This window comes from Emys orbicularis, chromosome 18 (genome assembly GCF_028017835.1).
Source record: "Emys orbicularis isolate rEmyOrb1 chromosome 18, rEmyOrb1.hap1, whole genome shotgun sequence".
In the NCBI taxonomy this organism is placed as follows: Eukaryota; Metazoa; Chordata; order Testudines; family Emydidae; genus Emys; species Emys orbicularis.
The window spans coordinates 2709661-2853413 of record NC_088700.1 but is presented as its reverse complement, the minus strand read 5'-3'; the positions used below and the strand labels follow the sequence as shown (position 1 = coordinate 2853413).

The window sequence follows — 143753 nt, the reverse complement described above, 5'->3', positions numbered from 1 at the left end:
TTCAGCAGGTTAGAGTCATGACATGCTTATAATTATTCCATTCTTCTACTCTCAGATCTGTTGATTCACAAGTCACGGGATCTGGGGAGCAGAGTGGGAAAAAAAGTTGAAAACTGTAAACTCTGGGTATAAATGAAAAGGAAAATCTTTGTTTGTGCTTGTGTGGGCAGGGTCTGGGCAAACTGTGTAGGGAATTCACAAAAGGTCATGAGAAAATTCCTTGGCTGGAGCTTTGCACTGTCTCCACCAGCCTGACCCTTATCATTGCTCCTAGAAAGGGGACAGAGAGCCAGAAGTCCAGGGGTGTTCAGAGTAGGGAACTGGGACAACTGACCCATCTCTAGGTATCAAACATAAAATCATCTTGAAGTGCCTATGAATCACACAACCCGAGATTGTCCACCTCTTTGCTAGTGGCCTCAGGATATAGCCGGATCCGCAATACCGGGAGAGTCTGTGTCCTGCATTTGGGAACTGAGCACCAACATCGCCTGCGGATCTCTGCCTTCTTTATGCAGCTCCCCAGTTAAGTGCCGCTTTACTTGTCTGATGGGGCTTACTACAGTGTAAGATGTCAGCGTGCGCGTCTCCTACACGCTGGTGTGGGAGGCAATGGGAGGAGTCGCTCACACAAGGTTCTCCATGAGAAATGTTAGCACCCGTTGGAAAACTCAAGCCTTGTTCCCGGCCCAGCAGCAAGTCTGGGTATTCCATCCCATTTCAGAATAAATGGAGGAAATGAAAACCCTGCTCCAGGCCAGGAAGGAGAGAAAAGGCAAAGAAAATAAATAAAAGGCGAGTGTAATTGAAATCAAATAATTTCCCATCTCTGAGACAGACTGTTATTAGCAAAGCTAAGAGCGAGCTTCCAAGTCAGCATCCCTGGGGACAGAGCCGGGCAGCTGGGAACTTGGGCATGTACTGGGAACCGAACAATCACATCCTCCCCAAGTACACGACGCACTGAGAAGGAAAGGGAGAAGATTCTCTCTGCTCTTGGTCTCATCAGGGCTTTGGAGGATGGATCCAAGCCTGGCACATTTTTCTTTTTAAAACTTCCACAAAAGATTGTTTATTCATCTCTAAATATCTAGCCTCTAAACTCTCTGGAAGAGCATGAAGCCCAAAGAGGGAAAGGAACCACCTGGGGGGAGGAAAGGAGCATAGCTGGGAGTCATGGGATTACATGAATTAAAGAAAAGTTGCACAGGGATATAAGGCAATAACTCCTAAGTGTGACTGTGGAATAGCCTCCTGTGGGAAAGCACTGCTACCATCAACACAACCAGGGCTCCATGGACAGAGCCAGAGGGGACTAGAACCCTTAATTAGGAACTATTTAGTCAGATGAACTATTTTAGCAGATTTGGGCTGAGAACTGCTTGGGATTTCCCCAGCGCTGCCGGTCCATTTAGGGGGAGCTAATCCAGCATCGTGTCCACCAAGCCTCATATGTAAACTGTGTGTAACACAAACTGCAGGCAAAACACTGCACGGTAGCTGCAGACCTGCTGGATCCAAACTCCAGTCCCAGACATCTCATAACAAGCAAAATCTGACCCTTCCCACATCTATTTCCATCTTCTGCTTTTTCCATGTAATCTGCGTGCAATTAAAACCGCAAATAGCCTAAACAACTGCTTTGTGTGCCTGCCTCTTGGGGTTATTTCAGATCTAACTCACCATTACTCACTGCATTACTGGGAAACTACAACCAGTGACAGCTGCTGATGGCTATCTTGTGGTGCAGCGAATGCATTTACTAGCCATCTCTTCTCATTCCTCATTCTGCCTGGCTTTCAAACAGACACACCTTTCCTTTCTGTCTTTACATTTCCTCTCTCCCATCACCTGCTCCTATTGCTCCTCCACTCCCTACGGCACTTCCCTGAACTCAGATCCACCCCAAACATTCTCACAGGGGAGCAGCGAGCTGAGATCAAGAAAAGGAAACAGGAGAAACTTCCCGACAGTGAGATCAATTACACAATAGTAGTGATAGTAACAAGACCAGCTCTTGTATAGCGTTTTCATCAGTATCCCCACCAACAGTTCGGGGCTGGTTTGCTTATAAGGAATCAGAGTACCAGCGAGCTGCGTCCTGGGAACCTGGGCAAGCAAAGCTCGTCTACAAGGATAAATTCAAGAGCTTGTTTACGTTGGAACATTTGCAAGTGGTAGAAACTCATCCTGGAGTCCATGGACAGACCCTGGAGAATGTCCCATAGGGAACATTCCTGCACTGGCGAGGTGAAGAGGAGACAGCATCTCTTCCAGGTGTAAATGTTACTGAGCCTATGAAACCTGAAGCTCTGACACTCAGCATTACGCTCTCCGGAGTCCCACATTTGGATGCTCTCGCACACATCAAAATGCTTTTCACTTAAACACAGTGATCCTTCAAGATGTCATTTGCCTTCAACGCACTAACCAAGGCCCTATGCCCTGATGGACATTGCATGCTGCAAACAGTGCATAGCGCCGATCACAGGAGCAGGGCCGGCTCCAGGGTTTTGGCCGCCCCAAGCAGCCAAAAAAAAAAAAAAAAAAAAAGCCGCGATCGCGATCTGCGGCGGCAATTCGGCGGAAGGTCCTTCGCACTGAGTGGGAGTGAGGGACCGTCCACCGAATTGCCGCCGAATAGCTGGACGTGCCGCCCCTCTCCGGAGCAGCCGCCCCAAGCACCTGCTTGCCAGGCTGGTGCCTGGAGCCGGCCCTGCACAGGAGAATGTAACACAGGGAGGACACAAACTGGGATAAATTCACCCCTGCTACTACTCCAGTGACCTCATACACTGGGGACCAGTCTGGCCCACTGGTGTACCTAGGAAAGTCACTGCCCCATGAGAGGACCTGCCCTGTCTGTGGCCATGGGCAAGGGCCAGGGATGGGCCTGCTAATGTTGGATTTTTCCCTCCCGTACCTGAGCAGCCCCCTTAACTCAGCTCAGGGAGGCACAGCGCTGTCCTTTTGGGAGCCCGCCCAAGCGGGGATCTTGTTGCCTCCTCTCCATGTTGTGTGTAGGAGGTTGTCACAGTAACTGGGTGCTGGTTCCACAGGGCTGGGATGGAGCTGTCTTTGCACAGGGGTTAGGGTGCAAGGCTGTTTGCAGCTTGCATTTGATCTGAGGTTATTCTGCAGGGACAGGGCAATGCTGCTGAGACCACAATAAAGAGCAGCAGCAGCAGAGGGTTGCTTTAGGGTGTGGGGCATTGTAAAACCAGCCCTGTTCACTGGCTGCCTCTCTTTTGCATACTAAGACGCCACTGAATGCCCAGCAGCAGTGGTTATTTTGGCTCCTGATTGACAAAACACCAAAAACAAAGGGGCTTTTGTTTCCCAGTTGGGTTATTGTGTCGGGCCCCCTGAGCTTCCAAGACCCCCCACCACTTCAGGGCTTTTTCCCAACCTAAAGTCACCCTGATCCCCTTTCTTCACTATTGTATGTCAGGGAATGACACCCCACCAACTGGATCCAGGGAAATGCCTTTAAAAGGCAGCTCTGATGCGCCCCACCCACGGACCTTGATCTGACTTGCAGTCCCTGGGGTCTGGCTCTGAGCTGCCTCTGCCTCCTCATTCCCTTTTGTTTCGATTTCTCCAGAGATGTGGGGCTGGGAACTCCTGCCGCAATGCTACTCTCGCCGTGTGGTCACTCGCCGCATTCAGAGACACGGGTCTGTGTCTGCAGGACTGACAGACACCAGATGCCACAGTCCTGACGAATCTGTGCAGCGGGAACATAAAACCTGGAGGGAAACAGAACAGCTGCTGGAAGGGGGGTGAGCTCCCCAGCTTGCCTATGGACCCTGCTCCCCTGCTGGGCAGGGCTGGGCGGCCTGGCCTGATCACCGGGCGTTAAACAGCTATTTAGGAAGGGACACTGCGTGAGGGCAATTACGCGTCGCTCCTCTGGTGTCTGCGCCCTTCCCTCTCCCACCGGGGCTGCCGTGCCCAAAGGCTCTTTCCATGCCTCCTTCGGTGGCGTGTTCTCAGGCATGTCTTCGCACACCCAGCCCGGGACCACTGGTTGTGTCAGAGCAGCCCAGCCCCTGCCCTGCTGGTGTGTCCACGGGGCCATCGAGACGCCCCGCAGTGCCTTGAGAAGGGCGACTGCCTGCCCCCCACACTCACTCCTGGCCATGCCAGTTGCTACCATCTCCCCTTTCTTTCTCCCTCTCTTCCCTCCCATTCCTCTTTTCCTTCTATTTGCCCTTCCTCTTCGTGTTTCCTGTGGTTGCTTTGCTCCCCTCAACCAGGGCCGGCTCCAGGCACCAGCTTGCCAAGCAGGTGCTTGGGGCGGCCACTCCGGAGAGGGGCGGCACGTCCAGCTATTCGGCGGCAATTCGGCGGACGGTCCCTCACTCCCGCTCGGAGCGAAGGACCTCCCGCCGAATTGCCGCCGCAGATCGCGATCGTGGCTTTTTTTTTTTTTTTGGCTGCTTGGGGCGGCCAAAACCCTGGAGCCGGCCCTGCCCTCAACCCAGGTCCCCCATCACTAGGAGGCTGCATGATGCCTGGGGCAGGGGGCTGGGATGACTGAGTGGCACACCATGGGAGCAGAGAAGCTGTGTGCATGAGCTGTTCCTGTGGCCAGATGCACAAGGGGCCACTACGGGGATGTGGGAGGCTCAGGGAGCTGCCCTCGGCCGTGGCGTCAGCTCCGGGGGTGGGGACAGCTCCAGGGCTGTGAAGCTTTCCCAGCTCCCACTGCTGTCTCCAGTGCCCCGGGCCCTCTGAGGGCTAGTCTGACCCCACCTCCCACCCCACGCTGGCACTGACAGGCAAAGAGCACCAAGGTCTGTGAATCTGCAACAAACGGAGCCAGCCCCAAGCCCAGACTGCTGGGTGTCCACCAAGCCCTGCTCGCTCTGCAGGCCCCGCTACCCCCACCGGAGCATGCCCTGCCTCTTGCCCCAGACGGGGAGAGAAGCCAGGTATCCCTCGCCCTCACTGGGGGGAGGAGAGAACCCTCCTGGCTCGGACAGACGCCTCTCCCCTCATACTCTGAGCTGCCAGCTGCCATCAGCTGGGACACCTGAGCTGTCTCTAGATGGGAGCAGATGGGGAGTGGGGCAGGGCATCTCAGCAAGGGTCCCAGGGCTCAAATTTGCTCCCCATGCGGGCCAGGTTTGCTGGCTTCCGGGCACAATGGAAACCTCTCTAGTTCCCCAGCTGTGAGGAGACAGGTGGGGTGGGAGGGGAATGCAGGCAGCTGCTTCACACAGGCTGCCTGGCGAGTGTCCAGTGGCCAGTGCGGAGTGTTTGGTCTCAATCCAGTGGGAGAAGGGTCCCTTTCACAAAAGCACCCCCCAGCTAGCACTGCTGGCTGGGGATCGAGCCCCAGCTCAGGGTTGTGGCAGGGCTGCTGAGTCTGTCCTGTGGCCAGTCAGAGGAAAGTCGCCCTTTCCAGGGCTGTCAGCCCAGCACCTGACACACGTAGGAGCAGCGGCTCCTTCACAAAAGCCAGGCATTCCCCAGCTCTGGGCAGCAAAGTCTGCTGGAGGATTGGGGGGCCATGGAGAGATGGGCTCTCCGCCAGGGGGGAGCACCTCCCACTGCTCTGCAGCAGCCCCTGGGGAGGAGGGGCACCTCTCTCGTGACCCCAAAACAACGCAGCCCTCCTTGGCCTGACGAGAGACGTCCACCCCAGGGGAGAGTAATGGGGCGATAACACTGGCTTTCTGCAGGAGCCGGGAGCCCTGCCATGGAGTCCCAGTCCAGCATTGGCCCAGCAGCCCCCAGCCCAATCAGCGAGCCTGCTTCTCCCCATCAAATGTCTCAGACATAAAGAGCAAGTCAGGGGCATGGAGAGAGAACTGGAGTACTCGGCCTGCCTGTGCTTGCTGTGACATCCTCAGAGACGTGCCGTGCCCACAGCACCCTGGCAACTCCACCAGGAACCCCCAAGTCCAGAGCCGGGGAATCGACTTTTGTCACCTGAAGTTTGGCGTCTGTGAGAGGTGCCTGGAGCGTATCCTCTGCTCAGCCACAGACGGGGACAGCTCCGGCGGCAGCAGGGCAAGCGGCAGCCTAAGCCAAGCCTCACCCCAGGTTGAGCTCCATGGCCCGTTCAATCTATTGCCTCCTAGCTGAGGAGCAGCTGTGTGGTGGGTTTGTGACGTGGACAGCCTGCCGCTGGGAACTGGACGGTGACCCAGAGAACTCATTGCACACAGACAAGAACGGCCTCCCCATTGGAGTGACACTGGGATGCAGAGAGAGCTCTAGATAGCGTCGGAACATGGCGGTGAAACCCAACCGCTGCTGCCGAGGGCCTGGGCAATTCAAGCTGGAGGTGAAACGTGAATCCTTGGCTGCGGCCCTTTCTGACAGCAATCCGTGGTGGAATTGCCAGACACAGCTCCCAGGAACCCGGTCCTTGGCCCTACGTGTGTTTGCAGCTGTTTTAGTCCATGCTCTGGAAAAGGCTCCTTGGGGAGACTGGCCTTCCTCCCCCGAGGGAGAAGCAGAAGGGCAGGTTAATTGTTTCCTTTTCTTATTACTGAGGAATCATATTTGACTCTTGATTCTCATTAGCACCAAGAGGAGACCCCAGGACTTGGGCCAAGCCTGACAGCAAAGAAACAAGGAGCAGGATGCCCAGCCACCAGCTCCCAGCCTGTGCAATTCTAATGACACAGCCTCGTCCCGCTCCCAAATAACCCATCCAAGGTCCCAGCGAGCCGTGCTTCCCAGCATCCCAGGGAGCTCATCCCTGGGTCTCCCCACCACACCACCCGTGCAGGGAGCTGCTTGCACCCTGACGCACAGGAATTGAGTAGTGTCCTGTAGAAACGTATGAGGGCTCCAGGCTGGGTTAGTGGAGCTCTCGTTCTCTATTCACTCCTAAGGGAGTTTTTCACAGGGACCCATTGGTGCAGCCCCTCCCCAGCACTCAGTGCAGCATGTGGAGGTGCCCGGGAGGCAGCAGGCGCTGCGTGGTGGAGCTGGGGTCTTAGTCCAGCCAAGTGGTTGCATTGCCTAGAGGCCTGGGCTGCTGCTCTAGGGAAGTGATGGGGAAGGTGCCGGGCAGCCCAAACACAGCGAGTGGGACGTACGGGATCTTTGAACCCATCGGGCAGAGACTCTGGATCTAGTCAGTGTGCTGGGTGCCAGGGCGTGTGCCTGCGCAGGGGGGAGATGGGTGTGTTACCTGGGATGGGGCTCCTCGCGCACCCGGGGTGAGACTGTGCAGCTGCTGAGTTACTGCTTAAACCTGCCAAAACGAAGGGCTACCCTGAGATCTGAGGTGGGCTCAAGCGTCTTGTCCAGTCCCATTACGTGAACAAAAGCAGGGCTCAAGGGCCCGCCGTGCTGAGCAGCGGAGCAGCCATCTGGATCCTGGGGGTACGTGCGCAGCGCCCATCCCCTTTGCCCAGCTCGGCAGGATGCTCCAGGGACGGCAGAGGCCTGCTGCGGTCTGGCTGCCGCGACGGAGCGGTGTGCCTGAAATCCAGTGTGCTGCCCCCAGCCCGTGGGCAGCTCCGCGCTAACGAGGGCAGAACGGTTGCAGTTCGCTGAGCTGACGGATTGAAACAGCAGCTCTGTGGGGACCCTGCAGGGAAGGGGCTGGACGCTGCTCCACAACTTATTTGGATTTAAAAACTGGTTGCTTTAACCATTGATGGGCCATTAGTGTCAAACACTGCTCTGCCAGGGATGCTATCCCAATTCCCAGCCTTGGCAGTGCCAGCTGAAGGGGTGTCAGGATGAGGCGTGGCTAGTGCAGAGTTGCTCATCAGAAGCCTTTGATCACCCCCTACGTTTGCAGGGAGCTGCAGTTCAGAGAGGTGTGGCCTGAGCAGAGGGCTGGGAGTCAGGAACTCCTGGGTTTTAGCCTCAGCACTGACCTGCAGTATAAACTTGACCAGGTGACTTTCCCCTCTGGGTGCCTCAGTTTCCCCATCTATAACATGGCGTTAGTAATAACTTCTGCCTATTTTATGAGGATTGATTAGTGAACACTGTGTGCTTTGAAGATGAAAAAGCTCCTTCCATGGGCTCAGTGCTATAATGACTCTATTGTCTCTCCTGACACCGAATCCCATTGCTGCAGACTGCTCTGTGCTTATCACCAGGGCAGACTCTGGAGGAAGGACCTCCATGTCATGAGCTACAGAGCAAAGCAATTTGATCCTCTGCCAGGAGCAGGGTGAAATGGGAGCCAGGGCCCTTCTGCGGCTTAGGGGTTTGGAGTCTGAGTTCTATGGTCTGTTACCGAGTGTGCAAGGGAAGAGCTGTGCCGGCTGGGAATTCCTGCTTTCCGCTCTGCAACAGCGGGATTATAACACCTCCCTTCTCTTTTTGCTACTCCCACTCTTGGGCTCCAAAGGGAAAAGATCATGCAAAGAGCTCCTGAGCCTCACATACCACACAAAGCACTTGGAGACTTGGAAACAGAAACAGACCACCTGGTAAGCAGAGGGCGTGAAAGCCACTGGCTACTCTCCCAGTGCTAAGAATCTCAGTACTGGTTCCAGAGCAGTAGGACATCTCTGCTGATGCTAATGCATTAGAGGCACTGCAGGAGGCTACCATGGCTTTAAGCCATCATTGTGCCCAGCTGACCCTGGAGTAACACAGATGCCTATGGACCACATCATTGCCAGGAATCTCCGTAGGGCTGGGCTGTGCCCCCGCCCCAGCACACCCCTCCCACTCATAGCACAGCCCCTACACCAGGGCTTGCAAGGGGGTCCTTGTAATGCTGTCCTACAGCTGCCTTCTTCTGTAGCCCCGATCCAGGGGAAAGCTCCCTGAACAGAGCTGATGTTTTAGGGCCCCTTTATGCCACTGCAGCTCTTTTACCCAGCGTGAAGGGGCCAGTGCAGGGCTGAGGATCTCATCCCCGGGGTCTAAATATGGGCACTCCGTAAATGGAAGCACCCAAGATGAGAGGCTGCTTGTGAACATTTTGCCAAAGCCTCTCTCCAGGCCCAACACAGCTCAACCAGTGTGGCCAGGTCTGGGAGTGCTGGCTCTGGAGGGAAGGGCTTGTCAGCCCTGGGACACTGAGAAGTGTCTAGAGCTTCAAAGGCTGTACAGGAGATTAGCCACATCCTGCCTGATGAACACAGCCCTGGCTTTCCTCAACAGAGGGGGTGCCGCGGCCAAGACAAACTCTCACATCCTCTTGGTAGCAAGGGTGCAGCCGAGAGGCACTTGCCAAGCCTGGCCCTGCAGTTAGGGGTCAAATCTCTTGTCAAGGGGGTGTTTGGATCCAGATCAGAGTGAGGCCAGAGTTCGGGCTCCGTGCCTCCCCTTCACACAGCAGGCCCAGGGACGGCCCATGGCGCCTGCAGTCCCGGCGTGCCAGGCTCAGTTCTGATCCGAGCGGGCCTGGCCTGAGGAGAGCTGGTGAGAAGCAGGATCTGTGCCGAGGAGTGACCGGGCAGGGTGTGCAGTGCTGGTGAGCACCTCCCAGGTTACGGGGTGAAGTCAGACTAGGCAGTGACAGCAACAGGCTTTTCCTGCCCTCCCTCCTCTAGATAGAGCAGATCTCCCAGGAGAGCCACAGGGAGGGTCTCACACCAGCAGAACACCGGCTGCACTGACCGTGTTTGTACAAGTCTGGCAGCACAGCCAGGGCTCAGATCAAAGGCAAGATCCCCATCGGGATGTCAGGGAGAGGTGGGAGGGGGCACGGCAGGGAACACGGCGTCCAGCGCTGGGTCTGCTCACTGCCAGCGGGTCTCTTTGCACAGCTGGAGCCTAAGGCCCAGCTTGTCATGGGAAATGCGGGTGTGGGGAGAGCGAGTCAGTCCTCTGAAACCAGCACACAACCATGTGGGCACCTGCAGCCTTGCCGTGACTGGCAGGCTCCCCGCTGACAGAGACCGGAAGGGGTCAGCAGCAAGGACAGAGCCAGCAGTCGCTTTGGCTTATACGAGGGGGTCTAACGAGGGATCCTGGGCTGGACAGAGAAAAGGGAAATGGGGACTGAATATCAGGGAGAACCCCTGGCTGTCAGGGATGGAACAGCCTCCCCAGGGCAGTGGGGGAGCCCCTCTCCTGGTCCAGCTCCCCTGTGCCAGAACAGGTGCTCCCAGTTTTGCCAGTGAAGAGGGTGGGGCTGCACCTGGGGCAGTAACGGGACAAAGAGAGACCCAGTGAGGAGGTGTCTGGGTGAGTCAGGCTGACAGACGGTCTGGGAAAGGGCTGAGAACCTGGCTATGGGGCGTTCAGGACCTGGGAATAGGGAGCCCCCCGGCGAGCTAGGACTGCCTGGGTCCCCTGCTGGGATGGGAGGCAAAAGGCACCTGAGAACTAAAGCGGGGAAGCCCTGGAAGCTGCCCCTGCCTGGGGGCGTTGTGGAACCGTTTGGAGAACACACATGCCTACAAGAGACTGGGTGAGGCAATGGGTCGTTTGGGAGCCAGGGAGAAGCCCTCCTTTGTTACTGTGTCACTAACTGGGGCCTCAGACACTCCCTTAGCTGGAACAGGCAGGACACCAGGTATTTCGCCTGTGCTGGGAACATGTTTCCAAGTCAGAGCCAGCAGCATCAGCCACCACATTGATCTATTTCTCCCTCTCTTGTCCCTTATTTACTCCTCTCTCGGGGGCCTGTACTGATGCCTCCTGCACTATGCAGGACTCTGCCAGCTCCCTTCTGGTTAAACTCGGCCTGCCAGCCGCTCACGCTGACAGCAGTTGTTACTACTTGGGCTCCTGGCTGGCCTGTCTCGCGTCCCAGAATTGAGGCCAGCATTTGGAGAATGGCTAGCAGGTCAGTCGGTGTCCTCAGGACAATAGCCTATCAGAGCCCTTCCAAGCCCTAACAGAGGGCTCTTAGAAGGGGTATAGGCTAGTCATCATGGAGCATGTGCATGTCTGCCCTGGTCCATGTGCTTCACAAGCTATTCTGTACACGGGTTGCCTGGACCTTCATTTGTTGGCATCACCTGAATCTATGCCCCACACCCTCTGTGCCAAGCCTGGAGGTCAGCAGTAGACTTGCTGGGACTTCTTCCTCCCTGTCCCAATATCTAACATCTCCCACTGGGACTAGGTTTGGTAAATCCCTATGCAGGGCACAGGCTGCTAGAAGCAAAGTCCATCTGATGTTCCCTGTTCCCAGAAAGATGATTGGTCCCTTCTTCTAAGACCCCAGTGCACAGCAGGGAAATGCTGGGTCCGCCTCAGTCTGTCCCTTGGGGGCAGCTCCAGGGAGTATAACCAGCCACTCCCTTGTCTTTGTGCAATTGGCAGTAGCTGGAGTCTGGACTGTCTAATGTCAACAGTGCAAGATACTGGCTGGGGCGAGGTGAGATTTACCTGCAGCTCCTAGGGATGTTCAGACAGCTGGCCGGGGAAACTTCCCTAGCCAGGAGATTTTGTGACAGCTTCTCTCTTTCCATTGTTGGTAAGAGAAAATGCTCCAGCCCACCCCCACCCCCACCCCCACCCTGCCCAACTCTAACATGCCAAGGGAGCATCTCAGCTCAGGCCTGACGCAGACACTGCCGGCCTTGTGCCTACACTGCAATTGACCTGTGGCACAGCCTCCCCCTCGCAGAGCCCACCTATGCCCCAGGGCTGGATTTACACCTGGGCAGCTTTCCACCAGCTCCGCGGATCTCTGAGTTTCCTGCTCCATTTCTTTGCACTCTCCCAATCTCTACTGACTTTAATTAAGCTCCTGCCAGCTGGTGGGTTGAACAAACATGGCGAAGCTCTTTGAAAAGCAAGTAAATACCAGCAAACGAAGAGTCCCCAGCAGCACGGCCTTTGAGAGGAGCCCGAGCAGCAGAGCTGCTCAGGGAACGTTTACCGCAGCCGTGAGTTACCCTTGGAATTATAACCCTGAGAAGCAATCGAGTCCCTTGACAGGACTGTTCTGGGTTCTTGTGTTGCTTTTGCTTGTTCCTGGTACGGCTGCCACCTGGCTGTGCCCCTGCCAATGGCAGCAGCCCTGATCAGAAATCGGCTGACTCTTCTGTTCACGGGGCAGGTTCAGTACATCCCAGGCCATGGGAATGCCATGCGGCCCCGGGCAGAACTCCTCTGCTCTGACCTGGCTGTATCGTCCCCAGGGAGAGGCCCACATCCAGGACTCTTTCCACCCCTGGCCTCACTGTAGCGACTGCCAATGGCTTTTTTGATGTGAGCTCGTGCTCACTAAGAACTGACCTGCGCCCCACTGGACTCGCTTGGGTGGGGGGACAGGGAATGACTCCCAGACACTGCCTCCCTGAGCTGGGTTCAAAGAGGTGGCAAAGGCTGGTGCTCTCAGGTGCTGGGACAGCAAACCTGGGCCAAGGTTTTCCTTCGGCTGTGCCCGTCAGTGCAGACATTCCTTTGTAATGCTGATTAAGCAGCAACTGAAAACCCAGAGCGAGGCTCAGGATGCGAAAACTGACCAACAAAAACACTTGCTGGAAGAGGAGAGCAGCAGGCGCTTCCTGCTCAGCGTGTGTCCTGCTTGCCCTGCTGTCCGGGCTGGAGCCCAGCGAGACAGCCGAGGGGACCTTCACCCTCCGGAGCCATGGCGACAGAGACAAGCAGCCGGCGCACTGTCGGCCTCTGCTGCACTCTCCGCAGGCAGGGTCACGCTAGGCAGTGGCTAATGGCCAGAGGTGGGGGAGGCTGAGTGCGGGACGTGATTCCATGGCTCCAGGGGCCCTGCAGCTGCTCAGAGCGTCCTGCCTGGCGCAATCGAAATGCCAGCGTAGGAGAGAGCCTCCATTGCTCCCCGCAGAGGGGGACTGGGTGCTGCTGTGACAGCCCTCACTCAGGCCAAGCTCTCCTGGAATTGGGGGAGGTTTTGCCCACGAGGCGATGGTGGGAGGCGTCCCTCTACCTGGGGAGGAAAGGTGTGGGGGAGGTTTGCTTGTGTGTGCCAGCCTGTTTCCACAGGGGGCCCAGTGCTGCAGGCCGTCTCGGAGGCCTCTTTCATCTGCTGACTTTGAACAGGTTCCTCTGGTCAGGCCCCAGATTTGCATGAGGCGGCCAACTCCCCACGAGCGGAATGAAACTGACTAACGGGCTCAGCCCTGGCAGCCCATGAAACGCTGCAGCGAGGGGAATGCGCAGGAAGTGCCTGGCTGCTCCCTCCTCTGTGCCCACCACAGCTCCAGGTGCCAACAGCCACTGGCCTCCCAAGAGGGGGGCCGGGGTCCCCTTAGCACAGATGGCTGGAGGGCCCGAGGCAGCCAGTTCAGGGGCCAAAGGCAGAGATATTCCAGCTATGTACCTATCAGTGTCCAGTTGGCACTTGGGGACCTTGGTATGAGCTGGCACCTGGCCTGCCAGTGTCACAAGCCTCATCCCCAAAGCTATCTGTGAAGATAGCAAAGGCCCATGCAAGAGGAGAGAGGAACAGTGGTCCGGACCCTGAGAACTGGAAACCTGGGTTCAACCCCCCTGCTCTGACCCAGCCTTCCCGCACGACCTTGTCACTTAGTCCCAGGGTAGTCCATGCCACAGCCTGGGTCCGGCCCCAGAGATTGCTCCGTTTCCTGCACAGACAAGCTTTACCCTTATGTAGAGTGTCGACGGGGCCTGAGCAGCTGAGCTGTCAACAGCCATCTTCAGCCGGGAGCTTTAGCTGATCTTGTAGGTGCCCTGGGTCCAGGCCAGCGACTGCCTTGGAGATAAGGACCAAGTCCTACCCTGCTGGAAATCTAAGCAGAGAGGCCAAAGACTGTCTGTCCCCCGCCTCCCCTGGCAGAGGTCTTCCTTCCGGGACAGGACAGGGGCACACAGGAAGGGTGTGGCGTGGAGCAGCAATTCTCAACCCGGGGTCCAAGGCCCCCTGGGGGGCCACGAGCAGGTTTCAGGGGGTCCGCCCAGCAGGGCTGGCATTAGACTCACTGGGGCTCAGGACAGAAAGCCCACGCTGTCCTGAGCCCCGCCCCCTGGGGCTGACGCCAAAGCTCGAGCAGCATAGCTTTGCGGTGTCCACCGTGGTGTGGGGCCCTGGGCAGTTGCCCTGCTTGCTTCCCCCTAACACCAGCCCTGGCTTCTATATGCAGAAAAACAGTTGCTGTGGCACAGCTGGGACATGGAGTTTTTATAGCATTTTTTTGGGAGGGTGGGAGCTCAGAAAGAAAAAGGTTGAGAACCTGTCCCCTGGTGTGGAGGATGCTGGCCTTGTGCTTCCCGAGCTGTGCCCATTCTGGGGCTAAGCAGACGGTTTTCGTCTCCAGAGTTGGTATTGTGATGTCTTTCACCAGCTCTGTGTTCATCTCAAAGTTACAACATGCACCTCTAGTAAGTACCGTTCCTGGAAGGTGAGGAAACTTCTGAAGATGCTGCTGATGCTGCACAAAGCATAAGTCCAGCCCTCCCCACCGTAACAAACACTGGCAGTGTTTTCTTTCTTGGTGGCATCATTGAGTGAGCTGACAAGCAGATTATCCACAGCCTGCAGGAGATCTATGGCAAGCAGCACACAGCCCCTAGCACAGTGGGGTCCCAGCCCATAACTGGAGCTCTGAGATGCTATCACAATACAAAGAATAAATAATAATCATAATATTGGTGCATTTGATAGCAGCATATCATGGGGCTGGGGGGGCAGTGTCCCAATGAGGAGAAGTATTTACCGAGGTCCCAAAGAGCTTAGCGCTAACTCCGGCTATGCAAAGGGGTTGACGGACTCATATCTTTGCTAGGGTGACCAGATGTCCTGATTTTATAGGGACAGTCCCGATTTCTGGGTCTTTTCCTTATATAGGCTCCTATTGCCCCCCACCCCCGTCCTGATTTTTCACACTTGCTGTCTGGTCACCCTAATCGTTGCCCTCTTCTCTGTCGGGAGAACCCTCTCTGAACTGGACAGGCTGGGTGTGCTGAATTTGGACAAATATGAAAAAGATTTGGAGAAGGTTGGGGGTGGGGGGAGAGTGGCGAAAAGAGCGAACGGGATAATCCTGTCCCGGCCAGGGTGTGCTGCTCACCATCTGTCGGACTCGGTGGGAGTGGCGCTGCTCTGTGTTTTAATGGCTTACAGAGAGGCGAGGGTGTCAGCGGGAGGTTAAGATTAGCCTTGACTTGTGGTGTCAGCCTGCGAGGGGTAAATTCCAAAGCAAGCACTCTCTGCGTCTGGAATGGTATCAAATATTCACGGCAGATAGAGCCCAAAGAGCAAGTTCAAGGAGGAAAGCCCGAGCCGCAGGGGCCGGGCACTCTCTTTCCCTGCTCTGCACACCAAATCCTCACTAATTAGAAATCTCCTGCCAAGAAGGCAATGGCTTCATTAGCGTCTGGGACGTGAACTTCAAGTGCATTTAGCCTTTCTGCATTGCTAAGCTCCGCTCCTCTTCCCAGAACTTCTGAGTTAGGATTCACGGTGCTGAACACCAGGAGACTGGTGAGTTGTGGGCAGGGGGAAGCGCTGGCCACGGCCTAAGGCCAGGCTCTTCCTCCTGCCTACGAAGGCATTTCTTTAGCCCCTCAGCTTTGGGACTCTGAAGACGTCAGCACCCACTTCCCCGGGGGTGCCAAGCCCGCGGTCAATCGGCCGTTGGATGGCCATGGGAGAGTCTGCTTTCCAAGGGCCCTCTGAGGTTTGGGGGTAGGGTGACCAGACAGCAAGTGTGACAAATCGGGACAGGGGGTGGGGGTAATAGGAGCCTATATAAGAAAAAGCCCCAAATATCGGGACTGTCCCTATAAAATCGGGACATCTGGTCACCCTATTTGGGGGCCTTAGGCAGAGTCCTAGAGTAAACCCCTCTGCAGGTGGGTGGCTCTATTGCATTGAGGATGTGTCACTGCGGGGCTGTCAGCAAGGGTGGACCTGGGACGGTCAGCACCAAGGCACAGAGCTAAAGGGGTAACATGGACACACTTTGTATTAAGGGGACATTTATTCATAGTTCATAAAGGTTACTAAATGATTACATGCTACAGACACAAAGGGTGTGCGCGCTAGGTGGCTGTAAGGCCCTCAGTCGGAGAGGCTATTGATGGGTTAGGAGCAATTTCTTCATCTGTTGGATTCTGAACATCGAATAATCATTTATTAACCCTGTTAAACTCTTTCTGAATGTACCCTTCATAGAAAGGTGTGGCCAGTAACAGCAGCTGCCTCAGTAGTAGGCTGTTATCTTCTATGTGCATTTTGCGCAGCGCGGGAGTGACCTGCTCTGATGTGTGGGGGAAACCGCTGGCGCTGTTCCTGGGTAATTGGCTGACCGAGTGTAGGTAGTGACTGGGGCAGCTGGGAGCACCCCGAACCTCAGCACTTGCTAGCACCACAAACCCAGCAGGACACAGGCAGGCGTAGCTGCCCCAGAGCACAGGTACAGGCCATGGCAACTAGGAAGAGGTGTTATCCCGAGGGCTGGGCGCTCCCCCACCTCCCCCCGCCCAGGGAGGCTGTTCACGGAGAGGTTTGGGTAAGTCACCGTGATAAAGGGACGGAAAGGATCATTGCAATGGAATCCGACAGCGGCGTACAGAGTGTCCCGTCTGGAACGGCTTACGGTTGTGCAGACAGCAGGGCAGCGAGAGCAATTCGCTCATTCCCAGCCCTCCATTCGCAGAGTTTCCTTCGGTTCAGGGGCCGGCTGCGAAACAAGCAGCTAGTGACAAGGCTTGGGGAGGTTGGCAGCCATCTGGCTGAGGAGCAGACAGTGCCTTGCGCTTTCAAGGGATGCAGGGAAGATCTTGCCTTGCAGCTAGGCTCAGTGTCGTCAGCTGCCTTGCTAATACGCCCACCACTGGCCATCTGCCTGGAGAGGTTTGGCTCTGTCCACAAGGTCGTTTACAAGACGGGCACGATCAGACGGCGGCACCTCAAACCCTAGGGTGCCCCCCACGCTGGCTGGTGTCGTGCTGTGCCATTAGCCAGCCCTTCCTGCTCACTGCTGCTTTTTCTCCCCATCTGCTGTGGTAGCATAACCCTTTTTAGGAGCCTCTTATTCCGGGACCCACCGTGAAAAGTAGGGGAGGAAGAATTATATTTACTCCCATGATTAGAGGCTAACCACAAATGCCTGAGTGGAGCTAAAGCAACCCCAGCCAAGCAGAGCACAGGGTAATCGTCCTCCTGTATCCCAAACCACGGGGTCACAGGCCGGGGGAGCCTGCCAAGCTGCGGGGAGAGGCAGGGAAGGAACAGATGTTGCCCAATGTCTGCACTATTCATGGACTCAGCTCAATGTCCTACAGAAACCTTCCCTCAGCCTGCAAGTCCCTCAGGGCAAGGACCATGGTGTGTGTGGCTATAACGTGCCGGGCTCGTCCATGGCGGTGAATAAACACTCATAATTAGTAACAAGGACAAGCGTCCTCCTGCCCCAGACCAGCCCTCTCACGGCTCTCTCCAGCAGGAGTCCTGGGCGGAATATCGCTCCCCACTCTCCTCCTGTGCACCAGCACTGCTGGCCTTCCCCACAGTGCCTCTGCCCACAGTCTGTAACAGCCCTGCCCGGCCCCAGCCTGCCATCCCAGCCAGTCACACCGTCGGCCTAACCGTGTCCCTGCTGCAGCTTCCCCAGGCCCGACATGTGGCTGCTGTGGCACAACGCCCCTCGTGGCTCTCTGTTCTTCACACCCAAAATGCCTCGGACAATTGACTGAGGCTGGTGCTTTCGAAAGTTCCCCCTTCTCCCCCCCCCCCCGGGTCTGCGTCCCTCACCGGGCTCAGGGTAAGCCCCTTGCTGCTGCTGCCATCCAGGCTTCCTGTCCCTTCTCCTCTAAGCCCAGCCTGTGGCCAGTTCTCAGGCACCATCTGCCTTTTCCCCATGCGGGAGGGGCACCAGCCCCTCCTCCCAGCCCGTGCGATCTGCCCCCAGCCCGGCAGAAGCAAGGCAGGCAAGGAAAGGGGCTTCTGCAAATCCAGACAGCCAGCACCACTCCACACGGCACGCAGCACACACAGGGCAACGCAACACCCCAGGGAAGGGCCAAAGGCCCTGCCTCGTCCCAGTACTGCGGGGCAAAGGCTGAGCCTCGCCGGGGAGCCCCAGGACATTGCTGTGCTCTGCCATGTGCTGGAAGCCCTGCTCCCTCGCTGGGGTTTCTCTTGCCTGCCACAGCCACCACACCTCTCTGATGGGGTTTCTTGCTGTCTCCGTCACACACAGGGCACCATTGTTCTCTGCACAAACCTTATACTTAAATGAGAGCTAATCGCCCCCCATGGGGTCCGGCAGGAACTGGGCGACCTTCGCTTGGGATCAGCGGCTGAGGCATCTTTCGGGAAATGAATGCTAGCTGGCTCCAGAAAAATACAACTTGGCAAACCACATGCGCCTCTGCCCAGGCCCGGTCCCAAGACGGCTGGCTGGTGGCACTGGGGTCGGTGGGGAGAGGAAATGACACGCTGCTGCCAGCTGGTCTGAGTTTCTCCTGAGGACCTTGGGAACGTTGCAAACATTTGATCAGTGCAGCCATCGCTGTGCCAGTGTCACAGATGCCACCCCTGGCCCAGCGCAGAGGGGTCAGCAGGGACCAAGACCTGTGGGCTGGACATACCGTTCCTCTGGGGGCCTCTCCAGGGTTGGCCCAGGGACGCCCTTTGGAAGCCTGCTCACTGCTAGTCAAGAGCTTCTGTGCAACGCGCCTGGGTCTCTGCCTGCTAGGCTGGGGAGGAGGGTTTGTTGGGGTTCCAGCTGAGAGGGTGGGAAGGCACCAAGTCACTGCCCAGCTTGCTAATTGCTAGAACGACTCAAGTGTCTGCACCTGGCTCTGCCCAGGTGACGTCCTTCAAGGCAGCCTAGCAAAAGTAAGCTGCCAGCGGTGGCCTGAAGCTGGGGCACCACCAGCCCTCAGACAAAGCCTCAAGGTCCTGAGTTGCAGAGAATGGGGCACTTGGACTTCCTCCGAATCTGCCTCGGGTCCTGGCGACTTTGTCAGCCTTGTTTGCTGGGATTTTTCTGGGGGGAGCAGGGGGGATGGGGCCTGTAGCCGTCCCCAGAGAACTAAGGGAGACACACATAAGACGCACAACTGCAGATTTCCACAGAGAATCGCCATCCTCTCTCCCTGGAGCATGGACGTAGCTAGCAGGATGCTGTGTTACAGAGGACTCAGAACTCATCCCGATCCACGCACATGTCACTCCAGGAATATTGCTCTGGGACTTGTTACTATCAATCATTTCTGCTCTCCACCAAGGTGAAGGCTGGGCCCTAACTTCCCAGAGCCATTCAATCCCAGAGAGGCGGGCTATGCAAAGGAAAAGGGTGTGAGCGGAGCCGGAAGTGGGATTTTGATTGGCTGAAGGAAAATGTCTGGAAGCAGCCAGGCCCTGGCTGTGCCTCAGATGATTCCCTTCAGAACTGGGGACAGGAATCTCTTCCTGGCTTGGTGCTATCAGGTCCCAAACTGCACAGTGCCAAGTGCCCACATCTTCCACGGGTATCAACAGGAGCGGAGATGCTTGACAGGACTCAGGAGGGGCCCAGTAACAGGCAGGATTGGGCCCATACTTAACTCCTGAGTGGTGTGTTAATCTGGTTCTGTCCCAGGAATTCCACTCTGAGCAACGCCCCAAGGCAGGGACCTCTCAGGAGGCAGAATGGAGCTGCCTGTGGTGGACTTGCCTCTGGCCACTGGGGCTTGCGGGTCTCGTTCCTGTGCGAATGCCTTGGGATCTGCAATGAGCACAGGGGTCAGGAGCTCGGTTTTAATTCCGTTTTGAAAGACAAATGGAGCTCAGTGGCTTCCAGCAGCCCCATTAACCTGTTTCCAGATTAGCTGAGGCATATTCCGGGGCAGAGTCCATCACTGCCACTGATGGCCACAAAGCGTCAGTACTGCCTGGCCAATGATCTGCATGTGGAGAATTCAGCCCTGCAAGAGCACTGTACTGGCTGCTCCAACCCCCTCCCTCCGCTGGCCGGCAGAGAGGCCCCTCTTGTTTCCAGACAGCAAGAGGAACGCACTACGATGAGCTCCATCCGCCCCCCTGCCCCCCCGCTCTCAGTCCGAGGGACGTAGCTGCAGGCCCAGGACTCACACTGTTGGGTGAATCAAGGACGGTGCTGGCCTCAGCCATTGGGAAGCTGCAGCCGAACCATGCGCACAAGCCCCGAGTGATGCAGCCTGTTCCCCAGGGTTAATCCGAACGCCTCGGTGCTGTCGTGTCATCTGAGCTGACGTCCCTGAGAAAAGCAGGAGAGGTTCGACTGGGCTTGGTGTACCCTGTGTTTTATAGCTGTTGCAATCCAGGCCCATGGCCCAGAAAGCCACCACCGGGCCAGTCCCCCGCAGAATGAATCTCGTTTCCGGAAGCCCAACTGAGAGATGACAACCAGGATCAAGCCGAAGCTGTTATTAGCATTTGCTCCCTGAGTGAGTGACAGCTTGGCTCTGACTCTGGAGCCTGCTGGGCCAGGTTGGGCAGGGAGCCCAGGAAAGCACCTGCTTAAATGTTTTCTTTTCGGAGGGGCCTGCCATGCTGAGAGGCCATCCGCGCTGCCGGCGCTGCACTGCCGCTTTCCCACACTTAGAAACTGATCCTCTCCTTGGAAAAGCAAAGCCAGGCAGTGCTGGGGGTGGAGGGTGCTGCGGGCTGAGTCCCCAGGTCTGCTGGAGACAGCCGGCTGCTCCTCACTTTCCCAGACAATATTTTAGATCACAATGGCCATCTCAACAACATACAGGAAGGGTGGGATAGCCACAAAAGGTGCCCCCCCCCATGTTGGTCTCTGCCCTGAGCTGCTTATGGCAAGACTCAGAGCAAAGGTAGATCTGCTCTGGCTCCAGCCATAGGACTTGAGTGCTAGGAAGGGTACAGCAGGGATCCTGCATTCCCTGACTGTGCAGGAAGAGACCAGGCTGCAAATGAAGAGGCTGCTGCTGAGACTCCCGCATGCCACCATCTTCCCAGGAAGATTAGCGTGGTGCTCAGAGCAGAGCAAGGAACGCAAACTCTTGCCTGATTTTTTGCTTCTAAGCCAAGGCTGGCATCAGCAAAGCAGCCCGGGAACGCTGAGCTGTGAATATAGCAGCTGCCTTGGAGTGGGAGGCTCCTTTCCAGCCCTTGATCTCAGCACAGCAGTCCTGGGGCTCCCTGTCCCACCAAGCCTCTCAGCTCCTGGGAGCTACAGACGGTCTTATCGTCCATAGACAGGGGGCGGAAGGGAGGCACAGAGGGGCTTGCCCTTGGTCACAGCGCATGGCATTGACCTGGCGGAGCGGCAGCTGGCACTCTGGCATTCCGCACAGCAGCCCCTGCTCCAGCCAGCACTACACAGGGGGGCCGGGGGCTTTGCACACACAAAGCTAGATGTGGCCACTGCCCCAAGGAGCCCCTGTCTGAGATTGACGGGAGCATTGCAAACCATTAAGGAGAGAGGTACCTGGTGGTGGCCCAGTCCCATCTCCCCTGCAATGACCACTCAGCCCTGGCGGGTTCCAGGCAGAGGGAGCTGCAGCTGGCCTGGCATGGGGTGGGCAAAGGGGAGGGAATAGCAGGGCTCCAGGAAGGGAAGAAAGTTGCCCTCGGATTAACCATGGAGGCTGCAGCTGAGCTAACAAATGGCATTAACCCAGGCCAGTCAGAAACATGAAGTGCTCAGCATCTCTCCTGCCTCCAACTGTTAACAGCTGCTACCACCATTTCCCCAGCTCTCAACTCCCACACACCGGTGGGAACAGCCAGGTACGTGCCAGGCAATGGCCAGCCACACCCCCACTCCATGCAGGGCTGCGTGACCCCACCTGTGGGAAGGGTCCCTTTTCTGCTCTCAACACAGAGGTGCCTTCTCTCTCTGGGCTTGCTGGGGAGGGCTGGGCCCAGCCAGACAGCGCCCAGCTGAGGAAGAGGCCATGCCAAGGGATCTGGGGGGTGTCCTAAGCCCATCCACCACCCGTGGAAAGGAAGGATCTTTCTCAGGGACTGGCTCAGCTTCTGCCTCCTCCACACCAATTACCAGGCCCGTCGCTGGTTAATGGTGTCTGAGGAGAGTCTCTGGAGAGCGACTGAGGCTGTGTTATTTTCCTGGAGCGATGTAAACAGAAGGACTCCTGAAGGATGCTGCTCGCCCAGGATCTCTCTGTCCCCGGCTCGGTGCTGCTCCTTCGTAGGATCCTTTTGGTTAGGCCTGCTTTACTCGGCAGTTCTGCGGTGCCTGAGCACAGCTGTTAGCGATTGCCTTTGCTGAGACGATGCTGAGGACTGTTTGTCCTGGTCTGTGCTGCCCAGACCCCTTCACCCATTAACAGACCGGGTAATGCTCCCTGGTCTAGGCCAAGCCTTTCCCTGGCTCAGAGGCACAGAGAGGGGAGAAGCCATTCCCTGAGGCTCCAGAGGAAGGCGAATCCACCTGGCCAACTGCCTGCTGCTGTGCATGGCAATGTGCATTGGGAGGGGCCCTCCTGGTCCTGGCAGGAGCTCGCCTGGAAACATGAGCTGAGATCTGATCAGCAGCCTCAGCAAGAAGAGCTGGGCGCTGGGTTCAGGGCCAGCGCGCTAGGCAGCCGCACAGTGGCCATACTCTGCACTTTCAAAGGCCAGGTGACCCTCTCCGCTTTCAAAGCCTGGCCAGAGGGAGGCGCTCAGCCACTCCCTTTCCAGGGTGCTGCCCAGGCAGCAGGATCCTCGCAGTGATGGTGACAACTCAACAAGCGTCTCTTTCCTCCTAACAGGGCAGCCAAGGGAATTCAAACGCAAATGGGCCAGAATTAAAAAAATACCATGAGACGCAAAACTTTTCCAGCTGTTGGGACTTGCTGCTGTGCTCGGGAGGGAGCATGGTGCACCAAAGACACTGAATCCAGCCTCACCCACTGCCCGGGAGGATAACGAGGTGGAGACAGGCACCTGAGGCTTGTTCGTGTTACACTGCACGGGTTGGTGGCAGCAGGGATTGGGCCTGGCATGGTTGATTTCAGAAACATAACTTCCTCCTGCTTGAGCTGCTGGCCAAGGCTTCAGATGGCTCAACAACCTCTATATGTGCCCTACCCATCGCTGGCATGGGGACAGAGCACCGCACTCAGTGGGCCACGTTCTCCTGTTCTGTGAACGGAGTACTTGGGAAAGTGACCCACTGACGGAATCCAGGCCTGGAGCGTCAAAGCCGAAGTGAAACCAGTCACCACAAATGACTGGGGGAGACCGGCAAACTCATGTCACTTGGAATGTCGGGTGCCCCTGCAGGGCTGGGGAGCTTTGTCTGCTCTGCTTGTTGAAACGTGACTGTATTAAATGGGATGGGCTGGGATTGCCACAGGCAGGGCAGGGGCCAGCAAAGAAGCCGTGGGGACTCTTCAATTCAGGACACAAAACAGAAACCGAAGATGTTTGGTTTCTATATTGTGAAAGGACATGAATCAGAGCCTGGCTAAGCCTAAACGGACTGGGTCACAGCACAGCGAGGAGGGGGCTACAGGGGAAAGCATCATCCTCTGGCCCAGAGAAGACCAGGTAGGGTTTGGTAGTATACATGGAGGAGCTGCAAGCTTATCCACTAGGGCCCCCTGTGTCTAAAGCCCCTTCTGGCTGTGAGCTCATTAGCTCTTCTCAGCTGAACAAACTTAGGGCTGGTTAGCAGTTGGATGGGGGATGCCCAGGTGGAACGCTGATGGACGAGCTGTCTTTCAGATGACTCATAAAACAGAGACTGTGGCCATTTCATGAGGTACTTTCTGTGGTGTCCAGGCCAAATTCTAGCCTAACCCACTGCTTCCTGGCTAGCCAAAGTACCCATGTCATTGCCGCTGGAGAACGCAGCTGTCCCTTCCCCTCCCAAGCAGAGCCATTGTGCAGTGCTCCTGGTGCAGACAAATGCCAGGCTTCAGCAAGTCTTTCCTTCCCAGGTGAGTGGTTCCAGCTGGAGCAGCAGCTCTCGTTCATGCTTGTCAAGGACAGTCAATCCATTCCCCGGAGCAGCACCACAGTTTGGTGGCATGAAAGCTTTGCATTATGAAAATTACTAAGGAGGCAGCATGAAAGTAGATGGAGGCTGAGGGGATGGGTGTGGCTGCTCAGGTAGGTTCCCCAGGTTGTCTCTGTGCTTCCAGTTTCGTCTCCCTGGACGTGGTATGTATGCTGGTACAGGATCTGCCTAGACTGCCTGCAGTATGCAGGGCTGCCGTCACTCTGCAGTTTGGTTCTTTCCCTGCTGGGAACTGGTTGCCTTTTCCAAGCTCGGTGTTTTCCAGAAATCCATTAGCAAGGAAATTCCTTGGAAGAGAAGGGCTGAGAGAGGCCTGGGGTTTTGAGATTAGTTGGTAAACAATAACCCACCCAAACCTGGAATCTTCCCGCTCGACGGGACCCCTGGGCTCGGCCACAGCTGCTAACACGTGGTGTTGACGGATGCTGTCCTAGCGTCACTGAGTCCATTCCATGGGCCTCCGGGAGCCAGTGGGTGAGGGATCATCACCACTGCCAGGAGCTGCTACGCCGGCCGCCAGGAACTCCAGGCTTGTTCTCCTTCTAATGCATCGAACAGGCACCCGGTCTGTTGAGCCCCTGGCTCCATGCAGGGAGGCTGTGATGTTACTGTTATCCGTGCGATTCCTTGGGCTAGCTTCCCCAGGACGCTGGAGCGCTGACAGCGTGTGCAGCCAAGCAGCATCCTGCAAACCGGCTCACCCTTCCTGAGGGCTGAGCACCAAGCCCTGAGCTAGCTAGAAACTGCTCATTCAAATCAATGTGGCAGGGAGCAGGCACAAGCCAACCAGGGGCAGCTGCATTAGGTAAGCTGCTGGGGGCTGCTCACAACCTTCCTTCCTACAGAGCGCCTGTTGCATTGTCCGGCACGGGATGGACACAGCAGGACTTGCTGCCATTTCAGGGCACTGCAGACTCTGACTAGTCCTTCCTTGATCCAAGTCACCGCCTAGAGGACTGGTACTTTCTCGAAGGCTGGCAGAGCTATGCGGAGTGGCAGCCCACACACGTGGTCCTGTCCTGTCACTCCTTGCCCCTCAATCCAGCTGCCCCCTTTGTGTCCTCTCTCACTCTCGCCATTCCACCCCACCGCCTAGAACTCCCACGGCGGAGCACCGAATCCTTCCGTACCAGGCACTGCTACCTCCATGGAGCCAGTAACGTCCAGCCACCAGCCTGAGCAGTGACTCTGTACCCTGAGTTAGAAAGAAATAAGCCTGCGTTGCCCTCGGCTAACTCCATCTTCTGTCTCCAGTGCATTTAGTGTCTGGTTTGCCTCTCTGGGTCAGAGGCTGAGTCTGCACAGAGCGCACACTGCTAGCCCTTAACAGTGCAGCCGCGCGGGGGAGCCGCAGACTGGAGAAGCTGGTTTCACCAGTGAAACTCACTTGCTAGCAGGAGATGGTGGGTCTGTATGAAGCTCTGGGGCAGCTGTTCATATAATCAGAGAGTGTGTGTGTGTGCGCACGCACACAAAGGCATGCCAGGAGTGGTAACCGCACTGCTTTCCAACATCAGTGGGGCGGTTCAAACAGAGGTCTCTGTAGAATGGAAGAGTAAAGGCAAAAATCAGGCCCTCAGATAACTTCACCCTTGTCTTTACCCAAGGATCTCAAAGTATCTGGCAGACATTCATCCAGCCCCACTGAACACCTATATTGTTGTCCCTACTGCAGCTGAGCCAGAGGAAAGTTAAGTGACTTGCCTAGGGGTTCATAACAAGTCAATGGCAGGGAGGGAATGCTTCCAGCCCCTCCCCCATTCTAACCATTAGACCCCACACCCAACTCTGGCCCTAAAAGAGAGGATTTTTCATAGCGTCTTGGATGTGCAGCTTTTCATTAAGCACTTCCTAGTCTGACAGGGAATCAACTAAATCACGCAGCAGCCTTTGTGTAACGTGAGCCAAATCCTGTGCGCTGCATAGATGGCGGGAGCACGGCCCAGGCTGAATAGTAAGTAAGTGACCGAACACTGACTTTATTCATGGCACCAGCAGGACTCAAATGATGCACGGGACAAATCCTCCCCCAACAATCTGCTTTACAAGCCCTTCGAACAAAATGAGCCATTCAGGAAAGTGACCGGACTGCTGCCCTTGGCAGACCTGTGACTCGCTGCCTGCATGGCAAGCAAGACTTGACATTTCCCCTTCGCAGCACTGTGTACATTAACAACACAGCGGTTTGGTGCAGCTTGACTGCTCTGGGAGGCAAATGAGATGCTAGTTATAGACGCCCAGATAATGACGCTGTCTCCCTTGCCCACATTAGTGCAGTCAGCAGTACGGGCTGAGAGTAACTCACCCTTAGCAGTGAGCTGATTTCTCACTTGGGTTCCTGCATTATCAGGCCGGCTAGAAGAGCACTGAGGCGGGGAACTGAGTACCGTGAATCCTGCATTGCATGCAGGATGGGCAGGAGGGTAACAGACCAGATGAAAGGGCCTCTCTCCTGGGAGACGCTGGAGGACCATTGCTCCATAACTTCCTGCCCTCGTGTGGGGTGGCAGGTGATTTTAGGGTGTGAGTTTCCAGACTCCATTGTTACTTGTTGGGGCATTCAGCCCAAGGGGCAGCAGACATCAGAAAGCACAGGGAGGCAGCAGAGGGCCTCAGGCTCTTCCTTCACCAAGCTGTTGGATATCTGTCAGCAATCAGCACTGCAGGGCAGGGTCAGGCAGCCTGGCCACAGGGAAACCCACAGGGTGGAGGGGAGAGCGAGGCTGTCAGCAGAGCAGTGGGGGGCCTCTCAGGGTGACCTGTAAATGTGTGGGAGGAAAGAGCTTCCATCTGGCCTCTCGCAGAGGATTTGGCTTCTCTTTAGAGATGCAGCTGGAGGTCAGGAGGCCAGGCTGGGCGCCTCCAGCCTCTCCCATGCAGAGCACCACCTTTAGACTTTGTTTTTTGACAGAAAATGGGATATATTAGCGCACCTCATGTTGCAATGTTCTGAACACGACCGTCTGCAGGCACAGTGTGGTCGGAGCTGACCATGGAGAACACAGCTCACAGTTTGCTGCTTCAGCTCATGTCCACTTGTTGCTAGGAATAAAGCTTTTGGTATTTCTATTGCACCTGCGCACAGGAAGGAGTTAATCCTCACAGCCCCAGTGCTGGGTGGCATCCACCTTCCCAACACGCACTGCACTTCTCGCGATGGCCAGCACACTGGGCCTGACACCCCTCGACACCCAGACTAGCTGCAAGTGTGGGCCAGAGCAGGAAAAGAGCTGAACCGTGGAACTGAGGATGGGGACTCCTGCATTGAGTGCAGTCAGGGCAGGACAGTCCAGATCAGATTAAAGGGCCTCTCTCCTAGGAGACAGTGGAGGACCATTGTTCTGTAACTTCCTGCCCCAGCTTCAGTGTTAATGCTGAGACACAGAGGGGCCCTGGGTGAGGCTTATGGGACAAATCTACACCACACCTGCTTCTGGAAAGTGTGGACCCACTGGGTCCTGCACAGGGTCAGGAAGGGCAATTTCACATGGTGGGACTTCAGCTGAGCTATTCTTGATCTGAGGAAGTCAAATTCTGAGCAGACACCCAGCCTGGCCTGAGGCAAACACCCAGAACAAGGGATTCCCGAAGGAGAACAGTGTGGGAAATGTTCAAAGAGCTGCCGTTCGTTTCTTTAACAAGTGCAAACTCCGCTGCGTGGGGCAGAAGTAAAGCAGAAGCTGCAATGAAGACAGGTTCATTCCTGCACAGCCTGGGTGCGTGCAGGTGCAGAGGAGAGCCTGCATTTGCTGAGAGTCATTTGCAAGGCCTACGATCACGGTAGGGTGACCAGATGTCCCGATTTTTGGGTCTTTTTCTTATATAGGCGCCTATTACCCCCCTGCCTCTGTCCCGATTTTTTACATTTGCTGTCTGGTCACCCTAGATCACAGCCCTATTGTGGTGACAGTCACAAATAGCTTGTAGTTGGGGCAGTCAGCCAGCCTCTCTTTGGATTCCTAATTTGATCACCCTGGAAATAGCTTATTTATTGAAGTTGACATTCCCCAGGAAATCTGCTTCAATGCTATGGAACGTCTTCAGTGACAGCGAGAACATAACCAGCTTCATGCTTGGAAAACCTTTGCGGAAATCCTGGGTCCCATCAGCAATTTCTTCATGTGAACAACATCAGGGAGATCTCTGAGTATCTGCCCATCTGGAACAGAGAGACTCATCCCCTGTGGGAAAGGGCTTCTGTTAGCTCCCTATTTATTTACCTTTAGTAAGACGGTTATTGGGGTATGCCCATCAAATGCAAGTGTCTGAAGCATGTAGGCACCAAGGGGAAGGGGGAACATTCAGGGTGCTATAGTAAGAGGTCCCTAGGAGCAATGGGATGAAAATGAGGAAAGGACAAACATAGGATGAGTTTCTGGCAGTTTCCCAGCAGTGAAATCTGCTAGGTGACTCCCGGGGGAAGTGGGATCCAGGATATGGCACGACTCTGTTTCATGCTTAGCGCGCTGCTTGTAAAACACTCTGGGTTGCCCGAGTCAAGGGCTCAATCCTTGATCACTTTTGTGAGAATGCCCCAGGCTCCAAAGATACTCAGTGTGTCCTCAATCACTCCATGGCTTCAGAGCTTACAGGCTAGTATGAACAGTTAGGAGGGGGAAAGATGCTCTCAACACCTAACTAGGAGTCCGGACTCCTGGATTCTATCCCCTGCTTTGCCTGACAAGTCACACTCCCTGTCTGTGTCTCTGCTGCCCCATCAGTGTGGTAGAAATAGTACGGGGGGATTGGGAATTCAATGCTACTTGTAAAGCTCTTTGAGATCCTCCTGTTGAAGGCGTAACATGCTCGGCACAGCTTGGCATATTGCTAAAATACCAGCTCAAACACGGTGTGCACAAGTTTTGACCTTGATTCTCAGCAAAGTTCCTGTGGTTAGTGACTGAAATTCGGAGAAAAGAAGATCCACTTCCTAGGGTGTGAATTCCTTTCCCGGGCAGTGCTTTCGGCAGAAAAAACAGGCTTTTGGAATGACCTGTTGTACACCTCACCTGAAGCCAGGCAGAGACCCATCCCTTAACACCTCCAGATTCAGAGCTGGATCCAGCCAGAAGGGCAAAACTCAAGCTAGCTTCAGCTGCACGTTACAGAATATTTGAGGCTGTAATGCTCTCTAGTGCCTTCTCCTTAAACTGCAGTTCACTGGGCTCCAGATGCAATTCTCTACAGAGCTATTTGGAGGACCAGGGGGTTTACTACATGGTCACTCACAGCCCATCACACCTGTGAAGCAAGTGATTTGGGTTTGCAGTGAGAAGTTGGTGCTTCTTCACAGGACTGCACCACTGGGATACGGGGTACCTAGGGAATCTAGGAGCCTCCCTGGGGCAAGGGAGACAGGAGGTGGGGGGAAAATAGAACCTGCAGAAGAAAGAATCTGAGGATGGATGGAGAGCCCAGGAGGCTATCAGAGGAAGAAAACCCCAAAATAGCTAGAATGAGCTGCCCATGTCTCTGTCAACTGTACCATCTCAAACCCTTTACCTTCCATGCTCACTACCTAACCAGATACTATCTTCCTGTCACCCTCCCTAGCTGACAGCTCTGCTGCATGCTTACTTGTCCAAAAAGCAACAGAATAACAGCCCTCTATTATAGTCCCATACAGTATGTTCTTGTTAAAGCACTACACACCTCTCCTCTAACAAACCCAGCCTTCTACTGACCGGCCTTTTAAGAGAGAATGGCTCCAGCCCCACCTGTGACTCGTTCAGGCCTCCGCCCAGGTGAGGAAAATTGGCATAGCCACATGACAGGGGAGTCATGTGGTTAAATCAATCCAAACATGGAGATAAATGAGAAGGAGGCCCCTGGAAAGGCAAAAGGTGGGAGAAAGAAGAGTAGGCTGTGGTGTAGTCCTGTCCTAGCCATGTTGGTCCCAGCTGCATAGAGAGGTGAGGAGGAGGAGGAGGAGGTTGAGGTCATGTCATGTCATGTCATGTCATGTCTTTTATTTGACCAGCTTTGGTGGGTAAGAGAGACACTTTTGAGCTTACGCAGAGCAGTTCTTTGGGTTGAAAGGGGATAACCTGGAGAAGCTGAGTGAGGGTTACAGCTGACCTGAATTTTCAGCAGAGACCCCACAAAGAGGGCCGTGGGACTCTTAGCCTAAGGGGTAGAAGCCATTGGGAATTCTTTTCCATAGACTCTAGAAAGAGGCCTATAGGATCCCTGAACCCATGTGAACAGGGGGTGGACTTGAGGGGTAAAGGAGAAAATTGATTTGTTGTAACATGAATAAATTATATCCCACAAAAGTACAGGGGAGGGGGAATCTTGGTTTAAAGTGCTCTGACCTGGGGGTGAGTTTTTCTCAGGCCCTGAGAGAACTGGGGGCAGTGTGCCTGCAGGGCCATGTTGGCCCATGAGGGGGTGCCCAGAGATGGCTCCCTGCTACAGACAGCATTAGCCTCATCCTACACATGGGGAAGTTGAGGAGCAGTGAGGCAAAATTACCTTTCCACAGCCATACACTAAGTCCCTGGTGAAGCCAGTCTCCTAGTGCTGTCCTTAATCCACCAAGCCATGCACCTTCAAACCAAGGATCTGAGTGCTTTACAAGCAGTAGGTGTAATGGGAATTCTGCCATTGACTTCAGCAGGGCCAGGCTTTCATCCATTCACTACTGCAAAAGCGCAAAGGATTAATGTGATCAAACTGATTCACTCTCAGATGTATGGAGGTTCTGAATACGTACGTTCACCTGATCCTGGACACAGCTGTCAGTCAGAACTACTCCAAGAATGAAAACCTATTTATGTTTTGGGCAGACTAATGTGCAGCCAGGAGTTGTCTGTATAATGACATTCTCCAACTGGCAGCTTTCTGTGGGAATCAAAACTCTGAAGGTGCTTTGCTAAAATGAGAGGGGAAGGCAACCTGGAGTTGCTAATCTACCAGCCGGGTTGTAGAGGAATGCAAACTCGCTCCCCTGTAACTACGGAGACAGCCAGGCTGCCTCTGTACACAGCAACAAGAACCATTTCCAAACATGAGCTGCCCCAGATCAGCTCTGGGCCTCCTGAAAGAGGCTACTGCGTATGCTGAGAAACAGCAGCGAGCCCCACCCCAACACAGGGAGCAGGATGGGGGGACAGCACAGACTGACAGCTGAGCAAAACTGGCTTTCCCACCAAGCCAGCCAGCCCTGCCAGTCCAGGCTAAGATGTGGGGGAATCTCTCAGAACGTTTTGCAGTGATGGATGTAACCTAATTTGTGAGGCACAAAGGCGAGGCAAGTCCTGAGTTACGTGGGCTGTATATGGCCTGGCTTGGCTGTCCATGGACTGCAATCAGCCTGGTTTGCTTGTTTACGCTAATCTGAATGAATGTGACACAGAGGTAGGGGCCCTTTGAGGTCAAGTTCTTCTGTGGCTGCGAGGAACTGATGGAAGGGCAAGGCTGTGGCCAGAGACACCTGTAGGAAGGTCTGTGATACTCAATGTGGCCAGTCAGCTCTCAGTGGTTCCTTGGGGCTAGGATTGTTCTTATCCAGCTGGTGCGAGGATCACTCTGACAACTAGAGGCAAAAGCAGCTGAGGGAACCAGTCGGCTTTGCTCTGGTGACAAATCTCACTGTGTCCATAACAAACCTTAGTGAAGTAGAAGAGTCCAGTCCTGGTCCCATGGGATGGACTGAGGGGGATTAACTGGCCTTCTACTCTGGCCTCTGTGAGCCCATGAAGGGGAAGAGTCCAGGCCCCAGATGAAATTGTTCACAGTGTCAAATGTTCCCGGTTTTCCAAGATTGCCCTGCAGCAGACATCCCTCTCAGATGGCTGCAGCCAAGTTGTCTACGGGCCAGAAACACTGACCGGCCTGCTCCTGCCCTCACTCCACTTCCTCTTACTGCAGCCCCCCCAGGGAGAACCCCTCTACTTCTGGGGCAGACCCAGATGGTGCCCCGGCTCCCTCTCTCCACCTGCAAGCTGTCCTTCCCGGGCCTGTGTCTCCTCTCTGTGAGTGGCTAAAGGAAATCCAGTGACTGTTGTTTCTCCAGGTCAATGCCTGTGCTTTCTCCACCGACCGGCTCCAGTGACAGCACTCTTCCTGTGGAACTCCAGAACTGGAGAGCTGCTCTGTGAAGTCAAATGTCAGCACGTCCCTGTAATATGGAGGCAGTGGGCTAGTGTCTGAAAATCAGGCTGCTGCCTCTGGCACTGACTCTCTATCCCTCAGGGCCTAGCCACACTAGGACCATTAGTGGTGTTAAAAGGGGTGTTATTGGTGGACAGTACTGTAGCCCCGATACCTACCTACTGCCCATGAAGATAGTGAGGATTAGTATTAAGGTGTGGCCAAATGGTTGACCATGCCATGGAGCAAATGTCTCCTTTAGAGCCAGGCTATCCCAAAAGAAAATGCTAACATGTTAGAGTGCCCAGCGCTGAAGTGGGGTCAGTTCACCCTGGCATCAGCTGTCACTGGTCTAGCCAGGCCATACATTGTCCTGGAGGTATGCATTCCACACCACCCAGCTTACAGCTTTAGAGGAAAGATATAAGGGGCTCTCCATCCAGGGGTATTTTCCTTTGCTTTCTCCTCTTCCTTGGCTTTAATTTTCATTGTTAAACATACGATGGCTTGGCTGTGTTGATTGCAGTCTGACCTGCCAGGCACCTGCGAAATTTAACAACTCAGGAGCAAGAATGCACTAACCCAGGAGTGTCTCTGCTGGGGCCTGCAGCAAGAATTTACAAGGGGCTGGAGAGCTGCACCTTGCTTTGGATGGAACCGAGAAGTCTGCAGCCAGAGTCCCCTTGAATACCAGGTGCAGCATGTAGAGATTTCAGGTGTGAGAGGTCACTGCCTGGACTGAGATGTAGCATTGCATGCTGGGACTTGTAGTCTCCAAGTCCACTCTTCATTTTAAAGATGAGCTTGCCCAATCTGTGAGCAGCACTGTCGGCCCTCGGGACTGAGACATGCACCCCTTCAGCTATACCCCCCTTTCTACACTCTCCCTAGGGCCAGTGAAAGACTGCAGGTTCTCGCCTGACTCCACCCTCTTTGCCAGCACCTCATGTAACTGCATGGTTCAGTGTGGGAAACAGCAACTGCTGATCGCCTCCATGTGCAGAAAGGTGTGTGCGCAACAGAGCCAGGGCTGCCAGCGTCAGACAGGGACATCTGTGACCAAAGGCTACAGCAAAAGGGCAGGGAGCTGATCTGATAAGAGAATAAACCCTGTGGGCCCAGGCTCTCAGAACCCTGCTGATTTCAGTAAGAATTGCCACTGTGTAACTAAGGGCAGAATCAGGCCCAGCCCTCCCGGCTGCTGAGGGTTACAAAAGGATGGTAGGTAGATCAGGGGAGTGTGGGAAGTGAATCATTCAAAGAAGGGGGAAAGCTCTTCTAGGTAGATGGGAAAAGGGCTTCTCCCTGCAATCATGTTTTGGAAACACTTTCAAAGCCAAAGACAAACCCGAGGATGTTCTCCAGCATTCTCTCTGAGCCAGGAATGAATGCCAGCCCTGGCAGGGATGGCTTACCTGGTCCCCACTAAGCCCCCACTTTGGACTAAGGTACGCAAATTCAGCTACATTAATAACGTAGCTGAATTCGAAGTACCTTAGTCCGAACTTACCGCGGGTCCAGACGCGGCAGGCAGGCTCCCCCGTCGATGCCGCGTACTCCTCTCGCCGAGCTGGAGTACCGGCGTCGACGGCGAGCACGTCCGGGATCGATCCCAGAACATCCATTGCCTGCCGCCGGACCCTCCGGTAAGTGTAGACGTACCCTTAGCAGAGCCAAGAGAGGGAGGAGTGTTGCAGCAGATAGATGGAAGGATTCCCCCGCCTATGTGAACACACGTGTTTGACAGGACAGAGATCTGGAAAGCAAAGCCCTAGGGCAGCTGGAGTGGTTCTACTCAGAAGCACTCACCAGACAGCGAGGGGGCACACAGCTGCCTCACACACTGTAGGGCTTTAGATTTCACGTGGCACTAGCATGGTTAATTAATGCAACACTGTCGAGCTAATACAAAGCGGTCAGTTAGCAGCCTCAACTGTATCCCTGTGCTAGGGCCATTCACAGCCCCTTCTCTTCATTAATGTGACACTGTCTGGTTTGTTACATTTCACACACAGTTACCCACTTGGTATTTTCCAGGTCACTGCAAGTGTGGAGACTGTATGCTTCAGCCTTGATTCCAAGCAGCTTCTGTCAGGGGCCTGGGACCACATGGCTATCCTGTGGGACACTCAGGTGAAGCAGGCACTCCTGCTGACTCTTGGAGATTCCTGCGTTCCATGCATGTTTAACACCCAAAAGCCAGGGAACAGGCTTCATTTTTGCAGATGGTGTTAAAGTAGTGGTGAGTACTCTTTTTCCTGTGTCCAAGGAAGGAAACAGCATTTTCCTGCCCCTTCAATTCAGAGCATTAACATTGTTTCTTCTGCTAATTTAAATGGCTGCTTAATGCACTGAAAGCTAATGTAAGTCCTCTGCACAGCAACAGAATCCCCTCACAGTATAGGGTTGGACTAGAAGACCTGCTAGAGGTCCTGCTGAGCATCCTCTAACCTGTTCTGATGTCAGTTTCAGAGAGGCATAAGGAATATCTTTGAAAGTGTAGCATGAGGTGCTATTTAACTGCCTGTAAAACTGCAGGAATTTGCGAGGACCAGCAAACCCCTGGGGGAGGGGAAGCTAGCCTTGTGACTTCTAGCTTAGAAGGGTTAGAGAGAGAGAGATTTCCAACTGCTGTTCACTTTTTGTCCCTCCAGTTAGGCCAGATGTTGAGGCTCTTCATGGGGCATGATGATGTTATGCAAAGTTGTGACTTTTCACTGAATGCTCAATATCTGGTAACTAGACCTCACTGTCCTGTCATCATCATCTAGCTACTGCCATGTGAATGATATGGCTAGTGACTTATAACATGATGAGACCTTTCAAATAGAAGATTCTATCCAGGTAGGCATTTATGCTGTGCTCATCGCTAGGGGATCTGACAACCTTACTGTCCAAGCCATTTAGCCAAAAGTGCACCCTTCTGAGGCTTGAATTGCATTCAGAAATGTTTAGATTTTCATTTGCATTACCAGCATGAACTTGTGTTATTTTCTTTTCTTGATAGTCTGGAATTTGCCTACAAAAATCAAGACAAACCCCAAGTAGGACATCAGGGCAATATTAGCTGTGTTTGCTTCGCTGTAGCAGGAATGCTGGTAAGAACTACTAGACTCCTCTCTAAATTACTTAGCTGTTATGGTTTATCATTAACATTATTTTATTGTGCACATATAGGATGTTTTATAAAACAAGTACCCTGGCCCAGGCACGGTACAATAAGACAAAATCAAATCCCAGTCTCCCTGCGCAGATGTCAGATTAGCAGCTATTACGGCAGGGCTCCTTCCCATGTTAAAGAATAGAGTAGCTGTAGCCCCCTAACAGGGTGATACCATAATGCAGTGGTGGGGGACAGTGCAGTAACCTTGGCATGGATTTTAGCACACCCTAGACAAGCCTTTACCCTAGTTAGAATTTATTCCAGCCTATGAATCCTTCAGAACTAGTGTGAGCAGCATGTATTAAGGAGAATCTTTCCCTTGAATTCACTAGGAGGTGGATCAGCCCTTGTGACGGAGTGGGAGTAGCATAAGGCTGACCCACCACGCTGTAAGATTCCCCCTATGGGTTAAACTGGGAGATAGTTAATTAAGGACTGGGTGCTTAGCCAGTTAACAAGGGAATTCAGCTCACGAGCTGGAGAGGGTTAAGGATACAGAAAGGGAGAGGAAAAGGATGGCTAAAGAAGCCCAGATCTCCTCTTCCATCTCCAGCCCCACTGTCCTGGGCCTAGGGTGGAGGTTGGGTAAATCCTTTCGCTAGGAGGACAACTATACAAGCCACTCTAAGTAAAGCACACTGGTGAACTTATGCAAGAGAGTGTGTGAGGATGGCTTGCAACATGAAACATGGTGTGGGGAAATGTATCCTGTGACACCTCCCTCAAGGGATAAAGAAACTAATGAGATCTAACTCAGACTGCACACTAGTGGTGCTGCATTATTTAAATAGCAGCTTGAAACGCTTCACTGTGTTACAGCTGAAGGGAACCCCTCCAATAGCAGCTCAGTGCTCTGGCTCTGCAGAACTCTCGACAGGAGAAAAATAAGCAATGTAGGAAAGCAAGCTTGGTTGGGTCTCTAACTGGCTGTTTTACAGGTGGAAGTGTGGGAATTTGCATGGCTCTTTAGCCCACCTATAAATGAAGACTGGGTACTGAGTGGAAGGGAGCCTGATCATATCCAAAGTACTGGTGATAATGTAGAACAGCATGGGTTATTCAAACAAGAAACATCATCAGTAAGGAAGTATGCTATACCTCTTTATGGGTGCAGGCTATCATGACAATGGCCTTTGAGGTGATGCCTGCTATCTGCTGGAGAAGGGAACTGTCACACATCTTGAAAGCTGCATTGCACCATAAAAAACACCATCTTCATATTACTGTGATTTTGTACATACCGTTGTACAAAAGGCCATCTTGCTGTCTTCCAACATGCAGCTGAAAGCTCTGTACAAAAGTCCTGTGGCTGTAGTGTCACTGACTAGCAGTGGAGGCCACACATCTTAGCTCCACAGGCACTATGAACCAACAATGGGACTGAAAGGAGCCTGCAAAGAGGTCTCATAAGTAGGGCTCTGTGTTTGTCATGGAGGTCGTGGAAGTCACAGAATCTGTGACTTCCTGCGACCTCTGTGACTTCTGTAGCGCCAGCGTGGCTGACCCCAGGGCTGCCTCCCCCCAAGATTCAATCAGGGATATTTATGATTTAAGTCATGGACAGATCGTGAGCTGGTTTTGTTTTGTTTTGTTTCTTTTGTTTTTGTTTGTTGTCCATGGCTTTTACTAAAAATACAAGTGATGAGTAAGGCTACGATTTAATAAGTAAGGGAATCTAGTTTTCAGAACCACCTACATGCCCACGATTTTTTGGTCTCACTGGAGACAAGCATACCTGCTAACTGATAAGGTCTTTATATAAAAGTACTACACGGAGAAAGTAACTGTAGTGAATATTCTGGAATATCAGGCATAGATAACTCAAGTTTCTGTGGATACATCAGTGCAGAAAGCTCAACCCAGACTGTCCCACCTTCACACAACAGAAGCACAAAGTAGGGATAAGTTCTGCACAGCCAAGAGCAGCGTTGACAATTTGCCAGGAGCAAAAGGAGCCCTCCATGCTTGTAATAAAAGAACCACCTCTTGGGAGCTATAAATCCTCAGCAGCATGCTGTGCTCTCTCAATTTCATTTCAGAGGGTTGCCAATCCTCTGAAATCAAGATTAAGATTGCAATAAGCTTTCAAGCCACACTTGAGCACCTGTTGAAAGTGAGGTGAATCTCCACATAATAGCCTAAGCATTACTAATAATGCTAGTAATTTTTAAGCATGAATTGTATGCCAAATGGTTTAGAGTGACAGGTATCATCAAAAATGGCTGTAGAGATATTTTTACTGGATATACTGGGGTTCATCTGAGCAATAACAGTAAGGAGTTCCAGCTGTACACTCACTGCTCAAAATAAGCTCTGGCAAAAGAGGCAGAGAGAAGAAGGGACCTCACTATGCTAATTTACCGGTACAGCGATCAGATCCTGCAGTGACTGACACTAGAGAAAATCTTAAAATAGAAAATCCTCTCAACTACTGGACACACACTAATTCACTCTGAGATGCCAGAAGTTAAATACTTCTGCCCCAAAACTTAAAAGCTTAGTGGATTCAGATATTTGCGAAGACTCATGTTTGCCTAAAACATTAGCATGTTCTTTATAGAGGACACCAGAGAAATCTAAACAGTTTTATAATGCAAATGGTGACAGAAATTAACTTTAGCATCTTCCAAGCTACACTAGCATAAAGCTCTCATGATCTCTAACTGAATCATTTCCCTCCATACAGTGTTATGAGTTCTGAACCAAATCCACACTATAAAACAAGTATCTATGCCTGTCAGTTTCCAAACAACTTGATGTTTAATGAGAAAAAGCTGGCCAATATAGACAGATCCATAGTATGCAAAAGGTTTATGCCTTAACAGCAAACTTCCGGACAGGGTACAGGCGCTCTTTTCGCTGCTGTTTTTTGGTCTTCAAACTTTCTTCGTACTTATTTAATCTGCGGCGCATGGCACGAGTCTTCTTCGGCCGTAGGTCAAGAGGCTTGTACTTTTTGCCCTGTTTTCAAAAAAATAACAAATGAGCCTCAAAAGTGGTTGTGTGTTGTTTTTTAAAGCAGACTTTACCCTTGCCACTGCATCCACGCTGTTCAGTAATCTGCCAAGGATCTGAGTGTGTACAAGTACAGAAAGCTGTCCTGCCCGTTGGTACTGCATGGAGAGCAGGGGCTAAAACTTCCCTATGCCGTTCGTGCGTATGACACACTTTCTCCACTAGGAAATGGCTTTACACTACTCAACAGCTGGGAGGGTACCAACCATCAGTCACTACCAGCCGTTTTACCAGACAGGACTGCAGCCTAAAGTTGGGTGATTCCTGATTTTATTAATCCCAGGAGTCTGCCAGTACCTCTGGAAGTATTCACTTGGTGACCTGCTCTAGATAATCCTGGTGTACAGCAAAGAACGTGGCCCATGAGAAATAACACACTGCTATGGGGAAAAAACCTGTTCCAGTGTTCTCAGTGACTTCATCCCTCAAGACTGCCAATCTTTATGAACGTATTTTCCAACAGAGCACTTAGATCTGTGCCTACTGGAAAGCACACAAAGCCAGATAACAGAGTTACATGCTGTCCAGTAGAAGAATCCTTTAGCAAGAACAGATTCACACTGCATCTACTCAATTCAGAGCAGTGCTGGGGTTAGTCTTGCAATAAACAGTATTTTGAAAAGGGACCATTATAATATGAGATTAATGTTATACCTTTCCCAGGATTAGAACATTTGAAACAAAATCTCATTTGCAGAATTATTCTTGCAACTAGCTGGGTCTCTTGCCTCACAACTCTATCCACATATCTCAAAAATGTCCAGAAAGGAATGTAAGGTAGGGCCTAACAAAGTACAAAGTTTGGACTTACTTTGTAAAATTTCCTCAGGTTCTCTTTCTGGGTCTGGTTGATGACAGTCAGCACTCTGGCAATGGATTTGCGGACAACCCGGCTGCAGAGAGTAAAGAAACAGGCCTCAAAACACAGACAATAAAAGGCTTAAAACTAGCAAGTACTTTAGAAAATATGTAAGAGGAACTATAGAATTGGGATAACGGAGGCACTACTTGAGAATTATTTCTTACTATATTCAAGACATAGTAGTCATTTTACTCTTCTTTAACAATTAGAATCTTACCACCCTGGAGCTTCCCCTCTACCCAAACACTAAACTAACTCCTTTTCTCCTGTCTAGTCCACATTTGTTTCCTCCTCTGCCCCCCTTGCTTCTCTTCAGTGCTACCTACTCTCAGGACAAGGATGTCAAGTATCAGGGGGTAGCCGTGTTAGTCTGTATCTACAAAAACAACAAGGAGTCTGGTGGCACCTTAAAGACTAACAGATTTATTTGGGCATAAGCTTTCGTGGGTAAAAACCTCACTTCTTCGGATGCATCCGAAGAAGTGAGGTTTTTACCCACGAAAGCTTATGCCCAAATAAATCTGTTAGTCTTTAAGGTGCCACCAGACTCCTTGTTGTTTCAAGACAAGGATGGTATTGCTACATCATATATCTCAAATGTGCCATATCAACAAGAAGTAGCCTGTCTATATTAGGTGAAAAAACTGTTACAGCGATATCAGTTGTAAATAGTACATAAGAATGGCCGTACTGGGTCAGACCAAAGGTCCATCCAGCCCAATATCCTGTCTGCCGACAGTGGCCAATGCCAGGTGCCCCAGAGAGAGTGAACCTAACAGGCAATGATCAAGTGATCTCTCTCCTACCATCCACCCCCACCCTCTAACAAAGAGAGGCTAGGGACACCATTCCTTACCCATCCTGGCTAATAGCCATTAATGGACTGAACCTCCATGAATGTATCCAGTTCTCTTTTAAACCCTGTTACAGTCCTAGCCTTCACAACCTCCTCAGGCAAGAAGGCAAGTAATGCTCCCTTCCCCTTGCAACAGGCTCAGTGTGTGCCCACAGCGTAGCCTATGGCTGGGGTTAGATGAGGGCTGAAGCACCTGTAGGCTAAAGTAACCCTGGAGCCAGGGGCCCTGGAGATTCCCCACCTTGAGGCACAGCACTGCGAGACAGAGGCGGGAGTTCTGATAGGCCCCCACTCCCCCCCGCAGGCTTACGGCCAGGCCCCTAAGTGGGAGCGCAGAGCGAGCGTCCCCCGGGGCTTGGACTTACATCTTGGACAGCTTGGAGGCGGCTCCGCCAGTCACCTTGGCCACCCGCAGCTGGGACAGCTCCACCTTCAGGTCATCCAGCTGCTTCAGCAGCTCCTCCTTCTTCTTCCCTCGCAGGTCACGGGCCTTGATCTTAGCCTGCCCAGGAGAGCGAGAGCCCGCTCAGAACCAGGCCGGCCGGCCGCCTCCCCCGAGCCCAGCCCTCAGACCCCAGCCGGCTGCCGCCTCAAAGCCAGGCCCGGGCCCGCCGCCCCCCAGCCTTCCCCCGGTCCCCTCCCCAGCCTTCCCCCGGGCCCGGTCCGGCCCGCCCCTCTCCCGAGCTGGCCGCCCCTCGGAGCCCAGGGGCCATCCAGCGCGGCCTAGCCCCAGCGTCAGCTCCGCGGCCCCGGCTCCCCCGCTCCCGGCCTGTGCCGGCAGCTCCCGCGCGAGGGACTAGCCGAGCCTCGGGGGGACCGGCCGGGCCTACGGACACTCCCGGGGGCCGCCTCTCCCCGCGGATGGCTCCGGATTAGAGCTCGAGGGGTCCCAGCCGCAGAATCGACTTACCATGTCGGCAGCGGCTCGGAGCGAAAGGACGGAAGCCGAGCGAGGCCAGAAGTTAGAACGCGAAAGAGCCTGACTGGGCGAGATCAACCAATCCGGTCTCACAGTGCAGGGGTGATGGGAGGAGCCGGCGCACTGCAACTCGCCCCCTGCAGACTCGCAGCGCAATGGTACAGCCAGAGGGGCGGGGTGGGAGTCCTGGGGCTGCTGGCCCTAGAAGTCGTTCATCTATGCCAGGGGTAGGCAACCTATGGCACGCGTGCCAAAGGCGGCACGCGAGCTGATTTTCAGTGGCACTCTCACTGCCCGGGTCCTGGCCACCGGTCCGGGGGGCTCTGTATTTTAATTTAATTTTAAATGAAGCTTCTTAAACCTTTCTAAAACCTTATTTACTTTACATACAACAATAGTTTAGTTATATATTATAGACTTCTAGAAAGAGACCTTCTAAAAACATTCAAATGTATGACTGGCATGCGAAACCTTAAATCAGAGTGAATAAATGAAGACTCGGCACACCACTTCTGAAAGGTTGCCGACCCCTGATCTATGCACTGATGTTACTGTATAGCAATCCTAGCAATTGCTGCCATTATCATAAAATCAACCAATATAATAAGTATAGTAACGACCAAGTAATTATATTGCATGAGGCTGGGATTCTGCAGTGGCTCTGCATATGGGCAGGCCCAGGGCTTCAATGGGGCTCTGCATGGATCCCTTGCATGATCAGGTCCTGTGTCTCTTAGGGCATGTCTACACTAGCCACGGGCAGCGATCGATCCAGCGAGGGTCACTTTATCATGTCTAGTATAGACGCGATAAATCAACCGCCGATCGCTCTAGCGTCGACTCCGGTACTCCACCTCAAGGAGAAGCACAAGGGGAATCGATGGGAGAGCGTCTCCCAGCAACACAGCACAGTGAAGACAACGCAGTAAGTAGATCTAAGTACGTCGACTTCAGCTACGTTATTCACGTAGCTGAAGTTGCATAACTTAGATCGATCTCTCCCCATAGTGTAGACCAGCCCTTATACTCGGATTGATCTGTGAGTATCTAATGTAACAGGTAACAGGTAACAGTAGCTCTCAAGATACATGTACCATAACTACCGCTCTGTAACATTCCATGTTATAATGCCTGGCTGATAATCAGACCTGATCACTAGGGCCTTAGAGAGTAAGAGGTTAATGCTGTCTGAGGATACTGTGCAAGGCACTGATGTGACCCACTGTAAAGACAATTAAAATGCTAAAATCCATGAATGTCATCACTGTGGTAATGCTGACCCATCTTAACTGGGTAGTGTCAACTTGAAAATCATGCTTCTTTCTGAAAATGGTGTTCCTCCTATTATTAATGGGACATCTGAGGCCCTGAACCTGTAGATATTTCCAGATGGGTAGACCAAGGGTCTCCTCATGGGTACAGGATCTACCTGCATGGATCCAATTGTGAGATTGAAGCTTTAGGTTGATGTAACAGAGATCAGAGAAAAATCTATTTTCTCAGTTTGTATTTGTGCATTTGACAAGCATCATAAAAACAGTATCCAGTTTGTGCCATCTTCATCATGCCAGAACAACCCGAGAACTGAATGTTTAAAATTATCTGAATGGTCAAAAGGTGAAGCATGAAGTAGAACCAGTCTATCTCGGTGTGACCTTAGACCACACACTGAGTTACCATGCCCACCTGAAGAAGACAGCAGCTAAAGTTAAGACGCACAATAATCTTCTTAGCAAATTGGCAGGTTCGTCATGGGGTGCTTGTGCTCCAACTTCGCGGACGTCAGCTCTTGCCACCTCGTACTACGCACCAGTTTGGAATCGATCGTCACACACCAAACTGGTGGATATGCAGTTACATGCTGCCATGCGTATTATCTCTGGCACCCTGCGTCTGACTCCATTCCCATGGCTTCCAGGTCTGAGCAATATTGCTCCTCCTCATATCAGATGAGAGGTTGCCATTGGCAAGTTACTGGAGAAAGTACACACCAACCCAAGCCTGCTGTTGTACAATGACCTTTTAAAACCACCAGCTGAACATTTGCTGTCACGTTGCCCATTATGGTCTCATCCGCCATGCCAGGCTGTTAGGGCGGAAACACTCTGGCGAGAGGAATGTATATCTGTTATAATCCCCAACCAGTCCCTCATCACCGACCCCACAATTTGACCTCCTGGTTTTGACCTGCCCCATCGCCAATGGTCCCTGTTGAAGAGGTTCCGGACCGGGCAAGATCTCTGTGCAGCCAACCAGCATCGCTGGGGCCGTTGTGACAGCCCTTTGTGCAGCTGTGGGCAACACAGACAATGCACATTGCCGATGAATGCCTGCTGACTAGGTTCAGCGGTGGCCTAAAAGAACTGCATCATGCCACGGAAGATGCCATCGCTTGGCTAGACGACTATGCACACGATAAATAAAATTCTCCAGCTGTTTGTGTGTCTTTCTTGAGCAGTAGGGATCAGGCAGCCCCCCGTGTAGGCAGACTCCAGGTGCAGTTCTTCCCCTCCCCACACGGTGGCGCCCCTGCCTCCCGCACAGCCGCTCCTGTCCGTATCTAAGCAGCAAGAGCCATACTCGCGGTTTCAACCTATCCTGCTAGGGAGATGGCATGAGAGTGACGGGGGCTGCAGCCAGTCAGAGAGCGGAGTCGCCGAGCGACGAGCCAATTAGAACCTGGAAAGGGCGGGGCAAGTCCGCCTCCCAGACTAGTGTGAGGCGGCATCCGCACTCCCCCGGCACCGAGCGGCAGCGCTAGCGGTAGGAGCAGCTTCGCCGCGGAGCTGGCGGAGGCGGCGCGGATGGTGAGAGGAGCCGCCCGGCAGCGCCTGCCCCGCACTGGCCCGGCCTCCAGGTGAGGGGCGCCGAGTGCGCGCGCGCGCACGGGGGCTCCGGCCCGGCGGCAGGAAAAGCGCGTAAAGCCCCCCCCCGGCCTGGCCCCCCGCCCTGTAACCCCCGACTCTCCTTCCCCCCCGTAACGGCCCGGGACCCCCGTCTCCCCCCCCGCCCCGTAACCCCCGACTCTCCTTCCCCCCCGTAACGGCCCGGGACCCCCGTCTCCCCCCCGCCCCGTAACCCCCGACTCTCCTCCCCCCCCGCCCTGTAACGGCCCGGGACCCCCGTCTCCCCCCCGCCCCGTAACCCCCGACTCTCCTCCCCCCCGCCCTGTAACGGCCCGGGACCCGCGCCTGGCCCCCTACCTGCCCCCCCGCCACTCTTACCCCCCGCTCTGTCCCTCCTGACCCGAGCTCTTGTTGCCCTGTGCAGTGCCCCCTGCTGTGCCTTGCCCGGTCCCTCCCCCCCGGCCTCACCAGCCCCCCTGGACCCCTTCATCCGTGAGCTCCTGGGGACCCGGCCCGTGCTCAGAGCCAACCCACTGCTGAACGATGCCAGGGAGGGCAGGGCGGACCCTGGAGTGTGTTGCCTGGAGCCTGTTCCCCCTCTGCCCTTCCTGGTGCTCGTTCCCCTGGCCCCCCAGGTCACTGCCTTCTTTCTCTTTCCCACCTCCAGAACAGGCCTGGTGGAGAAGCCTTCTCGCAAACGGAAATCCAGGTAAGATGGTGATTTCCCATCCCCCTCCTTTACTTTGGTGATGGCTGACTCTGTGGATAGGCAAAATAGACCTTCTTCCACACCATGCCTCATTGCTCTCACAGACGCTTCTACAGAGCCTCCTGCTACAAGATCAGGCTCAGCCTTGGTGTAAGCAGGAGCGAAGCACATTGAAATCAAGGGGAGTTGTGTCCCAGTGTGTGCAGTCAAAAAATGAACTGCTCTGTTAGCTCAAGAGACCCTGGCTTCCCCTAGCCAAGTGACATGTCTGTGAATTTCCTAGGAGAGGGTGGGGGGATTGTAAAATGGTGTCAAAAGCTGCAGAGCAAGGCAGATAGTGCATTGTAGTGTATGTACCTAATGCAGGTGATAGAAAAACACACATAGGAGAAAATCAATTCTTTGTTTGAGAAGATCTTGAGTATCTAAGAACCATAGAAGTGATTCTAAAGGCAACAGGGGTTTTCTTTCCCACTCCATATGTATATATCTCTGGAGGTGCCAATAGGGAGATGCCTTTACTTGCATTTAGCATGCAAGTTTCTGTGTCTGTTTATTCAGCCAGAAGAGAAATGTCTGCAAATCTCTGCTGCTGCCTTGTTCTGTGCACCTAGCCACCTTTTTGGAGGCTAGTTTTCCCTTGCTCTCAACATTTAATTTCTGAGGAGAGGGAAGGGGAGTCTGTTGTTGGTCTGGAATATTCTCCAGATTCTGTCTGGTTCAGTGTGGGTTTCATGGCTCTTTTCACTTGATGGTTTCTGCTTTGTTACAGCCTCTGACAGCAGGAGTCTAAAAGTGTTAGTGTTTTGTAGGGGGGAAGGTTTGACAATGGGAAACATACACAACAGTCCGAATACTGACATGCATGAGAACTTTGTGTGTAAATATTTTATTCCTGCAGTCTCCAGACTGATTAGTATAGAGTGAGTGGTGCTGGCCCATTTCCTTTTCCATCTGCTAAATTGCATTAAAAGAGGCCACGAATAATTTCCTAATTTTTTATATGCAAGTAGCTGCTGTGGATCTCCCAGGAATGTCATGTGAAGGCAAGTAACAGAGAAGATAGTTTGTGCCACAGTGAATTGGAAGGGAGGTTGTCTTAGAGACAGTGTCTCTACTAAGGTGTGGGCCACCCTATGGAAAAAGTTTAGGTGCCCCTTACTTGCTTTCTTCCTCCTGTGTCTGCTGTTCATGCTTTGAACTCCTGCAATACTGCTGTGCCTTAAGGACTATTAAAACGAATTCCATTTTCATCAGTTGATAGGATGCCCAATGGGTTTTGGGGCTAGGCTGTACAGACCGACAAAGTCAGTTCAGCAAGGTTCACTTCCTTAGTGTGTGGAGAGAGATTTGGGTGGGGAAGGGAGATGGAAAAGCTGCACATGTGTGTTGAGAATTTTATTCACAAACAAACAGAAATATTTATAAATAAGCTTGTTAATAGTTTTGTGTTGTGCAATGTTATTGCTTCTCTCTCTCTCTCCCTTACTTACTGTAAGAATAGTGGTGACAAAGGGCTTGATCCTGAACACTTGACTCAGTCCAAACTCCATTGATCCAAGGGTCTGACTCTGATCTCCTGCCATTGAGAATAGGAAGTTACTCCACCAAAGTCTATTGAGTTGCAGTGGTAAAAAGCTTTGGGGGCTAGTTCTTACTTGAGTCTTATACTTAGGACTTGTCTCCACTAAGGAAATGTAGTAAAAATTTCCTAATGTAGTTAACATAATTTCAGTTCCACTGGTGGGAGCCCTCCTATAGATTGGGGGCAGACAGCTGCTGGCATTCTAAATGCCTTGCCATGTAGGCCTGCTCTGTGCTGGGTTAAACAATATAGCAATTAAAATCTCTGCGTACCCAGGAACCCCCTGTCTGCACTGTCTCTCTCACCAGTGCTACCAGCAACAAAGCTGAAATGGTAATGGCAGTCGTGGGGAATTTTAGCAAACATATCCTAGTGTAGAGACAGCCACAGTGGTTTACAGAAGCAGCTACTCTTGAGTGCATTTACTGACCTTACATGAACACAGTTGCATAAGAGTTGTAACTTTCATTGCTCAGTCCATTGAATGCGTAAGTGATTAGGAACCTTAGCATCACACCTGACTGTAGATTAGATTTGTGGAAAAGGACATTTAATTTTTATCTGAGATTAATCGGCCCGCTCCTTCCTGGCCTGCCCCCACTCTTTGAATGGTTTGGGGAGTCTTTGTAAGCCAAGCAGTATTTTATTTTAATTGGAACAAACATTGAGTCACTTAATGACAAGCAAGAGCATCATTCTCTATCAGTCAGGGCTGCCAAAATAATGCAGATAGGATACACAACTACAGCAGCCAGCTACTACACTACAGAAAACGAGGATCTCTTTACAGAAACCATTTGTGAGGAAAGGAGAATCTGAAAGTTTTTTTGTCTCTCAAATTGTGTTACAGAGAAAACCAGCTATTGTAATATTGGTCTTTGCTGGAAACTGCTGGAATTCTACTGAAAATCAATTTCCCAACTAAATGTGGGAAGCCTTCCTCCCTTCCCTCACCGAGACAACTAACTTGGTTAAGCTGTAACTGTAGAGACATGTGAAGATAATGACACCCTGTTAATGTTCCCAACATCTCACGTGAAAGGTCAGATCTATATTGATATAATGATATATAACAATGATATAAGCCTATAGCAGTTGGATGGAGAAATGGGTACCTTATTTGAATTATGTTGTCTGTTTCTATATTGCTATTATTTATAAAGCATCCAAAGTTTGCCAAGTGCTTTACAGACAAATAGGGAGACAGAGTCCCTGTGCTAAGGAGTTTGCAACCTGTTTCAGTTCTAAAAACACTTTGTCTGAAAAACAGCATTGGAAAAATAACTCTTTGCCAGAGGGCTGTGCTATATAAATGTACCATTAAAATGTTAGACACTTAAGAATGATAACTCCATGCATACCAAACTGCAAATTTTTGTCTTGCTAGTGGGGCTCTGGTCTATGATTGGGGGTCACTGCCGCACGACTTCTGCTCGCAGTGTACACCATTTTTACGCTGGTTTAGCTCCACTGACTTTAATGGAATTGTGACTTTCACTAGAGTGAAAGAGGAGAATCGTACTCTGTGTGTAGTATGAATTTGATAATCTGGATTCATCATTTTGCTGGCTCATCTGTTATGCGTGGGGACATGAGGCAGTGGGAGAGGAATTCCAATATGAAAGAGTCTGAAATTTCCTGAGAGGAGGCTAGTTCGCAAATGTTTAAAATTAACCACTGTCTAATGTTGTACTTTAAAATGAACAGTGAAGTAAAATCCAAAAGCTGTATTGTGGATGTGGTGTGGCACTCTTCGCAGTGCCCTAGAGAACACTCTGATGGAAGGAAATCAGGGCTGTGCAGGCAAAACTCCCCCTATTCATTTCTCTGGAAATCTTGATTGTTGCAGAAATCAGGTCTTGGGTCTGTAACGTAGGTTACTTGTATAAGAGGGGTAGCCGTGTTAGTCTGTATCCACAAAAACAACAAGGAGTCCGGTGGAACCTTAAAGGCTAACAGATTTATTTGGGCATAAGCTTTCGTGGGTAAAAAACCCCACTGCATTGCATCTGAAGAAGTGGGTTTTTTACCCAGGAAAGCTTATGCCCAAATAAATCTGTTAGCCTTTAAGGTGCCCCCGGACTCCTCATAGGTTACTTGCCATGAGTATGCAAGCTCCACTCTGGGGGTGTGATTTCAAGCAACCCGCTGTACTTCTCTGTTCTTAGCCTACTTGTTCTGGCACAAGGGGGCAGCATAAAAGGATGGTCTGAGAGAAGCACAGAGGGTCAAGCAGAGGTCTGCTTCCATAAAGTGTGCTAATTAGCTGCCTACATAAATATTACCTAGCTATTTACATATGCCAAGGGAGCCCAGTAGGGTCCTGTAATTGGATTCAGTCTGGTTCCCGCAGGATGTTGGGCAGAAAGGGAAGAATGTGATCCCAAAAAGTCTCAGTGGGGAGACTGCCTCTTTTGAAGTCTTGTTAATTATTACTGTTATTGTAATAGAACAAAGACCAGACACTGAATTTCGTGATGTAATTAAACCTTCCCTGTGCTCCAGCTTCTGCAATCATAAGGATTTCCCTGCTTGGTGGTAAAGAATTGGTCTAGAAATGATTTCTGATCTGGAGAGTGAATCTCCAGGACACTGATATACTCTGCACATGATTCTCATGCATTACTTTCTCTCCTCTCTGACCTGGAGGGAGGGCAGCAAACCAATCTGATGGCTCTCTTTGAGCTCGTACTGTTTTCTCCTGTCTTAATGGAGTACAGTTCCAGTTGGAAGGCAGCCACCAACACCCTTGCTGAGAATGCTAACAAGATGTAGGATGATATGATTACTGCCCTCTAGTTCAGGAGCTGGCCTGATGTGCCACTTGGGCTATCTAGGCAATAATCCAACTTGCTGTGAGTACATTTCCTAATGATCTAAGCAGCATTAGCACCATGTTATGTGGTATTATAGCAGCGTCTCTGGATTGAACTAGTGTCTGTATATCAAAGGGTTAAACCGTCAGTAGCTTTCTGAGGAAGCAAAAAAAAAACCTATCCTGTAACTCAGATGCTTTCCAGGAACTTGGCTCATGTGAGAGGCATGTGCTTTTCCACACTGCTTTAGGTGATGGCTTAGTTCAAGGGGCCCAGAACTGGCTCACCCAACAGTTGTTGGCAACTTGCCACCTAATGTGCATAAAATAGAACTGACTGTGACCCCCCCCCATCCCCCAATCTCTAATGCGGAGGGAGAGATCTGAGATCCGATTTGCCTTGCTCTAGCTCTGCTTGGCTGTGTGGGTTGAACTGGGCATGCTGTTTAGGCTGTAGAGACTGTGATAAAGCCCCATGGACTTTATTGAGCTCTAAGGCTGCAGTTTGGTGGTTTGTCATTTTAACGTACTCAACCCTTGCTGTACTTCAGCCTCCTGTCTGCCTTCTAGCCTGTTCCCCCTTCACCCCCTGGTTTCATGGAGTGCTCCAGACCTGAGCAGAGTAGTGGTTTGTTTAAGACTACTGCTGTGATCTTGTGGCTTGTGTGTTTTCTTGAGTATGTGGCAAAATTCACTACTGACACTTCGCTGCAAAAAAACCCACAGAATAGTTCAGTTTGATGTGCCAAGGTATTTACATTTCACAGTCTTCAACAGAGGATGGTGTTGGTTTTTCGCAGACTAGATTGCTCAGACATTCTTTTCTTTCTTTCACTTACCAGCATCCTAAGTTAGCATTTATGATTATTGGTATTACAGTAGAGCCTAAGAGCGCCAGTCATGGGTTGGTACCTTGTTGCATTAGATGCTGCATGAACACATGAGATGGTTCCTGTCCTAAAGATATTAGGATGTAACTTAAATTACTAACATAGTGCAGCATTGGATGTGGTATGACACTTACAATGCTTGTGATCAAATTGCTGGTGACAGGGCAGCACACTCCTTTCCAACCATTTTCAGCAAGAACATCCTAAATCAATGTGTTTTAAAACCCCAGATCTCCTTTGAACCATCCACTGGGGCTTCCTAGGCCTCTGATCCAGAAACTGGCTGCTTCAGTGACTGATTTATTTTTATTAACATGCTGGTAATTAATTTGGTATGAGGGAAGAGCGGGGACCTGCTGTGGGGACATCTTTGGACTTTGCCTCTTGTATTCAAGATAGAAAAGGGGTCATGAGCTGCAGTGAATGGGAGAGTGTGGAGTGCACAGACTGGACTAATGTGGAACAAATTGCCACAGGCAGCAATGTAAGGAAGAGAAAGTGTATGGGAGGGAGCTGGCTAAATCCTTGCATGGGAAGTGAGAGGATGTAGTGTTGTAGGCAATTTAATTTCATTCTAGAAGAAAACCAGTCCAGAAAGGACCTGACTTCCAACAGGCCAGGGTGTGGAGACTTAGTTGAGGCTAAAATTCTAGAGCTGACTCTCCATTCTTGAAATTAGATTAATTAAAATATGAAAACACATAAGAGGCAAGTTAGGCCCAGCCACAACTTGTCTTGGGACAAATAAGATCAGGTGAGTGAGCTGTGGGGATGCTGGATGTTGGCTAGAATCAGCTCTGGGGTGGGAATGTGATGCAAAGTGTCGTGTTGGAGGGGGTGCTGCAGGTCCTCTTGACAGCCCTCTTCAGTGGGTGAGAAAGGGAAGAAATTTAGAAAGGAGCCATTCTCATGCAGTTTCTGACAGGTCTTGAGTTATAGCAAAATAAACAAACCAGTGTGTGCTGCACAGGTGAGAGCCTCCACCTGCTAAGGGTGAGTCTTGCATTCTGCAAGACACTGTCTCTTGGGTGTTTGTCTGGAAACTTGAGCTCATGTTTACTTGTGAAGCAGGAGAGCTCTGATGCTTGTGCGCTGATTTAAATGGAACACTTGTGATGAAATAGCCCTGGGAGGCAGTTGCTGTTCAGAATGACCTGGCCAGTAAGATTTTATTTTTTTTTTTCCTCTTTTTAAATAGAAAAGCTGAATTCTCATTTGGATCTTCTTGCAGAATGCTTTTTTTAGAAATAGGTAAATGTGAATGTACTATTAATAACCTAAAATACAGCATAATGGGCTCAGAATGATTAAAGCTGCTTGGACAGATTCACGCTGGTACTAGCTTCTCAGTGACTGTGTTTGTTTTATCCATGTGTGCTGTTCTCCACATTCTAGGTACAGTTGTATAACTAGCACTCTGGTGTATTAAACAGTTAACTTGGCATTTCTGCTTATAGTAACGAAGAGAATCAACATATCAAGCATCTTGTATTACCCATGGCTGATGGTTATAAGTTGTTGGATGATGTTGTGTTCCTTGGATGCAACATTACAGAAGTGCAGCGAGCCTTACTTGCTCTGATGTATTATCCTTGCTACCTTTTTGTGAGGTAGGTGATTACTATCACCATCTTATAGACAGGGAAGATGAGACCGAGAAATGACCCCAGGTCACACAGTTAGTTGGGGCAGAGCTGGGGATATTGAACTGTTCTAAAATCTAGAAGGACATGGTGACCAGGAAGAATCAGTTCAATTCACTACAGATAAACAAAAGGAAGTATTACTGTATCAGGTAATTTTAAATACAAAGCTTGTTTTGATAAACCTTTTCTATATGTGCAGCATATTTAAGGTAGTTTATTTAAATTAAAAGTTTTTGTGTATTTTCATTGATTCTAATTACCATCCAAAGAGAGCTCGACATGCATCACAAGTAAAAATTAATTTAGAAAATAAGACATCCATCATTTTCTAACATCATAAAAATGTGAAAACTAAGAATCTGAATAAATGTAAGTTAAGCTACATAATTGCTTAAATATATACCGGTAGATACTATCTGTAGTACAAACTTAGTGTAAAGGCTGTATTTAGTTGTAAATCAACATGGTTTTTAATTAAAATGCCCTTTTGTTTGGGAAAATAACAGTACAAATGTAAAACATTAAATCAGCATTTAAATCTGTGACTTACATTGCTTTGATTTAAATCAGTCCTCACTGTACTGAACCGTGTTAGCTTTATCTTCTAATCATTAGACATACACTCCCTTTTTGCCAGTGTCTCTAGTCTACCACAAAATATATTTCCTGGGGTTGGAAGGGAGGCAAAGTCTTTACCAAGTTTCTCAAGGAGGATTCCATGTTCAATAGAAGAGTGTTCCTCTCACTAGGGGGTGTAGGGGGAGGGATGACTCTGGTGGAGTGAGAGGTTCCTGCAAGCAACAATAATTGAGACACCTTTCCTATAATGCATTGGCAGGTGTCTGCATCTCATCCTCGTCTCTTCAAACCAGAGGAGGAATGAGCAGGCCTGCAGAGAGAAATTTGAGGCTCCAGTACATCATATTCACTGGGGCCTCACCCCTCCCATTTCACTTTACTTACACAGTTATAGATATTTGAGGCGACCCCCCCAGAGCTTGGGGTCCTGGTTCTCTCCCCCCCCCCCCCCCATCAGCCCTGGAAAGTGACTTTAAAACCAACCAGGTCTAAAGGCAGAGTTCCTCTTTCTGCTCCCTTCATGGTAGATCTTATTGTTTTGCATTGCACAAGGAAATTGTAGCTAATTTGAAATGTATCCTCTTGTAAGATCACACATACAATTTTCCGTGTGGCTGAGTAAGGCAAAATAATGATTACAGTACTAGATAGCAGTAATTATAACAACAACCTCTCCAGTAACCATTTCGGTGGCAGTCTTGTCCCCAAAAAAGGTAAGTGTATGATTTTCTTGCCTACGTCTGCATTGGGTAAAACCAGCCCCAGGAGGTTCTGAGCATTTCTCAGTTATGTCATGTAGGAGAGATGTATTGCCGGGGAAATGGATTCCTCTGGGTCTAGCAGCTTAAAATATATGAGAAACTAAGACTTTGGTAGCCCAGGTTTACGTTGTAGGGAGTAGGGACTGGAATCTGACTTGAATATAGCATTCTTGGGGCTCCAAGAAATTTCAGTGCCACTTAAACTTCCAGCTTAAAAATAGTGTTCTTCCTGCCAAGATGGAGTATGAACTGAAAGCTTTGGGAGTGACTTCACAAAGATTCAGCTGCCCTCAAATAGTTTTATTCACAATGAACTTTGATCACAAAGTATGCAAAAGATTTCTCAAATGCAAAGGACCCGACACCATTGGGAATCGACTGTCTCCTACTCTGGTTAGGATTCTCTTGTTTGCCTTCCCACAAATCCTGTTGCTAAACAGTACAAATTAAAATAGCCCATGAAGTTGCTAGTGCTCCAGAGAGTCTGCAAAGGCCTTATTTTCTGATTTCGTAGCAATGGCTTCCCTGCAAGCTTTCTTTCCACTAGTGTCACCCACACACTCGTCACAGAGGAACCTCTGTCATACCAGGATCTCCGCATTTAGCATGGCTCTTTGAATGAAGCATCTTGTAGAACAGGGGTAGGCAACCTATGGCACGCGTGCCAAAGGTGGCACGTGAGCTGATTTTTTTTTTCAGTGGCACTCACACTGCCCGGGTCCTGGCCACCGGTCCGGGGGGGCTCTGCATTTTAATTTAATTTTAAATGAAGCTTCTTAAACATTTTAAAAACCTTATTTACTTTACATACAACAATAGTTTAGTTATATATTAGACTTGTAGAAAGAGACCTTCTAAAAACGTTAAAATGTATTACTGGCACGCGAAACCTTAAATTAGAGTGAATAAATGAAGACTCGGCACACCACTTCTGAAAGGTTGCCGACCCCTATTGTAGAATGAGGGCTATTACAACCAGGTTATCCATGCCTTACTTTCCTCCAGGAGGCTCTCCACTTCCCAGTCCCATGGCAGGGCCTGTTTACAATTTAAGCATTGGTGTTTTGACAAGGAGTGTGATCCCTGGAAAGGAGGAACTAGACACATCCTTGCATTTGTGCACAGTGGTTGCTCGATAGGCCTTGCCATAAGTCCACTACAGCAGTGGTTCTCCACCAGCGGTATGTAGAGGTCTTCCAGGGAGTACATCAACTCATCTAGATATTGCCTAGTTTTCAACAGGCTACATAAAAAGCACTAGCAAAGTCAGTACAAACTAAAATTTCATACGGACAATGATTTGTTTATACCACTCTATATACAATACCTATTGTCTTTCCTGTGGACTACATGACCCACCTAAAGGAACTTTTCGTGAATGATTTTTTTTTTTTTTTAATTCATTTGCCATTTCGTTGTGTTTCCTGATGTGTGTTGTTTTTTTTTTTTTTCCCCTTTTGCAGACTTTATGCATATCCTTCTCTGCTGTATTCTTCCCAATTAGATTTGATCGGCTTACATTTACTTGTTGTTTACTTTGGGTCAAATACTGTAAGTGATCCACTCCACAGATTCCTGCTCAGTGCCTTTGTCCATTAGTTTTAAACAGGACAGGGTAACAGAGCAATCTACAAGTATATTCTAACCCATTCGGTTCAGATGCAGTCCTATCTGAGCTCTCAAAATACTCCATGCTCTACTAACCTAGAACCTATACTGAAATTCTTCTTAAATAACAAAGCACTCGAGTTAAATGAGTGTTGTGAAATTCAATTTCTTTATTGAAAAGACTAGGAGAAATTCCCTGTCTAATCATGTAAAGATTAAAAAAACAAAAAGGTGATCCAGTGCCCCTGCAACTATCATTTTAAATGGTAGAGAACAATACATAGGAAGTGAGAACATCTGTATCCAGAAGAAATAAAGACCAAGTGCATCCCATGAAACTGACTTCCTGATACTGTTTTGTTTTAAAGTCAAATCATAAACTTAGAGACTGTAAATCTCACTTGCTTGATCTTTTCCCCCATGTTGTGTAAATATCATTGGTCTTACAAACTGTGTTAAGAAACCTTAGGGGATTAGTAGAAACACAGTCTCTAAAACATAATAGATTACAAATCTGTGTGGCTCCAACTGTTGTTACCATCCACTAAAGTAATTCATGAGTTTAAAATTATTTGAAAGGAGATTATATATGAATGGTGTCTGTAATTTTATCTTTTTGGCCAATTCTGATTCCAGTGTACTAGGAGTGAAAAGATGATGCTGTCAAAATAAATAAATATTCTTGTCTTCCTATTGGTCACTTACATTGAATAAATGTAGTGAAACTGAGGCTCACAAATCTCCAATTTTTTGTTACAATTTCATTCAGGTGACAAGAAATAAAATATATTTGAAAGAGCATGGATGTAGGTTTCTGTTCTGGGGGAGGGAAGGGGACAGGATGTAGTCAAATGTTTAAGAACCAAAGGCAGATTTTTTATTTATGTACTCTTGTAAAGAATGGCCTGAATATCTGTTAGGTAGTGAGAGGCCATTACTGTATTGTTAGTATATGAATAGGGATTAGATGGCCAATGTCTCATTTGTTTTCCCCAAAACTATAAATCAGTGTGATGTGCCACTATTTGTGATGGAGTCAAGCTGCGGCTAAGGAGAGATGAATGCCTGTTGCATAGCAGTGCTTTTTTTTTTTAAATCTCTTTTGGAATGGCTTAAAGCTACATATCAAAACCTTGGCATAATCAGACCACCAATCATGCATGTTTTTAATGACTGTTAAATGAGGGTTGATAGGGATGTAGTCAAGAGAGAGAACTGGAAGAGGTGGAGTTTTCGTGGCTATTTTTAAACATGTACTTAACTCCCTTGCCTCTTAAAATTCCAGTGTGCTGAGCTTCTAAACAACCTCATGGTTAGCATAGAGTTCTGAAAGAATATTGTAATATTTTGAAGCATCTGAATATGCGGGGAATCAAATTAGCTACTGTAAAAAGGAAAATGAGTGTCTGATTATGCTTCCTTCGCTCTTACTTGCTCAAATTCTGTGGGGCAATGCTGAATTACAGAGGTGTCTGACTCATAGTTAAGACTGTACCCTGAGGTGTGTTAGCTTGTTCTAGACCTTCCTTACCTTATTTTTTTACTTGGAATTAGGTCATTCCTGTAAACTAATTTGTGATCCCTGTAGGATGGGCTATTCCCCCTCCCTAATCTTTCTAGAGTCTAGAATGGTGTGAAATGAGGAACTACAAAGTGCCTCTTCTTTAAAAATGACCAGTGAGCATATAATACAGTATTCCAGTAACCTTAGAGCTCTCATACATTCAGTTAACAGCAAGATTTGTGTGTAAAAGTGTCCTTTATGTATTTCACAACCATACCTTGGACCTACAACACATACATTTAAGTAGCATAGAACTAATTTGTGTGTGTAATGGGGAGGCTGCCATTATATTGTTCCTGCTCAGAGATCAAAGGGAGTGCAGAGATGGCAATTGGTATGAATTTTTGTGGTCTTAAAACCATACAAATTTACTGTTAAGTCTTCAAGGTATTCTGGTATATGACAGAAGGAAATAAGCAATTGTATCTAGCTATTTAAACTTTGTTTTGTCTGTAGTAATTGCTTTTGGTTTAATTGCTCTTTCACATGCTGGAACTGCATAGATCTGGAAGGTTTTAACTTCATGTCCTCAAGGTAAGATTATTCTTTATCTTGTAGCCCTTTACTGTCTCCCACCCCTTCCCCCTTTAAACACCTACTAGATCTTTTTACTTTGGCCAAAGAAATCCATTACTGCCCCTGTTACTCTTTTTAGAGTAAGTCATTTGGCTATAAATTATCTCTTTAATAGATAAATGAATTTTTGTGTGACAGATTGCTTCCTCGGTGAGCTGGCAGTATTTTTAAGCCAAAATGGAATGTATCCACAGATAACTCTGGTACAACCACAATCCTGTTCTCTTCCCACTCTACCCCGAACACTCCTTTTAATGCCTGTTTGAAAGCTCAAAAAGCAAGTCATAGAGGAAATGACCAGCAGAAAGAATGTGCTTTGAACATTCTAAAGCAAATAGAATTAACAGCTCGTCCACTTTTTCTTCTAAAAATCATACTCGGGGTTATTATTTGTACACTGCATAAACAAAGAAATACCTCTGAAGCCTGGGCTCTGGCTAGGTTATTTCATTTTTATGTTCAAAGGCGAGCAGTGGTTTTGGGATAAGATGTGCCTATTAATGCTTGGTGCTGACTGCTATTAAACACCCTGAAATAATAAATAAAAAAGAAAATTCATGGATCTCTTTGTAACTGTACCATACTTGACGTGCTTTATTTGTTGGCTTGCCTCTTAATGTCGGGAATAAAATTACTCCCTGCTGGATGGATATATATATTTTTAGCATTGGCACAAACCATCTGCAAAGTGTGTTTTTTGGGGGGAGGGATGTAGCCTCCCAATTCAATGGGTGCATGCTGATGCTGCCTCCTTGCCCCAACGTAGGGGCATAGACAACCCACAGCAGCACACTTCGCCTTGTCGCTGCAGGTTTAATACTGGCTTGGGGCAGGGTGGGGGGCTGGAGAATGAGCCCGCCCCACATTCATCCTGTAGCAGTGGCTCTGGTCACATGGGGCTGGCTCCCCAGTGTGGGTATTGCAACCTGGTGCACTTGATTGGAGGGGTGGCTGGGCAAAACTTGAGTAGTGCTGTGAGCCCATGCACCAGGTCACAGCGCCCATTGTGGGGAGCTGGGTCCAGCCCTGTGAGATAGAAGCCACCACTGAGAGTTCAGTGTGGGGGAGGACTTGATCTCCAGCTGCCTCCCCTCCACACTGGGCCGGAATTAGTGGCAGTGTGTGGGTGGAGGGTGCTGCTGTGGGTGGTGGTGCCTCCAAGTTGAAGCACTGAGAATGGGGAGCTGGGTGCGGCCCCATGGGGGACAGGAGCTGCCACTGTGGAGTTTCTGTAGGTGCACTTGTACCTGTGAACCCCCGCTAAAGCTGCCCTTGTACAAAATATCACCAAGTTGCATCATCACTGGATTACATGGTCTGTTACCATCCAGCTTTTAAGTTCTTTGCCATTTTGAGTTTGTGAATTACGCCTGTGTAATTAAACAGTAAAGCATGTATCTGTGCAGGAGTTTTAGCATGCTGTGATATCAGAGGTAACTCTGCCAATCACCACCCTTACTCTACAGCTAATTAGAATGCGACACTTAATTGGTTGTATGAGACTGCATATATGGTGAATTACTTTGCCCAAATGCCATCCACACAAATCTCTCCATGCGTCCCTCCAGACACAAAAACCACAACTAGTGCACACAATAAACCCAACACATACAGCTCCTCAGTGCAGCACATACCCATAGTTGGCCACTCAAATTAACACAAGTCTCCCAGCATAACACACACACTTTCCCACCCTTGTTCATGCTTACCATAAAACTATTGCCATGGATCATCACCAGGTTCAGCCATCACTGGGATTCATGGTCTGTTAGCATCCAGTTTAAGTTCTCAGCCATGTTCAGTTCTTTTACACAGATGACTTTATGAATTACACCCATGTGGCAGCATGGACTTTCAGCTACTAGTTTGCAATATAATTTGTCACACTAACTTGTATCATTCTAAAAACTGTAGAAGGAGAGTGGGAGTTCAAGGGTATTGTTACACATGTAGCAGATGCACAGTTTCATGGAGCCAAACAATCAGAACTTAATAAACAAACAACTATCTCTGATGCTTCAAGCAGCGCTTCCGGGTTAAGTGATTTATTGTAGGTGACAAGATGGAAGTGGGTCTAGAGAGGGAGAGGATAGTGGCTCTAGGGACTGGGACAGAGAGGGCATTCCCTACTTAATGAGCACAGTGAAAGAAAGCACTGATGTTTGTGGGAGAAGCAAATGGATGTTGATGTGGTGGAGTGACTTGGGGTAGTGCCATGACACAACTGAAAAAGTAAAGAGGGGGCAGAATGGTGGAGGATCTTGAGGGAGCAGAGGGTAATCTTGAGTTTGATTGAAGAGAGAGGCAGTGGAGGGATTTATAGGGAGGAAAACAGAACAATGGGGAAGGAAGATTGTTTTAGCAACTGTATTTGTAATTGGCTGTGGGAGAGTTGATGTGGGTTGAAAGTCAGAAAGTGGGAGGTTGCAGTAATTGAGATGGGAGTTGTTGAGAACCTGTTTTAGTTGTGGATTTTATAAATGTTCTGGAGGCAGAAGAGGCAGCACTTGGACCTGGCCTAGATGCAAAGGGCAGTGAGTAAAGATGATCCCCAGGTTACGAGGGGCCTGAGGGATGAGGAGGATGGATTTTGGTGTGTTCAGCTGGGACAGGGATGGGTGATCAGGAGCTGACCTTTTTTTCCCCTGTAAGTTTTTAAGTTGCTAATGAGATTTCAAAGGTGGGGTCAGGCTCTCCGTTGGTATCTGAGGCCTGGTCTACACTACGAGTTTAGGTCGACTTTAGCCGCATTAAATCGAATTAAGCCTGGACACGTTCACACGACGAAGCCCTTTCTTTCGACTTAAAGGGCCCTTTAAACCGGTTTCTTTACTCCACCTCCGACGAGGGGATTAGCGATAAAATCGGCCTTAGGGGGTCGGAATTGGGGTAGTGTGGACGGAATTTGACGTTATTGGCCTCCGGGAGCTATCCCACAGTGCTTCATTGTGACCGCTCTGGACAGCACTCTCAACTCAGATGCCCTGGCCAGGTAGACAGGAAAAGCCCAGCGAACGTTTGAATTTCATTTCCTGTTTGCTCAGCGTGGAGAGCACAGGTGACCACGCAGAGCTCATCAGCACAGGTAACCGTGATGGAGTCCCAGGATCGCAAAAGAGCTCCAGCATGGACAGAACGGGAGGTACGGGATCTGCTCGCCATATTGGGAGACGAATCAGTGCTAGCTGAACTCCGAAGCAGTAAACGAAATGGCAAAATATTAGAAAAGGTCTCCAAGGCCATGAAGGACAGAGGCCATAACAGGGACGCACAGCAGTGCCGTGTGAAAATTAAGGAGCTAAGGCAAGCCTACCACAAAGCCAGAGAAGCAAACGGAAGATCCGGGGCAGAGCCGCAAACATGCCGCTTCTATGCGGAGCTGCATGCCATTCTAGGGGGTGCAGCCACCACTACCCCAACCGTGTGCTATGACTCCTTCACTGGAGAAACACACAGGGAAGCGGGTTCGGGGTACGAGGAAGATGAGGATGGAGAAAATGTAGATAGCTCACAGCCACAAGGAAGCGGAGAAACCGGTTTCCCCAACAGCCAGGATATGTTTATCACCCTGGACCTGGAACCAGTAACCCCCGAACTCACCCAAGGCGTGCTCCCAGACCCTGAGGGCACACGGGGGACCTCTGGTGAGTGTACCTTTGTAAATATTACACATGGTTTAAAAGCAAGCGTGTTTAATGATTAATTAATTTGCCCTGGCAATCGCGGCCAGTACAGCTACTGGAAAAGTCTGTTAACATGTATGGGGATGGAGCGGAAATCCTCCAGGGACATCTCCAGAAAACTCTCCTGGATGTACTCCCAAAGCCTTTGCAAAAGGTTTCTGGGGAGGGCTGCCTTATCCCGTCCGCCATGGTAGGACACTTTACCACGCCAGGCCAGTAGCACGTAGTCTGGAATCATTGCATAACAAAGCATGGCAGCGTATGGTCCCGGTGTTTGCTGGCATGCAGACAACATCCATTCCTTATCACTCTCCTGAGGATAACAAAGAGCGATATCATTCACGGTCACCTGGTTGAAATGGGGCAAGTTTATTAAGGGGACATTCAGAGGTGCCCGTTCCTGCTCTGCTGAACAGAAATATTCCCTGCTGTTAGCCACGCGGTGGGGGGGAGGGGTGAAGTGATCATCCCAGAGAATTGGGTGTGTGGGGGAGGGGAGTTAGTTGGGTTTGTGCTGCATGTTAACCCTGAAACCGCAGCCCCTCCTTTTACATTGCAAACCCATTTTAAATGGCCAACCCAACGGGTGCTTGGTATGGGAAATGAGAGCATTACTGTTTGAAACCATTCCCACATGTTAAGAAGGTTTAAAAAAGCCAAAAGACTGTGTCTTACCATGGCTGCCTGCAAGCTGAAATCTGTGGCCTGGCACTGCGTGAGTGATCTCTCACACCAAACCGGCAGGCCCTCAATATAAGAGGAAAAATGCGACCTTGTAACGAAAGCACATGTGCTGTGTAATGTGAACAGCAAAATTTAACGTGAAAGAGTGTACCCATTGTTCTCTAAAATGTGTCTTTTTTTAACCACCTCTCCCTTCTCCTCCACCAGCTGCAAATGTTTCTCCTTCACAGAGGCTAGTGAAGATTAGAAAGAGAAAACGTAGGACGCGTGATGACATGTTCACAGAGCTACAGATGTCCTCCCATGCTGACAGAGCACAGCAGAATGCGTGGAGGCAGTCAATGACTGATTACAGAAAAGCACAATATGAACGAGAGGAGAGGTGGCGTGCTGAATCGCGGGCTGAAAATGATAGGTGGCGTCAGCTTGCAGACAGAAGGCAAGAGTCGATGCTCCGGCTGCTGGAGCATCAAACTGATATGCTCCAGCGTATGGTTGAACTGCAGGAAAGGCAGCAGGAGCAGAGACCGCCGCTACAGCCCCTGTGTAACCAACAGCCCTCCTCCCCAAGTTCCATAGCCTCCTCACCCAGACGCCCAAGAACATGGTGGGGGGGCCTCCGGCCACCCAGTCACTCCACCCCAGCTGATTGCCCTAGCATCAGAAGGCTGGCCTTCAATAAGAGTTAAAGTTTTAAACTGCAGTGTGTCCTTTTCCTTCCCTCCTCCCCCACCCATCCCGGGCTACCTTTGCAATTATCCCCCTAGTTGTGTGATGAATTAATAAAGAATGCATGAATGTGAAGTAACAATGGCGGTGCTCGAAGGGGGAAGGGGAGGGTGGGGTGGTTGGCTTACAGGGATGTAGAGTGAACCAGGTGGGGGTGGGGGCGGAGAGTTCATCAAGGAGAAACAAACAGAAGTTTCACACTGTAGCCTGGCCAGTCACAAAACTCATTTTCAAAGCTTCTTTGATGCGCACCGCGCCATGCTGTGCTCCTCTAACCGCCCTGGTGTCTGGCTGCGCGTAATCAGCGGCCAGGCGATTTGCCTCAACCTCCCACCCCGCCATAAATGTCTCCCCCTTACTCTCACAGCTATTGTGGAGCGCACAGCAAGCAGCAATAACAATGGGGATATTCTTTTCGCTAAGGTCTGAGCGAGTCAGTAAGCTGCGCCAGCGCGCTTTTAAACGTCCAAATGCACATTCCACCACCATTCGGCACTTGCTCAGCCTGTAGTTGAACAGGTCTAAATTAAATTTAAAATTTTTAAATTAATGGAGATATCCCATCTCCTAGAACTGGAAGGGACCTTGAAAGGTCGAGTCCAGCCCCCTGCCTTCACTAGCAGGACCAAGTACTGATTTTTGCCCCAGATCCTTAAGTGGCCCCCTCAAGGATTGAACTCACAACCCTGGGTTTAGCAGGCCAATGCTCAAACCACTGAGCTATTCCACCACCACCATTCGGCACTTGCTCAGCCTGTAGTTGAACAGGTCCTGACTCCTGTCCAGGCTGCCTGTGTACGGCTTCATGAGCCATGGCATTAAGGGGTAGGCTGGGTCCCCAAGGATCACGATAGGCATTTCAACATCCCCAACGGTTATTTTCTGGTCCGGGAAGAAAGTCCCTTCCTCCAGCTTTCGAAACAGAGCAGAGTGCCTGAAGACGCGAGCATCATATACCTTTCCCGGCCATCCCACGTTGATGTTGGTGAAACGTCCCTTGTGATCCACCAGGGCTTGCAGCAGCATTGAAAAGTACCCCTTGCGGTTTATGTACTCGGTGGCTTGGTGCTCCGGTGACAAGATAGACGGAACCCATATCCCTATCGCCCCACCACAGTTTGGGAATCCCATTGCAGCAAAGCCATCCACTATGGCCTGCACGTTTCCCAGAGTCACTACCCTTGATATCACCAGGTCTTTCATTGCCCTGGCAACTTGGATCACAGCAGCCCCCACAGTAGATTTGCCCACTCCAAATTGATTCCCGACTGACCGGTAGCTGTCTGGCGTTGCAAGCTTCCACAGGGCTATCGCCACTCGCTTCTCAACTGTGAGGGCTGCTCTCATCCTGGTATTCTGGCGCTTCAGGGCAGGGGAAAGCAAGTCACAAAGTTCCATGAAAGTGCCCTTACGCATGCGAAAGTTTCGCAGCCACTGGGAATCGTCCCACATCTGCAGCACGATGCGGTCCCACCAGTCTGTGCTTGTTTCCCGGGCCCAGAATCGGCGTTCCACGGCATGAACCTGCCCCAGTAACACCATGATTTCCACATTGCTGGGGCCTGTGCCTTGTGAGAGGTCTATGTCCATGTCAATTTCCTCATCACTCTCGTCGCCGCGCTGCAATCGCCTCCTCGGCTGGTCCTGGTTTTGCTTTGACATGTTCTGGCTCTGCATATACTCCAGGACAATGCGCGTGCTGTTCATAGTGCTCATAATTGCCGCGGTGATCTGAGCGGGCTCCATGATCCCAGTGCTAGCTATGGCGTCTGGTCTGAAAAAAGGCACGAAACTAGTATCTGACGGACCAGGGGAGGGAGGGAGGGGCGAGTGACGACATGGCGTACAGGTACAGGGAATTAAAATCAAGAAAGGTGGCTGTGCATCAGGGAGAAACACAAACGACTGTCACACAGAATGGCCCCCCCCAAAGATTGAACTCAAAAGCCTGGGTTTAGCAGGCCGTTGATTTGACGGAGGGAGGGGGAAGCAAATGAATACAGAACAAATCTATTTTTTACATCTTAAGACGACGGTGCAGCATGACTGATAGCCCTCGGCATCTTCTGGGTGCTTGGCAGCAAATACTGGGCGCTTGGCAGTTAGTGTACTAAGACTGATAGCCACATTTTTCCTGTATGATGACAATGGCCTTCAGGCCTATTGCACGATCTGCTGCTCAGGGAAGACTCTGCTAATGTGCGATGATCCAACTTGTAATAGGAAAAGACTACGGTTACCAGTCGTAATACACCATCTACTGCCAAAAGGCAAAAGGCAAGGGGCTGGTGCAATGCAGCCCTACGGCTGCCAGCCCCACGCCTGCCAGCACTCAGATCGCCGATGAAGGCTACCAGTCATGCTGTACCGTCTACCGCCAAAAGGCAGTTAGCTGCTGCTGCTGTGTAGCAATGCAGTCCCACGTCTGCCGGCACCCAGATGACATATGGTGACGGTGAGCTGAGCTGAGCGGGCTCCATGCTTGCCGTGGTATGTTGTCAGCACAGGTAACCCAGGTAAAAAGGCGCGAATCTATTGTCTGCCGTTGCTCTGACGGAGGGGGAGGGGCCTGACGACATGTACCCAGAACCCCCCGCGACACTGTTTTGCATCATTCGGGCATTGGGATCTCAACCCAGAATTCCAATGGGCGGCGGAGACTGCGGGAACTGTGGGATAGCTACCCATAGTGCAATGCTCCGGAAGTCGACGCTAGCCTCGGTACTGTGGACGCGGTCCGCCGACTAGAGCACTTAGAGCATTTTATGTGGGGACACACACAATCGGCTGTATACAACCGATTTCTATAAAACCGGCTTCTATTAATTCGACCTAATTTCGTAGTGTAGACATACCCTGAGATCTCTCTCTTTTCTGCCAATGCTGGCTTGGAAAGACAAATGTGTCAGAATGAAAGGAGTGAGAAAAAGAAAGCTGCAGTGGTACTATAAGGAGTTTCTGGTTCATGTGTGTGACTCAAGGTTATTAGGACTCTGAGAGAGGTTCCCCAAAAACCTAGCGATGATGATTATACCCTTCCTGTTAATCTACATGGAGAGCAATTTAATTTTGTTTTTTCCCCCTTCTTGTGAGAGTCCAAGCAAGGAGACTTATACCAGCAGGATGGTCTCGAATATTTTGGTTGTTGGGAAGCAGAGCAGTTTTTTCTCCTCCCTTCTCTCCCCCTGATCTCCCTGTTTCTTAAAAATAAATAAATAAAGGTGTCATCTTTCTGATCTGAGCTTGTGCATGTATATAGGGATAAGAACTGAATGAGATGTTAGAATAACTGTTAAACTTCTGTGCAATGGTCTGCTGTGGCACAGATGGGCATGATTCATGCAAGGTGGTCCAGCAAATTTATGGTAGCGCTGTTCTTAGAACTGGGAATCAAGAGTCCAGTCTTGCACTCTGATCACATTTCTTCCCACAGGGTTATTTTTCCAGCTCAATATGCAGAATTTTAATCTGAGCTCCTTCTGAAAAGCTTGAGCAACTCAAGATAAGAGTTTCTCTTAGGTTTGTTGCAACAATGAACTTTAAAATTCCTGAGAGCCAGGACATCTGATAAATAAGGTGATTACTGCTGTATGTTGTATGCAATCCTGTGTGTCAGCAATGCAAACACTGCTCTCCTTATGGCAAAGACTAATCAATACAGCCAAACTAGTCTGGTTTCACTGCTTGATTTTGCTTATTTTATGCCAGTTTGCTAACCTTTTGGGGTGAAGTGCAGACAGGAAAAGCCCTCTTTCCATGTGGAGAGTATCCTTCATGCACAGGAGACTAGATTTGCATCCACGATTTGCTCTAAAGGTTGCCTGCTGGTTATCAAGGGACAACACCAAAAGTTCAGTAATTGAAATTGCTGGAGCCTGAAATAAAATACAGACACTTTTTTTTCTAATTTTAGCCAAACAAGCTTCAAGGGGTCACATTGATCAGTTCCCTTTTTGTCATAGTAAGTTTCATGTTCATGACTAGGCTGATATTCAGTATTTCATCTTCTAATTAAAGTGGCCTTTAAAAAGTGCGAAGTTCAATAAGTGGCATACGAAATACCACCCCAAGCCAGGCAGCTGCAAAAGATGAACCATTCTGACATCATAAACCCCAGGTTAGGGGAAAAAGCACTGGGGCTGCACTACCCACAAAATAGCAAGCACTGCAGAAGAGTGTGCTACCTTGTGACTTTCCCTTTAGCTTTTTGAGGCTTGCAAAGTGTTTTCTCTGTTGGTTAATTTGAACTGTCTCATGCATATTTCTGGTCTAGAAAAATAAAATATTTTGAGAGGATTAATAAGTTAGAAAAAAAGCAGTCTTTCAGGTAATGCCCCCCTGAATCTATAAATTCCTGTCTTCTGTGTGTGTCTTCTCTCAAGCATTTCTTCTTTGGGTTCATCTCTGTGGGCTTCTAGGCCCAGCTCGATTTCTGAAGTTCCTTCTTAACTTTGGTCTTGATCCTGTGCTGCTTTTGCTCAGCCTTGGCAGTCTGTCTCCTTGTGCTAGTAACGGTTCATGCGCAATCTCTCCATTGCCTACTCCAATGTGATGCATGAAACATGTTTTGAAATGCCTCTGCCTGTTTTTATGGGAGGCCAGTTCCATGCTGAGGGTAACAGGCTCCTCTGCGTTTCCTTGGGGGGTTGGCTGTGACACTGACTCTCATTACTGAATACATTTTCTCTGGCAGCATTCTTCTTACCTAGTTGATAGTATCTATCGATGGTTCTCAACCTTTTTGGGCTCAGGACCACCTGTAAACCTTGATGGCCTGTTGTGACCTAGTAAATAGCTTTAGAGTAGAAAGGGAAAAAAATCTGGCTTACTAAATGTTTCTTATTCACAGTATATAATAGATACAGTAACATAATGAGTACTAAAGTACACGGCGCGTACCATAGAGGTGGCTCCCACTGGGCTGGCTAGGATTGGCTCCTCGCTCCAGGTGTTGCGACCTCGGAGGTCCTAGCACCTCTCAGGTTTGACCTGGCTTCCCTGACTGGGGGTCAGCCGGCCCATATTTGTGGGGTGGCATTGCAACCTGGGTTGCAGCACCAGGCACTCATTTGGCTTCCTTCCTCATGAAGGAGGGACAGTTGTGCTAAACCTGAGTGATGCTGCTACCCCATGCACCAGGTCACAATGCCCAGAGCAGGAAGCTGAGCCCAGCCAGCCCTGTGGGCTCGGAGCTGCTGCTGTGAGGTGAGTGCCGGGCAGGCTCTGCAGGACCTGACCACCTCCAACTACCACTCTGGGCCTCCCAGACAAGACTTTGACACATTCTGGAGAACCAAATTTGGGTTGCAACCCATATGCTGAGAAATCCTGGTTGTAATGACACACATCCTAAACTAATGAAGAATGTTTTGATGCCTCAAACTGAGCTTCTTTGTGCTCTGTGACTCCTAAAGATTACATAGCACTTGCTGTGAGAGTGGGGGGTTTGCTCCAATGTAGTTGGCCAAAAATAGTTTCTTTTCCCACTGTTGTGACTGCTGGCCTCCACCCTAAAGATGGCTGAATTTCTGTGATCCTATGTGCACAAAGTTTGGGATCCTTCAGGGTGAAAGAGGCTATACAAATCTAATGGATGACTAACTTAATGTAGTTCATGCAAATGACTCTGGACACACTTAGTTGGAACACCTGCTCAAGTGGAATGTCCTAAGGATCTGATTTTTATCTGAATGTTAGTGAATGTCAATTCTGCTCAAGACAGTATTCTCAAATACTGCTTGATGAAACTAACCTGCTAAATAGCAAGGTTCAAAGGACAAGGTGTGGGAGGTAATACCTTTTGTTGGGCCAGCTTCTGTTGGTGAGAGACAAGCTTTTGAGTTCACACAGATCTGACCTGAAAAAGAGCTCTGTGTATGCTTGAAAGCTGGTCTCTCACCAACAGTAGTTGGTCCAATAAAAGATATTACCTCCCCCACTTTGTGTGTCTGATATCCTAGAACCGACATGGCTATAGCAACACTGCATACAAAGTTCAAGGAGTTATTCAGGTCAAACAGAGATCCTTCAAAATTTAGATATTTAATTCAAGTGAACCCAATAGAGTGTATATTGCATACTGTCTGTTGTAAGGGGGAAATTAGGTGAACTAAGATGGTTTTCAAGGCGTGAATTGCTAAAGGTATAAAAACAAACAAATTACTTAAGTATATCAGAAGCTGAGAAATAAATAGTGGGTCTTTTGTATCACTGTGGTTAAAAGTAGCAACTAAGGAAGATAGACTTTGCTGAGAAGCCAAATGACTTCTTTCTGTCAGTATTCATCATAGAGGAGGATGAAGTGATGGCTGCTCTCTTCTGGTAAAAAGGACGAGGTGCTGCCTGAGATTGAGGGGTCTGAAAAAGAGCTGGAACAAACTGATGAATTAAAAAGCAATAAGCTACCAGGCTTGACTGGTGTATATGCAAGAGTTGGAGTTTAGGATTGAAGTGGCTGAGCTGGTAGCTGTTCGCAGTGACTGATTGCATATTTTTGCTACTGTGCTGTAGGATAGCAAACGTTGTTGTACCTATGTCTTAAAAAGGCTCTAGGGGTGATTCAGCTAACTACAGAGCGGTAAGCTTTACATATGTACCCTGGTCAATTGGTCATCATTATAGTTACAGATAGAATAATGGAATACCTGGAACATCATGATTAAGGTTACAGTTTTCATATGGAAGTTCAGTAAATTTCATGGCAGAGATATGAGACAAAACAATAAGTCACAGAGAGGTCACAAGATGTAGTTTTGCCACATCAGCATACACAAGAGTATGGTAGGGGTGCTGAAAGGTAAGGCCTGGGAGAGGGGGTAGTTGGAGAGCGAGCCCACATTGCACTCACCCCACAGTGGAGGCTCCTCTCCCACGGCGTGGGGGCTGGGCCCAGCTCCTTGCTCTTAACATTGTGGCCTGGAAATCGTGAATTTGAATAAGTCAGTGACAATTTGGAAATGTCTATAAAACACATTTGATTAGGTCTCCAAACTAAGTACTGGTGCAACTTGGTGCACAGGGTCACGGTGCCACTCAGGTTCGTCTCTCCCAACCCTCCATCCCCATCTCCAGCGGGGCAGATGGGACAAACCTGAGTGTTGCTGTGACCATGTGCACCAGGTTGCACTGCCACTTAGTTTGAAGGCCTAATCAAATATGTTTTATAGACATTTCCAAATTTTCACTGACTTACTTAAATTCACAATTTCCATGACCTCCATGGCAAAAGTTTAGCCCTAATCATGATGTGATTAGTTTTAACCAGGTTGGTTTCCCAAAAGGAAAATCATGCCTCACAAATCTATTAGTTTTTTGAATGGTCAAAGTAGTGACTAAAGGACAACCGGTTGATATAACTTGTATAGACTTTCAAAAGGCCTCTGAGGTTCCTTGCAAAAAGCGACTACAGCAACTAAGGAGGCATGAGGTAAGAGGGAAAATTGTGTCATGGATCTAAAACTAAGTCAGGAAACTAAGAGTAGAAATAAATTGTCAGTTTTCATTATGGCAAGAAGCTAACAGTGGGGTGCCTCGAGGTCCTGTGCTGTTAAATATTTACTCTGGAAAAGGAGGATGAGCAGTTAAGGGGCAAAATCTGCAGGTGGCACAAAATTATTTAGGTTAGTCAAGTCCAGAAAAGATAATGAGAAACTTCAAGCAAGATGAATGGGCCGTGCTGTGGCAGAGGAAATTTAGTGTTTGATAAATGAAAATTAATGCACACTGGGGAGAAAAACTTAAACAATTCATACACTCTAGCGGACTCTAATAACCAGTCTGAGGAAAAGATCCTGGGCATCATTGTGGATGGCTTAATGAAAACTAAAGTTCAGTGTGCAGCTGTGGTCAAAAAAAGCAAATGATGTCCAGTTCCATATGGAATGGGATGGAGAACAATATGGAGAATATCAAATGCCATTCCAGTACTGGTCACCCTCTCTCAAAAAGGATACTGCAGAGTTGGAGGAGGTTCAGAGAAGGGCTATGAGTGATCTAGGAGCTGAAAAAACACTTATGAAGATTTTTACTTTATAAAGAAGATGATTAAAATGGGACCTAATAAGTATACAAAAATGAGTGGTCTAGAGAAGGGAGATCAGAAACTTCTTGTGTTATAAGACAGGGCACAGAACAAGGGAAAACTCAATGAAATTGAGTGGCAGCAAATTCAGAACTGATAAAACGAAATGCATTTTTACACAATGCACAATTAAGCATTAATTGCTATGGTGTACTGAGGGCAAGAATGTAGTAGAATTCAAAGAAAGATTAGACATTTGTATGGATAACAATATCCTGAGCTAGAGTAACTATATAAAGCGTTATGTTAGTGTGGTAAAACCTCCTGCTTCAGGTTTTAAACCAATCTCTACCTAGTAGGGATTTGGACAAGGTTTCTGGAGATGGATTATCTTACATCTGCCTACTACGGGGTATCATCTTCCTATAAAGCGTCTAGTACAGGCCACTGCTGGAGACAGGATACTGGACTAGATGGACCTTGGGACTGAACTGGGCTGGCAATGCCTATGTTACTATGAGGTCGTATTTAGTTGGTTCTGAGTGGTGTTTATCCAGGTGTTAAATGTTTGTGAATTATTGAACACTGCTTTATTAATGCAGAAGTTGCTAAGCCAAAGATTAAAAGAAGAAATGCTGATGAAATGCAGAGTGCCATTTTTATTCAGTATCTTATTTTTTCAACTTTTTAGACTGCTTCTTACAGAAATGGACTTTAATCTTCTTTGGGAAGATAAGCTAGCCTAGAGGATGACCCAGTTAAGAGGGATCTACTGCAATATTTTATACCTGTCACCTGAGGATCTCAAAGCACTTGATATGATACAAATCTTCCTAAATAGGTTGTTCTATAGATAGAAAAGGTGAAATTTTCTGAATTTAACTGAAAATGCACAGGAATATTCCTTAGAAAGGTCTCTAAGGGATTTATTTCTGAGTTTTTCCATTTTGCAGCACTTCAGGTCTTTCACTGGTGTTGCAGTAATCTACTGTTCTACTTCTGCTTCTCCATAAACTTCCCATTTTTCTTAGCCTTTTGGCTCTACCCACCATGCTGTAGTTTTTTTTCACCAATTGCCTGTTGTAAATAAGAAAGTTATTGAAATTAATCTCAGTGGTTTGAAACTCACTGATCTCTTCCCTTCAAAGCATCCTTTGACAAGCCCTGTTATCAGTGGAACATCATTGGCCAGGAACTTGCTTGACTTTCAAGGTTAAATTGCATTTTCAAAGCATGCTGCAAGTACACATGAAAGAGGAGAAAATAGCAACATGATTTAGCAACATTCATTCATCAGAAGAATTGCATTTGACATAGACAATATTCTAGCAGATCTAGTAATCTGCTCTTAACCATTAGTAGAGCCAGGCCTACTGCCCATTATCCCCTGCAAACACTGCCTTCACCAACCTATGTCTACAGCTCTCATGACAACTGGACTTCATCCTAGTCTGCCAGGTATGTATGTGCATGCCTAAGTGTGGTACATGAACTACATAGACAGTCTTATCTCCCAAACACTTCAGAGGGAAATGAATGCCTCTAATTTCTCTGCTTCATGAGCGGAAGTAAAATACTGAATGAGTAAGAGTGGGGGGGAGAGCTCTCCCTGTACCTATTTATTGTGAAGACTGAGAATTGCTGCTCTTTATTTCTTCTCTTCCCTTCTGCCCCTCCCCACTCTGATACCTGCCAGAGCGCTGTCCTCCCTTGAATACCTTCTGCTCCTCCTTGTCTCCCTGGTGATCCTGCCATATGCCATGAAGTGGAGAATTGTGTTTCTGCTTGTGAAGGTTTACAGCTTTACTAGCAGCCTGTAGATGGTACAGTGTGAGATGGGCTTGGTTTTCAGAGACTACGACCCTACCCCAATTAGCAAACTAGATCCTTTTGACAGCACTCTGCATTACATGCTGACAGCACTCTGCCGCTGACAGTGCTCTGCATTACATGCTGACAGTCTAGCATATTCTGTTAAAATACTGAGTAGAGGAGGAATTCATTGTGGAATACTTGTGACTGTGGTGAGACATGATTGTTTTCCCTTCTGTTAGTCCACAAAGTTTGACTGGGTCTTGAATAGCACTAATGCCACTTGATCTTTCCCCTTTATCAACCTGACAGCTGTGTTGAGGATTAATTTAGCTAAAGATTGTAAAGTACATAGCCTTATAATTGGTTGTTAATAATATATACCCTACCAGGTAGTTGGCTAGACAGTCGCTAATCCACAGTTATAGTGAGATCCACTGGGAAATCTGCAGATATTGTGGTTGTCACTCAAGACCCAGTATCTTTGTGCTAATCCCTGTTACCCCCAACCTTTGTGGAGACCTAGCTCCCCTGGGAGCCGTGGTCCTGTAAATTTCCTGTCCCTCTGATATAAAATAATTATAATAGAACCTGCATTAGTGTAGTTGGAATGTTTGTGGGTTTTTTACACTATGTGTTTTCAAGATATACTCTTAGGAGGATGTTGAAGAGAAGTGGTTACTTGAGGCTGCATTTCATGAAAAGTGCATTTTAAAAAAAATCTGAGTTTAAGGCTGTTGAGCACTGTGTATCTTATTTTGGTGGAAGTTTGAAATTTATGGAATAAATACATTAAATGAAAGGCACGTGCCTTGAATGACAGGGCATGAGCAATAATTTCTGAAAGACTTTCTAGTTTTTTTTATGAATGCAAACATTAAGGTTTTCTTAAGAGAATGTTTTCAAACCTGAAAGCTTCGAAGTTTAGTGTATGTATTGTGTACTTTGTAAAAGGAAGAAAGTGTGTATATACCAGGTATATGATGTGGCCATACTTTGTGCTGCTCAAAACCTGCATTTACACATCTAATGAAAAGACCCAAGGCAAGAGTGACTTAGAACATAAGCTGGAACAAATGTGCGATTAAATTGTTAGTAACTGGAATTCTCTGCCTCTGACAATAAAGGGCCAAAGTATCAAACCCAACGATGGTATGCTAAGAACAGCGCATTCTCAGTTGGCCATTTGGAGACCCAGATAAAGCGCTGCTAATGGACAGAGAAAATTCTTACGTTCATATTTAGAGAGTATTGAAACTGCCCAAGCAATGAGGGTCTGGAAGGCAGGAGACTGCTGACTTTCTGTGCACCACACTTCAGAAAAACCAACTCTGTTGTTCTGTGTTAAGCCATCACTTCTCTACAGCTTCAGAATCTGCATGTCACTGTGTCATCCTTGCAATTATTTCCAGTTCCTCCCTTTATATAGCCCTGGGAAAGTGCCCTTTCTTCTCTCTGCCCTTCTCAGTCACTAGAGACTTTTCCACTCCCAGCTTCCCTCTGACAGGGGTTCTCAAAGTGGGGGTTGGGACCCCTCAGGGGTCGCGACGTTATTACATGGGGGGGGGGGGTCGCAAGCTGTCAACCTCCACCACAAACGCCGCTTTGCCGCCAGCATTTATAATGGTGTTAAATAGATAGTGTTTTTAACTTTTAAGGGGGGTCCGCGCTCAGAGGCTGGCTGTGTGAAAGGGGTCACCAGTAAAAAAAAGTTTGAGAACCACTGCTCTATGAAATACACCGTTCAGCTCTAGAACGGCATTAACTCCTTATGGAGTGAGGCTTTATTCCTCACATAAGTATTAGATGTGAGATAATGACCACTTGCTTCCAGCAGGCTACTGGGTAACTGGATGCCCTATTTTTGGCTGGATAACACATCTGTGGCTAAAAAAAATGTATTTAGCCCGTTTGTGCATGTGTGTTCTGTCTTTCTCCTAGCCAGCCTGATTCCCTACGACCATGTGCAAGGCAGGCTTTGCATTGCAAGCTGGAGTATCTGCTCCCAGGCCAACAGGGAGCATGCAGTGTTTGTCCAATCTCTCCCCCTTTCAACTTAACCTGCAAAACATCAGCCAAATACAGCAAACCACTAGGAAGTGGAATTGTGTGTGGTATAAATGCCATAGAGCCTTTGAAAATATCAGCTGGCATCATGAAGCTATCCCTCATCAAGCGGAACTGCTTTGCTGAAATTGATCACCTGCAGGATGCTTGTAAAATCCTTCTGCCCTGGGAATTGCAATGAGATGTAATCCTACAACCCATTAAGCAAATGGAGTGAACTAGAGAAATCTAAAGTACTGTGTGTTTGAGACTATCATGGAAAGGACCTGGCATGTCCTTGACAAGTCTGATTCTTCTGTCTCATGTAGCCTGAGGAGTTAGTGAAGTTTTTAAGAGAGAATAATAAAACTGTGTTGAAAGTATCCATTTGCTGGCTTTTTTTGGTTAGTGTTTTAAGCTAATGTTTCAATAAGTGTCTCTGGGGGGGCTGCAGGGACACCAGAGCCAGCAGTGTAGAAACTATTCCTCTAAGGAACGACACGTGCTATGTTTTAGAAAATAATCTTTGCTGGCTCCTGACTCCTATCTTTCTTTCTTGTACTTCATGGGTTTGTTTTTTTTTCCTTCGCATAAAAGAACCTCTGGCTAATTTGTATCACAAATCGTTCTAAAGTGGCTGGTCTCTTAAAACCAGCACGCAGGGCTACAGGCACCTGTGCGGCACAGATCTCTGCGGTAACTGATGGATTCAAGAAATGGGAGTTTTATACTGTGGCTATATTTTATTTTTCATTTTGTTTTTGCAGTTCTAAATATTTCTGAGGGAATTGTAGTGTCCTAGCAAAGGGAGGAGCCAGAAGCTGGGAATGGGCGACGGGGTGGATCACTTGTTCTGTTCATTCCCTCTGAAGCACCTGGCATTGGCCACTGTTGGAAGACAGGATACTGGGCTAGATGGACGTTTGGTCTGACCCAGTCTGGCCGTTCTTATGAGAAGTGTAGCTATACTCACTTCCTATTTCTCATGAGAATTCTTCCTCCTGTCTGGCAATGGCAGTACAACACACTGTGCCTTTAGTAGGGAAAATAATTCCTCCCTCTCCTCTGAGCAGCTTATGATAGTAGCTCTGTCTCTGCACAGTATCAAAATGCTGCCTTCTGCTGTGAATGAGAAGCCAATGCAGAATGAGGTAGGTGGAGCTGGTTTTTCTATTCTGATTAACTCTATCGTTCTTTTCCTCCCTCTTTCTCATTTAACTGCTTTCATTCTTTTCCTGGGTCTCTTCCCCCTCTTCCCTCCCCCCTCCTCCTTCTTTGCTTGGTATTCAGGTTTATGTCATGGCTGAGTGAAACCAGGGCTAACAGCAGCAGCACCCATTTTATGTCTGTATTAACTCAACCATAGTCTTGAATTTGGAATCCATGAAATAATTATCTTCTGGCAGCTCTGTTCCGAAATATTTTGCAGATGGAACTTGTCATGCTTGTTACAACCCAGCTTTGCCTTCTTTGTCTCCTCATTTGTTGCTTTTTGTTTTAAATCCTCATTTGTTTTCCTGGTTGTATCTTTTTGCTCAGTTTTGGAAGCAAGATTCTGCTTCCCTGTGTATCTTCTGTTCCACCTGATCACTATACAGACACCGCAGTATTAAATTATTTTATATTTTTATCATGAAAATAGGCTTGGCTCTCAGCTGGAAAGAAACCAGGCCAAACCATGCAGAATTCATGCTAACATTTTAAAACACCTTTGCCCATTTTCAGTAGGGTTTTATACTGCTCCCTGTAGGCCAATACATATATTGCTCAATTCAGAGGTAAGTAATGTGATAAATGGGGCCCTACCAAATTCACAGTCCACTTTGGTCAATTTCACTGTCATAAGGTTCTAAAAATAATAAATTTCATGATTTCAGCTATTTAAATCTGAAACTTCATGGGGTTGTAATTGTAGGGGTCCTGACTCAAAAAGAAGTTGTGGGGAAGTCGCAAGGTTATTGTAGGGGGGTTGCAGTACTGCTACCCTTACTTCTGCGCTGCTGCGGTCGGCAGAGCCACTGCCAGTAGCAGCACAGAAGGATGGCATGGTACAGTATCGCCACCCTTCTGCACTGCTGCCTGCAGAGCTGGGCCCTCAGTCAGCAGCTGCCACTCTCCGGCCGCCCAGCTCTGAAAGCAGCTCAGAAGTATGGGTGGCAATACTACAACCTCCCTAAAATAATCTTGTGATTTCCCCCCCCCCCCAACTCCCTTTTGGGTTTGGACGCCCGATTTGAGAAATGCTGGTCTCCCCTGTGAAATCTGTATAGTATAAGGTAAAAGCGCACACAACACCAGATTTCATGGGTATGGGGAGGGAGACCAGATTTCAGAGTCTGTGATGTATCAGAGGGGTAGTCGTGTTAGTCTGAATCTGTAAAAAGCAACAGAGGGTCCTGTGGCACCTTTAAGACTAACAGAAGTATTGGGAGCATAAGCTTTCGTGGGTAAGAACCTCACTTCTTCAGATGCAAGTAATGGAAATCTCCAGAGGCAGGTATAAATCAGTATGGAGATAACAAGGTTAGTTCAATCAGGGACTTCTCTCCCATTATGGGCCATACAACAGGATAACATGACAATGATTTGGCATTTATTACAGCTCTGGCTCTCATTTTGGGTCTTATGTTTTATGGAGAGAGGCAATCACACTGCTGTGGGTGAAAATCCACTTTGTGTGCGTGGTTTAATTGGGAGGTAGGTATACAAGAGCCTCATTTTGAAGAAGCTGAGCACCTCCTGTGTGGTGCTTATGGGATATCGGTGTGTTCAGAAATCCGGCCCAAGCAGAGAATATAGTGTGGAACAAGGATTACTACAGGAAACAGAGTAGGGTGAATGCAGAGCTCGAACTTAGACTACTTGTCTGTGCTGTAGTCTGTTGCATCAACTCTCCACAGGAAAGGGAATGAGTTTCCAGCAGCAATACTTAAGTCATACTCCTTACAAAGAGAATTTAGTGGTATTGCAGTGTCACAGTCCTTAACGGGACAGTGTCCATTTTCATGGACACATGTTGACCAACTTTTATTTTATTTTATTTTCCATTAGTTTGCACAATATGTAATTGGTATACTAGAGGTGGTATCTGGCCAAGGAACAGGTATATTGAGAACACTTGGACTATCATGACATCATACACGTCAGTAAAATCCAAGATCTTCCTGAAGATGGAAGGAAAATCACCCCTAGAATGGCATAGCACATCTCATTTCTAAAATTCTTAGAACTTTTAATTTGACAGATTTATTCCATGTAGGTAACAGGAGAATTCTAGGAGAGGAATGACTTTTGTTCATTATGGTCCGTATCTATGACCTTGAAATGAGAGGCTCCGATTCCAATTCCTTAACATCTAGGACTGGTCTGTGATCTCTGAGACATACTGAGGAAGAAGGAGGGCAGCTAGGGACTTGGGGAGGAATTATTTTTAATCATGGTACTATATACTCTTTTGATTTTTCAGAACCTTAATAGAAATTGAGTGGTTTCATAGCACACAACAATGATCCAATAATAATCAGTTGAATGCAAGACTGACCGGTAGGTCAGTAAACGCAAGGTAAAATGAGTTCAGCTGTGGGTCCTACAGTTGTTCAGAAGGGTGCAGGTGATCTGTACACAGTTATAGTAATAGATAACAGCCTGCCCTTGTTGTTAAGTAAGTAGAAAATGTGTCTTGTATCCGATAGCCTTTCTCATTTCCTAATTCCTGACAGAAGCTGTCAAGTTATTTCTGTTTGTACTTTCCTTGTAAATCTGTGCATCCTTTTCCATCAAACCCATGCTTCATCTTCACCTATAATGTCAATAGGACACTTCCAGTAGCTCGCTAATATATTAATATTATACTGGAAATGGGGTCCTTTACATAATTAGCTGATGCTTCATTAAAATCTTTAAAAACAGCTGTGTTTAAACTAGGGCTGTCAAGCGATTAATCACACGATTAAAAATATTAATCGCGATTAATAAATCGCAGTGTTAAACAATAATAGAATACCACTTATTTAAATAGTTTGGATGTTTTCTACATTTTCAAATACATTGATTTCAATTACAACACTGAATACAAAGTGTACAGTGCTCACTTTATATTTATTTTTGATTACAAGTATTTGCCCTATAAAAAATAAAAAATACTATTTTTTAATTCACCTAATACAAGTACTGTAGTGCAATCTCTTTATCTTGAAACTTGAACTTACAAATGTAGAATTATGCAAAAAAAAAACCTGCATTCAAAAATAAAACAATGTAAAATTTTAGTGCTTGCAAGTCCACTCAGTCCTACTTTTTGTTCAGCCAATCACTCAGACAAACAAGTTTGATTACATTTGCAGCAGATAATGCTGCCCGCTTCTTGTTTACAATGTCACCTGAACGTGAGAACAGGCGTTCTCATGGCACTGTTGTAGCCGGTGGCGCAAGATATTTGTGCCAGATGAGCTAAAGATTTATATGTCCCTCCATGCTTCAGCCACCATTCTAGGGGACATGCGTCCATGCTGATGACGGGTTCTGCTCAATAACAATCCAAAGCAGTGCGGACCGAAGCATGTTAATTTTCATCATCTGAGTCAGATGCCACCAGCAGAAGGTTGATTTTCTTTTTTGGTGGTTCGGGTTCTGTAGTTGCCGCATCGGAATGTTGCTCTTTTAAGACTTCTGAAAGCATGCTCCACATCTCGTCCCGCTCAGATTTTGGAAGGCACTTCAGATTCTTAAACCTTGGGTCGAGTGCTGTATCTATCTTTAGAAATCTCACATTGGTACCATTGGGTTTTGTCAAATCTGCAGTGAAAGTGTTCTTAAAATGAACAACATGTGTTGGGTCATCATCCGAGACTGCTATAACATGAAATATATGGCAGAATGCGGGTAAAAAAGAGCAGGGGATGTACAATTCTCTTCTCTCCCCCCCCCCCCCCAACAAGGAGTTCAGTCACAAATTTAATTAAGGCATTTATTTTTTTAACGAGAGTCATCAGCATGGAAGCACGTCCTCTGGAATGGTGGCCGAAGCATGAAGGGGCATACGAATGTTTAGCATATCTGGCACGTAAATACCTTGCAATGCCAGCTACAGAAGTGCCATGTGAATGCCTGTTCTCACTTTCTGGTGACACTGTAAATAAGAAGAGGGCAGCATTATCTCCTGTAAATGTAAACAAACTTGTTTACGTTGGCGATTGGCTGAACAAGAAGTAGGACTGAGTGGACTTCAGAGCCTACATTGTTTTGGTTTTGAGTGCAGTTATGTAACAAAAAAAATCTACATTTGTAAGTTGAGCTTTCGTGGTAAAGAGATTGTACTATGGTACTTGTGTTAGGTGAATTGAAAAACTATTTTTGTTTATCATTTTTACAGTGCAAATATTTGTAATCAAAAATATACACTTTGATTTCAATTACAACATAGAATACAATAAAATATAAATAAATATATATATATATATATATATAATATATATATATAATATATATGTGTGTGTGTGTGTGTGTGGAAAGACATCCAAAATGTTTAATAAATTTTAATTGGTATTGTTTAACAGTGTGATTAAAACTGCGATTCATCGTGATAAATATTTGTTATCACGATTAATTTTTTGAGTTAACTGCGATTAATCGACACTAGCATGCCACTAGATCTTGTTTTCTTACATATTTACTTATTGCTAGGGAAACTTATTTTTTTGCATGAAACCGGGTCTTTTCTTTAGCTCCCTGCGCTGATACTTTCCCTCATCCTGATGTCTGAATAGTTCAATGGCAGCTAAATGTGGTGTGTCTGAGATAGCGTTAAACACAATGCCGAGCATCCCAAGGGGTCTATGTACAGGGTGTGTGCTACTTTGCTCTTGCTTCTGTGTTGATTGACAACTGAACTGGAGGAATTGTCCTGGCAGATGAGTTAAAGGGGAGCAGGCTGCACCATCCCATTATGGAGACTGTGTTGACGGGATGCTCTATAATAGGGGTTCTCAAACTGGGGGTCGGGACCCCTCAGGGGGTCACGAGGTTATTATGCGGGGAGTCACAAGCTGTCAACCTCCACCCCAAATCCCACTTTGCTTCCAGCATTTATAATGGTGTTAAATATATTTAAAAAATGCTTTTAATTTATAAGGGGGGTCGCACTCAGAGGCTTGCTATGTGAAAGGGGTCACCAGTAAAAAAGTTTGAGAGCCACTGCTCTATAAGGTATCTTCTCAGGTAAAGCTATCAACTGAACTACAAATGTCATTGACAAGTAAGAAGTATCAAAAATGGGGCTGTGGCTGTACTTAAATGAATGCATAGCAAATTGCCTCAAACTGACCTAGAAAAATTAGTCTTGCTTTATTTACCCAGACCTTCAATTGCATTATTGTTAAATGAGGAGGGGAATAAATAGATGAAATCATCCAAACAAAAGATCCTGTTTTCATGAAAGTATTCCTAGTAATTAAAATAGGTGCTGAGAATTGCATAGTCTTTTTCAACAGAATATTTGTTTCCCATAAAGCATTGGAGGCTCTTTCAAGCTTTTTGGAAAGGTCCTTTGATGTCCTGAAACTGGGGAGACTGTTGGAGATGTTTTTGTTTCTGCTTGTTTGGGATCCTGATACTTTTCTCCCAGTGGACTCGTTATGAATGATTTGGTTTTATTTTTGGATGTATTCCCAGGTCGGGGTGGTGGTGAAAATAATGAACCTGGGCCCTCACAATTCTTCATTTTGTTGACCTGTTGTGTTTTTAATTGCTTCTGATTTTGACAGATTTGTGACTCCTAGTGGAAAATGTCATCTTTATGGAGACTAAAAAATAACAAGGAATATTTCTTACAGGATTCTTTAAGCATTTGCTTCTTCATTTGAAGAATGAGGTTTACAGATTGTTCAGACTAGAGATGGTTTGAGAAATTAACCCGAACAAAGGGATGTAATTATGCATATTTTTATGGTTTCATTTAATCTGTATAGACTTCAGTTTAACTATTTATAACCTAATAAATTAGCCTGAGGTGGGGATCTTAGGAAATTCACTTTCTGTATATGAATAGAATACTGTGTCACAAAGTGCTTTACAAACATTCACAAAGTTGGCAAGTTGTACCTTTACAGAGCAGGAAACCTAGGCTGAAAGCACACATGAAGTCTGTGGTGTAGCCAGGTGTTGAACCTGGATCTTCTGATGCCTGTGTCTTTTGTAGAGGACTTCCTCTGAAAACTTTGTGTAGCTTTACCATTAAGTATCTAATTCAATATACACTGAATTGAAAAGATATTCACTAGGGTTTTGTAAAATATGTTCAAAGAGAGTAGTTCCTTTTTTTTTTTTTTTTTTTTTTTGTGTGCACGCATGTGATAAAACAGTATGAGATAAATAGGAGCCAAGTGGAAGATATTTTGAATGCTTGGGGGATATTTTCTTGGCAGGAAATGTAGTAATGAGACCCTTTTGTGTGCTCACTGTTTTTAACAGTTTTTACTTTTCTGTTAAAATCATGCACAACCTACAAGTTAATATACAGCTGAAAGGTTGTGCTATGAGAGGTTTTAAACACAGCATGGCAACCATTTGTGTGTTGGTTTTTTGGTCTGAGGGAGGGGTGTGTATGTGTAAATAGAAAATAACTCCACCCACTCCCAACCACTGGATGCAGAGGAGCTTTATGGTCACGCTATGTAAACGATCTAAGCACCTGAATGTCTGCCTTTGTCTCCTTTTATTTCTTATATTCCTCTCTATTGTTTTGATACTTTTTCTTGTTTGTCCTGTTCAGTAGTAATTTCAAGTGCTGTACCTGTTAAGTTTTTTCCCTTCCTTTCTGTCCTAATTTGTCTTCACCCTTACGTCCTCCTTGCTAGTCAGGTTACATAGTTACAGCCTTCAATGAGATACTGAGAATGGAGTCCTAAGTTCCCACTGTTTGCTATCCTGGTCATTTAACGTCTCTTGGGGGAGGGGAGGCATGAAAATAAGAGAGAAGATTGTAGCTATGGAAACATTCACTTCTGCTCTGAAATTTGAAACACAATAGTAACTGGCTTTTATATATATATATATTTTACTAATTTCATGCAATTTATAATAGCTGACTCTCTTGGGCATTCCACTGTTGGCAGAGGGCATGGCCTCTGTGCTGCTAGTCATAACGGTTTGAATGTTTAGAAGCTAATTTTCTGTAAAATACTTCCTTTATCCATCTGTGCATTTTTTTTCTCCTTTTTTCTGAGCTCCTTGTTTTCCTACTCCGTAGTGATGGATCACTGTAGCACTCTTCATCTGCCCCCATTTTACTACACTTGTCTTTCTCTGTGTGCTCATTCACATTGACTTTTTTTCTCACATTTCTGCAAGTCCCTTATTCTGACTCTGCTTCTCTCTATCCATATCTGTTTTTTCTACCAGTGGCTGGGTTTTTGTTGGGTTGTTAACACATTCATTCTTGCAATTGGTTGTCTTCTCTTCTAAACCCTCCTCCTTACATCACAGTCTTTCCACCAACATCACTTATGGCAGTGTTTCCCTCCTCTTTACAATCTAATGTACTCCCTCATCTCCCCGCTACTGGGCTGGGGATAGGTTTCCTGCTAGTGGATCTCCATTGAAGTTCTGAAGAAACACTTACAAACAATATAATTCAGTAAACCATTCCCACTGTGCTCAAACTTGCTGTAGCTAAACCCATTAGAGATGATTGAAACCAACAGTCCATCATAATATTAAAAAAAACCTCTTGATTTGGCATTACCAAAACCCAGGCTGTCTTTGATTGCCCTCTGGGTGAGCAGTGGGAACTGCTAGCTGGTGTTCTCACTCAAATTTTGTAGGTTCAGAGGTTTACAAATCGTTTGGAAGTGGTACATGTTAATTAATGTAACAGTAGTAATAAAGTGTGAATTTGGGAATACCAACTTCAAGGTTACAACAGGGAAGTTCATCTACTGCTAAAACACAAAGGTTTTAACATTGTCTCTGCACTTTTTCTAAACAAACAAACATTCTGTTTCCATTTATTCAATTGCTGGATACTTTAGGTCAGGGGTAGTCAAACCTTCTGAGCCACATACAATAATGTTTCAGATGTTCAAGAGCTTCAAGACATGCACAACCTGCCCTGCGGGACAGTGCCTACCAGGGCGTGGGGTTTCTGCCCTGCAGGGCGGCATCTGCTGGGACACAGGGCTTCTGCCCTGACATCCCCCCCCCCCCCATCGCTAAAGCCCTTAGTTCCACTACCCTGCTGCAGGGCAGATGCCCTGAACTCCCTCCCCGTCCCCGCATAGTCTGGTAGGTGGAGAAGGGCGGGGAGCGTGGGGGGCTCTGTGAGCTGCACTTTAACTGTAAAAGAGCCCTGTGTAGCTCATGAGCCGGGCTTTGGCCATGCCTGCTTTAGCTGTTTCTAATATTCTTTCTCATCTAAATTACCACTTAATGAAAATTGCAAATTGCATCTTGGATCTGCCAGATAACTTGGTGTTAATGGGAAGTGAAGACCCATCATCAAAATAAAGTCATTAAAAGGTGGAAGAATTAAGTTCCAGAAAATGGAAAATAGGTGCCCCCTTTCTGAAGGCTGTGGGGTCATGGGCATTTTAGCACTTCGATTTATTTACCTGTACCTGATGAGATCCTGGTTACTTGTCATTTATCACTATACTCTATAAATCTAAATATAAATCATGTAGCCTGAAGGAATCCATCAAGATATATTAGTATGTATCTGGTGTGACAGAATACTTTGTTTGTTAAGAGTGACCCAGTCCCATATGTAAGTATAAAAAGCATTTGATAGATTCTGGGCAATGTAATCTACCGATATGTTTAAGATCAGAAGAGAGAGGATTTAATGGTGTGTGGATTTTCAGCATTGAGTTAACTTGGAGTGATACAGTTTTACAGAGCGTATTGAAAATTCCATTCATTTTGTGAGGACTATTAAGGTGAGCCAATAGAGAACCTAGAAAATTAAAGGGCATCACAGAATGTCATTTAATCCCCCCCCCCCCTGAAAGTTAAGACCCTTTGGTTTTAATCACACATTTAAATGTTGTTTTCCAGTATTGACCCTGCTGCTTGTTGCTGTTGGTGGTTATATTTTTCAACTTCTTTTTCTTAATTGAGCCTTACCTCTGCAACTGATTTACATGGGTGCTACAATCTCAGTCCTCTATCCGCTGCAGCCTTCATCCTCCTTTACAGGCGTTGTAACATTACACAACAGTTTCACCTCCATTGTGCAGTTATCCTCCGTCTGCTCTGCTGTTAGGGACTTCTTGGATCACACTTTGTCTGGAACCTGGCCCTTGACCGTTCTGCCATGGGTGACCATAAGGGAGTACATGAGCCCAGGCAGCACCTCCGGGTCATTGAGACACGCAAGCCTCTCCACCACTACAAGGTGGTGATCCGTGGGTGGGGATCCAAAGAGAGCAAACTAGCCAGTGAAACTTCATTGAGGTTGAGGGGGTGGCTGTGGAGGAGAGAGATTTTTAGGAAAGTTGTACTCCTTCTCCTGCCTGAGCTGAGACCTTGTGTCTGGTGCAGTCTTGACATGGTGGCCCAAGCTCAAATGATCTCATATCAGTGTCTGTTTTTATGCAGTTATCGGGTTTTGTAAAGGTCGGGGAGCTGGGACTAACGGGTGAAATGTGGATTTGTTTGAGGTGAGGGTAGGGTACCAAGCTCCAAAGTCAACGAAGAATCAAACAGGCTGCAGAGTGGGTGGGTGTAGGTTAAATTATATTCGTGGACTTCACTTCTCAGGAAGCAAGATTACAAATGGAAATCTTCCTCTGGCTATTCCGCTGAAGTGTTGCGCAACACTTCACAGCTTTAAAAAGAGCGTGGCTCAGAAGGGAACAGTAACATTTATTTGGCCACAGAATAATATGTCGTCTCTTTTCGCCTGTCCCCATACCTTCCCCCCCACCCTTTTAAATGTTTTGAATAGTGTGGCAAGTATGGTTCCTGCTGCATGAGTGATTGTTTACTAGATATAATTATTATTGCCCAAATCAGGTCATTATCCAAATACTGGTTCTGGTTTAATAGAACAAACCTGCCCAAAGGCAGACCTTTCTGAGTTTGATCCTGCACTCAGTGTCTGTTCAATGGACTGTGGGGTGGCATGGGCTAAGCCTTTTTCAATCCCTTTAGCTCTATGTAAACTGTGTTTTCTCTTACACTGTATTTTAGCCCATATATTAATTTTGCACATTTGGATTGCTGACAGAGCTACAGAATGCTTTGCAGAGCTACCCAGTGTGTTCCTTCTTTGATCTCAGACTTGGGAAGGGTTGTTGCCTAAAATGCAGTATCCGTTCACGGCAGCTGACTTTTTAACGTCACTCATTTGTTTTAAGTTTGTTTTTTAAAGTATGTTTTGTCCTGAGTTAACAGCATTGGAGGCTGAAGGCAACTCTTCAGAACAGGTACAGTCTCAACCCCTGCTGTGGAGAGACTATCTCTATGGATGAGAGAGAGGTGGTCATTTGCATATCCATTAGGTACTTGGCCTCTCTGCTGAGACTGCAGATGAGCAGTAGGGTGGCTAACTGTGGTAATGTGTATTTGTGCTTTGTCCAGGATTTTCTGTGAAGTGCATTGAGACTAGACAATCATTTGGCATCGGCCACAAAATGGGGCAAATGGGTATGGCTGACTTGGTTATTAATCTGTATTTAAAATGGGCCTATCCACAGGTCTGGGTGTCCATACGAACTGCATTGCTGAAAGTTATACAGCAACCCTGACTGGAACAGTGACTGGCCAGGCAGTATTACCTGCTGTGCCTGGGAAAAGAGGGCGCTTATTAGGGCTGATAAGGGAACTCTGCCTTTCTGAATATCTTTATTAAATACTTCAGGAATCCCCCCCAAACTTACACTTCTACTGAGAGCATTTAGGACAGTCTGCAGAATTTTATAAGGGTGGGCGGCAGCATGCAGAGCATCCAAGATCTGGCAGCTCTGGAGTAGGCCTGTGGAGTGTCATATGTAAATTTTACAGAGCTGAGAAGACTGTTGTCCTGAGGCTTCACTGCTGCTATCTAAATGTGACCTTTAATGACTAAACAATGACTCTGGGTGTCAGTTGAGTATACATTGCACATGAATTGTATAAAACAGCACAAAATATCAGTATTGAGGGATTGGGCTTTCTACGACCTTTTAATGATGTAAAAGACCCCCCCCCCCATCCCATTAATTGAAAGCTAAGCTGTTTTCCTGTGTCTTGTTTGTCCTGAAAAGCAATGCCCTGAAACCACTCAAACTTTATAATAATTCCTCCTCCTAGACTAAGCTTAGGCTGTTGGTTGGGCTTGATAGCATCTGTGTCGGGCTTGGCTGCAGCATACATAAGTTCTTGAAGCTGCAAGTAGGTAGTAAATTGAATGTCACAGTGCAGTGGCCCAGTGGTAATAACTCTTCAGGTCCCTGCACAGCATCAGAATGTGCTCCTCTTCCTTCTTACACTTCTGCATCAACAAAATCTGGGATCAAGGCAGATAGATCCTGCTGGCTTTCACAGCTTCTTTCTGTGACTGTAAAATGTAAAAGTCTTCCTCCATTGAGCACAAAAATATGATTTTAAATATTAAAATATGAGTTCCTGCTATCTAAGCCCTCTCCTCCTACCATGTGTGCGCACAGATGCCATATCACATCCTGGGAGAGATTGTGTATCCATAGACTAGACAGAGCAAATGGGTAGTGAAATACATTCCACAAGGGGAGGAGATCCAGACATCATTGCAAAGATCCAGGAGCAGGATAGAGTGTAGCTGTCCCAAATGTATCTTCATGACTTAGGGGGTTTTCCTGGTCTGACTCTCTGATAAATTCTCTCCCCTCAGCCCTAACAAGCTGTTATGATTCAGAGATTATTATATTATCTCGTACAGGAAGGATTTTGGTCTCTTGGGGCCTTTCTGTGCTGACAGTTTTGTAGTTTATCATTTTTCAAACTCCTGTCTTAGAGAGTGAAAGTGAAAAACACACTGTTGTTCAGAGGAGGTCTAATTGCAAATGTTAAATACAGGGATAGCTGTTATGCTTGCCTAATCGAGGGCTCCTGATGTTGCACCCATGGAGCTGAACCGATGTTAGTAGCCGTTTGGATATCTTGTAGTATCCATATAGACATGAAAAATTTAAGAATTTTCAGGCAGCATAAAATAAACTGAATACATCACTGAGTTAAACATACTGTACTGACTGTATTACTCTGATTTATATGTAATTCAAACCTTACATTTAAAAAAAAATTATCTGAAGCTGTTGTAGAGTATCCTGTCTGCCACAGTGGAGCACTGCAGAATCCAGGGGCCTTGCCACAGGAGTTAGGTCGAGCTTGCTGCGGAGCACAGAGGATCTGGGGTATAGTCCCTCTTCCTGAAATACTTGACTTGCCTCTCAGCTGCTTTGCACATCTGTGTCTAGCTCTCTTCTCACCATGTGTTTTTTGTTGGGTGAATTTCATATGCTGGTGCTTGGAATAGTTATTGTCTCATGTTTCATTGTGCGTAAAATGTTAAATATTTGATGCTGGAGGCTTCAAATGCAAACTGGTTCTTCATTGCACCCAGGTCCTGCTTTCTTAGTTCATACTGGCAACCACTGATCTGTAATTGATACGTTTTGAGCTCTTGCATATTGTCTGGCATATCACAGGAGTAATTAATTGAAAATCAGTTGGACAGATGTTTCTTAACTTTCCCCTCTGAATCTCTTCAGCAATTGGTCTGTGCAGTGCAAACCACATTCTAGTGCAGGGGTAGGCAACCTATGGCACGTGTGCCGAAGGCGGCACGCGAGCCGATTTTCAGTGGCACTGATGCTGCCCGGGTCCTGCCCACCGGTCCGGGGAGCTCTGCATTTTAATTTAATTTTAAATGAAGCTTCTTAAACATTTTAAAAACCTTATTTACTTTACATACAACAATAGTTTAGTTATATATTATAGATTTATAGAAAGAGACCTTCTAAAAACGTTAAAATGTATTACTGGCACGTGAAACCTTAAATCAGAGTGAATAAATGAAGACTCGGCACACCACTTCTGAAAGGTTGCTGACCCCTGTTCTAGTGATAAAGCCATGTGTGTCATTATGTCGGCATGTGAGAGAGGAAAGTGAATACATGCTATGCTGCCCCTTGCCAAACACAGGCAGAAACAGAGTTCCTTGTTTGGTGGGACATGTTCACTTACGTACCCTTAAAAGGTGAAGGAGGGAGTTGCCACTTTGCTTAGTACTTGGCAGTGCATGAAACGGTGTCACAGGAAAGTATAACCAAAGTCTGGTTGAGTTGAGGGTTTGGCATGATGTTTGAGGGGAAAATAATTGCAGTTACTTTCCAGTGTCTGCATGTAATCTTCCCTTTTGCCATGCTCTCCTTGCAGGGCGGGCCCTGCTACCTCTTGGCCTGAATTGAGCGTTGCAGATGGCTGCTCATCTACAGCCACTGCACAGTGCTCCTGTGCAAATGGAATTTATTTCAAATCCCCACCCTCCCCCCAAAATAAACCCCCATTAGTTTGCCAGATTCCATAGAGATGCCAAAAATACTTGGTCCTCTCTGTTTTCCTAATAATGGTATGATGTGTTTACCCTACACAACACAAGTTTCTAAAGAGCCTAGATGGGCCCCAAAGTGGTTAGCCATTTCAAGTGTAGCACATCTTATTGCAGGTGTTAGAACCTGTAGCTCCCTGTTCCCTGTTGGATGATCATAACAATCTTGCTGTGGATTAATTTCAAACCGGTTTCCCAAAAAGATCACTGTATCCTTCTAACTTTTACACCTTTACTCCGTTTTAGGTCTAGCCACACTACAGATCCTTGCTATGTCCTAATTATGTGTATGAACACAGTTATTGCACAATATAAAGTTGTGCACAGATGGATAATAAAATCAATGTTTGTGTAGGTATCCTTGTCCTCCTGCTGTCCTACAGTGATGAACAGTGAACTACAGGTTCCAACAACTGTTAAAGGAAAGGAAATGTGTGGCAACACATGTAGTAAACAGATTTAGGGCCTGGGTCTCTTCTCTCTCTAAACATTGCTGTGGGGCAACCACATCACTTCGCTAATAGACAAACCTAGAGAGAGTTGTCGTCAAAATCAGGTTTTGTTTACACACAATCCTTTTTTATTTGTGCTTTGTCGTTAATAGTCCTGTCAACAAGTTTATTTTATTTCATGATTATTATGCCATTTTCATTTGCTCTGTTAACTAGTGAGCCATGCTGTAAATATCCCCATGCTTTGTTAGGGCTTTCTGATCCTGAGTTAATATTCCTGTTGTGACTTTTAGTGAGCCTCAAAGAAAGTAACCTGTGGGAGAGTTGCATGTTTGATATGTTTTGTTATCCCTGTGAAATCATCATCATGCTTAAACCTGTCTGCAGAGTTCCTAGTTGCATTCAATCTTTGTCTCATATAGGTCTTTCCTTTCTTCTAGGACTGAATTTGCCCTAAAAGAAATCATGTCATCTGGAGGAGCTGAAGATGATATCCCTCAGGGAGAGAGGAAAACAGTCACTGACTTTTGTTACCTACTGGATAAATCTAAACAGCTCTTCAATGGCTTAAGGTTAGTGGATTTATAGTGCTACACAAGTGAACAGCAAATTACCCTCTCTTTCTCCTTAGGGACAACATTATAACCCAGATGTTGGTGCATGAACAATGCTGAAGTTTGTACAATATACAGTGTGTACAGCAAACCAGGAGTAAATGGTAATTTCTTGTTTTAAAACAAAATAATTAAAATGTATATGTTGGGGTAGGGAAAAGATCGTGCATACACACATGTATTATGGTTCTGCATACATTTTTGTTCCGAGGTGCAGGAACTGAGACCAGTTCCTACATAAAGCCACTTTATCACTTTTATTGCTGTAAGAATTCTTTTCCGGATTCCTACAACAGTGTGCACTCTGGAGTGCTGCACAGCCACTTCCTGGGCTTCTGAGAAAGATTTAGAGCTGTGGAAGGCCACTGCATGTAGTTGGGTCATTCTTTTATATCTCCGTTTACACTGGGCATCTGGTTGTTGCAGACTAAAGGCTGTAGTTGTTTTTCTTGTATTCTGGTAGGGCTTAGGACCTGCAACAAAGAATAAGGGCCCAACTGCACGAGGCACTGTGTAGACAAGTTGCAAAGAAGACAGTCCCTGTATTCACTTGTTAGCTGATGCAATTTGTACACGATTGTGAGTCGCAGCTAGTGTATCATAGCATAACTATACAGAGCAAATTACTGTGGTTGCATTGATGTGATGTTAATGTTACTGATGTAGGACTATAGGACTAAAGTGGGAATGTATTAACCCTCCCCTCCAATAGCCTATTGTTAAGTAAGACTGCCTATACATTTATAGGTAAGACCGCCTATAAACTTGCATCCACAAATTCCTTTGCAGAAATCTGTGTGGCTATTTGGGTTTCTTGTGTGTTGCCAGGATGGAAATGACTGACAGTTTGTGGATGGAGATGGGATTCAGTTCTTTCCTGCTATATAACAAGTGTCTTTGTGAGTGGGCTTCCTGAATTGACAGTTAAAAAAGTGAACTGAGAAATACGGACGTTTGTGGGCTCCTCTCTCCAGTTCTGGTTCTTTATATTCAGGGACATTATTTTTTTCCATTCCCTTTACGTTTAATCTCCTTATAAAAGCAATGATTGGGCGGGGACAGAGGGGTTGAGTATCTGCATTCCTTACCTTTGAATTCATTGTGATTTTTTCCCCCCCGTATTTGCTTAGATTGTAAGCTCCTTGAGGGCAGGGCTTTCATCTCCTCTGTTCTGTACGTTGCCAAATGCGTTGTTGGAGCTCAACAAATGAAGACTAACTTGGCTAGTTCAGAAATGCACACTGCCTAAGAAGCTGCTAAGCTGCGGATCCAATTTGCATGTGCAGCTCTTACGGTTTTCTATAGTGCCCATCTATTAAAGAATGGGTAAGTATGTCTTAAAACTTGCTGGTGTGGAAATTCCACATGCCTGATTGTTGACTGACCCCAGGGTTCAGAACACTTTTAAAGGTGCAGGCAAATTCTAGGAGTCTAGTCTGACTAAACAGACTCGTACCAATTGTGTACTTTCACAGTATTTCTCTAAATAGATATTTTTTGCATTAAATGTTGCACATGTTAGCCACCCAGACAGTCATAGAGTTTAAGGTCAGAAGAGACTACGAGAAATTAGACCAAAGTATTACAGCCCACAGGAGCCTAACTGTTATGTACCACAGGTAGAGAACAGGAGAGACCGAGGAGCACCAATGCCTGTGGCCCCTGCAATGGGTTATACCCAAATAGTCCCAGCAAGTGATCCACACCCATACGCTTGCAGAGAGAGGTTAAAACACCCCAAGGTCACTGCCAATCTGACCTGCAGGGGAAAATTCTTTCCAACATATGGCAATCAGAGAGGCAGCGTGGCTTAATGGCTTGAACATAGAAGTAGAATCTTATCCTAGGTCTGCCATAGGATCCTACTATGACCTTGGACAAGTCACATCACCACCTCTGTGTCTCAAAGTTCTCCAGCTATAAAAGGAGAGCAATAATATTTCTTTGCCTACCTCCCAGGGGAGTTGTGGTGGTGTATTAGGTAGTGTTTTTGTAAAGTGCTCTTAAGAAGTGAAGCACTGAATGAGTGCTAAGTGTTATAGCTGCAGTATAAAGCTTAAACGGAATCCATGAAAAGCTAGTTACTGATCAGTTCTGTTCTTTCAGTCAGCTCAGGTAGAAGATGTGTATTGGAGAGTCCGTTGTGTGCTAGCAATGTATCTTATTGAATCTGTTCAGTTTTCTCCCGATTGCCAAGGTGACTTTCCAAAGTCTGCTTTACATACGGTCTTCTCTCTGCATGTTGTTGGCTACATCAGTGGCACTAACTGTCTTTCTTCCTAAAGCCTTAACTGAAAAGACTTCTAGCTATGCTGTTGAGTAAAAGAGCCTGTCAGGGTAATGGCTCTGAATTCTGACTTGCCTTTTCATGTCTATTTGCAGTGTTTATTCGGTATAGTACGTGTTTTAAAAACAAACCTTCAGCCATTTTCCTTACAAGCGCAAACTGCCCCCACTCCCACCCCTCTCCAACAGTAAACCTGGGGCAGTTAGGCAACTGTCTTTTACAAGATCACCTGCATGCTGCCCTGGCACCATGCTAATTTAATAATGTAGCTGACAACCCTGTGGTAATGAGGTGGCATATGCACTATACTGGAAACACACTAACATCTTGCAAAGCAGCTCCATTCACCTTGCTCCCAAGGAACTCTGGTATGCACCAGTTCTGAAACATTAGCTAAAAACGCTCTGAAGTTGAGCAGGTTGTCTTACTAATGTGAGATTAGCACATCCTGTACTTCTCAGAAAGAACTTAGGGCTTGTCTACTTGAAAAGTTAGCATGGAATTAAGTAGGGTGTGAATTTAAATCCATTACATTGCAAAAAAGCACTTATTGTGGAACGGGTGTCTACATGGGGAGTTAGTGCACAATAGTTATTCTGCTTTAAATTCACATCCTACCATATTCCCCACTAACTTTCCCATGTAGGAAGCCCTTATGTAGCAATCATCCAAATATCGGGAGCATAGATTAATATCACAGGGGTGTGAGAACCACACAGAGGAGCCTTCTTCTAAGATGGGTCAGCATCTCTTCTACTGATCTGGCGAGCCGAAGCTCCATTTTGACACATCTGATTAGAGCTGCTGACTGCTATGCGACCTTTGCCAGGTGGTATCTATAACCCCTTGTTGGAGCAGTCGGCTGGCTAGTTCCATCTTCTCTAGTGGCTACTGTTTGCCTGGCACATCAGCAATAAAACACTGTTAGCTCCAACTTACAAGCCAGAAACAAATATGTTAATGCTTTGTCCTTCTCTGAGTCAGCATATATAAGTATCGAAGAGTGCTTAACAAATATCAGTGAATTATCACAACACCTATGGGAGCTAAGTATTGCCCTTGTTGGAGGGGGAAAGTGGCACACGGAGGGTTAAGGGACTTGCTGAAGGCCACCCATTGTGTCTGGGGCAGAAACAGAAATAGAACCTAGAGTCCTTGACACCTTGTTCTGTGCAGTTACCACTAACCCAGCACTTCTCAGTCAGTGGGATGCAATGTGGGAAGTGGGTGCCGAAGAAGTAAAGTTACATGAGCAATTAAATCCTACAGGCACTCCCTCTCCCATTTTGCTGCCGCCTCTGCCATCACCACCTTGGCTCTGTGCTTTCACTGATTCCCAATCATATAACAATCCCTCTTTGCTCTCTTCTTCCCTCACACCACCCATTGCTCTGCACTAGGGCTCAGAAATGCGTTTGCAAGGAATTGTAGAGCCAATTCTGCAACCACTAACACGGCTGCTACTCTGAAAATTTGTTAGTCTCTAAGGTGCCACAAGTACTCCTGTTATTATTCTCCTGTATCTGAACAGGAAACAAGCACCCCCTTCCACTCCAGCAGACTCTGATACCCAAAGCAACAGCTCCCAATACTCCATCAACATCTTCCATAACTCTCAAGCTTCAGCACCCAAAAACAACCTGTTGCTTCTTTCTAGGCCCAAGATCCCACAATCCGACTCCAAAGGATTTTTGGATACGGTGGCTTGCAAGATGACCTGAGCTAGGGTTACCATACGTCCGTTTTTTCCCGGACATGTCCGGCTTTTCGGCAAGCAAACCCCCGTCCGGGGGGAATTGCCAAAAAGCCGAACATGTCCGGGAAAATGCCGGCCGGGCACTTCCCCTCCCGCGGCTGCTCTGCTCCTCCCCTGACTCTTCGACTCTGTTTAAGAGCCGAGCTGCCCGAGCGCTATGGGCTTCAGGCAGCCCCCTTGCCTCCGGACCCCAGCCGCTGGCCGGGCACTTCCCCTCCCGGGCTCCGGCGGCGCAGGGTCCGGAGGCATGGGGGCTGCCCGAAGCCGGTAGCGCTCGGGCAGCTTGGCTCTTAAACAGAGCCGAAGAGTCAGGGGAGGAGCAGAGCCTCCGGCCGCGGCGGCTCTGCTCCTCCCCTGACTCTTCGGCTCTGTTTAAGAGCCAAGCGCTACGGGCTTCGGGCAGCCCCCATGCCTCCGGACCCTGCGCCGCCGGAGCCCAGGAAGGGAAGTGCCCGGCCGGGGGCGCAGGGTCCGGAGGCATGGGGGGCTGCCCGAAGCCCGAGCGCTACCGGCTTCACGGTTTGCCGGGCAGCCTCCAGACCCTGCGCCCCCGGCTGGGCGCTTCCCCTCCCGGGCTCCGCTGCGCTGGGAAAGTGCCGGCCGGGGGCGCAGGGTCTGGGGGCTGCCCGGCAAACCGTGAAGTCGGTAGCGCTCGGGCAGCCCTTTTCGCGTGGCTGGGAGTGGGAGGGAGGAGGGGGCGGGGAAGGGGCGGAGTTGGGGCTGGGCTGGGGGGTGGGAAATGGGCGGGGCCAGGGCCCCGTGGAGGGTCCTCTTTTTTTATTTGTTTAATATGGTAACCCTACCTGAGCCTTTTTTAGGTTGTGGACCCAGACAGGCTGAGAAGTACTACATGAGACTGTACTGCCTCTCTCCTTCTAAAGCAAGTCTTCCTTTGCTTTTTAAATCATTTTTCTTGGGCTACTCTATTAGTGTTGACCCCTTAAACCATTTTAATTAGTATATAAAGCAATCTTCCCATTCTGTGTGCATAAAAGTGAGCTGGGTGCAGCTTTAAGGGTCAAGGCTGCAGAGTTTTGTTGTTAAAGGCAATAATTGTAGACTGTGATTTAGGCAACATGAATTCAGGAATAATGTCTGTCTCTGGTAGCTGACAACATGCCTTTTGAGCTTGACTGTATTTCCAGAGTGAAAGCATGTTGCTAATTGACATCAATATCTGCTGGTTTAAGTGAAAGTTAGGCTGATTGCCTAGGCTGAAGTCTGAAGAATGTGTGGCTTCTGCTTCTCTAGTGTGCACTAAAGCAACTGATGTAGAGCAGATCTGGGATGTATTTGAAGGTCCAGTTTTTTTTATTGATTGCATTTACATAGACGTTGAAGTCAAGCACGTTCGTCTAAATGTCTTAACCGCTCAGTAGCTGAGGGAAGGGCATTGTGCAGGCAGCCATTGCCAACAGATGCAGCCTGCAAGTTTATGATCAAAATCTTCGAACTGGCCACAGTGGGAAAAGAGAGAGTCAAAAAGTTCCCACTAGTAGTCATTTGCAGCACATCTGTTAATTCTACATTGTAGGCAAAACTCAATAGTTTTCAGATGGTGTGGGAGGTCAAAAGTGGGGGGGATTGGGCTTCAAATGTCTCACAAGATAAACAATGGCTATGTTTGAAACCTTGCCACGTAGTACACCATCTGGAGGTGACTTTGAGGTTCTTTAAATGAATTGTCCAAAGGGGGTGCCATGAGCTAAGACAGTAGATTGGTGGATTAGACACACTTTTAAACAGGTAGATGTGGCATGTCCTGCACCTTAAGGAGCAGATTCTGCAAGGCGACTTGTCACCTCATGTCAGAAGGGGCAAGGCTGGACAGGACAAGCAGCGAGGCTGGGTTGGTCGGTCTCATGGTACTAGTGATTATATACATATTTTCATTCAGCTGATTGTCGACTATCCTTTGTGAGATGAGATGACCCACACAGAGAGCAATACTCTGCTACAGAGTATCTGTCTGGCTGTGTGGGACCAGGATTTCAGTCACTTAGAAGAAATCCTGAATGCGGCAATGAGAGAGATGGCCCACTGTTGTCGAAGATGGAAACTTTTAAACCAAGTACCAAAAAGACAGATTCCAGCTGTTTCCATGTAAACCACACAAAGGCCAACATTCAGCTTGACATTTTACTGAATTGCAGAGCTTGCCCATGACCTAAAGCGGTGTATTTAGGTGGATTGGAACTGCACTTCTCTGCAAATTATCTGGGTTCAGAAGCTAACCCCACTTAGTTGTTGTTTGTTTCTTGGGCCAACGAAACTGAGAATCGGTGCTCTCAGCCCAGCCCTGGGGGAAAGCTCCTTGTGCAACTTAACAGGGACCCCTTTAGCCGAATAAATAGCTTCAGAGTGAATCTCAGCCAGTCCTTGCCTAGGATGGTGGCTGACGGTGGACTTCAGGTTCTTCACTTTATACCTTCACCCTAAATGGCTGTCTGCAATAGCAGAGAATTGCACAACCCAGAGAGGCAATCTTGAATCCTAAGGTGGTGATTAATAGGTAAAACTCTGGTGAAACAGGAGTCATGAATCCCAAGTTCTATTCTCTGCTCTGTTAATGACTCCCATGTGACCTTGGGACAAGCCACTTTTTTGTGTGCCTCAGATAACATGCAGGCCATGTTTGAGATTACTTTGTTTTTAAGGGGTGCAGAGTTATTTCCTGCTGGCACAGATTCATTTTCATGCCCAGTACACAGCTAAAGGTCATTACTCAAGCTAACCTTATCTGTAGAGCAAGCCCTGACAAGGGTCAAATCTAGAATTATCCAAAGCAACTAGTAAAAGTTGAAAGCCTTGCTATCTTGTCAAAGGCGGTGAAAGATGCTTCAGGAATTTTGAGGTGCTTGTGGGATAGTGGTTCAAACTCTCACACTGTGACATGGACATGCTTGTTCCAGAATGTAGGGAATTCCCTCTGGGCTGATGTTTGTGTGTTAGAAGCTTTGTTATTTCTTAACTCCTTTGTAGAATCTCTTGAGCAACACTTATCATAGCCACTATTTCCCTGGCAATTCTTACTGGTCTGAGTAATACTGTGTGTTGGGGGCTGTATGGACTGCTGATATTCAAACACAGATGGTTAGCAAAGATGTTCTCTTCCCTTTTCTCATAAACTATTGATAATCCTACAATTTGCTGTGTGAATTGGATTTCCAAACTCCAAACAAACAGCCTGTGTTGCAAAATATGAAGGATAAAGCAATGGGAAGTGGACTAGCAAAAGTCCTCACTGACCTTATGCAGCATCCTAAGGAAGCAGACTCTGGTATGGAGAGATCCCGAGTCCCAGGTTTCTCACTTGGCTTCTGGCACCATATGTCCCATCCTGTCATGCTTAGGTCATAGCATGCTTGTGGCTGTAGCCCTTGGACCCTGTAGAGAATAAATCAGAACTTCTTGTGTCTTGGCACTTGAGGAATGTTCAGGCTCAGAACCCGACAGACACTGGGATCTGCTACAGTACCATTAAGTGTCTTCTCTTTGAAAAAGCCTTTGGTGCAGCTACATGCTGTGTTAAATTTCCAGCTGATTGATGGAGGATCAGGATTTTGATACTGTAACTGGTATGCAGGGGGAAATAATCCTTTCTCACCTAGCTAGATAACAGGAAGTAGAAAAATACCAATGGGTTTGAGCAATCAATGTAAGAAGATGGACTCCAGTCACCAGGTTCAGACAGACTTTCTCAAGGTGATCATTGATTGTATTTGAATATGCCACTGCATGGGTTCATCTGAAGTAAAATACACAACGAATGCAATCACCGTTTCACCCACAGTGCTCCTCACAGCTGCAGTTCCTGTGGGCATAGGGTTTGTGGTGAAGCATTGCTATAACACATCTCTGTGTGGTACCTCCTGAGCAAATTACCTGTCCCCTTCTGGCTTGCCTGGAAAAGGCTTAGAGTGTCCTCCTAATTCCTTATCTCAGCACTGGCTTCTCCCTGTAGGATAATGCATGCATTGGTACATGCCTGACCTGCTGTTTGACTAAGGTGATGGCTTCTGCTGCTTTGTGGACGGGGCTTCACCCACACAGTGTTTCATGCTGGGGGTTTCCTTCCTGAAAATTCTTCTGGGCGCTCGAGCTGCAGAAAGCCAAGCCTATGGCTGTGTTGTCAGCTGTTTCACTCTTTCTGCTGCCAGAATGGCAAGGGCCCAGCCTGCCACGTCTTTGTTTCTATAGCATTTCCTTCCTCTCTTCCTAATTCAGTTGCCAAATACAGCATTTGAGAAAAACCTGTTATAAAGGTTGCTGCCCCCAAGTATATTTTATGCTCTTACCAGTGGGTAAGGGTGATGCTTCCTTTTTTGTGACTGTAGCTGCTAGAATTATTTGTATTTGGGTGGAGTGGTGTGTGTGTGTGTGTGTGTGTGTGTGTGTGTGTGTGTGTGTGTGTGTGTGTGTGTGTGTGTGTGTCACTTACCTCCCTTAATAAATATCTTAGCAATACATTTAAAAACTGAATTAATTGCAGATGTCCCGGATGCTAGGAAGTGCCTAACTGTGGGATTGCCAGCCTCTGCATTGCTTCTAGTAGTCTCACTTGTTAAATGTTGAGTTCAGTGCTATGGAAAGTGAGAGATGCTGTCCTGGAGGAGCTTGCAGATGTTTTGCTCACTGTGTGGCCTGCAAGAACGTGCTTTACTGGAAGAGATGGTAGCATTTTTCTGTTTCTCCCGGAATTCCAGTAAGCTGCGCACTGCTTTTCAGGGACTCCGATCAAACCTCCTTTGGTTTTGTTCTATACTAGCTGGTGTGGCTCTTAATATTATGATATTTCCTCATATTTGCTGTGTAAACGTATTAGGAAGGCAGAGCCCCTCTCCCAAAGCTCAGTCTAATCATGGACATGAGACAATACACTAGAGCTACAACAATGTGTGTGTTTGGGGTGGGGAAGGGAATCCAGTGAGATAGGTGGGCAAGGGTGATAGAACTAGACATGTGTCTAAATTGTGTGCAGAGCAGCGAAGTGTGTACAACTCCCACCCCCATCCACTCTATGCTGCATGCTGTCCAACACTCCTCCATCTACTTTGGGGTTGCCGAGTGGAGTGAGGACAAAGACATCACCTTGCAAATACTCCACCCCTCACCTTCATACAGGTCCATCTCTTCCCTTAGTCGCTCCTGATGTGGGCCCATCGAAGGCTGTGCTCCCATTTTCCCCTTCCAGCTCATCCTCCTTAAGTCAGCTGGCAGTGTGGCGCAAGAGGGTGTGGGTTGTAGTACTTCTGCTGTCTGATCCCTCCTCCCCAATAAGATTATGGAATCAGGGCCTTGTCAGCCTCTAATCTGGGGTGCTGCCTCTGCCCCACTGAAGAAGTGGTGTTGATGTTGCTGGTGCAGTTTCTAGCTCACTGTGGCTTGTTGGTGAGGAGGTTGTGTCCCTTGGGGAGTTACTGCACAGTTCTGGTATCTGGGTATGGGAGGCAAGGGGTGGTCCTGGCTGAGTGACTGTATGATTGTGAACAAACAAGTCCCTTGGGCTTCACCCCCCAGTGTTACACATCATTCTGGAAAGGTTCTCTGTTGCATTCAAGTGTAGCTTTTGCTCCTCGCATTGCTGCTGCAGGCCTGCTGAGAATCTTCCTGGATTTTGTAGGTCTTTTACTCAGTCTGAGCCATGTCCCTCTGTGACAGCTTCCACGTGGGGTTAGCCAAAAGGAATATTCCTTAACTCATTTTCAACCAGTGCAACTCTGGCCTCTGTCAGCAATGTGGTTGAAACCGCTGATGGAAAATTAATTATTGAATGCACAAGATGAAGTGCTATACCTCGTAAAGCAGATCATAGCAAGAACTGGGGAAAACTTCCACATGGGGCCTAAAGTTCACCACAATTTTATCCATCATCCGTTCCAGTGCAGTACACGGACCAACAGACTACACCCATAGTGTGTGCCATGCCCCAGGAGCAGTTGTGGGATTTCACTCGTTCCTATTTCACGTTAGAGATGTCAAAAACCTGAATTTTTAAAAGCATTCGTTTACCATTAAAATTGGAGGGCTTAGTAGCAAACTCTAGATAATGACTGTCTGTCTTTTCTCTGTCCTCTTAGTCAATCACTTCACTTCAGCATATTTTGCCTATCCTTCAGTGGTTGGGACACTCCTTTCTTTGCACCATCCATCCCATATGGCAAATCTGTCTGTCACTCCTGCGTCCTGCACTGTGGTTTGGATGGCGTGCATTTCTGGGTTAGGTGCATGGAGAGAGGTGAAGAGAAGAGGGAGACGGCTACGGCTAGCAGGAAGGAGAGTAACAGGTTGTCGTTGATTCCCATTATGCTTTCCCTTTGAGGGCAGTTCTTGACAAAGGCAGCATGAATGATGTGCAGATCACAAGACAACAAATGGGTGGGAGGGTGGTGATGGTAAGAGATGCTTTTCCCTGCAGAACGGTGTTTGGCTGTGCTGTGGTGTTGTACTGTCACAAATGAAATTCTATTATTATGCTGTCAGGATGTTATCAAAAGTGCTGGTGTCAGTTTCCATGGAGACCCTCCTTGTTCCCAGGGGAGCCCAGGAATGGCATGGTACCTGGCTATGTCAGCTGTGATTAGGCTCGCCTGCTGCTTGAAATGTACACGTGCAGATACACAGGAATTTCTAGAAGTAATAGTGGCCCAACATGTACCTGTTGCAAGGACAGAAGTTTTGTAATAGGCCATTAATCAGAGAGACTCCAAAGCACCTAAATAGCCAGGAAACTTTGGATTTTCTAGGAATGCTTAGACTTGCACAGAGATGCAACATGTACAAAATAGTGAGGGGTGACCCATAAATTCAGAGTGTTACAAGTAAAGAATGTAGTATGTGAATGCCTGATTTCTTCCTTGTTTAAAGCTACATTTTCCGCTCACTTTGTGGTGGATGTGAAATGGCCAAAATAATGTGAAGAGTACTTGGGGGGGTGGGGAGGGAAGGAGGGCTTCTTCTAGGATCTCCCCACTTTAGCCTCCTGCTTACACTAACCTGTCATCCTGGCCTGGTAGGGCAGAATTACTGCTGCTGCTTGGTCAGCTGGAGCCGGGGGCAGTCACTGCAATAGGTGTGAGGAATGTTCTCAACCCTGGGGAGGATGGGGCCGGGGATAAAGCAGCATGAGGATTGTAGCAAGGGGCTTGCTTTGATGCTCCACAGCTATTCCTTGACAACTGGGGAGTCTGTGGCTGGAGAGAATGCTTTAAAGTTTGGAAGGATTATGATGATTCAGAAAACAAGTGTTAAGATTCATTAAGATTTCCTGAAGCAAACTTGTCCTGTTTATTGCATGAGGTGTCCTGAAGCTCAGGCTGCTTCTCACAGTATTCCTCTTGCACAGTAGGCCCTGTGACCATATGGAATTCCCCTCAGACCTGACTCTCTCCACTTGCTTCAGACCCTAGGAGCAGCTAACTTTGAGTCTGGCAGGACCTGCTTTCTGGCCAGTTCCTGCCTAGCTTCTCAGGCATCAGCAGCATCACGATAGCAACAGCTGTTGAAATGGCTTTTCAGGCTGGTAGGGGATCACGCCAATAACTGATTCACTTTGCATAAAATGAGTCAGCCAGTTTCCCTCATGCTGTGTGGGAAATAGAGTTGGCTGATAAGCAAAGCAATATTAATTTCCTATCCCACTTGGGGTGCTGTTAGAGATTAGACAACAATGTTGCTCCTTTCTGCTGTGGGAATCCCACTCTGCTGCCTTATTCCTTTTTTTTATTCCTCTAGAGAGCCTGGCATGATCAGCAAGAGGCTGCATTCCTGTAGCCATCCCTTCCCCTTGTGCCTCCGGGCACAGCTCTGCTCCCAGGAGGGGAGGGGGACTTCTTGTAAAAATTAATCATAGGCTATGTAGTGGCAAGGGAGAGGCGATGGGGTTTCCTTCTCATGTTGCAACAGCCCATCTCAGGGGCATTGCTGGACTCTGTTAAAGAACTTTGGTCCTGGGAGGTTGCAATTGTCCTTCTTTTTGAAGTTGTTGTTGGGGGTGGGGCTTCAGAATGCCTCTGTTTATAGAAGGTATGATCTGCTATTCAGTATGTAGAGTAGGTGAACCAATTTACTGATCTGGGATAGGGTTCTCTGAAAAAATTCTTGACCGATTCAAGAGCAACTAAATGTAATGCCTCCTTGAGTAGCTTTTCATGTGGGCTGTATGCCTGCCTTGAAATTCCACTCTAGGTTTGTGTTGAATGTGTTGACTTCAAGGGGCTAGGATATTTGTCTTCTCCATGGAGTTCATGCCAAGCTCCTCGTGATACCCTCACAAAAGGCTCTTTGTTAGGGTGATATTAAGGTTGGGAGCATGTCTGGGTAATTTAAAGATTAAAATCCTTATAATGTAGCTAAAAACAAATGCATTCAAAAACATGGAAAGTCACAGTAAAGGTAGCAAAACCACCTTAACTCTGCCTCCACAGTGTGTCCCATGGAATGTGAGTTCTGCCATTTTGTTTCTTGCATAGGTGTCTCCAATAGTAAGTGTGATGCTGTCACCCCACTCACACTTTCGTTCTGTTCATATAAGTGCTGTAGTCTCACAATCTGAGCCAATGAGGGTTGGGTATGGGCATATGCCAGCTGACTCCAGTGACGCTCGGATAACTGGTTTGCATATGGAATCATAGGGCCTAAGACTGAGAGGTATTCAACTGTCTCAGCCACCTTGCAGGATTGGGCCCTTGATGAAGAATGGGGAGAACCAGTTGTCTAATCCAAGATTTGAATTGGATTATTCTTGATTTGCCCTTGCTGCTTATTTTTGGAGACATTGTCATGGCATCCCAAAATACTTTTGTCACATTAAATCTCAGTGAAATGCAATTTGTGGCCCCATCCTTCTATCAGACATTCCATGTCCTTTTGTGTACATTGTGCTCTCAGCCTGTTAGTGTATGGGCAGGTCTTCACTACAGGGGGGGGTGTCGATTTAAGATACGCAAATTCAGCTACGCGAATAGCGTAGCTGAATTCGACGTATCAGAGCCGACTTACCCCGCTGTGAGGACGGCGGCAAAATCGACCTCCGCGGCTCCCCGTCGACGGCGCTTACTCCCACCTCCGCTGGTGGAGTAAGAGCGTCGATTCGGGGATCGATTGTCGCGTCCCGACGAGACGCGATAATTCGATCCCCGAGAGATCGATTTCTACCCGCCGATTCAGGCGGGTAGTGTAGACCTAGCCTCAGTCTGCAACTAGAAGGGTGAATCTCCTTTAGGGCTATGGGGAAGTGGGAAAAGAGGCTCCAGGTGAACTGGCTTCTATAGCCTGTTTACAGCAGAAGTTCCCAGGAGGAAATATAGGGCAATTTCTCAGGGCAACCTCTCAATGCAAGCTCTTAAATCCCTTTTGTGTATTAAAAAACGCAGTCTGACATCCACAGGAGCTTTGAATTAAATGGCTATTCTCTCTCTCTGCCTTGGAATAGAACAGGCGTTAGGAAAATGGGCCTGCCTCTTGTAATTTAGGGAGGGGTCTATAAACAATTGTTTCGTACCAAAGTTGCCCTTGCACAGCACAAGCTCCAAGGAGATTTGGCTTATGGGGCAATCACTGGCACCGTTTAATTTCATTCCACGGACCATTAACTTCCCATTTCTGCCGACAGGAATAGTGGCTGCATAACATAGTGTCTAAGAGTAACCAAACAATGATGTGTTGTACCAAAGTCTCCTCTTTTTTGGGCAGAGCTGAAGTCTCCGCAGTATGTTCCTGACTGTGGATGATATTTAGTATCTCATTTAGAATTTGGTGCATATAACTGCTTTTGTTGCAGTTTCCAGTTGCCTGCTTGAAAGCGTAGGAGCTGCAAGAACCCTGCCATTTCCTTCGGGAGTTGTTTTCAGGGTTACAGTAAATATATATAGAGAGAGTCTTGTGTTTTCAAGATGTCAAGAGACCTGACACCTTGTGGTAAAAGGACACATTCACAGAGCTTGGAAAACATGAATTCCTTTCCACTCTCTAAATCCTGCATCTATACACATGCACACGTGTGTCTGCATCTGCACAGCCCACCACCATGTAAACACATGCTGTGAATTCACACGTGGCATTAGCTCCCTCCAGCTGTTGCTGTACTTGCATATAGTGGCAGCCATCCCCTAATTCCAGCCGTAGCAGGATGAGGCAAGTACATACATAGTAATACGTTGTATGTATTATAAATGCACAGTCTATAGTGATACGCTGGTAGCTAAAAGCCTTTGCTGTTACACAGGTGTAATTCGTAAAGTTGAGTTTAAAAACAACAAAACAAAAATGACCAAGAACTTAAAACTGGTGGTAACAGACTGTGAATCCTAGTGAAGAATGAATCTGGTGATATTCTGAGCAAAAAAAGCTCTCAGCTGTACTTGTTGCTGTTTTCCATCACTTCATGGTGACCTAATAGACAATCTAGACTTCAGAGTGATTTTGGGGGGTTATTGTGCATGCTGGTTGTTTGATTTGTGTGTGGGTTGTGTTGTGTTGGGAGAGTTGTGTGCGATTGTGCAGGTGAAAATGAGGAGTGTATACTGCAGTGCAGGGCACTGTGTGTTTGGAGTGGTGGTGTGTGGGTGGTTTTGAAGAACTGTGGCAGTTCTTTGCTATTAGTCTTTGCTCTGAGGCAAAAATACCTTCTTAGCCCCCAAAAGGCTCTGTCCCAAGGACTGGTGAATGCTAGCTGGCACCAGCCTATCCTCCCCTGCCTCGGATACTAGTGTTGCCTTGTAGATTACGTGACATTGCATGGGGTGAGCGGTGGTGATGCCGGGCAGTTCAAGGCACCAGATCTCTGCATTACTCTGCCATTCTCTCTCATTCCCAGTCAGTGATAAACTGACCCTTAGCAAATATTCAGGTTGTTGTCCATGTCTGTCTGGGAATTGTTAGTGTTAATGAAATGCCCAGTCTTGTCTATGCAGGGGCCAAAGAATTCTGCCTGAGTGTAAGGGGTAACAACAGAAGAATGGGTGTGGGAATACATGCCGCACCGCCCCCCCACCCCCCCGTTTCTCTCTCTCTCTCTCTCTCTCTCTCTCTCTCTGAGCAGAAACTGCTTCATGAGTTGATGACCCAGTTTAGTCTGGTGTCTCTAGCAAAGTGCCACCTGCCCTAACACTGCAGTGCTAGTAGGAAGTATGAACCCAAGTACTGGCCTGCAGCCTGAACCCAGGATATCTTCTGTCTGTATTGCAGCTGATCTACCCGCAGAGACAGAACATAAACTTGCAGGTGTGGACTGGTCATAGAATATCACAAGTCTTTTTTTTTTTTTTTTAAGAATACAAATGTTAACTTTAAAAAAAACAACCACCCAAACAAAAATCTCTGACTGAGTTTGCGTCTCACATCCTGGGCTGATGGATGTATTCTGCAATTATTTTGCATTTATCTGTTGCAGAGATTTGCCTCAGTATGGGCAGAAGCAGTGGCAGTCCTATTTTGGGCGAACCTTTGATGTTTACACTAAACTCTGGAAATTTCAACAGCAGCATAGGTAAGAAAATGCTCCTGAGAACCATCTTCAAATAATTCTGCAGTGTTCTTTTTGTATTATGGTAGTGCTCAGAGGCCTGGACTGGGGTCCGATTGTGCTGTCCCAGCACAAGGGGAGACAGTCCGTGCCCTGAAGAATTTAAATTAATTTAAACCAAAAAGTTGCATATAATCTTTTCTTTATGTAACCTTTTTTAAAAAACAAAAACAACTTCCCAGCCTGCTTACATGCACACTGCCTTAACCTGCTGAAGGTCTCTGCAGTGCACCTGTGCCCATGTGGAATGGATGCAATGTCTTGCTGCTGCACAAGCTCTGACCTTTCACACCTCACTGTACCCAGCTCTCTTGAGTGTTCTCAGGAAGCTGCGACCCTCTTTCACGTTATTTGTGAAACACAATGATCCTTCCAGCTGTCACACATTTTTGGTGCTGTGGAATCCCTTGTTTTGCAATGTGCCCCTTCTAATGTGTGCACAACTCTGCCAGAGCTGGCTTGTAAATGCCATGTTAGAGTATAGAAATTTTTCTCTAAGGGCTGTTGTTGCGAATACCCACGTAAGTAAGGCGAGCAGGATTTGGTCTTAGAATAGTGTCTTGACCTGGATTTGGATGGGTTGCTGTTCTGGGAAATGCATGGGATATTTTAATACTCTCCCTTTTCTCTTGCTTGAAATAGACAAGTACTGGACAATCGATATGGATTGAAGCGGTGGCAGATTGGGGAAATTGCCTCCAAGATTGGGCAGCTCTACTACCATTATTAGTAAGTGAATCTATTGCGGTGCCTGCTGGAGACAATGGTGTTGCTCATGGCCCATGCAGCACACATGGTGGTAGTTCCAGAACAATTTCCTTCCTGAGCCAGCAGTGAAGGATGGGGTTGGGAGGAACCATGTGTACTCTCAAATGACTGCACCTTGGTCTACGCTACAGAGTTAGGTTGACGTAAAGCAGCTTATGTCGACCTAATTATGTCAGTGTACCCACTACAGCCTTCCTCCATCCAATGTAAGTGCCCTCTTACACCCACGTAACTCTGCCTCTCTGAGAGATGTAGGGTGTATGTTGGTGTAGTTAGACACTGCACTACTTACATCGGCTGTTGGCTCTCATTCTTGTCAATTTTGCAGCTCCATACTGGAGCAATGAAATTGACAAGAAAGCCCAGCTGTCACTGGGGTGGGTGGGGGGTTCCAGCTAGAGCCCAGCTGCTCTCCGAGTTCCCTGCTCCCAGTCAGGCTGCGCCCTCCCAGCTCGGAGCACAGGTGCTCCCTGGATCCCCGCTTCTGGTTTCCAGACCAACAGCTGTCCAGGCTCTCAGCCCCCGTCACTGCCCCTCTTAAGTCAGTGGAAACACTCCTGGTGAGGACGCGCACAACCAACAGAAAGAGGGTATTGTGGACATGAACCACTGTAGTAATTACTGCAGTAGTTGTTGGTTGACTTAGGTTTCTAGTGTAGACATGCCCTCAGGAGTGGTACAAGAAAGCCCCAGGAGGGACCACTCACAGCATTTGTTACCCAACAAGATTCATTGCAGAATCAAAAAGTGGATCCCAAAGATGACCCTCATGCCCAAATATTATTCTGCAAGTTTTGTTGACGGTGCTAAAGGTCTGCCTCTTTGACCTCAAGGGTCACTTTAAAGTCTTCCATATCTGTTGCATTGACTTTGCATATTGATTTAGTTACTAGTTTGGGATTTGAAACTGTTGTTCCCCTTAAATCTCCCATGTTAACGTATCACCTGTACGTATGGGCATGAGGTACTGACAGCTGATCTTTGCTGCTGGCTACTTCCTTAGACTGTCTGAAATAAAATTGAAGCGCTGGAATCTCCTCCAATCATGTGCTGGGATTGGGAAACTTGCTTTTTTAATGTAGCACTCACTCGAGAGAGAGCATGTTTTACCCACTCAATCATCTTGTGTGTCAGTGGCAGGGGGAGGGGTGACAGGACCCTCTACATGGAGCTGTGAGGTAATATGTTTCTCCCACAGCCTGCGGACATCTGAAACCAGCTATCTGAATGAAGCCTTCTCCTTTTATTCAGCAATTCGACAGAGATCATATTACTCCCAAGTCAATAAAGAGGACAGGTATGACTGCACCAGCATCTTGTCTCTTTCTCTCCCCCCCCCCCCTTTTTTTTTTTTTTTGAGGATTAAAGTGATGAGCAGAAGCAGCCTTGAATTGTAAACTGCGATTAAGGGGAAATAACTGGGGTAAGAGCAGCTCTGCAGAAGAAGTCGTTGTTAATCCTAACAACCCTGATTAAACACTTTATTGTAGAACCACCAGCCATGTCTGGAGACTAGAGGAATTAGCAGTTGGGTTCAGCAGCAAGGAAGACCTTCAGCTGCTCATCTGTGTCCTTCCCAGCCTTTTTTATCAGTGCTGTCACTGGGAATTACCCACATAGTGTTCTAGAGCTGGGAGATTAACTTGCTCATGCAGAAACAAAGTAGAGGAAATAATAGGTCCCTTTATTTTTACTTGAAAATTCTCCAAAGTGCAGTGATGTTGGCAGTTTGGCAGCCTTACCGCACCTGACTAGGGTAATGTGGTCCTCCCCATTCGTTAACTATTCCAGAAAGCCTGAGAGGTGTGCTCCTGTGGGGAGCAATCCGGAGCAGGGCTCATTCAAAAGGATGCTGCGAGGTGTTGTCTAACACTTCAGGCTCCCAAGCGACTAGGAGGATTCAGTATGAGCAGACACTGAACTCAAGAGGTTCTTGCTGTCAGTCCTGTGCTCTGGCTGGGAGGTGAGGTCAGTGGCTAGTTAGAATTGGGGAAGAAGTCATCTGGATTGACTTTTGAGAGAGAGATTTTTATACTGATGATCACGGCAATATAGAATTGCCTGCCAAGTTTGTTACAGGCACTCAAGAATTTTGGACTTGGTTAGCAGGACCTAGAGCCTTACTGATTTTCTGAGCATACCCTCTGAAAGTCTGCAGATAGACTAAACAACCATTTTAGTGTCCTGTATTGTTGGCCTCAGATCTTAGCTTATTTTTCCTTGGAGAATCTCCTCACTCCAGTCTGGGTGTCTGAGCTCATTCAGACTAGATGTGATTGGCAGAGATGTCCTCTTTAAAGACTGTGGCAGATTTATTTTACAAAGGTGAAAATGTGATAAGACATTATGTCCCATAATTGAACTTGCAGATGTTTAATGTTTTGTTCTCTCTGATGGTTTGACTCAGTGGTCCAGAATCTCATTTGTGATCCATCAGCAGATAACACAAAGGAGCCAGGTTCTGACCATAAACTGGCAGAAAGCCAGTAGAGCCAGCTCCTGCACCAACCACCCACATCTCACATTAGAGTAGGGGATGTGTGCGAGGCAGCACAGAGCTCTGCTGATCCTTAGCTGATGTGTGGGGCCCTTTAGGGATTATGCCCAGCAGGTCTAAATAAGAGCAGCTCCTACGTTGCTTGAATTCATGCTAGGGTCAGCACAGATCATCTTTTTCCATGACCACTGCATTGGTGTTTTCTTTTTCAGGCCTGAACTGGTGGTTAAGAAGCTGCGTTATTATGCAAGGTTTATAGTGGTTTGTCTTTTGCTCAACAAAATGGATGTTGTGAAGGACCTTGTAAAGGTAAATTAATGATATGAGGACAATGGAAAGTGTACATGCCCATGCAATACAGGCCACTAGTCACGCAGAGCTTTTCTTCCTGCATTTAATGGGATATTACGGCATCCAGGATCTCTCTTTCAGTTGAAATCTCACACATAAGATCTCAGCTGCTGCTGTTCCTGTTAATCTTGCAGCTTTAACTAAACCTGGCCTGGGATCTGCAGTGGGAGGAACAACATCCTGATGTGTTTTGGTGTTCTGTGCCTCATGTAGACGTAAATGACCTGAGCACTTGACCAAAGAGTGGTTTTGCCATTGGTGGAAGGCAGATGTCATGAAGTTGGATTTGGATAAACCCCATACAGTGTGGATGTGAATATCCCACTTGTTTCAGCTGTCTGAATGTTTGGGGATCTTCTCTCTAGCCTTGTGCACCTCCCTCCTCCCAAGCCAGTAGCTCCCACCTCTCTCTCTGACCTCAAAAGTCTCCATGACCCTCCCTCTCCATGAAATCCCTCCCATTTTGATTCTGTTAGCCCTTCTGCTCAGCACAGTGCTCTGTTCCTTTCCAATCTGGTACTTGGAATCTCTGAGGTGTTCCTTGCAAATGAAAAGAATCTATTGTGATCTTCCAGAAACCAGATTGGGAAAGACTTGAGACATTAAGGGACAGGAAAGATATAGAATCTGTGTGCGCGCATGATGGGGGTGAGGGAAAGACTTAGCTTTCAGAACTGCTTCAAACTTTGGGGGACAATAGATAGATAGGGATTAGGATACAGACCAGGGTATGTCATCGAGCAGCAGTGCATCTTCAATATGTTTTGGAGTTAAGGGAATATCCTGGACCAAATTAGATACTTTATTGTGTTTAGGGAAAATGTTACACTCCAGTGGCCTGCTGATTTCCACTTGACGAGATCTAACATAAAGGGAAAACATCCAAGTAGGCATGGGTGCCTGGAGTTGGGTGGCTGTTTCTGACAATAGTCTTGCTTTCCAAAGAGTAACGACAGGAACGCCAGACTTCCCCAAGAACCTTCGTACACTGCTGCAAGCCACATCCTGGTGTTGGCAGTTTTATGTAAGCTGCATTGCTCTTTGCCTGTCTGGATCCAATGGGACAGACACCAAAGAGCTGCACAGCACAAACTAGCAGAGGAGGCAGCTGGAAAGGACAGGCCATTCACTTACAGATCACTTTCAACAAGTTCAGGAACCTTAGATTTGAGTCAGCACTTGTGGTAGCAAGAATTTACAATAACCAGTCTGATAGCATTGTGCGGGTGTGCCAGTTAATTTTGTGTCTGAAATGAGTGCTCTCCCTTGCTCTTGGGTTTGTTTGAAAGGTGTTTGTGTTCTCAGAGTGCAAAGTAAGGGTACCTGGAGTCCTGTCCCCTGAAGTAGCACATGTTGACCAACTTCTTGGCCATGTTCCATATTGGATATGGCCATGTGGGTAATGATAATTAAAACTTCTATAATTAGATTGCTTAGATGTCTCATCCCTGAAGTGCTGAGACCGCCTTATTTATGAGAGATGACTGCCTTAACTTTCAAAAGAGTTATTCATTATTCCTCTTCCTTTGGACTTTCTACCTCAGGAATTATCTGATGAAATTGAAGATTACACTCACCGCTTTAACACTGAGGACCAGGTGGAGTGGAACCTGGTTCTTCAAGAGGTGGCGGCTTTTGTTGAGGTGAGAATGAAGGAAACATTGGACTCTGCAGTTTGTTCGAAAGTGTCCTTCATAAAAAGCCCTCTTGTTTTAAAAGTAAAACATGGGAACTCGTCACTGCAGACTGTTCTCTGAGGCCGTGCCATGGGGAGCAAGCTAGTAAGGAATGGTCTTGTGTGCAGGTGTGCCACACTCCTCTCCAGTCTGCTGATGAAATATTCTGCAGTAGCTGAGCTGTTAAGGAGACATCTGTGTCAGATCTGCTCAAGCAACATAAAGCTAGCAGCTAGTGGAAGCATGAGGTTGTGACCTGCTGTCTCCCACCTCTCTTCTTACACCTGGTGTTCAGGTGACACTGGGATCAGAACACAGCCATTGGCATAGTAACTGCTGTAGAAGGGCTGCCAGCTACAGGCCCATCTTTGTGGGAGGCCTGCTTCTGACTGTATTAGTAACTTCCAAATATATTTTGATGCTTGCAGTACTGGCATATTATTCTGGCAATGCATAAGCAATATGTAATGGAAAATACAGTATAATCTTGGCAGTTATACTGGCAGTATGTCTTGGCATAACTGTAATATTGCCCTTTTTATGTCTTGCTACACAGAAAAATGAGGATTTCTTCTATAAAATAGGAGACAGTTTCCTACTTTCCTCCATTTGTACAATGTGTATGCACATACATACGTACGAATACCCACGCCCCAGTATTTAATCATTATTAGATTGAAATGCTGGACTACTGTTGGCTTGTTTCTTTCATTATTTCTCTTTATGAAAGAGGAGAAATGTAAATAACGCAGGATTTTTCTGCCATGTAGAAATGTTACCAATTATCTGCATGGGCTGCATGTGGATTGCCTGCTGTGCTTGTGTTTAGTGAAGTTTGTTTCCCCTGATTCTGGGAAGCGAACTCAGATGGCTTATCCTGCATGGGTACATTCTCCTCTCAACTGCACTTAGTGCTACAACACAAATATTTGTGTTTAAATATCCAAGGTACTTTCTTCTAGTCCAGTGTTTCTCAAACGGGGGCCGCCGCTTGTGTAGGGAAAGCCCCTGGCGGGCCGGGCCGGTTTGTTTACCTGCCCGGTTCGCTGCTCCAGGCCAATGGGAGCTACTGGAAGTGGCGGCCAGTACGACCCTCAGCCCGCGCTGCTTCCAGCAGCCCCCATTGACGTGGAGCAGCGAACCGCGGCCAGTGGGAGCCGCGATCGGCCGGACCTGCGGAGGGGCAGGTAAACAAACTGGCCCGGCCCGCCAGGGGCTTTCCCTACACAAGCGGCAGCCCCAGTTTGAGAAACACTGTTCTAGTCCCTAGGAGCAGCTCCTTTTCCAAGCTGGAATTGCTCTGCGGCCTTAGGATATAAAAGGCAAATTATTAAGACAAATAAAGTAGTCTTCACTTCAGCTATGGGATGTCTATTATGAGTGACAGGACATAGAGTCCCTTTTGCTAGTGGTCGTGGACCCTGTGGGTGTCCTTGGAATTCATGCTCTGTGCTGGTTTATCTTTCCAGGCAGATCCTGTGATGGTTTTAAATGATGACAATACCATCGTAATCACCTCCAACCGACTGTCTGAAACAGGGGCCCCATTGCTGGAGCAGGGAATGATCGTGGGACAGCTCACTCTTGCAGATGCATTAATTATTGGGAATTGCAATAACCAGGTAAAGGAGACTACAAGGAATTGTTTATATGTTCAGTCTTCAATTGGAATTGAAAACAGTTCATTTTTTCCCCCCTGATTCTACTAAAGGAAATTGCAGAGTCCAAAAGAGGCAAATACAAAATCTTTAGCAATGATGTTAAGAGTGACTGTAGATGAGCTGAGAGTTTGGCAAAACTGAGTGATAACCAACAAGAACTGTCCTTTCTGTCCTGTTCTTTCGAGTGTATGTCCCTATGGGTACTCCACCATAGGATGCGCTCGCATCCGAGTGCTCTTGACTGGAGAATGCAAAGCAGTGTCCGCAGGACTGCACTGCACAGAGCAGCGCCTTGTGACTCCAAATGAGGGTATATAGGGAGGCCTGGACCCACCGCCACTCAGTTCTGTCTCAGCCGGCTGCAGCTCGATATGGAGAGATTGCATGTCCACTCATTCTCAGCTTCCCACCTTACTTAAATGTAGTGATTCTTAGTGTCCCCTCCCCCCGCCCCCGTCTTTCAGTCCTCTGTTTTGGTCCATTAGCATTCTGGGTGATGCTGAAGACCCTGGGATTTAAGTCCTGCCAGACCTGCCTCAAGTCTTTTTCACTCTAGCGATGGGCATTTGAGCTGCTTCAGAGCCACCCACATCCCATCGAAGCGTAGGGTCTGTGCATTGTTGAAAGGTAGTTTAAAGGTAGCAAAGGCAGAGAGTAGGCTGAAGCGCCTGCTAATGGAACACTCAGAAGCCCCAGTGGAGGCTGTTCGCTTCCCCCACCATACATCAACCTCAATCCCAGGGTGCTCCGGTGGCTGTTGCAGCTCCAGCAGCACCTCCAGAGGCTAGGACTTCCGAGAAGAAGCCTCATAAATCCCACTCTCAGGAGATCTCGCATTCCTCAAGGGGTACAACTGGGTCTCTGTCTGATTCTGGTACCAGTACCGCACAAGAAGCAGTATGAGGAGAAGTCTTCTAATAAACAGTACATGCAGCCATCTCCCTGAGTACCGACTCACACCTCTTGTGCATTGAGATGCACGCTGGCCTCCCACTCATGTTCCACTGTCAATGCCTTCTCTGCACCAGAGCTCTGAGGTCAGAAGTTCCTCTACAAGCCTCTCTGGTACCATGCTTTCCTTTTCAGCCCAGACCCCTTCTCCGGGTTCCAGTACTGTCCAGACTTCTGGATACCATAGCCCACAAGCACTCTCCAGATTTCTCTCCACGGAGGACCTCTTCTATAACTGGAAGAACCAGAATCTCCCCTGTTACGGTCCTCTAAACGCTCCATCCCCGGTAGTGCATGAACACCTCCAACCACAATCCTCCCAGACTGAACCTCAGCTGGACTCCAGTACTGGCACCTATATCTTATGTTCCCCCTTTCAGCCCCAGGGATGATACTGCTTTCGACTCTAAGGTCCTGGTACAGGGCTCTTCCTTTTGGCACCATACCATCACACCCTGCTGAGTCCATATACGATCTTATGCTGATGACCTTTGGGCTTTCCAAACCCCCCTGAACTGCCTGGCACAATCCCTCTAGATCCTATGACAAGAGGTCCAGGAGTCTCAACACTCCTTGGTGGACATTCTAAATATCACCTCAAGAAAATTGCTCTTCCAATCAATGAGGCTCTGTTATCGCCTATTTGCACAGTCTAGCAAACACCTGCTACTATCCAGCCCACCTGTAAATGATCAAGGGAATGGAGTGTTTCTTTTTCCTCCTCCTTCCCAATTCCCTGGAGGTGAATGCGGCTAATAAGAGAAATCAACAAACCCACTTCAGACTCTCTCCTTATGCTGCCCCTTCTTGAGACCCTGCCTCCACGCTACTCCTTACCCCCAGTCCCCGCCCTTGTGCTGCCTCTTCCCTGTAAGACCCCGGGCCCCCCTCCCCCTTGCTGCTGTGGGTACAGATACGGATACAGGTAGAAGACGGATTGCGGGTTGATCCTGGCTGATGCGGATCCACATTTTTGTATCCGCACAGGGCTCTAGGTATTGGAGGTGATTAACGCGGGATATTCTATCCACTTCCATACTATGTCCCCCTCTCCCACCCATGGCACCCTCATTCTTTGTCCCTCTTCAGGGACCCCTCACAAAGATCTGTTAAAACAAGGGGTCCACAGTCTCTTCTACTCTTGGGGTTGGTCAGACCTGTTCCCCCAGAGTTCATTGGAACAGGGTTTTATTTCAACTATTTCCTCATTCCCAAGGGGGCAGAGGATGGAGACCAATCCTCGACCTCAAAGAAACCTGGACACCTATATCCTTTCCCAGCACTTCAGCATGGTGACACTAGCTGCCGTCATTCCAATTAGATATGGGAGACTGGTTTGTTGCCCTTGACCTCCAGAATGTCTACTTTCATGTAGCCATCTTTCCTCCTCTCACTCCCTCCCCTCATCCCACAAACATTTTGTACATTTTGCAATAGGCTCAGAACACTACCAGTACCAAGTGTTGCCAAACACACTTTAAACACAGTTTGCCTTGGACAAAGGAGTGCGTATTTGCCTGACAACCAGGTTGGTCAGACAAGCAGAGATAATGAAGGTATACTTACATAAAAGATAAACAAAACCATCAACCTAGCAAGTAGGGGGGAGATACCGCTTAACTGTTAATGATGGGGGTCTGAACCTCAGATGATAAGTAATTGAATCAACTGATTGAATACAAATTACTGTATTAGAAAATTGTTTTTAGTAAGGTCTTTTATGAAAGCCTGTGACTTACTGGTGATTAATATCATAATGCATACATTTTGGAAATACTATATGAGAAATTATGGATACTCACTGATCTGCTTCAAAGTCTGTGACCAAACACAGGGAGAAACTGGTTTTCTCCTGAACTCGAGGGAAGGCAGCTATCAACCTGTCTCCAATGTAAATTGAGCAGTGTGGAATCAAAATGGGGAGACTTATTTACATATGAATCAACAGGGAGGTAGAGAGTGCCCTGACAACACTGTGGCCCTGTATCCCGCTATGTGCTTACCTGATCTACCTGTGTTCCTCAAGACCTTGCTTAAACTGCAACAGGAAAGGGAGGGTTATCCTCATAACACCATTCTGGCCAACACAAGTGTGGTACTTGAACCTCCTTCACCTCTTTTTGGCAATGCCTCCCAGACTTTCTCTCATGAAGGATCTCCTGTCCCAGAACTCTGGGACCCTGATCTGTCTGAACCCCCTCCCCCCTGAATCTGAGAGCATGGTTCCTAGATGGTTCTTGAGCATGGAGCTAATATGTTAGGAGAACTGACTAGACCTTATCCAATCTAGCAGGAAACTTAGTACTCACAAAACTTACCTTCAAAACTAGAAATACTTCCATTCCTAGTGTTCTCTGATGCTTGTATAGACTGAAAAGGTGTTCTGCTCTCCAAAATCCTAGACTAACTATTGGATTTGTAGACCTGCTGTCTAGCAATGAGTACATTTGCCCATTATCACTGCCTTCCACTTTTTGAGGGCTTCTCAGTTTTTTGCCCATCCCAGTACAGCCAGATCCCTCCAGGTTTACATGACTTGTTTCCCCGGTATGGCCTCTGGCCCCCCAATGGGAATTTTTAATTTGGTTCTCAGTGCCCTGAGGAAAACCTCCTTTGAACTGATGGATACCTGTTCTGTTCTCCACTTCTCCTTCAAAACTTCATTCTTTACAGCCATCACTTCACCTAGACGTATGAGAGAGAGCTCAGTGTTCTGATGGCAGACTCATCATTTACTCCCTTCTATAGAGATATGGTTCTGCTGTATCACGTCCTTGCTTCTTCCAAAGGTCTCTTTGGAATATCGTATTAATCAAGAGATCCACATACCAGGTACTCAAAGCATCATGCTTCCAGAGAGGTGGCCAGCCTACATACACTAGATGTCTGAACTGCTCTTGACTTCTACGTGGGCAGGACTAAGACCTTCTGGGCCTCTCCCAGATTATTTGTAGACTTTTTCACAGAGGAAGGGACAACCGATTTCCACGCAGACTCTTGAAATGGGTTTCGGGTTGCTTTTTAACCTGTTATGAATCCGCTGGGATGCAGCCCCTTCATGGAGTGACAGCACATTCCATTAGAGCTCAGTCCACATCTGTAGCTCTCCTGAAAGACGTTCCTGTAACAGAAACTTGTAGGACTGCAATTTGGTCTTCTGTTCATGCCTTAGCCAAGCATTGTGCCATTTTACCTGCTTCCAGGGATGATGCTACCTTTGGTGATGGTCCTTTGAATTGTCTTGGACTGGTCTCCTCGTTGAGTTACTGCTGGGGAGTCTCCTATGGTGGAGCACCTATAGGGACACATACCTGAAGAAGAGGTTAGTTATCTTGCAGTAACTTTGAGTTCTTCAAGATGTTTTGTTCGTATGCAGGGCCAGCTTTAGGCCGATTCCCCCGATTCCCCAGAATCGGGCCCCGTGCCTAAGAGGGCCCCGCGCCTTAGGCGCCTTTTTAAATTTTTAAATTTTTTTTTTACTCACCGGGCGGCGGCACTTCGGCAGCGGGGGGTCCTTCAGTGCCGTGGAAGACCCGGAGCCGAGTGATGGACCGCCCCGCTGCCAAAGTGCTGTTGAAGACCCGGACCGCCGCCAGGTATTCGAATCTGGCCCCGCAGGTCCTAAAGCTGGCCCTGTTCATATGGGTGCTCCACTTCCCTTCCCCCTTTCTCTCAGCTGTGGAGTTCTGCTTCACACTCAAGAAGGAACTGAAGAGGCACGGACCTGCTGTCACTGTTATATGCCCTCCTTTGGAAGCACAAGGTGCTGCTAGGTGCAGTCCTGCACACAGTACTTTGCATTCTTTAGTCAAGAGCGCATGGGCACATCCTACGAAAGAGTACCCATAGGGACAAAACTACTCAAACTCAAGTTACTGCAAGGTAAGTGACCTCCCCATATCAGCCCATTGCCACATATCTTTTTTACCACTTGTATCCATTATGCTAGTTAAGAATGATCTCTTCTATCTGATACCCGCAGCCTGTTGTGCGCTGTAGTCGTGCGCCGACTCACCTGGCGGCGCCTCCTGCTGGCATCCTGGGAATTGGCTCTTTTTCCAGCCTTGGAGCGCCCTCTGCAGGCCGAAGTCTCGCCACTCACTGCTTTCGCCCTTGTGTCCCTCCCGGATCCGGTGCCCCTTTCCTCAGGGTGCTGCCCCCCAGGCAGTACCCCACTCTCTGGTTCTCCCCACCCAGGGGAACCCCCCACCCACTATCCCCACCTCACCTCAGTCGTAGGCTACTACCAGTCACCAACTAGCCCCCACTCACTGGAGCAGACTGCAGTATAAGCCACTCATCACCGGCAAGGTTGGGTTTGGACCTGCTACCTCTACCTATAGTGGGGTTGCCCCCTGCAACCCCAGTACCTGTTTGGCCTTATACTAGGCCGCAGCCTGGGGGGTTTCCAGGCCGGAGCTCCCCGGCTCCCGTGGCCTTCCCCCAGCCCTGCTCCACTCCAGGTACCTTCTCTAGCTCCCTAGCAGCCAGGCCTGTCTCCCTCTACAGCTAGAGGAGACTGTGTGTCTGCACAGCTGAGGCTGCCTCCCCAGTCAGCCCAGCCTAAGGCTCCCAGCCCTCTCCAAGGGCTGGCTTTTAACCCTTTGAGACCAGGAGCAGGTGACCACCCCGCTACATGCGCATTTAAAACATGCTAGTGCCATGTCTTTTGTGGGACAGTCTGTCTGGAAAAACCCGATCTGTTGCATCACCTGTGATGTGACACTTCCATAGGAGGGTCACATCACAGGTGATGCAACAGATGAATGTCTTTCCAAACAGCCTGGGGAAATTTTCTGTCTTTTTAGCTAACAATGAGGTCAAGTGGCTTTCATATCTCACCTCTATACTTTTTCCATGTCAGCAGTGGGGTTACAAGTATCTTAACCAAATGTTGGGCACTTTTAGATATTGTATAGTCTTTCAGTCTAATCTTTTCAGTACACAGTTCAATGCTCTTACCTGGCTAATTCTTAAGAAGCAGAGTAACTATTTACCCCGTGCCAGACAGGATGCATTAGTGATGGCAGTGTTCCTCTTGCAGGTAAAGTTCAGTGAATTAACGGTTGACATGTTCCGAATGTTGCAAGCACTGGAAAGGGAACCAATGAACTTGGCTTCACAAATGAACAAACCTGGAATGCAGGTGAGTTTCATTTTCAGTTGCAAACTTGGCAACAGAATTCTCTGTATATAGAGCATGGCAGCTATGTTGTTATAACTCTTATTCTGATACTTACAGAAAGGGGGTTCAAACTCTAGAGTTGGACTTGGGTAACGGTGGCTTCTCTATTATATGTGGAAGCTTCAGTAGCAAGTATTGTTTGGTTCCAACGGAAAGACTTGATCTGGTCTCTCATTTGGGTCATCCCTGTTCGTATAGTCTAGAGTAGATATTTAGGATGCATTTTGTGTTTCATCTGTAGACAAAGGGGAGAATTGCTAGTCCTTGGTTTTTGTCAGCACACTTCACAGCAGTATGTTGAGGTACAAATAAAATGGAAGAAAATGTTTGTCTTGGAAGAACAAAGTAAAAAACGCGGAGCTAGAATGAGGCTGATGTGTGCTGTTATCAGGGAGTGTCCTCGAAAATATGGTCAGGGAGCTTTATTAAGGGATCGGGAACTAACTGAATTGGAGACTGCATTTTCTCACCTTGTTCTCTCTAAATTATAATCCAGGATAAAAGCAGGATTTGGGTGGCAAGTTAAATTGAGGATTAAGCCTGAATACTGACTGTCAAACGGTTTCTGACCTGAACTTTGTTACTGTGGTACTCAGTAGAGAATGCTACATGGGCAGACCAATATGTTAGGGAAGCACATTGAAGATGAATAAATAGATAAATGGAAGTTTAAAGATAAAGCTATATTAGGAATATACATGGTGTGCTTTTTTGTTTTTTTTAAATAGGAGTCGACTGAGAAACCTGCTAGGCGGGAAAATCCCCATAAGTACTTGCTGTATAAACCTACCTTCAGCCAGCTATATACGTTCTTAGCAGCAGCGTTTAAGGTTTGTAAAATCAGGTGTATTTGTCAGTTGATTTAAAAAAAAAAAAAAAAATCTCTGGAATGGTACACTTCTCTAAAGAAAAGTAACTGAGTCAAGAAAAATCCCTTTCTTTTTTTATTTTTCCTGAAAACTAAGGCTTTAGTAGCCTTTTTAAATTGTAAAGTAAATGACAAAAGGTTAATCGCCATCCTCCTTCATAGGATGGAAATTTTAATGATTTATCTGGTTGTCTGTCTTAGTGGCAGATTATCTGATCTAAATATATAAGTATCTTTACTAAGAATTCTACAAAGTTACAGTGGTTAAATTCATTTCCAGTTAATATAGTTGTAGGGCCCAGTATATATAATTGTTTGTACCAGCAGCAACCGGGGGATTTAGTTGCTAAAAACAACTTGTTTCTTTACAGAGGAAGCAGTGTCACAGCTGATGAGCCTAAAATGAAACTTCCTGACTGTGTTTGGTGTTGTGCGTGCCTGCATGCTCAGTCTCTCCCCCAGAAAGCAGGGGTCTCAGATATGTCGGTGCTCCCATGCAGGGAGTGAACGGAAAGGTGGCACATGGATGCATATGCATTGCTTGCACAGACTCGTGCAGGATTATTCAGCACCCTGGGTGGTTTTTTGGCAAGTTGCCCAACTGAGAAGTTTTGGGATATTATTTTTGTTGCAGGCCCTTTTTTGGGGGGGAAGGGGAACCAAGACCTCCTTCAGAATTCTGGGACAGCTGGAGAGTCTCTTCTTCCAAAGGGACCTTGGCTTAACTCTTAGATTCCACATTCCAGGAAGTCTGTGTCTCACTAGATATTAGGGAAGAGGGGATGTGGGGGAAATGGTGCTCTTACAGCCTCTGAACCTGGCGTATCAATCAGATATTTAAAAAGACACAACTGAGTACCTCTGCAGCACGCATCACTGTGTGTACCCATATGGATTGCTTGATTGCCTGTTTTGTACGTTCCCTCTGAAGCACCTGGCATTGGCCACTGTTTGGAAGACAGGATACTGGGCTTAGATGAACCATTGGTCTGACCCAGCATGGCTGTTCTTAACCCAAATGCCCATTGATTCAAGAAGTGGCGGTGTAAGCGATTATAGATACAGGCAAAACAGCCACATAAGGCTGAAGGGCAGCCAGGGCAGAGGAGTTGCGCCTGTAAATACCAATGATTTTATCAAGCTGATACAGAATGTATGTAGCATGTTACAATTAATGTCTGAATTTTCCTCCTGCCCCTTTCCTTTGCTTGAATTTCAGGAGCTGCCTGCGAACAGTGTGCTGCTGATCTACTTGTCGGCCACTGGCGTGTTTCCCTCAGGTCGTTCGGATAGTGAAGGTACAATAAAGGAATGCTCCCTGTCATGAGCAGGGCTTGAATTTGCTTTATATTTCAGGATCAGTGGCCCACAGAGATCTCGCAAAACTCCTTTTAAAGGACAAGTCCAATTTCATATGCCCATCTACCTACCAAGACTTGCTTTCTTTTGGACACACAGCAGCTAATTCTATGTGTTTAGCACACAATAACCTACTGACTTGAAGTCTTTTCAAAGGACATGACCAAGTTTTTGAAAGATCTGAAATGTTAAAAATGTCACAAGTTTTGAAGACACGTGGCTCAATTGGCCAATCAGTGAAGAGTTACCGTAATAAAATGGTTCAACATCTGACTTCAGATTGGAAAGAAATGCATCAAAATAGATGTTCAGGAGAATGGTGGCAAAAGGGCTGAGGGGCTCTCTGCAGAGATTGTTGTACTCCTTATACGTTTATTGATGTGACAATTCAAGCTCTTGTCATGATTTTAATAATTCCCCTCAACTCATCTTCCCCTGTTATTCAACCCAGCAGAATATTGGGATGCAGATACAGTCTAAAAATCTAAAACTGGCCAACTAGTGCAAATGCAGTCAAAAGATTGGTACTTTTGTATAACTTACTTTAAAGGAAGAAATTATTTGAAACATCCTAAATATTGTATACCCTTCATCTGTTTGAGACTTGCATTCCTTTATAAGATGCATGCTTGTTCCATCTTCCGTGCATGATTTGTGAATCTTTCAAAATGCTAAAAGGAAAAAAAAAAAAAAAAAAAAAATCCCTGCAAACTTTCTATAGTGGCAGTGATATTTTTTTTTAAATTACTTTTAACATTTTACAGTGTGATGCAACCCAGACAAGTTTGGTCATAACTATATTGTGTCCCTTGTAACCTGCATTGTATCTAACTTCGCTGCATGCCTTGTTCTAACTTACTACTCTACTGTAGAGGCACCCAATCTTTGTCCTATGGAGAGCTCCATAAGCAACTTTTCAGTTCCCAGGGGCTTGCATGATGAATCAGATTGCAGTCAGTTGTGTGTGTGGTGGTGTTTTTTTAAATAGGAAAGTGTGGCCTGCAAAAACTAAAATTCCCAGCACGTAGTGCTCTGTATTAAAGAAGAGGGAGCTGCAGGTTGCATTGTTAAATTATACAGACCAGTTTTGGCTGACAGGTCACACTTAAGCCACGTGTGACAGCACTAAATGAGTTTGCTCTGTTCCTGATCTCTTAAAGCTTCTCTTACAAGTAAAAAGTAATTGTTTATTGAGGGGAAGGGGTTTTCAGGTGTAGACAGGGAAGGACTATCTGCAAATGAAATAACAGCGATGAAATCCAACTGTGCAGAATTAGGAAGTCCCAGTATATATGCAATTCTCCCATTAATACTAGAGGAGTTCCATTACTCCCACTAAACTGAGAAATCTATCCTTGTCTGTACCAGCACACTCTTGCAGGGACCATTAATATTTCTGTGGAGACAGCAATTTTTTAAATTTCTACACTGTCCACCAGTCACCCCAAAGCTGTGCCCAATGGAATAATCACTAAGCCTGCATTAGGACCAGACCAAAAAATGCAACATAGCTTTGAAAATTGTATAATACTTTATTAGAACTTCAGAAACCGAATTCCCAAGACTAGCTCGCCATCGCGTTGGATCTGAAACCCGGCTGATCATGCTGGATTGGTACTAGGTTAAAACCAACTTGGCTTCAACTTATGAGCTTCGTTTATAGAGCTCCTAGTAGTGCTCTGATGGCTGCAAAGGCTGGTATTCTGGTTGCCCTGGAAAAGTTCACGTTTTGAAATTGATCTTAACCCCTTAGAAGGACAAGTTCTGACTCTGGAATATATTGATTCAAGTAGTAGTTAAAATGTGTATTGATTTGTCCTGTATGAAATATATGTAAAGTTCCTGGAGATGCATCTGTTGACCTAGATGTGCACTCCTTTTACTACATAGCCTAATGGGTTACAGTATATGTCTGTCTTCTGATTTCTACATTCATTTGAAGAATAAATGAATAATGTGGAAGTTACAGCATGCTCAGTATTACCAGACCAGAAGGTTAGTCACTGAAATTACCAAAACACACACATATATTAAGTTGCATGGCTAGTAAATTGTAAACTCGCCATCATTACTTTTTCTCGAAACTCTAGTAGTTCAGATTCATTACTTTTTTTTTTTGTCCTACACCTATAATCACTTAATCCAAGTTGTGACATGACAGCTAATCTCATCTCTTTTTTGACATTTGTAGGTCCATATGATTTTGGTGGGGTCCTTACGAACAGTAACCGGGACATTATAAATGGCGATGCTGTCCACAAACGGAACCAATCTTACAAGGAGATGCACTGGTGAGTTTCATGGGTTCAGCAAGGGGAAATAAGTGGCAAGCAAGTTTTTCTTCTTCTCAGTAAAGATGCACCAAACCCTATTTAACTTTTCTGGGAAAATGTGTGCTTTATTTATTCATTTATTTTATTTTTAATCAAATGCATAGGTCACAAAACTTCAGAGTTGGGGTGACTTTCCTGTCTGATGAACTAGTAGTGAGAGGGCAAGAGAATGCACGCCTGGGAGGAGTCAGTCTGACTGAGCCCCTTAACTTCTGTTGAGCTGTATTTACTGCCCATCATCTCCACCTGCATCTAGATGACACTTGTCTACACTAGAAAAGTTTTTTTTACTGGTGTAGCTATACTAGCGAACCCTACTAGTGTAGATGAAGTTTACACCAGCATAAAAGTGCTTCTGCCAGCGCAGCTTATATAGTTCCCTGGCAAAAGCACTTTTTTGCCAGTGTAAACTGCAGCTATGCTAGAGGTTGTATTGACATAGCTATATTGGTTTAAAAAAAAAGAAAAAAAAAAAGCCCCCTCTTCCCTCCCTCTCCCCCCCAGTTGACACAGCTATGCTGCTTAATTTTACGTGTTTGCTGAATCCTTGTACATCAGCATTGACGAGAGACCCCATCACATTTAGACCAGGCCTAATACCAGTGGAAGGTAAACTCTGTATTTAGCGAGTTGTTCATATGGCACAAATACCCATGACGGTGTATTTGGCTCTTAGCTGTTCAGTGCATGTAGGCTGGTGGTAACAATTATACGTTCAGAATGGGGAATAGAACTCCGGACTCTCAGTTTCAAAACTCCTGGCCTCTAGCCAGTGACTTAAAGGGCAAACCCCACTAACTATCTGTAGAAGTATGGCAGTAATCTCCTCTCCCCTGCCCCCTTCTGAGTGTCTCTCACTAAAAAGCATGAACGGGCACAATTTTTAAACTTAAGCAGAATTCCACTTCAGGAACAGTCCTATATTTGAAAGGTGGTTCCTAGGGTTAATCTGCCTTGGGGCAGGTGCTGCACAGCCCCATTCCTTCCCCAAATCCCGGATGTTCAGGAGGAACGGCATCAGGACTCTCTTATTGGAGCACTTTGCCGACTGAGTGGATCCTTCTTTCCCTCCCCCTGTCCTTTGTGGTCAAGGGGAAGGAGAGGACCTGCACCCCTTCAGGCCTAGCAAGGAAAGCACTGACTGCTCGTCTGCCCCTTGAACTGAGGTGGTAGTGAAGCAGGCAGAGCTAGTGGAGCACTGTGCAGCAGCAGCACAAGGACTTCCATTGAGCATTTTCAACCCAGGAAATAGCCGTGTAAGGATCAGACTGGTTTTCCATGGGATTGTCGCCCCAAATCATGAAGGGCTTGATGACATCGGGGGCTCTCACTTTGTTCCTAATAGTTGAGGTTCAGGTAGACTCACTCCCCTAATAGAGGGTAAGATAACTATGAACTGGTGAAACACTGGCTGATACCTGTGCTGTGTACTGCCTATGAACATTCTCTACCCCCCCCGCCCCTTACTTTCCTGAAAGGCTAGAAAAGAGTATGTTGTCTCATACTTAGGACGCTACCAAATTCAAGGTCCATTTTGGTCAATTTCATGGTCATAGGATTTTTAAAATAATAAATTTCATGATTTCAGATATTTAAATCTGAAATTTCAGTGTTGTAATTGTAGGGGTTCTGACCCAAAACAGAGTTGTGGGAGAGTCGCAAGCTTATTTTAGGGAGGGCTGCAATACTGCTGCCCTTACTTCTATGCTGCTGCTGGCGGGGGGCTGCCTTCAGAGCTGGGTGCCTGGCCAACAGCCACCTAGCTCTGAAGGCAGCGCAGAAGTAAGGGTGGCAATACCACTACCCCCCTAAATAACATTGCAACCCCTCTGCAACTCTCTTTTGGCTCAGGACCCCCAACTTAAGAAATGCTGGTCTCCCCCGTGAAATCTGTATAGTATAGGGTAAAAGCACACAAAAGACCAGATTTCAGTCTGAGACATGTTTTTCATGTCCGTGAATTTGGTAGGGCCCAACTTGTACTAAACCATCTTGGATGTCTGTTGTGTTGTCCAGCTCTTTCTAATGTTTTATATCACCTCTTTAAATCCTCTCTCGTTTGGGGCTAATACTCTATATGTGGGTGACGGCAAAAAACTTCCCCTTAAATATTCTGTTTGTTTTTCCTGTAAAGTGAGCTACAACTTGAGTATTAGGCTTTCTTGTTCCATCCTACTGTTCTCCCTTTAATGTGGGCAGCTATGTGCCTAAGGAGAAACCTCCTCGCTCAGAGCAGGACAGCGCGACCCCTGTAACAGCTTCACAGAAAGTTCTAGTGCTGTGTGAATTGTCTCATCTTTCTCTTTTTAGCCTTCACCCTGGTGATCTCTACCCTTTCACAAGAAAGCCCCTATTTATCATTGTGGACTCCTCAAACAGCGTTGCCTATAAGGTAAGGTTTTTGAAAGCAGACATGTGTGGTGGAGTACGGTGCCAACCCCCAGGTAGCCTACAGTCTTTATAGTGTGTGTGTGTGTGTGTGTGTGTGTGTGTGTGTGTGTGTGTGGGTTTTTTTTGTAATGCATTGTATTTAGTCTTTTCTGTCGGGGTTGTGCATGCTGGGCAGGATCTGATCCTTTGAAAAGGAACAAGAACAGAAGCACATGAATGGCTGCTCATTGGAAAGTAATAAATCCTCCTGGAGGAAAAAAAACAGTTTAAGATTGGGACTGGTGGGAGGTTTATTTTTGTTATATACCAAAGGTAATTTCTTTTTCGGGGGGGATTACTTCATCTGCTTTTCTGCTCCAGATATCTAACCCTCCTACTCAGAGCTGCTTTAAACAGCAGAAAAGTGTCAATGCAGAGTTTTGCCTTGTAAATAGGTGTGTTCATTTATCTGGGAAAAATATCTGAATGAGAAAAAAATAAATTAAAAGACAGATGTGTTACAAAAATTAGATCTACATTTAGCATCTCCTCTTGTATAATATGTGCTAGAAAAATGACAAACTCCTGTGACTGAATGCTGTAGAGACATAGTAGAATTATTCAGTGCCAAATCCTCATTAGCAATCTACAATTCAGGTAATGTGGAAGCAAGTGTGATTAATTCCAGAGGCACCAATCACCTCTGGATGACATTATTTCATTAGTGAATGTAATGTTCAGAAACATGCTGGATATGCAAAACTGTCACTTCCTGATGCCTTCCTCTTACAACTTGACTTATTTACAGTTAGACAAATAGTCATTTGCAGCTGTATTTCTAAGGAGCATTAGGGATGTCTAGTGGCCAAATATGCCTGTTCTCTCTCCAGTGTCTATTGTCTGTTTCATCTGTTTAGAGAAGGATGTTGGATAACAAAACTCAGACTCATTTTGAATTATACGATTACTGATATGCTATCATCAATTTGGGAACACTTTGACCTAAATGTCGTAACACTGTGTTGCTTTTCTCTAGTGCCTTTTTATCAAAGCATCTTGAAGGATTTTGCAATCACTAATGCAATTGATTTCACCATGCTCCTTTGCTTGTAGGTATTATCCCAATTTACAGAAAGGGGGATAAATGATTTGACCACAGCCACAAGGAAATCAGTGACAGAGATGGAAATAAACCCAAATCTCTTGATTTTCATTCCACCTTAACCACAAGACCATTCTTCCTCCCTTCCTATTATAGCTTCTGAAAAGACATGTAGGCCTGGTATGGGAGAGGGCAGAACTAGGGAACCTCAGTACACATGCAACTCTGGACATGCATGTTCTCTGCAGGGGGAGGTCATGGATTCCCTCATTTGGGCTTGCATCTCACATGAGTCTTAATATTTTCGGAAGAAAGTTGCTTTGTAAACTTAGGAATAACTCAATCCTATCCAGATGGAGACTAGAATTTCTGTGCACCCGTCTCAGCCTGAGTTCTGCTCCTCATTGTGCTTTGTGTTTGGTCAGTGAGCCAAACCTCTAACTTCTTATCCAATGCATTAGTTGTTATGCCAAAGCTCACAAACCAGCCAGCAGAAGAAAAGAGCAGGGAGACACCTTAGCCCCCAGCTTGTGTGCAAGGGGAAAAGTGGATACTCTGGTGTTCCTTGGAATTGTGTTAGCTGCTAGGAACTTGTAGGACATTGGTGATTATATGGACTCCATTTTTTGTGACTGTCTAGAGAGAACTCAGGAGAGTTAGTGTGAGTGTTTGAAATAGTTTCGTAAACAATGTTAAGGACTTCATGTCTGAACTTCAGGAAATCTATCACCATTCGTATATCTCAATGAAAGGCAAATAGTGGAGTGCCCAGCTGTGGTAGTGTTTCCCAGCCCTCAGTAAATGCAAGTCCCATGTCATTGCTCTGCAAGTGTGCTTGGTGACTTGCAGTAAGAATATGTAACTAGTGCTGTTTGCAAATGTCCCTGGGTGAGTTGTGAGTGGAGATGAAATGCTTTGTAGTCAGAGCACGTCAGCGCAGACAAATGTTCTGTGCACCTGTGTGAAAAGTCAGAGCCAGTGCAGTGACTCCTTTCCATGCTGCTGCTCTGATCCTTTCAGAGGACAGTAGCTAGTTTGACATTTAAATGGCACTGCTTAGCAGTATTGACAGTAACACGAATTGCTCATCGGCCTTCTCCAAAAAGCTGCTTTCTGCTCATGTGCACTCTGTCATTCGTTCTCCTCCTGAAGAATTTAAATGGTGATGACAGGGAGGGAGTCCTGCCATGAAGTGATGTCGTGCTCTTAGAGAGACTCAGCACCTCTGTGAAATACTCTACTCTACTTTGGACTGGCCCTCTGAGGGATGTAGGCACTGTCCCTTATTCCTTAGCCAGCAGGGGTTATCTCTAGGAAAGGTGTCTGCTCTTAAAACATTTTTGCATCCACGGTCGCAGGAAAAAGGAGACCTGCTAATAGGTCTTAAAAAGAAAATATTCACTTTCTTGTATCTCTTCTCCATCCACACAGCGTGCATAGTCCTACTGCGCAATACGCTGTGGGAGTATCACCTAGTGCCTCCTCCTCAAGCAGGGCATTTAAGCAAGAGAGCTGACCGTTGTGCTCTTATGGGGGTAGAGTGGGAGGCAAGAAGGCTAGAGGAACACCTCTAATATTTATATTTGGGTTGGACCCATCCAAAGCTGGGGATTGCTTTATTTAGGAACATTTAGTAGGTACCCATCACCATGAAATTTGTGCACTTTACATGGCTTAAATTAAGTAATTAACATTATAAGAGCTCCTCTGCAGCACACAGCGTTTCCACAGTGACAGAGGAGGAATCTGGCCAGTCAGTTATGAGAGCAGGTTTTCATAGTTCAGTCCATTGGAGAAACCTGGACCAAGAGAGTCATCTTGCAGCTCTTTCTAAATAGAGACAGGTTTGTGCTTCACTGTTTCAAGTTCCAGAGGAGCAGGCTGACTACCAAGAGTGCTTTGTCCTCGTCTCCTGCAAGCTCTCTTGTGTGCCAGTGACTGTAGCCTGTAGGGTGGGTTGGAAGTGCAGTGATCTGGGTCTCTGCCAATTAGAGAATGCGGGATTTGGAATCGAGGAAATGGGGTACTGTCATATCTTAATGTCTGGAGAAGGCAGAAAAGCCTATATAGAACAAATGCATGAGAGTTGATTTTATACTACATAATGGGAAGCAATTAAGTAATTACACAGAGGGCTGAGAGGGATGGTAGAAGTCTGAGCCAGCTGGTATAATTTGGCGGAGACCCCAATCTCCAGACTACTGTCTTCTGATACCGCAGGACTCTCCACCATTTTCTGCGGGTGCTCCTCCACTGGATGGGACTTCTAGTTGGTCTCCTCTATTTCTGTTTAGGGTTCTCCAACATATCCCTTCAGGAACCGATTCTTAGACAGTCATAAGGAAAGATCAGGCTCATTATCAAGGGTAGCAGAACCAACCCTGTATTCTCCCCCCCCCCCCCCCCGTTCCGTATAGGGCCCCCCCAATGACTATACTCTGGACTGCCTATCGATGACAGTTTGCCAGACTACCAGTACTGTCCTTCAGAGGGAGGCCAGAGTTGCACAGCCCTCTTCTCCACAACCAGCCCGCCACTAGGAGACTGAGGAGCAGGAGGCCAGGGCAGATAACGAAGCCACCGTCAAACACCAATTTCATCCTTTTCTCCAGATGAGGCAGTTATGTCTCTGCCACCATCCATAGCTGATGATCTTTGGCAATTTCAAGACCTCATAAAGAGGTAGCTATTCCACTCCTAGAGGTCAGGGATTTGCAGCACAAGCTGCTCAATATCCTGCAGTCAGCAACACCCTCCAGGGTGGTGTTTCTGATCAGTTAGGCGCTACTGGGCTTGGCACACCGAGTGTGCAGGCACGTGTCACAAAGCCCTGAGCTTAGTGTGCTGTGTAGACATACCCCTGGAGTTCTAAACTGTTCCTATATAGCAGAGGTAGCTAAACGTACTGACCGAAGGCATATGACAATCTTCAGAAATTTGAGAGCCGAGGTGCGCCTGCCGGGGCTCAGGACTTCAGCCCCACTCCTGCTGAAACCCTGAGTCCCCCCTCCCTGCTGGGCAGAAGCTATAGGCGATGCATGTGGGGGGTCATGTGCCCCCCCCCCATTTTTGCCAGGTTTGCTAGCCCCGCTCGGTGGAGCTGGCAAGCTGCAGCCATGGGGAAAGGCAGAAACAAACAGCAGGGACCTGCAGGGAGAGCTGCTGCTTTTGCTGCTGCCTCTTCCCAGGGAGCTAAAGTAGCAGCCCCGCCCTGCAGCTCCCAGGTGTTTGCTGCTGCCTCTCCACATGGAGCTAACACCTGGGAGCTGCAGGGAGGGGCTGATGAAGATAAGGGGGGATTTGCCTGAGGGGGCATGACTCAAGCTGTTGTGGGGGGCGAATTTTTAAATTGTGCGTCCCTCCCCCCCCCCCCCCCCCCCAGTAGGCCCCAGTCATCTCTAGCAGAAGCCCTTGACCCCACCACCAGGCCACAGGGCAGAAGCCCAGAGCTTTCCCTCCCCCTTCCTTCCCCCAGTCTAGGAGGTGGAGAATGGGGGTGGAGGGGTCCGCGAGCCGCACTTTAACTGTAAAGGAGCCACGTATGGCTTGTGAGCCGCAGTTTGGCCACCCCTGCTGTATAGTTCAGTATTATTGGTTCCTTTTTGGCTTGGAGTCATCTGCACAGTAATAGTTTCTGATGATTCTTCGTTAGAGGCCAAAATCTTAATATCTAGTTCATAAATCTCGCTTGGGCTCTTCTTGGAACAGAGCTTTTAGCCTAGTCAGTATTTTTCTAGGCATGGGAAATGTATATTACTTTGATTAGACCTGGCCACTGTTGATAGTATTTTGACATGTTTAGAAGGAATTAGTTTAATTAAAATACTTTTGCAAGGAGTTTAAATATCAGCTTGCTAGGCAGAAATCCGAAAGAATCCAGAATTGGGACCTCCCTTCTTTTTTGAGCCAAGTGACTGACGGTTCTGCAGTAGGTAAATGATTCTCTGGGCCTTGAACCCAAGATTGATGATGTACATTTTAGATGTGGAATATGTAATCTGAAGGGAACTATGAATTGCACTGAACCGGCCACTGTTTCATTAGCGTGAATGTATGCGCTGATGTCATACAGACATCCTGGTATCTCTCTTATAAGGCATTGCAACTCTTCAGTTTTAGAAAGATTCCTAGCAGGAAAAGAACAACTCAGTTTAGTAACTAAACTGGAGAAAGAACAGGAGTACTTGTGTTTCATGACCTCTTTTTTCTATAAGAAGTGGATTCTAGAGTTGAAGATGCATTCCCTGTGTGTGTGTCCGTGTAGAACAATGCAGTGCTCTGAATTTTAGAGTAATTCTTGTAAAATATGGTGTGTTTTTACTAATATTGAAGGAAAATTGATTAAGCAATTAACTTGAAACCGTGTTTTTGCATAGCAGCTGCTTAATGGTTCACGTTTGTTTTTAAATGGAGCCAATTTTAATACTCCTCATACCTGTGGCTCTCCTATTCCAGTGGGAACAGTCCTACTGCTAGGAAAAAGCAATATTTTTACCTTCATTGGACAGCCAAACTAATGGCAAGTAAAGTAATTGAAAGGACTAATCCAGGTTGGTCTTTGCCTGAAAACAAACAGATTTGTTCTTTGGAGTACAGAATATATTTTTAAAGCAAGTCCATTACTGTAATGGGTTACTCCCTAAAAGCACGTTTTTGCTATGAAATTAGTGCCTACTTTCAGTTACTGTGTGTGTGTCTCCCTTCCCCACTCATTCCCTCCTTAGTTGTATATATTAAACCTATATTAAGGTTCCAACGAACAAGACAAAATGACAATTGTTGTTTTAACTGTTCTGTTACAGAATTTCACAAACTTATTTGGACAGCCACTGGTGTGCTTGCTTTCTCCAACAGCGTATCCAAAAGCATTACAAGGTACAAAGGTGTTGCCCTTCCTCACAGCTTCTCTTGTATTACTTTTACTTTATATTGTCTTACATAGTTTTTAACATTTATCAGCTTCCAAAATGATCACATTCTGATGCTTTCTCTTCACTTGATGATGACCCCAGCGGGGGTGAGCAGCGCTTGAAGCGGCATAGCATGCTAAGAGTTTACTGACAGTTCATGACAAATGACTTTTAACATGGCATGATTCAACTGGAGTCTGTCCAAGCAGCTTCACCAAGTGCCAGAGAGGAAACTCGGTTTGCAGATGCAGAGACCCAGAAAGTTGCCATCACAGTGCTGGGGTCATAATTCACTTTTTCTATTATTAGCAATTGAGAAGCTTCACTACAAATGGAATGTCACTAAGATAATGTTGCCCACTCTATTCCAGGAGCCGTTCTAAAGGCCAGCTGTAGAATCTGCATTCATATCTAGTCTGCAGAATCTCTCTGGCACCAGTGTAGATTTTGGAGGGTTTCTTAAGGAAAACAATTAGTGCGTCTCATGGAAAAATGGGTTTCCAGAATGAGCAAGTCAGAGACCAGAATACTTCTGCCAGTTTCTAGGTTAAAGATGACCATGGTCAGATTCCCATCTGCCTTTTCCCATTAGAACAGAGTTGACAATGTGGTCTGCACTATGCTCACGAGTTCCACTTGTCAGAGCTTAACGGAAACAACTGCAGCCATTACTTTAGGTAGCAAAATAAATATTTGCTAAATAAGAATATATACGTATTAACTTTCCAATACCTATAACTGTGACTGGTTCTGGTGTGTGTCTGTGAGGGTTGCCAATTTTACTGCTACTTCCCAGCATGAAGTCCAGTCTGCTGACATAGTTTGAGACACAGGAAGTGGTGCTCAGCAAATGAATGAATGAGAGAAGCTGGAGACTTCACAATTGCTTTAAGGTAAGTTCTATTATTTGCTAGAAACTTTTGAATAGAAAATATTAAAAGTTTTGTTCAAGTGAAAATTGTTAACAAAGAGGAATTCTGATTAAATAATAGAACTTACCTTTTAAAACAATGAATGTCTCCAGTGGGGTTCCTGTTTAGTGTTAGTAACGCACCAGTAAATATCTGTTGTAACTCTGGTAAGACACTGACCAGTGACCAAACGGGGGTTCCCACAGTAAAAGACTTCGCTAGCTTCTCTTCTTTCTTGTTTTAAGCTGTTAAATAGAGCCAGCAGCACTCCCAAGGAAAGGGGCATTATGTCTGTTTTGGGTGGGGGATCATATATATCCAAGTGTTGCGTTGCTTGCCTACTTCTTACCAGAGCAAAGACGTTTCTCTGGGTTTTTGGTAATGCTGATAAACTGTAAAAGAAAGAAATGTTATATGGTGGGTCCAGTTATGATCTTATACAGTATCTTGCGTTGCAAGATTGACACTAATTGTATTAAAACCATGCACAGAACTAAGCCTCCCACAAGTATGTGGGGTCTCCTGTGCTCCTATCATGCACGTATCTCTCATGAACCTTGACTGGAATTAGTAAGTGCATCACCAGGAGAACTGGCCCCCATCGTAAAGGCTGGGAAGATCTTTCCATAAACACTGCACGTTACTGCCTCAGTTGGAGAGGAATGGAGGGGTGCAGGGCTCTACTCTGTGGCAGGGACAGCTTTCCTGTTTCACACACCGAATGCATCATGTTGTTGTTTATTATTGGCTTTTAGATCAGTCTCAGCGGGGTAGCCTCTTCACCCTCTTTCTGAACAATCCTTTAATGGCATTCCTATTTGTCTCTGGATTATCAAGCATGCGCAGAGGATTGTGGGAGAAGTGTCAAGATTACCTTAGAAAAATCAACCGGGATATCGCCCAGCTGCTGACCCATTCTCGCTCCATAGGTATGTCCTTAAAGACCTACACACACTCAACAGAAAACTTATTGGCACAACTTGAGCTGGATTTCTTATTTGTTTCTCGTTGGTCAGTCTTGCCAAAGAATAATACAGTTTGGGGGGGAAATGCACAGCTTTTCTATGTGGTGTTTTCCCAAAGGTCTCTTGCTTCAAAAATGCCTTTCTGAATTCAGTTTTCTTTAAGTGTCACCTTCTTCCTCTGCAGATCAGGCCTTTCTTCAGTTTTTTGGGGATGAATTTCTTCGCTTACTTCTAACAAGATTCGTCTTCTGCTCAGCCACCATGAGGATGCACAAAATTTTCCGGGTATGCAGGGAACTTTCCCTTTTGTGCGAAAGAGTCACCAGACAAATTCTGTTTTCATGCAGAATTGCCTTGGCTGGCGGTTAAAGGGCTCTTCTAGCTAACTTCTGTGGCTCTTCTGCTCGTGGGCTTCACTAGTACTGCTCATAAGGTCTCCTCCCATGCTGAAATGAGTATTCAGTAATGTGTGTGTGAAGCACATAGCGGGTCATGTTAGCTACTCTTACAGGTGAAAAGGCCTTTGTGTACAAATGCTCATAACTAGTTTTAACAATATAGTGCATCTGTCTTCTGATTCCATGTAGAGCATGAAACAATTTATCTGAGTTTGGACACATTCTATTATTGAGCCTACCCATAGTACATATTCATTTATATAGCACTGTATTTGTACACAGCTGTGTATACTAAGAGTGCTATGTCCAAAAATATAGTAAGAGGCCCTCTTGGCACACAGCCTGGAAAGTTTATAAACAAGAGTGGTGGGTGGGCTTTCAAATTGGAATGCGTCACAGAATTCATGATTTCCAAAGTGGGGTGGGTGGATGTTTTTGAGGCACGTGAGGGCACCACACTTCAGGAAAGATGTAGACAAACTGGAGAGGGTCCAGAGGAGAGCAACAAAAATAACAGGCTTGGAAAACCTGACACATGAGGACAGGTTTAAAACAAAACAAAACTGGGCATGTATAGTCTTGAGAAAAGACTGAGGGAGGAAGCTGATACGTCTTCAGATATGTTAAGGGCTGTTATAAAGAGGATGGTGAACGGTTGTTCTCCATGTGCACTGAAGAAGGACAAGAAGTAATGGGAGGTTTAGGTTCGATATTAGGAAAAACTTCCTAACTCTAAGGGTAGCTAAGCTCTGGAATAGGCTTCTAGGGGAGGCTGTGGAATCCCCATGTTGGAGGTTTTTAAGACCAGGCTGGACAAACCCGTCAGGGTTTATTGCGTCCTGTCTCACTGCAGGAAGCTGGATTTGATGAGCTATTGCAGTCCCTTTCAGCCCTACTCTTCTGTGATTCTGTGAACTTAAAGACTGCAGATAATTACAGTGGGCAGAAAGCTGGTTCCTCTGTTGCCAGGAATGGAGTCTGCCTCTAGGATTACGCTATTATACATGTCCGCTGTGGATGTTGGTACACAGATCTAACTTGCCTGCTTGAGCATTGCAGGAAAATATTAGCAGTGTATTCAGCACATGTGTAAAATCTCCTTCTTTGTCCTGTTCCATTTTTATCATGTGTTCACTTACACATCTGGCCATCTTGGGCTAATGAGGCTTTGCTACTGCCACAGTCACCTGTAGGCACTAAGCTGCCATAATTTGAAAATTAGGCCACTGCCTGTGTGTCAAGGGAGATGGCTGTGAAGATCAGCTTCATAATTTCTGCGAAGATCTGGCCACTTTTGTGGCCTGTCAAACAGATCAGCGTGTGTTTTTTAATGAATTGGCTTTTTATACTTTTTGTTCTGTACTATTAGATTATAAAAATAATTGTACTCTTTTTCTCTTCATCTAGCAGGAAACTCGAAATTACCCTGAAACTTATCCCCAACTGCCAAGAGATGAAACCGTGGAGAACCCTCATCTCCAAAAACACGTTCTGGAGCTGGCTTCCATCCTGGATGTTAGAAATGTGTTCGTGGAAAACACCATTGATGACTATTAAAAGAAATACTTTTACTGCAATAGGGTTTCCCTAGCCACAGACTTTGAATGGTGCAGTTTTCTAATGTGAAAATCCACAAAAGGAGTTACTTGATTTTATTTTAAAATTTAGGATTTTTTTTTTTTTTTAAATAGCTGTTAGCCCAGCTGCCCCATTCTGTATGGGGTCAATTTTATAAACAAATCTTTTCACATCTTTTAAATGTTAAACTAAGGAATCCCTGGAGTTCTGTTTTTTGTTTTTGTGGTTGAAAGCAACCACATCTAGATCCTAAGCATAAAAGTATTATTGGTCAATTTTAGCCCGCTTTATGGAAATCCTTTATTTTTATACAGTTTTAAAAAATTGGAAGCAAAAACCCAATAGAAAACCAATACTTTATCTCCGAAGAGTTTGGATTTGAAATGGTAAAGCTAGAAACACATAATGCAAACCGGCAAGAGCAATAAAAGAAACAGCCCTTCATAACAAATTTTTTGTTTTTTCAATCTTAGGTGAGTAATTGGACAAACTTGTGCTAGAACAAATGGCAGTTGGATCAGTGGGTTTGGAGTGATGCTACAGATGGATCTCCTAACATCTAGTGTTCCATGTAAATTAGTAATTTAAATCTTCTACTGAGCAGTACTGCTGGCCAAGAACACAAGTCCCATCCTGCCTGCTTGGGTGTAGATAGCAGGCTGGTGGCATATATTACAAAATTAATAACGCTGGCCCCATTTCCTCAGTATAGTACAGTCTGCCCACCTCCATATCTTGGGTCAGAGCCACCACCCTTCTGCCTGAGGATGCTGGTCCATAACTCCTCTTGAGTCAGTCAGTAGAGCTGCTTAATCACCACAGGGGGTGGAGGGTGTCTCCCTTCTTACCTTGTTGAGTGAATGAAGTGAGTGGCTTCCACAATATTCTCAGCCCTTGGTGAGTCTCTGTCCAGAAATCAAACCAGTCTCCCGTAGTAGTACTGAGTTCTAGCCCTTCCCAACAGAGAAACACCTGGCAGGACACCTCTTGGTGCTGCTGCTGTTGCCTGCTTTAACAATGGGCTAATCTTTCATGGGATCCTTGTGACCCTAGAACTGCTTTTTTCTTATGTTATAATGATTAATAAGTGCTGCCACAGAACACCGCAGCCCTTCATGCGTGTGGTGAGGGCCCATCGCTCCACCCCACTCCCTACCTGTCTGCTCTGAGTCCTGCTCTGAGAGCATTTTTCAAATGAGCCACAGGCAGGCTGAGCAGAGGGAAGGTGTGCGAGGCACATAGTCATCAACAAACCCCAAAACACAGCTAGTGGGGATTGGTTCATAGGTATATCAGCTTCTGCTGTGCCCCTTTAATTGCACAATAATTCCACCCAGACCTAGACAACATCCAGCAGGGCTCTATAAAGTCTGCATCAAGGATCTGTACGAAAGCTAAGGTAGAGAAGGTGCTTGCTGGAGAAGTAGGAGGGTAAAGCTACCAAGGCAATGCCCTCCTAGCTTCAGAACAAGCTCCAGGAGCTCTTGTACCCCTTGACAGAAAGGAGGCATGGAGGGGGGGAGGGTGGAAGCACTGGAACAGTAGAAGGATTTTGGCTTCTACAAAGCAAATGTTCTAAAGACCTAAGCTAATAGCCTGTAGACACTCAGCTTTGAGACTGGCTCCACTTCAGTTACTGGCAGTAAAAAAGCCAGCTTGTCCCAAAGCCAAGACTGAAGCACAACAAATTTTTGTAGGCTCCAGTGTTTGGTTTTTAAAGATCTGTAAAATGAATAGTGGGCTTTTAACTGAAAATACTCATTCTACCAAGGTGTTCACTTTAAATCCAGTGAAAGGCAAGTCTATGGAGATATGGATTGTAATTTTTGTATCTGAAATTGCACAACAGATTGTCAAATGGCCTGAAATGACAGGTCTAGAAATAGTGGTAGCAAAGCAAACTGTGGTCATCTTGTTTGTGTGAATATAAGGTGTATGGTGCTGGAAAGGCTGCCTTTTGGCTTTTTGTTATGCATGGCTGTATTGCTGTCTGAAGTGAAGGCCAGTGAGGTGCTCCCTGTACTGTAATGCTGAAAACTCCAATAGAGCAAGGACACCATGCTGGACTCTGTTGTGTCCTTAGAGAATGTAGTGTATGGTACCAATGTGGAATGTTTCAAGCTGTTACATGAAAGCTGTTTTGTTCTGCGTTCATTGTTCCAATGCTGGAAAATGGGGAGGAGTTTGAGTAGCCCTTTAATTTTGAGGTCTGGTCCAATCTTTCATTCTTTAAAATGAGTTTGGTAGCTTACTTACCTTGGTGCCTACTTCAGTGGGCCTCTTCAGAATCACACAGTGATGTGACCATCTTCTTCAGACAGACTGGACTAGCCAGGGCCTGAGGGTGCTCCAGGTCAGGACTGATGCCCATCACCACTGGTGTAGGAGAGTCCAGTGCAGAACAGTGTGGGTGTTAGAGTAGGTGGCATGAGTGGCGCTTCCAAAGCACTCGCTAGCGCTGGGCTGGGCTGTAGCCAAGTCCTTCACTCCCATGGGCACTAAAAATCAATGGAACATTATGAGAAGAATTATTTCTTTGAGCAGTTGGGGATGCAGTTCTCGTCTGTGGAGCTGTGGTTCTTTGGTCAACCTTCTTTAGCTGAGATTGAGTTTATTTTAAAATATGTATATACTCGGTGTTTGTGTGTTTATGTACAGTACACACCCACCTACCTGTTGGGTGTGCTTGTAAATATGTATAGATATTTGTATATAGGAAGGTCTTGAGATAAGATATGTATATATAAAAATTATATATACACACAGACACCAATTGGATTGCATTCCATGAGGGTGTTTTGGAAGCATTATTCAAGATGCTGTAGCTGTTAAGTTTGTGGTTGCATTACCATTGTAATCCTCTATTTTCAGGGGCTTATGTTTGATAAATGAAATAATTTGGGGCTAAAACTATGTGCAGCAGGCCTCTTCCAGTGAGCAAGGGGGTTTCTTTTACAACTGTAAATATTCCAATTCACACTGAAATGATAATTTTGTGATGTGAACCAACAGAATCCAGGAAATGTGAAGCTTGAGGCTGATTTGCCCTTTCCCATGGGCACGAGGTCCCAGGCACACAATGGAGTGTTTGCATTAAAGTTTAGTTTTTTTTCTTTTGTCATCACTTTCATGGAGCATCCTTTGTATGCAGACACATTGGGGAAGCCATGTAGGAATATGGAAATCTCTGTAGTCGCAGCACAAAGGGAGAGAGCACAGCATCCGTATTATCTTCCCCCTCCTGCACTTCAACATTAAATAAGCTAGCTGCTCAGTCCCAGGTCATTGCATTGTGACCGTATTGAAATCCCATGTTTAGCTTTGACTGTTGTGGTTCCATTTCACTTCCCTGCAGCTGGGAATAGCATGTGCATGAGCTTGGAAGAAAGGATTCCATTAGCATGCCCTGTTTGTGTCCTGGTGAACCCTTGTGGAATGTCGTTTGTGAGCTGATGGGGAAGCCCTGATGCTTGTCTTCTGCTCAGCTTGGATGAAGAAGAGTCTCTGCTTATGATGCATCTGTGTGACTTCTGTGTCTACAGAACCAAGTGATGTATTTGGTCCTGCCTCCCCATTAGCTGGAGTTTGCAGTAGTCAGACATGGACATGCAGAGAGGGCTGGTAGGAGAGGCTTGTTTAGAATCTGAAAAGAATGAGAATGTTAAGTCAAAATCCAAACATGTCCTCAGCTCTGCCTGGAGCTAAAAAGTCAGAGATGCACTTTTTAAAGGAGTCTCTCATTCTCTTCTTGGCTATCTATCATATCTGGTTGGTCTTGTTCAGAATACTTGCTATTAATCAAACTTGACAACAGGGGTTTTCAAAGAGTGAACTTCATTTATCTTGTTCTAACAGTTTGTCCCATTCAGACTTACTTTAACTCATCCATTGTAAATGGTGGATTCTCTGTTACTTGGACTTCAGTAACTCAACCAGGGACTAAGGGGTCTATTACAGGAGTGGGTGGGTGAGGTTCTGTGGTGTGCAATGTGCAGGAGATCAAACTACATGATCATGATGGTCCCTTCTGACCTGAAAGTCTGAGTCAACCTCAACATGTGTATACCTACTGTATGCATGGGCATGTGGATATGGTTGTGGATACCTCGCTGTACATACAGCATGCTTGTACATAACAGGAAAATGTTCTCCTGTTCATTTCATGTTCAGAAATCCTCACTGCTAGGCAGTGAAAGAAAGATTGATCTGGGAGGATCACCATTATAAGAGAGGCAGGGGAGAAGTAATGGGTGTTGCGCTTGCTTACAACAGTGGAGAGAACTTGCCTTCCAAATTCAGGGAAGGTCCTATGAAGACAGCAAGCTGAGCCTATAATGTTTAGAGGAAAATATGCAAACTTGACTAAGTGCCTGCTTTGCAGATTTCTTCTGCCACAGCTCCTACGTTCTGCCAATGATAACGTAGTGGGTATGGTGTAATTTACCTCCATTGGTGGCATCCCTCTTGCCTTGTACTCCTCTGCTATCTGGGCTTTAAAACATCTAGCCAAGGTTATTATTGTTGCCTTTTTTCCCTTGGTGTCTCAGATTAACAGCAACAAACAGGGCTGTGGAGCTTCTTATGAATTCAGTAATTTCTAACTCCTCTCCAAGTATAAAAAGGTGCCACCACTTTGCTGCTTGTGCATTAGACTCTGACAAAAAATGAAGGTGCATTAACACCTGTGAAGAATGGAGTTGGACTCTGGAATGAATTCTGGAGAAGTCTCAAACAGTTTTTGTCCTGATGGATTTCAAATAATAATCTTCAGCAAATAGCGCTGAAGTAATGGCTACTAGGAAACCCTTTCAGGGAGAGAAAATGAGGACATTTCTCTTCTAAGATTCAAAGGGAGCATATAGGAATGGGAATTCAGGCTTCAGCAGGGGCACTTATTAATCTTTGGAAATCTTAAAATTTTAGCAGTTCTGTAAAAACTGACCCTTTGAGGATGGGAGGAGACGCTAATACCTGTGTGTGAATCTATGGCTGCTCTTTGTACTGTGAGGGAGCATACATAGAAGCCCAAATTCCATACAATGTTGTAGATATTGGAGAGTGGAGAAGGCTTCATGCTGATTGATCGGGCTTGATTCCTTTATCTTTTCATTAGCATCAGAACCATATCCAGACTTGTACATAAACCTTTGAACCAAACTCCTTCCTGGAAGTTAAAAACTTGTGACTCTCTGAATAGCCCTTCTGTCTTAACACTTTTCTTAAACAGGCTTTGTCTACACTAGACTTTCTCACCATTACAGCTCAGTAGTGGTAGCAGTGGTATACTAGAAGCCTTAATATAGAGCTGGCAGGACTAGGCAACATACGCCTCTACCCCTATATAACGCTGTCCTCGGGAGCCAAAAAATCTTACCGCATTATAGGTGAAACCACGTTATATTCAACTTGCTTTGATCCGCTGGAGTGCGCAGCCCCCCGCAGCGCTGCTTTGCTGTGTTATATCCTAATTTGTGTTATATCAGGTCGCGTTATATCAGGGTAGAGGTGTAGCAGTTAATACATTACAATTGATCCATACTAGGGCTCTCACCAATGCTACAGCTGGTAGAGCTGCACCAATAAGAACCATGGTAATCTTATGGGAAAAGTCTAGTACAGACCATACCATCAAACGTTGTGTAATTGGACTGTGGTACCATCTGGGTCTGTGTTTGAGGATGCTGGTGTGGAAGATTGGAGAGTCGCCATAATGGGGGCCATGCAAGTAAGTCTATTGCCATTGCTCTTCAGACCCTTCATCTTAAAAAGACCCTTCCTTGTTATTTTGTAACTTTTTTCCCCCCCCTTCTCCACCCTGGATGAAGAGAGCTGAGGATTTCTGAATTATTGAGTGGTCTTTCAGAAGATCAAAGGAATGAATTTCCATTCCTTCTCAGTTTTTCTGCCAACCAGCTGTTGTCCTGTATGTGCATTGCTCTTAGATCCCAGCTTCACCTCCCGCTTTTGAGTCTTGAGCCACAGACTTCAAATACTGCTTACTTGTTCAGTTTAGATACTGGAGCAGTTTTCAGATCTTATTCAGAGGTCATTCCTCTGCACGTATTCCTGCAGGGCTAACAAAGCCTGCCATATGAGCTGAAGCTGCAGAAACTCTGTTTTGAATTTTCTATTCAGACTGTGTTCCCTAATATTTGCTTACAAGGAACCCCCGGACTCTGTTACTACCACTTCTCAGTAGCAGTGCTGAGCTGATTTGCTGGAGCACGGCATTGCCTAGCAGTACTTTACTTTTAAAAAAGCACAAGGTGCCACTATCTTCTCCTGCTCCTCCCCTAGGATCAGCAAGTAGTACAAGGAAAATGGGGATGGGAATCCAGAAAGATGAACTCCACGCAGGAAATGGGAGCTTTCTGCCTTTGTCTGGTAATCAGAATATTTATTGCTAAAAGTAATTTTATATTGAATTGGTTCAAAATTATTTTACAGCCAGGTGCCTGTATATCCTATTTTGGTAAAAAAAACAAACACAAAAAAACCTATTTTACTTAAAAATATATAAAGAGAGAATTTTTTTGGAGCAAATAGACTTTTCTTGCAAGGTATCTGTAACTCACCAAAGCAATGTAATTCCAGAAAATATTCTATTGTCTTTGGAAGGAAAGGAATATATTATGACATATATATATATATATATATATTATGACATATATGACGACTGGACATTTCAGGAAGAAGTTACTGCTTCTAAGATTACAGTGAGAATTGAAGTTACTTCATTTAAAAAAATTCAGTTTCCACCTTGATTCTTATTAGTAATTAGAATAACACCAAGGCCTGCTTATTGCTTCCATTATCAGTTCTAAGCCTCTTTCCGTGCCATTGTGCAGATTTCTTGCATGCTTTCGCTTCTGCCAGCTGGCCCTTGATGAACCAGTGGCTCTCCAGATTTTTCTCTTGGTTTAGCTATACACAAACCTTAGTCTCATAGTTGTGGTGACTAGACAACTTTAAGAGAATCAAGAGTCATAAGGAGATGTTTGGATAATACAGGTGGAAGGCATATTTCAATTTCCATAAATGGAACTGCATGCAACCAAAATGTCTATACCACCCAACTTAAATGGGACGATCCGCTCTAGTTTACATGATACAAGCCAAGCTTTTAATCAGACAGCAGCAGCAGCGTTTTAGGTCAGGAAGGGATATGAATATGTAGAGCATGATATATTCAGACTCAATAATGCCATCTTAGCCAGATGGAATCCCTACTGTAATTCAAGTGAGTAAACATTTACTCTATATTACAATTCTAAAGAACGCTGAAGTCAACCATGTGTGGAACAAGCATGTCTGCACTTAGTATCTGACATTTTTTTCCCATGGAGACAAATGATTTATGTAATTTTTTTATAGCTTTGTATTGTTATTAGAAAGTAACATGCTTGTTTTTTAACATGTATTGTTTGGAGGTCATAACTTGCCACCTTGGTGGTATGAAAGGAATTTTAATAAACTGTGGCCAATGCTTGTATGTAACTAAAATGTTGTTGAATTGTGATGCCATTTGTAGGGAATATACCGTTGTATTTCTAATAGGCGCTCTCTTCTGAAGAGATGGAAGCACAAGAGTTTTACATGTACTTATCCTGTTCCAAGTGCTGCTAGTCTATAGTGCATGTGATGATGCTGTTGGGTAACAAACCTCTGTAATGGTTCACAAAGCCTGTTTCCCTTTGTTACATAACCATGTGTCTTGTTGCCAGTTTATCTGTCTGTTATGACTTGAGGTTAACAAAAAAAAAAAAACTAAAGAGAAAATAGTCCTGGTCTGACCGGTGTAGTGAGAGACCTTTCTGGTGCTGAGGGAATCTGAGGTCATTTTGGTTTTACAATGTTAGGACATTTTTCTGCAAAGTGCTATCAAGATAATGTTACACACAAACACCGGTTCACATGGTTGATGTGGAAACCTGATGTCTGTCTTGTGCAATACTTATAAGCTGTTGTCTGTGTTTAATGCATCTGAATTGCTTACACCATAATATCTCAACCATGGAAGTTTTCTCATTTGTTTCATCCCATCTGATAAATCTCTTCCCAGCTTTAGTCTGTTGATATTGATGCTACTTCATGCTGTAGTTTGTGCAAAACTGTGTGAGAGATTATGTGGGTTTCAATGGCAAATACCCCAGCAAGATGGTAATGGTGGGTGAGTGAGTGAGAACTCAGTTTTTCTCCGACAGACTGCCAATGGCCAGTGGTGACTTGCTCCTCAAAAGCATAGTCTGTGTATGTGCCATTCTTTTGCTTGCTTGCTGCTGCTGCTGCTGCTGGGAAGACTTATTCCACTAAACAGACTTTCCAACTTAACACTGTGATTCTGCAGAGCTGATACAGCATCAAGGGAACGAAATACTGTAACAATGTTTGTTGCATTGAATGACAATATGAAAAGTGTGGTTTTTTGCTGTTAGTGTGTTGATGACATTTTCACATTGGTAAATGTTCTCTCAGAATGTGACTACATTCATCAGTAGTGAACTATTGTACATGAATTTTGTATCTGAAAACCACTCAAATTATGTGTATTACCAATATAAAATAAACATATTTGCTTAAAACATTTCTGGTTTTCCTTGTGTACATCTGTACCAGCTCTTGGTGAGCTTATGCTCATTGAGGTGGTGTCAGATGAAACACTTTATGGTCATTTAAAGGGTCCATGGCATTTTTGGCAAGAGAAGGGAAGCTAATCTTCATGTCCAGCCCAAAGTCCTCTAAGGGCAGAGTGCAAAAACCAATTTCTTTCTGATACAACAGAAAGCTATCTATTCTGCACATTGTCTTAAATTGTTGTGACTTTGTGTGTTGGTGCTAGTAAATCAAGTACCTCCTGTACCCAATGGCAACTGGTTTTCAGGGCTGTGGTCTAATACTACGAATATAGCTGGTATGGATGCCTAGAGTTAAGGTTGCCTTACACTTTCCATAATAAGACCCCATTTTCAAGTTTCTTGTAAATTTGCAAAACTTTATGCATTCAAGCTCAAATGTTCCATGCTGAGTGTCTGCCTCAGGTGGCAATAAATAAAATTCAGCAAAAAACAGTTCAGCTGCTTGACAAGTTAAATAAAAATGTTTTACCAATATTTTTAAAAAAGCCAAAGCTCGGTTGTCTTGAGAAACTTCTGCACCTTTATTCTTAAGAGCAGGAACTTGAAATTTAGAAACTGCTCCTGGGGTTATAGAGGAAGCCAAGTTTGGCTGAGTTGAGTCTCTAACAAACTTCTAACATGCATGTGTTCCTAGCAATTTTTAGTTTGGCTGCTAAATTCTCCATTGATTCCATTTGCACTGAGCTTGCTCCGGTCCAGGCTTCAAGGCACTTTCCTTGCTATCATTCCTCTTGGCCCCCTGTGGGTCTTAATGCTGCCAAGCACAAGA

The 143753-nt window shown here is 46.9% G+C and overlaps 2 protein-coding genes across 2 annotated transcripts; one reads left to right on the top strand and one right to left on the bottom strand.

Annotated features, from left to right (window-relative positions):
- Positions 1-37798: 37798 nt before the first annotated feature.
- Positions 37799-40839, bottom strand: RPL35 (ribosomal protein L35). Its single transcript, XM_065418641.1, has 4 exons — positions 40705-40839; positions 40160-40296; positions 38888-38969; positions 37799-38022 (listed from the first exon to the last, which is right to left on the bottom strand). Exons 1-4 carry the CDS (start codon positions 40705-40707, stop codon positions 37873-37875), a joined length of 372 nt encoding a protein of 123 aa, XP_065274713.1. The 5' UTR covers positions 40708-40839; the 3' UTR covers positions 37799-37872.
- Positions 40840-43517: 2678 nt separating this feature from the next.
- SCAI (suppressor of cancer cell invasion) lies at positions 43518-135270 on the top strand. The gene is made up of 17 exons (XM_065418974.1): positions 43518-43570; positions 44227-44268; positions 104334-104429; positions 105108-105194; positions 106432-106530; positions 107943-108039; positions 109626-109724; positions 111227-111379; positions 117414-117515; positions 118283-118384; positions 119642-119720; positions 121973-122072; positions 124425-124506; positions 130389-130461; positions 132163-132336; positions 132557-132657; positions 134178-135270. The coding sequence occupies exons 1-17, from the start codon at positions 43518-43520 to the stop codon at positions 134325-134327; spliced, it is 1689 nt and encodes a 562-aa protein (XP_065275046.1). The 3' UTR covers positions 134328-135270.
- Positions 135271-143753: the final 8483 nt, after the last annotated feature.

Coding starts and splice junctions, on each gene's coding strand:
- SCAI (XM_065418974.1), top strand. CDS start 43,518: ATGGTGAGAGGAGCCGCCCGGCAGCGCCTGCCCCGCACTGGCCCGGCC. Junction 106,531..107,942: donor CAAGTCAATAAAGAGGACAG/GTATGACTGCAC, acceptor TTTCTTTTTCAG/GCCTGAACTGGTGGTTAAGA. Junction 111,380..117,413: donor TTGGGAATTGCAATAACCAG/GTAAAGGAGACT, acceptor TTCCTCTTGCAG/GTAAAGTTCAGTGAATTAAC.
- RPL35 (XM_065418641.1), bottom strand. Junction 38,970..40,159: donor GCCTCCAAGCTGTCCAAGAT/GTAAGTCCAAGC, acceptor TACTCTCTGCAG/CCGGGTTGTCCGCAAATCCA. Junction 38,023..38,887: donor ACCTGAGGAAATTTTACAAA/GTAAGTCCAAAC, acceptor TTTTGAAAACAG/GGCAAAAAGTACAAGCCTCT.